Raw genomic sequence first — 144,179 nt, 5'->3', positions numbered from 1 at the left:
AACACTAATACACAACAAAACTATCTATAATTAAAGAGGACAGTTAAAAGAGACTTAGAATTAAAAACTCACATCCATAATATTTAAATGAAAGTAAATTTCAGCTAATCTGACTCAATGTCTAGTTAATAATTATAGTACATTAGTTAATATGTAGGAAGACAATTTGTCATCTGATAGGCAGTTGACAAAAATGGCTTTAAAATCTCCTTAATTAAGGACAGTTTAGATAGGCTTAGAGATAGGTCTGTAAATACGTCCTTGACATAATTTTTCTTACAGCATGTAGGGACAGAACACTTGCAATTGTCAATTCTTTTTTTAATTTAATTTTATTGTCAAGGTGATGGGGTTACAGTTACGTATGTAAGGTAACAAGTACATTTCGTGACAAACATTGTTATCCCCTTTGCTTATTCTTTCTCAGTGCCTTTAAGGTATAAACTGTCTTCCAATAACTAACCAGTGGTACAACTCAGGAATTTCTTTATTTTTTGATGTACTAGGGATGGAATTTGGACATGCTAGGCAAGCTCTATACTCCTGAACTATATCCACCACCCTCATGAGAACAAGATTCTTGTCTGTCTTGCTTATTGCTGTTACTGACAGTGTCCAGCATATTTCAGTCAGGGTCGTTTGGTTGCCAGTGACAGAAACCAATTGTTTTTTTATCTGACCCTGGTGTCAGTTTCAGTTAACCAAGTAAAAGGACCTTGCTGAAAGGATTTGAGAACTAAAATAATTTGTGGGAAGGTTAATGATCAAGGTTTGAAATAGGATCCATAGGGATAGTCTCCTAGCAGAGAAATTCTTGTTAGGACACCACTCCTGCGAAGAATAAACAGTGATTTCTTCTATCATGTTACTAGTTTAGACTTGAAGTCCTATGAGAATACTTCTGGTCAGCTAGCTAAAATTTTGTTCTATACTGAGCAGTGAGAGAAGGGTATGGCAGAAAAGAAAACCCTTTTGATTTCAATAGTAGTAGGAGAAAAGTTTAAATTTATTGTTCCATCACTAATATCTACACTGAAGAAGTCATTCCACAAAAAGCAAACACAGTATAATTAGGAATAATGAGAAGGCAGGGATTAAATCCCCCCACAATATATCTACCACACACAATATAGGTCTGAGTATATTTTGGTTGATTAAAGGGCTAACTCAGCAACATACTACTTCAGTGAGGATGTAATAGTGCTCATAAGAAGACATTTCTCTCATATCGATCCCGAAGGTCTCATTCATACACTAACTTGTCTTCATAAAGCTAAGTGGAATCAGGAACTATCAAGAGAGCTGAAGAGTTCAAAATAAGTATCCCAAAGTGTTGGAGAAAAATACTGGTAGACTAGGTGATCTTTACAAACCTTGGATACAGAGTGACCTCATTCTAAGGAAATTCGGTATATGAAAATATACTTACAGATTCGCTTCCATATTGAGTTGATTGCTTTCCTTCCTATAAGATATATTACAGTTTAAAATATCAAATTTTTATACAAGACTCTAGACATTCACACAGTGAGACCAAAGGAGATTATTATTCAGAGAGGATCACAAAGGCTCAATAGTTATGTGCATATGTCACATAAAATGTTGTTTATCAAAATGAATTCCAAGAACTAGAAAGAAGAATTTTGTTTTTTTTTTTCTTTTCTCCTTTGTTGCTGTTTTTGTTTTCTGTAACTTTTCTCTTGTTTGTAAGTTTATCTGTTGGAGAGAGGAAAAGGGAGAGCACAGAAATGGTGGGACAAAGGGTCAACAAATGCAGCAGTGATACTCACTAGACATTATGTTGAAAATGAATTATGCAACTTGTTGGGGTGAGAGACAGGAGGAGAAAATTGGGAGAGAGTGAGGGGAGAGGGTGATACTGTTCAAAAAGAAATGTACTCATTACTTGTCATGTAACTATAGCCACTCTGCACATCACTTTTACAATAACAATCAAAAATAAAATGAATTTTTAAAAAAAGAAAATACTCTTATATAACATAATTTTCCAGGAAAAATATGCTAAGTGAAGTGCATCAGGACCACAGAGACAAATAATGCATGTTTTCCCTTATACGCAGAAGTTAGATTTAACTTAAAAATGTCTAAGTGTGCAAGTGTATACAAATTCATTAATTGAAAGATGGTAGATTCAAGGGAGAATTCAAATAGTGTAATTTTGGTGGATGTGTAAAGTTGTTCAACCACTTTGGAAAGCAGTATGGAGGTTCCTCAAAAGATTCCCCATAGACCCAGCAATCCCACTTTTGGGCATTTACCCAAATAATCACAAATACGGCTATACTAAAGCTACCAGCACAACTATGTTTATTGCAGCATTATTCACCACAGCTAAAATATGTAACCAACCCAGATCCCAGATGCCCCTTAGTAGATGAATGGATCAAGAAAATGTCACACACACACACACACACACACACAATGGATCAAGAAAATGTGATATACACACACACACACACACAATGGATCAAGAAAATGTGATATACACACACACACACACACACACACACACACACACAATGGAATTCTATGCTTCCATCAGAAAGAATGGCATCACCCCATTTGTTAGGAAATGGAAAAATTTGGAAAAAATTATATTAAATGATGTAAGCCAGGCCCAAAGAAACATAGGTCCCATGGTTTCCCTTATTTGCAATATCTAGTATATGTCTAGGACAAGCAGAAAAGTTCAAAAGCTATGCACATATGACCACATAAGATGATGTTAAGTGAAATGAACCTGAAGATAGGGACACAAGTGATTTTTCTTTCTTACTACTGTTTTAACGTATTTATAATATACTATGTGATTTTTGTTTCTTTTGTATGTTCTTCCCCCTGTTTTCACTGTATTTGATTCTTATATATACATTTTTCTAATTTGGGGAGGGGAAGGGAAATAAAATGCTGAAATAAGGATACAAGATGACCCATTGTAACAATGTGATGTACAAGACACTATGTTGAAAAGAAAGTTTACAACTTTGGAGGGGGAGAGAGAGGAGCTGGGGAGGTGGGGAGGGAAGGGATGGTAGGGGGAAAACAAAGGAGGAGGTAACAATGCTCAATAAGAAATGTTCTTATTACCTTACTCATATAACTGTAACCCCTCTGTACAGTATTTTTATAATAAAAACATATATATAATTCAAAAATAGTGTGATTCCTTAGAAAGGCAAAGTCTAAATTCGACCAAATAAACACCAGGATGTCGGTACTTGAAATGGGTGTGGTGTGGTCACAGGAAAAGGGGTAGATGATTGAAGAGGAGAACAGGGGAGAATATAGTCAAGAATTCAATATATATCCTATAAAGTTAAGAAAAGTGAGGGAAGGAGGGGTAAGGAATGTTGAAAAGGGTGACGTTGATCAAAATACATTTTATTTATAAACTGCTTTGTTAAATAGTAACTCCTTTTCACAACTACTTAAAGATAATAAAAAGACAAAAGAACAAAATCAATTTTAAAAAATAAAAATAAAATATGTCTATGTTGCTGTCTTGGCACATCTGTCCAGATGAGTTCACACCTGGTTAAATTTTTTGGCGGTGATTGATCAGAAAGCACCAGAAGAGTTTCCCTAAATATCTGACAACATAACTTGATCTTGATTTTTAGAACTCCTCAGTTGTGATTAGAGTGGGCTTAATTGTGTTAGGTTGAAAGCTAGGAGATGTGATACTTGCTTTGTTAGGCTTACCTTTCTAATTCCATGATATTTACAAAGTAATATTCATAGAAAGATGGTGATAGGTGGCATTCAGGGCTCCATATTGGACAATATTGGTGTATGTTTAAACAAACCTAAGTTAGTTATAGTGGCATATGTCTGTAATTCCAGAACTCAGGATGTTGAAATAGGAGACTTGCAAGTTGAAAACCAGTTTGGGCTACATAGTGAATTCAACTGTAGCATGGGATACATAGTGAGATTCTGTCTCAAAAACACAAGGACTAGGGGTTGTGGGGCTCTTGCCTAGCATTTGCAAGGCCCAGGATTCAGTTCCCAATGCTGCAAAAATAAAATAAAATCGACCCAAAAGAAATTAACAATAAATACTAAGCTAAATATTGAACAAAATCATGTCATCTAAATGCATAGGGGAAATACAAATATTTCCTAAACATATGGATTGCTATGCAAATCATTATACAAACTTAAAAGTTAATACTGTCAAATTCCCAAGTTTGTAAAATTTACTTGTGTTTACTAGTATTCATTGCAGAAACAAAGTTGAGGAGTTTTGCTGACATCCCATCTCATCTAGATGTAAAACAAGACAAGACTGAAGAATGTGCTATATTAGTAGGGTGAAGGCACTCAAATCTGGGGACAAGGTAAATAGATAGTAGGAAGAATAGATAGATAATTTTCACCTTCAAAATGCTAGCCAGCTCATCCATCATGCTCAGTTGGTTGTAGGCAGCAATTGGACGAAAAATGCAAATGCATCTGAGTTGCAGTGAATTTTGATGAAGGCCTACTTCATGAAAGAAAGATTTTTTTTTAATCCACAACTCACAAATTCCCAAAAGAATGGAAAATTTTGTAAACAGTAACACGGGAAAGATGTAATGAACCAGATTGCAACAAATCTTCAAATACCAACTCTTTCAGCAGTACAAGTACAATGATATGCCTTATAATACGATATATCTCTCCACACTGCCTTGCCTAGGTCAGAAATGTGATGTGGACCTTAGTGGTTGAGGGCTACTAATTGTGGAGCTAGTGAGAAATAGATGATCCCTTGTCATCTCTATTTTTCCTTTAGACCTGAATCCAGAAATGTGAGTAGGTAAACATTGTAGTGAGGTTTGACATTCTTAATCAACTACAGCATGTTGGACACTACAGTTGTCTGTGCCCAGTCTTATGCAAAGTTTCCTAGAGGAAGATGCAATAGTGTAATGTGTACAGTTGTATACACTAGAAATTCAGACTATACTTAGGGGTAATAAAATATTTACATCTCTAACAAAATGTCTCCAAAGTAACATATGTTAGCTCTCCAAATTGTGAGATAGAAATCTTTGGGCATAACAAACAGTAGCCACTTAATTATTAATCCAATTCCACAAATATCTATTGAGAAATCACTATGTTTAAGGTAGTGAACAAGACAAACATAGTTTCTACGGTTGTCTGAGTAGCAAATTCATGGTAACATTACAACACATAATACTCTCATATGCCATAAGGTCTGTTTAGATTTGGAGATCAACAGGTATAGCTTCGTCAGAAAAATGTCTTCTAGTTTCTAATAAAATTAAATATACCCTGGGATTCAGCACTTGCCTCCTAAGTACACATTCTAGAAAAATACAAGCATGTATCTACAAAATATTTGTACATAAATATTCATAGTAACTTTATTCAAAATAGTCAAAGAGAAGAGACAACTAGGGATGAATAAACCAATCATGGTATATTTATGCAATGGAATTTTATGTAACAGTTTAAAAAAAGAATGAATTTTGGCTTCACACAACATTAAAAATAAATATAGATGTGTGTCAAAGAAGCTAGACAAAAAAGAGAACCACCTGGGGGGGGTCACGTGATGACATCACATAACAGCAGTAATGCGATGAGGGTCATGTGACAAGTGTAACATGGCAAGGGGTCACGTGGTCAGGGTCACTTGACCTAGGGGGGATCATGTAGGACAGAATCACTTGACTAGGGGTCATGCAATGTGGGTCACATGACAGGTCGTGTGACATGCAGTCACATGACAGGGGAACACGTGACAAGGGGTCAAGTAAAAGCAGTCATGTGACAAGAGGACAACAGTCAGGGAGGTCACATGATGAGTGTCATGTGAAGTAAGGTCACATGACAGGTGGTCAGGAGGCAAAGATCATGTGACAGGGATCACGTGGGACGGGGGGGTCAAGTGATGAGGTTTCACATGATGGGGATCATGTGATGGAGGGAGGTAGTCACTGACGGGGTCATGTGATGGGGACATGCAACATTTGATCGCGTGACAGGGGTCATATGACAGGGGTCACGTGAAGATAGGTCACATGAAAGTCACATAATAGTGGTCATATGACAAGGGGTCATGTAACAAGGGCTAACAAAACATGGGATCACATTACAGTGATCTTGTGACATGGGTTCATGTGATAGGGATCACCTTACCATTGCTGTCATGTGACAGTGGATCACGTGACAAAGGGGTCACTTGCAGGCAGTCACGAGGAAAAGGTGATGTGACATGGAGTCACCTGGCAGGGGTTCACATGATGGTGGCATGTGACATGGGGTCATGTGACAAGGTGTCACATGATGGGGTTCATGTGATGTGGGGTCACATGTCAGGTCTAGTGACACAGGTGTCATGGTGTCCTGTGACATGAAGTCAGGGGCTGGTCACGAGACAAAGGGATAGGTGACCAGGAGTCATATGACATGGGGGGGGTCAAGTGACAGGAGTCACGTAAGATAGCATCACATGGCAGGGGTCACATGACAGGGGATCATGTGATGAGAGGTCACTCACGTGAAAGTAGTCATGTGATAGCAGTCACATGACAAGAGATCATGTTATAATGATCACACAACAGGGGTTCATGTGACAAGGATCAAGAGATGAGGGGGTCATGTGATTGCACTCACGTGGTAATTGATCACATAACAAGGGGACTCATGATGAGGGCGGGTGTCACATGATGGGTGTCATGTAATGTGAGGTCACATAACAGGTGATCACATGACAAGGGGTCATATGATGGCCGTCGCGATGTGGGAGTCACATGACATGCACACGACATGGAGTCACATTACAGAGGTCACATAACAGGGGTCATGTGACAGGGGTCACATGGTTGGGTTCATATGACAGGATCACTTGACCGGGATATGTGACATGGGGTCACGTGACAAGGTGTCATATGATGGGTGCCATGTGATATGGGGTCATGTAGATAGTGTCATGTGATATGGGTCTTGTGACACAGGTGTCACGGGATCACGTGAGATGGAGTCACTTGATATGGGGTCATATGACAGGAATCATGGGACAGGTGATGTGATGAGGTTTCATGTAAAGGGTATCATATGACGGGGTCACATGATGGGGGTCAGGGGACAAACAGACATGTGACAGGGACATATGACATGGGGTCATGTGATAGGGGTTACATGATATGAGGTCATGTGAAACCAGTCATGTGATAGCAGTCACATGGCAAGGGGTCATGGGACAAGGGGTCAGGAAACACAGGATGTGATTCAGTGACATAGGTTCATGTGATAGGGATCACGTGAGTGATTGCTGTCATATGATAGTGGGTCACGTGACAAGGAGACACATGATGGGTCACGTGACAGGGGGCATGTAACATAGGGGTCATGTGAGACTGGATCAAGTGACATGGAGTCACATGATGTGGGGGTCACATGACAGGCATCTTGTGTGGGGGGCACATGTTGGGGTTTCACGTGACAGGTGGCATGTGACACACTCACATGACACTAGGTCACGTGACAGGGAGTCATGTGACATGGCAAGCAGTCACATCAAAAGCTCTGAGGTATAGGGGATCGTGTGAAAGAGGATCACGTGACTGGATGACAAATTGTTTAAATAGGGGTACAGGTGGACCCATTGCAACAATGAGATGTACAAGATGTTATATAGAAAAACAAACTTTACAACTTTGGTGCAGGGGGGGGGAGGAGGAGCAGGGAGGATTGGGGGGGGGGATGGGAAGGGATGGGAAGGGGAAACAAAGGAGGAGGCTACAATGCTTGATAAGAAATGTACTCATTATCTTGCCCATGTAATTGTAACCCCTCTGTATGGTATTTTCACAATAAAAAAAAAAAAAAACTCAGGTGAAGAGGATCGTGTGAAAGAGGATAATGTGAGTAGATGACTTGACGTGGGGTCTCGTGATAGGGGTTCCATAATGGACCATTCGCATGACAGAGGTCATGTGACAATGGGTCGTGTTGCATGGGTCACGTTACATGAGAGGAATCACATGACAAGGGATCGCAGGACATGTCATGTGACAGGATCACTTGACAAGATGTCACTTGAAACGAGTCATGTGAAATGGGATCACATAACGGGAGGGGATCATGTGACATGTCACTTGACTGGAGTCGCATGATGTTAGTGCCACATGACAGGAGTCATGTGACATGGGTCACATGAAGCAAAACCATTACCTGACATGGCGATTCGTAAAGCCAGGACGTCACCTGAACAAGGGGTCATGTAATGCGGGTTCGTGTGAGGCCTTGTGTTGTCATGGCTGTGGGGACGGTGTTGGCAGCTTGGGAGTGGCAGCGGCAGCGGATGTGGCTGTGGTGGGCCCTGGAGATCTGGAGTCTCCAGTGGCTGCCGCTGTTGCTGGTGGCAGAGGTGGAGTTGGTGCTGGTGGCCCCTCAACTGCAGCTGATGCTGTCATCCAAGATGGTACCCGCTGGGCCCATGCAGCCCACAAGCACAAGGGACCGGTCTCTGGCAGCACCCAGCTGTCCACCTTCCTGCCCCTGTCCCTGGAGCCAGGCCCACGCACCATGCTGCTGTTCCTGCGGAACCCGCTAAGCCTGGAGGACTTGGGGCCTACAGGAACATGTTTGCCCATGAGAAGCGGGCCTTGGCGCTCGCCCCATCCTTGATCGTCCTTTCCGCGGTTCAGTGCTCCGCCGTTGGTGCTCAAACTGTCAACCTGCAGGAGAAGCTGGGGGCCGGGCCCCTGCACCTTGACCCAGACACAAGCAAGCAAGCTAGAAAAAAAGAAAGAGAGGAGGGAGAAAGGAAGGAGGAAAGAACGAAAGGAAAGAAGGAAGAAAGATGGGAAGGAAGGGGGAAAAAAGGAAAGAAGGAAGAACAACATTATCAATGTACATCAGAAATTAGATGCTACAAGTATCCACTATTCACTACTCACATCAATTTCTGGCTTAATGTATTTGGTTTTTTGTTTTTGTAGAATACTCACTAATGAGCCATGACCCATGTTTTGATATTCTTTACAAGAAAATAATAAACATGGTATCATTATATTATCATGGGTGGGGAACCACTCGCTGGCAGGCCATAGGAGACCAGGAAATCCATTAAGTTATGACACCGACACATATGCTCCTCATATGCCTTTTGTCGGCTGCCTGCATCTGTCTGCCTTTATGGGTAATTTTGAATGGGCAAAAGTGATATTACAATATTTAGAATTTTTCTTGGCAGGAGAAAAATTCCCATTCCTGTGTCACAAAGCAGTGTTTTTCGATCAAGAAAAAGAATGACTCTGAAAAAAAATAGACACGGTGATCCCATCTCCTGTTCCTTTTCATTAATGACAGACAAAAAACACAAATTCAAACAAAATAAAGCTCAAAAAAAAAAAACTGTTGTTGGGCTGGGAAGGTGGCTCAGTGGTACACTGCTTGCCTTGCATGCATGAGGTCCTGAGTTCGATTCCTCAGCACCACATAAGCAGAAAAAGCTGGAAGTGGCACTGTGGTTCAAGTGGTAGAGCACTAGCCTTGAGCTGAAGAGCTGAGGGCCAGCGCCAAGGCCCAGAGTTCAGGCCCATGACCGACAAAAAAAGAAAGAAAAAAAAAATGTTGATGGAAGGAGTGGCATTTATCAAGAAGCATTGTACTCGTAACTTGATTCATGGAATTATAACCTTCTTGTTTAACTACTTAATAATAATAACAGTAAAAAAAACTTTACTATTTAATCAGACAAACTGGATTTTCAGAAGTCTGGAACTTCCTCTTCTAAATAAAATTTGCTAGTATTTGCTTATAGAGTTGTGATCAATGTTAAATTCAAGCCAGGTTCCACTAGCTCCTGCTTGTAATCCTAGCTACTCAGGAGGCTCAAATCTGAGGATCATGATTCAAAGCCAGACTTCGAAGAAAAGTCCATGACATACTTATCTCCAATTAACCTCCAGAAAACCAGAAGTGGCCCTGTGGCTGAAAGTGGTAGACTTCTACCCTTGAGAAAAAAGAGCTCAGGGATGGCACCCAGTCCCTGAGTTCTAGCCCCAAAGCTGAAAAGAAAAAAGTTTAATTTCAGAGCATTTACAAGATCTCCAGGCTTTACTCTTGTTCACTTTGTGTCTGCGGTTCTTTTCTGTCTTGACATTATTCAAGTTGTCACCCCTGTAGTTATCTAAACAGTACTTGTATTGTATTTTTCATTTGCTATATTGTCTTTCTTTCTGTATCAATATTTCTATGTATTTACACGTACACTTAAATTATTTAAGAATCTCTAGCACAGGTAAGCCAAGCTAGCTTAACCTGTGTCTTCAGATATTTGTATGATTTACTTACGTGTTGTATTATTATGTGTTATATGACACATAGAGTCACATGGTTGTGTTCTTTATTTTACGTTTCAATTTCAACTTGAAAGAGACTCTTTGTTATCCAAACACCTTTTCAGTATAAAAGAAAATGTCATGTTATTTCCAAAATGAGGAATACTTCTCAGAATTATGCCTATATGATTATGGAAACTAGATATTCTCAACTGACTGCAGCTTATCATTCCTTATTTTGTGTTAAAATGGGGAGCAGTAAGGCAGTATAGTATTGTGTTATTGAAGACAAAAGGCTGTGAGATCAAATTGTTCTGGGAATCCTACAGTCTCCATCACTTAACTAATATATAAGGATTGTTTATGATTCTTGTCAGCTCTGAGCTAACAACTCTTTCCCCTTTGTACAAGTTTAATAGTGCCTACTATTAGTGATGATAACGGGACTACACCATAAACATATCCCATGAATGGTTTCTGTGTTGGAGATTGAAGCCTGCCAGGCCTCTATTTCCTATCACCACAAGCAGCAAAGTGGAGATTCCTAGACAAGATAGATAATAACTTTTTACATCTTCAATGTCTTTGTATGCCATGCTTCTCCTTGTGTGGGGAGGTGCAGAAAACTGAAGGGAACATTCTCAAGTCCAGTCTTTAAGATGTTTTTGTTGTTGTTGTTTTGTTTTTTTTTGGGGGGGGTCCGATCGTGGGCCTGAACTCTGGGCCTGGGTGCTGTCCCTCAGCTCTTCAGCTCAAGGCTAGCGCTCTACCACTTGAGCCACAGCACCACTTCCGGCTTTTTGCTTATGTGGTGCCAAGGACCTCAAGCATGCAAGGCAAGCGCTCTACCACTGAGACATCTTCCCAGACCTAAGATGTTTTTATTTAAACACTTTACTGCATTTTTAAAATAGATACATATCTGCATCAGTGAAAAGAAAACAAAAAATGCAGAAGAAAAATAGATGTTCAAATTTCACTACAAAGACAGAGAAATCGCCAAGTGCCAGTGGCTCACACCTGTAATCCTGGCTACTCAGGAGGCTGAGATCTGAGGGTAATGGTTCAAGGCCAACCCAGGGCAGGAAAGTCTGAGATGCTTATCTCCAATTAACTACTAGAAAACCAGAAGTGGCACTGTGGCTCAAGTGGTAGAGTGCTAGCCTTGAGCTGAAATGCTCAGGGACAGCACCCAGGCCCAGAGTTCAAGCCCCATGACTGACAAAAAAAGACAGAAATTAGTGATCCTTTTTCTCAGATCAAGAGGTGTGTGTCTATGTGGTCCATATGGTCATCTCATACTATATATCCCACAGTTTGGATAGAGTTCATTTGAGAGATGACACTTCATGTTGAAAAATGTGAATCTATATAAACTTTTTTAAATGCGTTCTTTCTATGTGAATTCTCTTTAAAATGATCGATCAGTTTTCTACTAAAATAGTAAGTGAAGCTCAGAGAAGTTACTATTTTGGTCATGCTGCTGAGAAGCCCTGAAAGCAATAAACACAGACCTTTCTATCTGCAAAGTTCTTGCTTCTCCCACAGCAAAACCTTTGGTTAGCGTTCTGTGTATCGCATTGGCAGAGATGAGAATGCATGGTACCAACTCAGGAAAATCATCCTGGGTATAAGACCGTGGGATGATGTTGCAGACTAAATCATACATTCATTTTTCTATCTCACTCATTTATGAAAAAGTTCTCGTCAGTCTGTCTGTAACCCTTTCTGTGCTAAGAAAGTGGAGACATCCCCTAAAGATCTCTTGTTGTACACAATTTTTGAGTGTCAAGGTGGAAATTTCCATCATATTCTTGCCCCCTCCCCCAGATGCATTAGTAGAGCATTAACCCTAAGCTTAGCTTACAATAAACTAAAAGGAGCAGTTAGAACATAAAACAATGCACACCATCCTTTGGCATTATGTAAACCCAGCCATAAAGTGCATATTATGATGCAACACCCACTGGGTCTAATTATTCTCTTTTATGTGCAGAAAAGAATATGGCATACATTTTGATACAGATGGTGCTTGCATAGGCATATACACATAATATATATTTGCATAGTTAAAATGGTGACATTTATGCTCTTTACTGTATGCATATTGTCACTTAATTACAGGGGAAAGCCCCATACTTTTTATCTGTTTTTCTCCTGGTTCTGGGGCTTGAACTCTGCTCTGAGCTTGGGCCCTGACCCTGAGCTCCTTTTGTTCAAGGCTAGCACTCTACCATTTGTGCCACAGCTCCATTTATGGCTTTTCCTGTGATTAACTGGAGATGAGTCTCATGGACTTTCTTGCTCGTGCTGACTTCAAAATGCAGTCCTCATCTCTCAGCATCTTGAGTAGTTAGTATTACAAACATGAGCCACCAGCTCCTGTCCCCATACAACATTTTAAGGAACACTTTAGCAGTATCTATCCAAATTTAAATATATGCATACTTAGGTCAGAAATCCACATTGAGCATTATATTCTTCATGAAAATATACAGATTGCTGTAAGGGTCATTTTCTGCAACCATAAAATAGTAAAAATTGGAAGCTCAAGATCCTTTAACATTAAAATTGTTAAATGTGTTCGCTATACATAGCATAGAATAATATACAGTAAATAATAATAAAGATTTCTAGCAATGATTAACAATTCAAATATAATCACAATATATTTTTCTACTAAAAAGCTTACATATATCTTGTTCAATTACACACCATAGTGGTTTACTTCTGGCAAGAAGTCTGGAAAAGCTATAACTTTCTATTTTATATATGACTGTTTTGGTCAGTCGTGGGACTTGAACTCTGGGCCTGGGCACTGTCCCTCAGCTCTTCAGCTCAAGGCAAGCACTCTAACACTTGAGCCACAGCGCCACTTCTGTTTTTCTGAGTGGTTTATTGGAGATAAGAGCGTCATGGAGTTTCCTGCCTGGACTGGCTCTGAACTGTGATCCTCAGATTTCCTGAGTAGCTAGGATTATAGGTGTGAGCCACTAGCACCTGACTATATGATTTTATTGTTTTAATTTTTGTAACAAGAGTCCAGATAAGGTGACACACATCTGTACTTCTAGCTACTCCAGGTGTAGAGGCAAAAGGATGGGATTTTGAAGCCAGCTTGGGCAAAGTTAGAAAGACCCTTATTTTAAAAGCAAACCTATAAAAGCAAACCTTAAAGGGCCTAGGAGTATAGCTCAAGTTAAGTCAAGTTAGAGTGCCTAACTACCTAGAGAGAGGTCCTGAGTTTAATTCTCACTACCATCAAACAAAATTTATAATATGAATCTACAACTTTTGTTCAAGTTAAATGTTCTAGTATTTGGTGCATAGATGTAAAGAATTGTTATGTCTTTTTGATAGAAATTTCCCTTTATTGACCTTATTTATATATGGTAACTAAATTTTATTTGAAATGTATGTAGTTGGATATGTGTATTTCTACTGCTGTGTGTTTGCATTCCATTTGCTTTGAAGATTTTTTCCAAACTTTCACTCTAAGGCAGTGTTGTTTTGGGTCAGATAAATGTATTTCTTGTAGACAACAGATGTTGAGTCCTGCCTGGGAGGCTGAGACCTGGAGAATCATGGGTTGAGGGCAGCCCAGGCAGAAAAGTACATGATACTCCTTTTCAACTGACACATGAGAATACTGTAGTGTACTTGTCATCTTAGTTATATTGGAATTTGAAATCCAGAGACCCTTGCTTCCAGGCCAGCCCAGTCAGAAAAGTCAACGAAATTTTATCTCAGTTGAAGAAGCGTGGTGTGGTGACATGTGCCTATCACCAAAGCTATGACAGAAGTCTAAAAATAGGCAGATTGAGGTCTAGACATACCTAAATACAGGAAGTGAGACCCAGTCTGAAAAGTAACCAGTACAAAAATGGCTAGTGGCATGGCTCAGTGGTAAAGCAACTGTCTAGCAAGCACAAAGCCCTGAGTTCAACCACCAGTACTGTCCCAAAAAAATTTAATTAGAAGAATATATATATATATATATATATATATATATATATATATATATAGTTTGATGAGTTTCCCTAAGACAATAATGGTAGAATCAATCAATTTCTGAAGAATATAATAAATTTGGTAGTATATATATATTTTATTTTGGATTTTTGAGACAGGGTCTGTCTATATAGTCCTGATTGACCTTATGTTCACGATCTTCTGCCTCAGGTTCCATAGTTCTGGGACTACATGTTTACACTATCATGATCTCTGGACATAGAATTTTTGAGACACTTTCTGTAACACTCATATAGAGATAACTGGAAGGGGATTAGGTATATAAATCTGGAGCATAAGGCAATGTATAGAGAAGGAAGTAAAAATTTGGGAGTATGAATGCAATCAAAAGTACCATAAAAGTTCATGCTATTGTCCAGGAGAAATATGGAAGCAAGTAAACACAGAAACAGGGAACACCAAGGGGACTAGAATAAGTGGATCAACCTGGAAAGGACACCTTGAAAGAAAGGCTAGAAATAAAGGGGAAAAGCCACAAGTATGACATTCACATTGGAAATTGTGCCCTGTAGTGATCAATGCTGCTTGAATATTACATGGAGGGAATGTAGTGATAAGGAAACTTTAATGAGATTTGAGAGATTGAACAGTAAAGTGCTCGATGTACTGCTTTTTCCCCTAAGTTTAGCCACTAAGTTCCAAGAACTTGATAGAGTGGAGATCAGTGGGGGGTTGGGGGAGGATAAAGTTTATACATTATTTAACCAGGGGTTGGTAGCTCACACCTCTAATCCTAGCTACTCAGGAGACTGAGATTTGAAGATTGCAGTTCAAAGCCAGCCCAGACAGAAAAGTCCATGAGACTCTTATCTCCAATTAACCACCAGAACACCAGAAGTAGCACTGTGGGCTTGAGCTGAAGAGCTCAAGGACAGTGGCCAGACTCAGAGTTCAAGACCTGCGACTGACAAAAAAATACATATATATATATATATATATATATATATATATATATGTACTATTTAGATTGAAGAGACCTAAATAGTTATGTAATTAAGAGAAATAGTTAGCAGATCTATAGAGATTGGAGTCTTGAAAGACAACAGAATTAAGTCAACAGAGCAACCATAGCACAGCACAGATGGAAGGATTCCAGATAGACAGAAGGTGGAGCACCCCAGTGTAACAAGAAGGAAGGAGGCAAGGGTGAGTGTGGATGCAAGCAAATTTATAGATTTGGTAAATCGGAATTACAAGGATCTCTTATTTGATAGCTTCTATTTTCTCTGTGAAGTAGGAGGTGAAGGAACCCGCTGAGAGTGAGGGGAGAAGTGATGAGATGGAGAAAGTTTAAAATAGCTGTGGTGAAGAACAGGAAGAAGACGGCCAGAGGCAAAGTGAATTGCTAGCCTCCATAAAAAGCCACTTGAAGTCAAAGACCATGGGCTGGAATAAGTTGGGGTAGGGGAGTGGTGAGGAGGCAGTTATCTCTTATGGATGAGAACTGAGATGTATAGCATTTACATGATTTACTTGATCAGTTGCCTTGATTCACACAACTAGCTAATTTGATGAAGAAAATACACTAAGAGAATTACTTACCACCACAAGAGCCCAACTCCTGTTTATTGACCTAGCTGAAGAATTTGGATTCAATTCCATCCCCTCGGCCTCTATAGAACACTGGAGAAAAAGAGACCCTAACAGTAGCACTTCATTATTCTATTCACAGCTCAGAGCTCCCCTCTCACATCCTCACCTACGATTCTTTTCTAAATTGGAATGCTGCTCATTGCATCATTATTTATGGTGACAGGGAGTTGCAGACAATCTGGCATCCATCACCAAGAGAGAGAAAGAGGCAGAATGTGGTGGACACACATTCTAAAATAGTTGGCAGCAATTGGAAGCAAGAAATTAGTTGTACATAGAGCCACACATACAGATTTTTTAAGCATAGGAATAGGTAAAAAATAGCACTGCCAAGAAAAAAATCATATATATTAAAAAGACATTTACTAAAAAATACACAGTTTATAAAAATATATCCCAACAATGTTGAATTAATCAGAAGAGAATAGCTGCTTATCAGGAAGGGAGGAGAACATGAATGAAGTGTAAGAATGACAGAAAATAAAGAAGCTAAACAAGAGATCAGTGATAAATGTGCCATAGGTTGAGTTTGATTAATTCAATCCTCTGTACCTAAAGCATCCACAAAAGACAGAAATAAATGAATCAAGATTATCTCTTGTAGACTTCATTGCAAGCAACTTTTTTTTGCGGGGGGGGGGGGGGGGGAACGGTCCTGGGCCTAAACGCTGGGCCTGGGCGCTGTCTCTCAGCTTGTCAGCTCAACGCTAGCGCTCTACCACTTGAGCCACAGGGCCACTTCTGCCTTTTTCTGCTTATGTGGTGCTGAGGAATTGAACCCAGCGCCTCATGCATGCAACGCGAGCACTCTACCACTGAGCCACCTTCCCAGCCCCGTAAACAACATTTTTTTAAAATTTTATTTTATTTTATTTGTGAACATACTGTACAGGGGAGTTACAATTACATGGGCAGGATAATGCGTACATTTCTTACCAAGCATGCAGCCTCCTCCTTTGTTTACCCTTCACCTCCCTTCTCCCCCCTCCCCCCCAATCCCAATCCTTCCCCTTCCCCCCCCTTCCTCCCCCCCCCCCCCCCGCACCGACGTTGTAAAGCTCGTTTTGGACTTGACAACTTGTACTTCTCATTGTTGCAACAGGTCCACCTGTATCCTTAAACAACTGGTTTTTCCCCATCTCCTCCACAAGTTATACTGACATCAAATATAGTGAAAGCAGGGGTTATACTGTGGGGGAGGGACATACAAAGCAACAAAGAGATAATCTTATAAATGCGTTAGAAGCACATGCATGAAAGAAAAAAGACATTAAAATACATATCTAAGGGTTCATTTTCCTGACATCACATTATCTGACCTTTTCCGCTTCGTAAACAACATTTTTATCTTCAACCAAGAATAGGAGGCTGGAGAAGAATGTGCAGACCACCTATGGCTGTCCTTGGCCTCATCTCTGGTATGTGTTTAAAGTGTACAGGATGATGTATTGATATATGTATATGTTGTGAAACGACCAAGACAATCACATTACTTAAAATACCTATCGTGACTCTAAAAGCATTGTATTTAAGAACTATTCTTCAGTACTCCTTGGTCAAGTTTAAGTACATAATAAAGTATTGTTAACTATAGTCACTACAGTATACAGTGAGTCTTCTCAAATGATTCACCTTATTAGTAGTCTTCTCAAATGATTCACCACCCCAACTCCTGGTACTATTCCTTTTGATATGGTTTGTATGAGCTCCATTATTTTTAGATATTACATATAAGTGATATTATGTACTTTTTTTGTCTTGCTGCCTCTAACTATGTCACTTTAAGTGAAATAATGCCTTTCAGATTTATCCATGTTGTCACAAAGGACGGCATTTTTATTCTTGATGTCTGAGTTGTATTCCACTGTCTAAATAGATTTTATTTAACTGTCCATCAGTGTATATTTAGGTTATCCCTATATCTTATCCATGGGATCTTCCCCTCCATATATCATATTTTAGTTCACATGTTTGTGTATGTAAGTATATTACTTGGCATATGTTTAGATATATATTTACCGTTTATATCTAAGTTCCAAGTAAGAGAGAAAACGTGCATACTTAAAGAAAAATTTTAGTGATGCTTGCTGTGAGTAGAACAAAGAACTGGTGTAGTTAACTGAGTTGATGCCTCAGTTTTCTCTTGTATAAAAAAGGATTGATAACCTTGCTTATCTCAAAGGATTATGAGCAATTCAATAAGATCTTGGAATTGTATGGTAATATATACAATGTGTCTACCAGTGAGTAAATACTCCTATTTTACAATGCTTACCCTAGAATTAAGAGTGTATTCTGAAACCTTTTGAAAACATACTGATTTTAATGTTTTACACCAAGAGATGAAGTCATTGTGGGGAAGCATAAAAACCCTCAGTATGTTTTGCTCTAGAGCACATCAAATCACATGGTACCCGATGACCTCCAAAGAACACATCTGCTGTGTTCCCTAGGATGTAGTAATTATATGTAACTACCAGCAGCCTAGGAAAAAAGCTTCTTTCAAAAATAAAATCTTCTCTCAAAATGGGACAAGTATGTCCATTAGCAAGCATGCCTCTTGAATGGACAAGGCCATAAAGTTGCTTTCCTTTTTTTCTCTATATATACATCATTTTTCTCTGTCTCTCTGATCCTCTAATTGCCAAGTTAAATGTCATGAAAGTAAACTTATGTCTGAGAATTTTCTCTTGCTCAACCCTAATGCCCCTATAAGATCTCCTAAAAAGAGTGAAAAATACAATGCTACGTAAACCACCAGTTAGGACAACTGAATAGAGAGCTTAGTTGTGATATACAATAAAACTTACAAGAAAGTGAATCTGACAAGTGTATATGGGTATGCACAATTATTAGGATGTCATATGATAATTAGGCATAAATTGGCATGAGCGACTCACATTAGTTATTCTTTTTTACACAGCTGAGCCTGATTGCATGTGACCTCTTTGTTAATTCTTCAGGCACTAAATATTTCTATTAATGAGAAGGCTGCTTTTCAAAACACTGCATTCTCTTGTGTTTGTTTATTTGCTTTCTGTTAATATTATTTTTCTTCAAAGCAAAAGGTGTTCTTTCTAAGGTATTTCCTTCCATCCCTTTCTCAGGGCTCTACCTCCGACAATTCCCTTTCTCCCCTAACCCAAACCTGTACTATTCTGTTCTGCTTATCCTGGCCTCTGGCATAATGAAACAACCTGTCCCCTCCTCTGGTCACTATATCAGGCTTTCTACTATCACCTAACCCATTACAATCTCCAGTGTCTCATTTTGTAGCCACCTTACCATCACCAGTCTAGCTCTTTCCTGCTTTGCACAACTGAAACTGCTCTGGTAAATATCACTCCAGACCTGCAGACGGACTGACCTGATGTTCTGCTCTCTGCCCTTACCTTAACTCTGTAACTGCAGCTAATGAACTTCATTGCCCAAAGTAGAAATCTGGAAGTCACTCATTTCTCCCCAGTCTCTGACCATCTGTATCAGTAAGTTTCTCAGTTTTGAAATTCCTCTGGAACCCTTAACTCTGCTCTTCCCCCCTGTTCTCTGAACTTAGTCCAGCACATCTGCAATTTGTATAAGAAATCACTACTCTCTCTTGTGGTCCCCACCAACTCTAGTGATTCCAACCACAACAAACTTTTTAAATCTTCCCTAGGATGCTCAATAATCTTTTTATTTTATTTTATTTTATTTTATTTGAGAACATACTGTACAGAGGGGCTACAATTACATGGGCAGGATAATGCATACATTTCTTACCAAGCATTGCAGCCTCCTCCTTTGTTTACCCTTCACCTCCCTTCCCCGCCTCCCCCCTCCCCCCACAGAATTATGCCCCCCTCCCCCCACCCAATTATACCCCCCTCCCCCCCCACACCGACATTGTAAAGCTGGTTTTGACATGACATTTTGTACTTCTCATTGTTGCAACAGGTCCACCTGAATCCTTAAACGACTTGTTTGTCCCCATCTCCTCCACATGTTATACTGACATCAAATATAGTGAAAGCGGGGGTTACACTGTGGGGGAGGGACATACAAAGCTACAAAGAAATAATCTTATAAATGCGTTAGAAACACATGCATGAAAGAAACGAAAACATTAAAATACATATTTAAGGATTCATTTTCCTAACATCACATTATCTGACCTTTTCCGCTTGACTCATACCTATACTAGATATTGCAAATAAGGGAAATCTTTTTACACTAAGAAGCAAAGTCGAACTTACAATTCTGAAATGTAGTTCTTATAGAAAATATCATCTGCACTCAACTTACAGCATATATAGGCTCTGAGCCAATTATGTTACATAACTGAATAGTGAGTGCATGGAGGCCCTGGGGCTGCTGGGTGCAGTGTGATTTATTGCATTAGCAAAGCTCAGATAAGCCCTTTTGGGTCCTTGGCTTGTTGGCCTGTGACCTCTTCCCTCTGTGCTTTCTGGAAGTATTCTGTAGATTATAAAAGTTAAGCTAATGACTGAATTTCATTCAGGGAACTCTTGCCTTGTTCTGTCAAGGGAGATTTGTAAAAAGGAAAATGCCCTTTCTCTCATGGAAAGCAAAATGGAACCCCACAGTGTGGTACAGTGTGCTGGAAAAAAGCCATCCTAATTCCTGGCAGCACCTTTCCCGGGGCTCTCCACTTAGCCCATTTGGAGAGAATGGATCTGATTGTGGATTCACTCACCTCACTATTAAAGATTATTCAGATTTAACAAAGGTATATTTTTTAAATGTTTCTGTCTCAGTGTTACATTTTTTTTTCTTTCACATAAGAAATCCTAGCATTCAACTTCTTTTGATCTTTCCTTCATTTCTCCAACCATATTCCAAATGTAAATCTTAACCATCTCACTTTTTGGACAATGATAAGATGTGTCCATTTCCTAGGTTAGTCTCTTCTTTCTAATGCCATTGATTCATTTCTTTCAGCCTGTCAATTAGTCAGTCAGTTAACCAGCCTTCGTTGAATAATTAACAGCTATGTGTGACCACTGTGATAGGCCTTGAGACTGGGAACAGAGAAAGAAAAAAGTTAGATTAGGAAATGGCGCTGTGGCTCAAGTGGTAAAGCATTAGCCTTGAGCTGAAGAGCTGAGGGACTGTGCCCAAGCCCAGAGTTCAGGCCCCATGACCAACAACAACAAAAAAAAAGAGTCGAAAAAGTTAGACTAACAAAACTTCTTACACTCAGAAGCAGAGTCAAACTTACAATTCTGAAATGTATTTCTTAAATCATAGAAAATACCATCTGCACTCAGTGTACAGCATATATAGGTCTGTGAGCCGATTATGCTACATATTTGAATATTCAGTGCAGAGGGGCCCTGGGGCTGATGGGTGCAATGTAATTTGTTGTATTAGCAAAGCCCAATTAAGCCCTTCTTGTGGGTTCTTGGTTTGTTGGCCTATGACCTCCTCCCTCTGTGCTTTCTGGAAGTATTCTGTACATTATAAAACCAGACTCCCACCAGAGGACCACAATTTAGTCAGAAGAGATAGATATCTCTGCCTGCAGGCATACTCCCTATCTCTGTGTGCAAATAATTCCTCGTCTTCAACACCTAATTAAAACATATTGACAAAGGTGTTCACTGCTCCTTGTGCTCCTCCAGAGCACACATCATCAGGATACTTATTGCATTGGCTTGAAGATTGCCTCTTACCTATAGACAGAACCTCTTTGAGTTCTGGATCTTTGTAGGGTTTCGCTCATCAGAGATGGCACAATAGCTATCGTATCAAGTAACCCAGGAAGTATAAAAGTTGATACAAAACTGAGTTCCAAGCCAACAGTGCTATAGGAGCTTCAGCGCTGTCCTTTATTCTGAGTACCTCTCTTCTCCACCTAGCAAATCTGCTAGTCTTTACACAGGTAATGATTCATTCACCTAGCTCAGAAGCCCTGCTCTAGACTCATTTCCTGTTTATAGCCCAGAGCTTCTCAAATCACTTGAGGATCTCATTAAAATGCAGTTTTGGAGACAGCAGGTTAGAAATAGGGCTTTGGGATTCTGCATACAGAACACATGTATCTGCATATATAAATAGCTGCTAAAGTCCAAAAACCACACATGGAGTAGCAAAATGATACTGTGAATTTTCGCTATTCTCAGGTCCTCTGGTCACCTAAGTTGGGGCCATTATGCACTATTGCATGGAGAGGCTAGGTATAAAGTACCCAACCAGCCATGCACTGGTGGCTCACGCCTGTAATCCTAGCTACACAGGAGGCTAAGATCTGAGGATAGCGGTTCAAAGCCAGCCCGGGCAGGAAAGTCTGTGACACTATCTCCAATTAACCAGCAAAAATGCTGGAAGTGGAGCTGTGGCTTTCCGTTTTGAAGAGTGCCAGCCTTGAGTGAAAGGGAACGGATCTATTTTCCCTGTTCTTCTCCTTCCCACGCAGTTTTTGTAAGGTATGTGCACCTTCAGGACTTCATCCGTCAGAAGGGAACCCCTTTATTTTCTAACACAAAAGTACCATATAGTCTAGCAGGTTTGGCCACTAGCCCACCTCACCATTTATCCCTTGCTCCTTTCTGGCTGATTGCTCAGCTTGAGAGTTCTCTATGTGATTTGACTCTGTTCGGTTGCTTCTATGTCTGCCTTTGCACTTGCTGTACTACGAGAAGCAACCAGATATAAAAGAGTCCTTCATTAAAGGACTTGCACCACTAGGACTAACTGCTGCTGTTTCTACTTTCAGGCAAAGCATGTAATCTCTCTGTGTGTTAGTTTCCTCATTTATCAAATGAGGATTCATAAAATCTATTGGGGGAGGGGTTCCTTTGGGTTATTGTGAGGATAAAAGCAATAAATGAGGGGAAAGCCTGTTGTAAATTGGAAGGTTCTGTACAAATGTCAAAAATTATTACAGAGGGGTTAGATGGCATATCTTTAAATCCCTTTGTAATTCTCCCTAGCTTAGAATGATGATACTCTGTGGATGATGGCTTCAGAGCCTACTACTGGTGACGGACTACAGGAAAGAACACACTGAATTCTTTCTAACAAAGCCCCACTTATTTTAATGAATAGAGCTGTGTGCCAACTTTTGTAGGAACTGTAATCCAACTCCATCAGCTTGCAAGTCATCTAAAAGATAGCATCTATAATGTAATCATGATGATTTAATAGGAATCAGCCTGTATAGATACACCAACATGAAGATAACAAATTCCGAATGGATGATTTTGAGAAGAATCTTTCGCTGACATTTTTTTTTGTCAAATTTAGAGGGTTGACTCACCTGTTTATATGCTAAAAAGAGTCCCCTTATTTTGATTTCTGAATACTTTCTCTTCTAATAGTCAAACTTATTATGGAATAAAACATTTTGATAATTGCCTTTTAATATGATGAAAGGTTGGAACCTTTCCCAATGACAAGGAAATGAGGGAATATAATGGAATGATGTCTTGTAATTTTTATAACTTCCAAATAGCAAATGAGGGAGACGTTCATTTATTCACTGAAGTTTCCTTCCAGAATCACAGAATTACTCCTACACAGCAATTAGAAGGGGAAGATGAATGTTTAAACGTTAGCTGTAACTTGTCTTTCTGGGGAGGAGGGGACTGGGTTTTTAAGCTGTTAGCAATGAGAAATGTTCATTAACAAATAGCAAATTTAACTATTCCTTCTATATATTCTGGCAAGGTTTTCTATCCTGAGGAATTAAATAAACCATTACAGTAATCTATGAAGATGTTCTTTTAAAAGGGAATCCAAGGCAAATAATCTATGTTTATACTTTCAGTGTTAATCTTTGTTAGGAAAGATATGGCTCTTTTGGAGGAGAGGTTAGGTTGTATTTGTGTGTGTGTGTGTGTGTGTGTGTGTGTGTGTGTGTGTGTGAGTGTGTGTGTGTGAGTGTGTGTGTGTGTGTGTGTGTGTGTGTGTGTGTGTGTGTTATTGGTTGTGGGACTTGAAGTCTCTGGGACTTGGGTGCTAGCTTTGAACTTTTCAGTTCAAGGCTAGTGTTCTACCACTTGAGCCACAGAGCCACTTCCGGTTTTCTGGTGGTTCATTGGAGATAAGAGTCTCAGGGACTTTCCTGCCTGGGCTGGCTTTGACCCACGATCCTCAGATCTCAGCCTCCTGATTAGCTAGGATTACAGGTGTAAGCCACCGGTGCTTGGCTGTGTTTTGTTTCTCATCTATTATTTTTCAATGTCTCTGGCTAGTGTAAGAAATCACAGCTAACAATGCTCCATGGTCAGTGTGTTGGGAAGCCTCTCAGCTTTCTGCCATTCCAAGGATGCAACCAGACCTGACAGAAGATGACTCACAAAGGGAACTGGCCAAGAGAGGAACTATTTTATCATCAATTCCAACTCTTCTTTTTCTGATGTACTTGCCCATATTTTTTATCATTTCTTTAATTCATCTGGATATTCTCTCTTTTTCTTTATTTCTTTCTCTCCCCCTTTTTACCCTTCTTTCACTATATGTCTGTATCTCTCTACAGTAAGCCCCTTCAAACTTCCAATCCTCTTTAGAAGTTGGTGGCTGTTAGATTTAAGGAGAGCTGACTCATTCAATAGCACATCTCAGTGGACAAAGGTTACTTCCTTTTTTCACCTTGCAACTTTATTTCTTTTTGACACTTTTCTTCATCTCTACTTGACATTTTTTTCTCACCTATGTCCTTTGCCAGTTAGCTCTGAGAAGGGAATAACAAAAATTAATGGAAAAGGACACCATGTCTGTTAGTATCCTGTGTCTTTAAGTTCTTCCACGAGCATTACTGTTTTGTCAAGGGTTGTGTGCTTCTGTTGAGAGTGAAAAGGCAGAAAATGGGCTTTTGAAAATGTATTTTATATCTTAATGCTCTGAACCAAGAGATTAACTGTTGCAAGAAAAATCACTCATTTTCTTTCCTCTTTCAAAACCTCCTTAACTCATGTGTATGATTTTGAAGCCATATCAGATACTTTTTTTAGGAAAAGATTTATGTGAAAAAATCCATATTTTTTCACTTTGATGTTTAGTGCATCATGGATTTGTTTCAATTGTTCATTCCACTAATTATTCCATAGTCATTCACTAATTCAATGTACATTTATCAAGAGGCTCACATTGTGCTGGGTCAGTCCCTGTGGACAGTTCCTGTCCAGGGTGTAAGTGAAAAACAAAACTGCTATGGTAGGGCTTACACATTAATAAGAGACATAGATACTACACAAACCAGTGCAATATACACGGTTTATGTATACTGTGAAAGATACAGATAAAGCTTAAGATGACAGAGCATGCAGTGATTAATTTAAGGAAGGATATGAATGCTTTGTAAATGAGGTGAGTTTAAAGTTGATCTTTCAAAGATGAGTTGATTTCTCTGGGCCAAGGTGTGGGAGAAAGGCCTTTTAGGCTGAAGGAACAAAATAAGGAAAATCTCAGAGAGACAGAAAATGTTTGCTGTGTTTGTGTAGTTACATGAGGGGAAGATGATGAGAGAGGTGAAAAGGAAAATTAAGGCAGACAGGATGGGGAGGACTGATTGGAGCACATTGTATGCATGTATATAAATGTCATACTGAAATCACCCCTGTATAACTAATGTATGTTAATATAAAAAAAACTTCGTACTAGAAATGCTCAACCTCCCTAGCCATAAAAGAAATGCAAATCAAAACAACATTGAGATACCACCTCACTCCAGTTAGAATGGCTAAAATCAAGAACTCTAACAGATGCTGGAGGGGATGTGGACAGAAGGGAAACTTACTGCATTGTTGGTGGGAGTGTAAACTTTTCAACCACTTTGGAAAGCAGTATGGATGTTCCTCAAAAGACTCCACATAGAGCTCCCCTATGACCCAGCAACCTCACTTTTGGGCATTTACCCAAATGTTTACAAACAAGACCACACTAAAGCTACCAGCACGACTATGTTTATTGCAGCATTACTTAATATAGGTAAGCTATGGAACCAACCCAGATGCCCCTCAGTAGATGAATGGATCAAGAAAATGTGGTCTATATACACAATGGAATTCTATGCCTCCATCAGAAAGAATGACATTGCCCCATTTGTTAGGAAATGGAAAGGCTTGGAAAAAATAATATTGTGAAGTAAGCCAGGCCCAAAGAAACATAGGTCCCATGGTTTCCCTTATTTGCAATATCTAGTATATGTCTGAGTCAAGCAGAAAAGGTCAGATAAGGTGATGTTAGGGAAATGAACCCTAAGATATGTATTCAAATGTTTCTTTTTCTTTCATACAATTGTTTCTAACACATTTATAAAATTATTTCTTTGTTGCTTTGTATGTCCCTCCCCCACGGTATAACCCCTGCTTTCACTGTATTTGATGTCGGTATAATTTGTGGAAGGAAAGGGGAAAAACAAATCGTTTAAATAGGGATACAGGTGGACCCATTGCAACAATGAGATGTACAAGTCGTTATGTCGAAAATGAACTTTACAACTTTGGTGAGGGGGGAGGGGGAGGGTACGGGGAGGATTGGGTGTGGGGGGGGGAGGATGGAAAGGGATGGGAAGGGGAAACAAAGGAGGAGGCTACAATGCTTGATAAGAAATGTACTCATTATCTTGCCCATGTAATTGTAACCCCTCTGTACAGTATTTTCACAATAAAAAAAATAAAATGGAAAAAAAACTTCGTACTATCTAGTTCTTATCTTCTATTTTCCACTTCCTTCAGTTGGTAGGCTATAGTGACTAGTTCTCAGTAATGCAAGAGTTGTCCTTTCAATCTCTGTCTTCTTCTGATTTCCTTGGGTTATTCTCTAGCTGAATCTCTAGCCCCTGGGATTCAAAAGCAATTTCTGGCCTGTATCCTGGTTAATTCTCTGTTTGCATTCCCAAATTCCCTGTACTCCCAAGAAAAGCCAGCAAATGTCTCTGTTACTGCATGACACTTTGGCCACTGACTGGAGAAGTGTAACACTTTTCTAGAATAGATTCTTGCACCAAAGATCACTTGAAGAAATAGAATACGAATAGAATTCATTTGATATGCTAGAAAAATGATGAATGGAGAGAGGAAGGGTAGGTGAATACAGTCTTAATATTCAATGCACATATGTGGGAAATGGACGTAGGTAAATTGAGGGATGGGCAGGGTTGGGAGACAGGAGGAAAAGGAATGTGAGACAGGTAAAAAGGATGATAGTGATCAGGATGCATGTACTTACAAACTTATATGTTGAACTGAAATCTCTTTATACAATTACTTAAGGATAATAAAAAAGGAAATGTGAAGAGATAGTAGGGGAAAAACAAAGGAGGAGGTAACAATACTCGATAGGAAATGTACTCATTACTTTACTCATGTAACTGTAACCCTGCTGTACAGCATCTTGACAAGAAACAAAAAGAAAATGTGTTTTGCAATTTCAATATTCTAATCATGAGAACAAATATCACAATGGCATGGCACCAGTTGCCATGCTATTGATAGGAAATGGGAAATTATGAATGATTAGAGATGATCAAGATAAGCTGTTTGTCTAAAATACATATTATTTTCTGGGGACCTTATTTATGCTGGATATGGGAAAATGTTTGATGACACACAATTAATATCTTCAAGTATTATAGTATAATCATTCATCATTTAGTATAACCATTCGTCTGTCTATTTTTTTTCTTTTCTGTTCTTTTAGGTTAGAATACTAAATGACCTATAATGTGGGTTTCATTAAGACAAGCTGTATTTGAGTTAGCCTTAAGCAAGTCATTTTAATATATATGGTTTATTGTAAAGATAATGTACAGAGGGTTACAGTTCCATGAATAAGGTAATGAGTACATTTCCTATCGGCATTGTTACCCTCTCCTTTGTTTTTCCCTACCATCCTTTTCCTCCCCACCTCTCCAACTCCTCCCTCCCCCAAGTTGTAAAGTTCATTTTCCACATAGTGTCTTGTACATCTCATTGTTACAATGGGTCAACCTGTATCTTTGTTTCAGCATTTTGTTATTTTCCTTCCCCTCCCCAAATTAGAAAAAAATGTATATACAAGATGCAGGACACTGGAATAAAATACAGTGACAACAGGGTTGTACCATGGAGGAAGAACATACAAAAGAAACAAAAAAATCACATAGTACATTAAAAACAACAGCGACAAAGATAAAATCTCTTGTGTCCCTATCTTGGGGTTCATTTTGCTTAGCATCATCTTATATGGTCATATGTATAGAGCTTTTGACCTTTTCTGCTTGTCTGGTAAGATTATCCTAGACATATACTAGTTATTGCAAATAAGGAAAACCATGGGACCTACGTTTCTGATCTGTAGTCAGACACCTTATCCATTGTGCCACTGGCCCACGAGACTTATATTTCTATGGGTCTGGCTTCCTTCACATAATATAATTTTTTCTAAGTCTTTCCATTTCCTAACAAATGGGGCAGTGCCATTCTTTTTGATGTGTGTGTGTGTGTGTGTGTGTGTGTGTGTGTGTGTGTGTGTGTGTGTGTGTATCACATTTTCTTGATACATTCATCTACTGAGGGGCAATTGGGTTAGTTCCATATCTTAGCTGTGGTGAATAATGCTGCAATAAGACCCTGAATAGCAAAAACAATCCATAGCAGAAAGAATAGTGCCAGAAGAATATCAATACCAAATTTCAAACTCTACTACAAAGCCATAGTAATCAAAACAGCTTGGTACTGGCCCAAGAACAGACCTGAGGACCAATGGAATAGAACTGAAGACCCAGAAATGAGCCTACAGACCTATAGCTACCTAATCTTTGATAACGTAGCTAAAAAGATGGAAGAAAGACAGTGTCTTCAGTAAATGGTGCAAGCAAGTCATTTTAAATTTCTTAGAGCCTTAATTTCTTCTTCTATAATGTGGACAATATACATAACAACTACCTGACAATGATGTTGAGATTAAGTCAGATAATGCCAGCACCAGACGTTTATGCCTATTGTCCTAGCTTCTTAAGAGGAAGACATCTGGAGAATGAAGGTTTGAAGCAAGTATAGGCAGAAAAGTCTATGATAGTACATCTCCAAAATAACCAGCAAAAAGCTGGGCTGGAGGAACCTGCCAAGCAAGCAACCTGAATGAGAGTGAGGCCCTCATTCAAACCCTAGTACCACCAAAGTACCTGGTACATATTAGTTGTTCAATAAATACTTGTTGTGATTGTCATTCTCATTATCCATTTATTATGTACCTTCAACTATCTTCTTTCCCAATTCTTTCCTTAAAATGATTTTCTCCGTGTTACCCTTAAGATGACCTATAATATTAGGTTAAGAAATGTAAAAACCTGACAAACTGAAACGAATATAAAAGCCATTGGTTATCTTGACTTAGAAGCTCAGTACTGAAATGGAAACAACAGAGTATAGTCACTGTTCTTCAAGTTCCCATTAATTCCTCTGATTTTGTCCCCAAGAGATGATCTAGGAAGAATGATAGTTAAAATTATCAATGATATGTGCTCAAGCTTTTCCCCACTGCCTATAAACCTATAAACTCAGGGCAAAGGTCCCCTAAACTTAAAAGGGAAATACCTATTACATTGGCCAATGTTACTTGTATCCCTATAAGGTCCTGGAGATTCTGGGGAGTTGTCCCTACATTGTAGCATTGCTCCCAAATCATGTTGCTTCATCTCTTGTGCTCTTATGTAAGTATGCTGCAACTGACAAGATTGCTGCTTCTTACCAAGGAAGACTATTTGTCTGGCCTAGGCAAGCAGTCTTTTTATAAAAGCATAGAATTCTTCAATACTCAAAACCATCTATTTTAAAATCCCAAGTCACAGCTAATGGATCAAAGTAAAGGGCCATATTTATTGTGATTATTATGTCTCCATTATTTTAAAAGCCTTGAAAAAGTACAAGAGCAAATGTACTGACCAAGACCACTTTTACCAACTGGGCATTCTCCTTTATATTTACCCAAGTAAAGAATTATTGCAAAGCAGTTGGCATGCTCTTCTTTTTGTTAGTAGTATTGGACAAGTAGAGAGAGATGATTTTGCAAGATGGAGTCAAGCACAGATATTCTCCCAACCATCATGACAATATCCTCTAAAACATAAAATATAAACTATGATGACATAAATCATATCTTTTGCTCCTCTAGATTTGCCAGTATGACTACACTCACATTGCCAATAATAAAGAACATCTGTTTAGCTCACAAACCCTTAGTCCTGGTAACTCCTGAAGCTTCTAGACTTTGGAGTACCAAAGCCAGACAGTATTTTGCTTCATAAGAGAAGTCTTTTTTCTCTATTGTCCCTGTTATTATTAAACACAATCAGAGGAGAGCTTAAGCAAAGATCTTGGGTCCTATTGCCTTCTAGAAGCTTTCACCACCATATGGATGGGTCCTAAAATCATGAGCCCAGGCAATATCATTTAGAGAGTGTAGGCAAAGACATCCCAATGCCAAACCCTAAAGAATTACATTTTAAGGTTTGGAAGACTAGGAAAAGAACAAAAACTTCACTGTGAAAGAATAGCTAGGAGCTGTTTTCAGTGATACTCACTAGACACTATGTTGAAAATGAACTATACAACTTGGGACGGGGCAGAGAAGGTGAGTTGGGAGGGAAAAGCTGGGAGAAATCCAAGAAATGTGCTCATTACCTGACTTGTGTAACTCAGTCCCTCTGTGCATCACCTTCACAATAACAATATTTTTATGTGACCACAAAGTTGATGTCACATACACCACAAGTAAAGAGTGTTTCAATAAGTGAAAGGTTAATATTATCCGTCCCTGCTGATTTGCCATTTAATCTGAGTACCCTTTAGGGGACTTATATTTGGCAACACAAAGATCGCTGGTGAAATTATTCCAGAACTATCTTGTGTTGTGATAAGTAAGAAAGCCTTACCTGAGAGCACTAGGGGAAAAGTTGAAGAGAAAAGTTGCAGGTTAGAAAGTAGAAATAGAACATGTAATACTATTTTTTAAAAACTTGTAAAGTGAAGTTGAGAACTCTTGAAAGGGGCTTGAGAATATAGGACTCTTAAAGAGTGGCCAGATTCTGCCGGGAATGTTCTAGTTGAGAAGGAATAATGCACACATAGGAAATGGACAAAACTAAAGGAATCAAAGCCTTAAGTAGGCAAGAGTTGTCATGCAATTCACAAGTGGTAAGTTTGGTCTTTTGGTATGAAGAGGGAGTTAATCTACATTTTATTAAGAAGGAAAAAGCTGGTGAGCATTAAGGTAGATTCAAGTATTTCGTGAGAAGATTCATTTATCATGAAACACATATCAGGAATTTTTCTAGGCTATATCTGAGGATACTCACACTGTCTCACTCTTTCTTTGTGACGGAGATATATACTGGGGAAAAATAAAATGTATAGACCCTAGAAGAAATTCCGAGAGAGATTAGTGTTATGAAGATGCTGCTGTGTTAGTGGGATGTGGTATGCTTGGAGAGTTGATGTGGGCAGTTAAAAATTGGTAGCCAAATAATTCCTCTCTGAGGAGCAGAAACTTGAGAGTATGAAGTATGGTGCAGGAAGAGAGAACTCCCTGAACTGAACTCCTGGAATGTGCGAACATCCCCAGAGAGAAAAACACCAGAAGTTCTTGTGAAAGGAGACAAGAGTGACTGAAACCTAGCCAAGAAGAATGGGATTGGAGTATTGGACATGGGAAGTTTGTGGCCATCCCTGTAGGCATGGCAAAGATATGAGATGATGTGCTAGGAGACATAGGAAGGATTTGCGGACTTTAAGTAATGACCTGATCTATTTACTCTTTAAAATGATCGTTGTCTACTCTAAAAGAATAGAGCGTAGAGAAACAAGAGAAGAAACAGAGAACACCTGGAGACTTGAGCAGGTTTCATTTATCAGGAATTGGCACAGAGCAGGCATAATATTGGATTTAATCATTATTGAGGTCTATACAGCAAGAGTGATGTGGGGAGAAAGGACTGTCATTTGAAGAGTAAGGCAAGAGGAGAATCAGTATTGGGATGTGGAGTCTAAGCTGCTAAGAAAGTGAGGACCTAAAATTTTCAACTGGTGGATAAAAATGTGACAGCACAGGGATACCAAAGGAGGATATTCTTAGGAGAGGATCACAAGGGCTCAATAGCTATGTGCATATGATCATATAAAATGATGCTCATCAAAATGAATTCCAAGAAATGGAAGCAAGGGGTTTTTTATTGCAATGCTTTTGGTTCTTTTTTACCTGTTTTTCCCCTTCTATCACTGTTTTTGATTTCTGCACCCTTTGTCTTTTATGTAAATTTATCTGATTTGGGGATGGGAAGGGAAAGCACAGAAATGGTGGGACAAAGGGTGAACGAACATAGACACTATGTTGGAAATGAACTGTACAGCTTCGTGCGGGAAAGGAGAAGGGTGATGAAGGAAAAAACTGGGAGAAAATGAGGGAGGGGATGACATTGTTCAAAAAGAAATGTACTCATTACCTGCCTTATGTAACTGTAACCCCTCCGTACAACACCTTTGCAATAAAAAATTTTAAATATGACAGGATTAGTGGGTTGGGTTGTAGATAAGAACTAAAGAATTCTTGGCATGGAGAAATTGGGAGAAGTAAGAGTTGAAAGTAATAGAAATTGTGATGCCAAAAATCAAATTTTTTGTGGTGGTTCGTTAAAAAATGACCATGCAAGTAAGTGGTTGAAGTGGAACAAAGGAAAAAAGATGGAGAAAAGGAAAAGTTATGGGTCTGGGTTGTTAAGTATTAGACCGTTTAGTTCAATAGTAATGATAATTACCAAGACTTGAGATTTGGGTTGAGAAGAGAGCCATCTGGACACTGAAATCTTCCATGAGTAACTGGAAATGACTGAGGGATGATAGATAACTGCATTAAGGAAGGACAGTATAAATAGATGATGGCTTCTATCATCTCAATGAAATATAAAGTGAAGTCATCAATGGAGAATGAGAAATATAGGAAGTGAGGGGGAGAGACGTTATAAAATAATTTTGGATGAATGAGAAAATGAACTTAGCAAGATTACCTCATTTTTTCTCTGATCACAATTCAAGTTAAGGCATTCATTTTGGTTCTGTGATAGTGTCTCAGACTATCATGGGCTATGTCTAATTACACTTGGACTTTTTCCTGGTAAATATATAGGGATAATGGGGGGGAGATGAAAAAGCAAAAGAGAGAAGTAGGGAGGGGAGAGAAAAGGAGAGGAAAATAGAGGGAGAGAGAGAGAGAATATACCTCAATTTCCTCACATGTAAAATGGGAATGTCAATAATTCCAAACTCAGATTCTTAATGAGCATTAGACAAGTTAATGTATGTACCTGGCATATAATAAATCCTGGATTACTATGACCTGCCCAGTTAGGGGTCTTTCTACTTTCAGTATGATGTGAATTGATTGAGTTAGGTATTTTTCAACTAAAATAAATGATACTCTTCCAGGATTCTAGAAAATGCATAATTGCTTCTGTGAAAAACAGAGCTGATTAGCCTGCCTCTGTGATCTCCAGGCTGTGTCTGGTGACTTTTCTCTGTAACAATTAGTTTCAAATGCAGCATTATTTACCTTGTCGTCTGAAATGAAAATATATACATTTTTTGTTGCTCAAATAACATTCTGTACAAACACTAGTATGTATATCACCTTTTGAGTCCTAGTGCCTGGCATATATTAGATTTCAGTGAAATATTAGCTAGTTGTTGAGTGAATGTATCTTTCTCTTGATCCTTTGTCAAACAATCATGTATAGAGAGCAGCAATCAGCAAACTTTGTCTGTAAAAGGCCAGATAGTAACTATTTCCATAAGCAACCATGTCCAGTTTGTGAGTGAACGCTGGTCCAGTGACTACTGTTTATAAAAGCCACCCCAGACAACACTATAAAACTGTATTTACAATAACAGGTGACCAAACTATAGATCTTAGTTTTCCAATTCCCAGTTTATTGAATGGCAGGAGTCTTAAAGACAAAAATGAATCAAAGCAGCGTATCTCATTGGGAACATGTACTCAAATGCATTGCAAAACTTGATTTTCCACTTACACTAATGAGCAGAGGTTTAAATCATAGACAAATTCAACTGAATTCTAAACTGTTTCTATTGAATATTATCTGGATTGATTTACTATGTTGGCAAATGATCAAGGGATACAATGCCACAAAATCAACGAGCTATGAATGAATGTGAAAGCCAAGGGTGCAGTAATTCAGACATAGTGCTCATTTATTCTCTTGTGTTCCTATACTTGATCCTTTGAGTACACCAGTAATTGTAGACCATAGAGTGTAGGGTAGAGCTGACCAGTAGCTCATAGAGACGTGAAGCACGGCTGAGGAGTCCTGCTTGTGTGCTGCCTGTCACTTCTATTCAAATCACAATACAACCAAGTCTCTAAATAACCTTTCTTTCAAAATCTTAGCAGGAAAAAACAAGGAGGGGTGCTCATTCATTTATTCATTCATTCATCTATCAACCAACTGAGCACTTATTCTACGCCAGAGTTTCTGGAAATCTACAGAGGTAAATAATGAAATATACACTATCCATTCCTGCCAATTTGGAGCCACAGGCTAATATGGCAGACAGACCAGGAAGCAGGTACATGCAAGTGTGACATGGCAAGCATCACTGGAAAGCATTGGTTTGTCCTAGAATTTAAAAATCATATAGTATATTATTTGGTATTAGAGACATCCATTGTAACTTGAGGAAAATAAATGACTGTCACAACTGTTACTTTCATATGCATATGTATATACGTTAATTCTTATCCCAGAAAGAATATGCTCAGAGAATAAAGGTTAATTAGTATAAAATTAGTCATTAATGATCCCAATTTGTTGTGATATTTTTGGAGAAAGGCTGTTTGGAAAGAGATGACAGACCAAAAATAACCTGGAGAGGGGCAGGGGCTTTGATTCTCTTGTGATCAATACGAGTCTGCACAGAATGAGATGCAGAAAATAAGGGGGAAGCATTCTTGTTATAAATATGTGGGATGACTAACCCTATCTGATGTATTTGGCATAGGAAAATAATTAGAAATTCTATTTATGGTCCTACTTATACCTCTATTGCCAAAATTAATGATTCACTATAAGTGAGAGATTTTGCCTATGTTCATTACCACCATTGCCTGCAACTAAATTAAAATGAATTTATGTTCCCACAAATCTTGCTTTTCCTGGCAAAGTACCAGACTCAGCCAATTTTTATGTGGTAAAAATTTAACCAATAGTTTAGAGTTTCCTAAATTAACAAACGTTTACTCTTCAAAATAAACATTTAATAAGTATTATTAACTACTGAATAACACAAATTTATAACACAGGAACAGAAAATGACAATATAAAAGATCCTGAATTACCTACCATTAACAAAGAAGGAATAAACATGCATTTAAAATTGTTTTTAAGGTAAAGCATCACATAGCATTAATTTAAGATGTACAAAAATGTTTACACTGAAAATTTACTATTTTACTGCCCTCCATGTAAATCAATTCTTTGTTATATTTTTGCAGTGGTATGGTCATACATTGTATGAAATCAGCATCATCTATGTACAAGTTACCTATTGATTTACATTTCCTTTTTGTCTAATACTTTACTGTTCTAGAAAATGCAAAAATGAGTCAAATATTTTTAAAGCCATTAAAGTAGAAATGGACTATTTGGAAAGAGGAAAGGAGACAGGGGAACGGGGACAAAAGAGAGGAAAGTGATTAAAGGATTTTATATACATATTACATACATACACATAGTGAAACACATTATGTTTACAATTAGTATATACTAGTAAAATTTCTTTAAATGTCACAATGACCAGCCTTGTACATAAATCATTTCACACATGATGTGAATACATGTGTAAGAATAAGTTTCTTGAAGTGGAGTCACTAGATCAAAAGGCATTTTTATTTTCAGAGAAAAAAAATCAATCATTCTACCAGCAATGTAGGAGAACACAGGTTTCCCTTATATTTCTCCAATAAAATGTATCATTAAACTTTGTCAACATTATAGGTGAGAAAATATCACAGGGGAATTTAAATTTGCATTTCTTATCATTACCAAAGCTGAGCATCTTTTTATATGTCAACACCCATTTGCATTTGTTCTGTGAACTGCTCGTTCATCTTCTTTGTCTGTTTTTCCCTAAGGCTTGTTGATCTTTTTCATTCCAAGTTGTAATCACAATTCATTTAGGGAAATTTGTTCTTTAGCTGATATGAATCCCCTTTTTCTCAGTTCGGTTGTCTTTTTCCTTTGTTTAGGTGTGATTTTTTTTTTGCCATGCAGAAATTCTTTATTATTATGTAGTCAAATGTGTCAGCTTTTTCTTTTATGGTTTTTGGGTTTTGTGACACATTTAGAAATGTCTTTTATTCTGAGAGCAAAAACAGCAGACATTTCAACAGCTGTGATTTGTACATCTTCCTGATACAGAGTTTAAAAAGTATTTTACCTAAAGCTTTTTCACATCGACCTCCGCCCCAGAATGGAATGGACTGGATATAAAAGATTCTGCACAATGAGCCTCCAGTTATAAAACCCAGTTGCTATGGAAATTTGTTCTGGCTCTGTTGTTTCAAAAATGCTCATTATTTATCTTTTATGACTAAAACCCTGTACTAGGCACCTAATAGGCTACAAATATGAATGTAAAATACAAATTGACCTTCTTTTCCAAGGAACTTGCTATGTACATTTCAAAAACATTAGTAAAGGGGAGAGTAGAGTAAGTAGTAGGAAGGAGTGAGGAGTAGGGCTAAATGTAGGTCGGATGTAGACTTGGTTATTACTGATTACTAACATTCTTATGTAGAACTGGCCTTGAGAAGCTTTATCTGTACAGGGCCAAATAGCAAATACTATCAATTGTACTTAGTTGTCCATATAGAACAAGGGGAGGGTTGCGTTAATTCTTTTGTCAGTCGTGGGGCTTGAACCCAGGACCTGGGCGTCTCTGAGCTTTTTCCACTCAAAGTTAACACTCTAGCACTTTGAGCCACAGTTCTACTTCCGGTTTTCTGGTGCTTAATTGGGGATGTTCCTGCCTGGGCTGGCTTTGAACCATGATCTTCACATCTCAGCCTCCTGAGTAGCTAGTGAGCCACTGGCACCCAGCTAAAAATGATATCTTAAAAAAACTTAATGCTTTATTTATTGTCATTGACATGTGAGTTTCATGTCATTTTTACATGTTATGATTTATTTTGGAAAAATTTTCGCAAGCATTAAAATTGTTAAAAACAAAACAAAACAAACCTCTTAGTTCATGAGTCATACAGAAACAGATGGCCTACAGGTCGTAGCTTGACATCCCTACTTATAGAGTGATAAAATGTATTTTTTTACTCCAGGAGAAGTTAATTTCAGACAGTTCTATCAGTTATTGAAAGCCTCAAAATTTAACATGGAGTGTATCCTTTTATTTAAATTTTTGCAAAAAGAATCTGGAAGCAATGAATAGGGCAGTAATGAATATGTGACCTTCTACTCCTCAGTAAAATAATGCTTTGAGGTGGAGAGGATGGAGTTCTTTGAATCAAATTCACTGATTCCCTCTGTTAAACTGCCTTTCACTTAATATTTCTGTCAGAACAACTAGAAACTATGGTGATTGATGCCATAGAAACACACAGCGAGCAAGTCGGGTGATGAGGTTGTGGATTGTGGCATGGCTGCAAGACAGAAAGCTTTTTAGCTGCCAATCCCAAGGGAAAGTAATGGAATAAAATGCAATATAGTGAGCATGCAGGGAGCCTTCCTGTTTATAGAGCATTTTCAAAATATATCATCACCTTTCATTTTAGCCCAAATTCACAATAACCCTGGGTGGTGAGTACTTTTTGATTGTGTAGGTAAGAATGTGAGGCATTGTCATACATATAAGGGGCCAGATGCCCTTCAGTGCTAAAGCTAGCTATGACTACAATTAATAAATAATTGCGAGGAAGAGGATGGTAGTAAAACTATGCTATTTACTTGATACTGGCTATGCTCTGAAACAGCTAGACAAATGATACAAAATGCTTCATTTTACCCTCACAACTGCCAAAGTATGGAATCATTATGGAATTATGCATAGAATCACAACCTTTGCAGTCAGATAAACTAGGTTCAAGCCTTAGTTCTGCCACTTCATCAAACTCTGCATTGCAGATTTTTGATTTGTAAAAAAGGAGTGGGTTGGTCAGGTGCTGGTCACTCATGCCTTGAATCCTCAGAAGTCTGAGAGCTGAGGATCGTGGTCCAAAGCCAGCCTATGCAAGAAAGCTCATTAGTCTCATCACTCCAATTAACCACCAAAAAACCTGGAATGGTTTGTGGCTCAAGGGGTAGAGCACTAACCTTAAGCAAAGAAAACTCAAGGTGGGCTGGGAAGGTGGCTCAGTGGTAGAGCGCTTGCCTTGCATGCATAAGGCCCTAGGTTAGATTCCCCAGCACCACATAAGCAAAAAGAAAGAAAGCCAGAAGTGGCGCTGTGGCTCAAGTGGTAGAGTGCTAGCCTTGAGCTGAAGAGCTGAGGGACAGCGCCCGGCCCAGAGTTCAAGCCCCACGACCGGACCCAAAACAAAAACAAAAACAAAACAAAACAAAAAAAAGAAAACTCAAGGAACAGGACCCAAACTCTTGAGTTCAAGCCCCAGGACAGCACATATGAAAAAAGGAGAGAGTGACATCATACTACCTACTTCTTACTATAGCATGAGATAATATAAAATATTTACCACAGTGCCTCCCACATGCCAGATGCTCAATAAATTCTGCCAAATATAACTAAAAATAATTTTTTGGTTGGTTGTAGGGCTTGAACTCTAGGCCTGGGTGCTGTCCCTCAGCTCTTCAGCTCAAGGCCAACACTCTAACACTTGAGCTACAACTCCACTTCCAGGTTTTGCTTCTGTGGTGCTGAGGAATCGAACCCAGGGCCTCATGCATACAAGGCAAGCACTCTTACCGCCGAGCCAACTTCCCAGCCTTTAACTAAAAAATCATTTAATAGAATCCATATACTTGGTGTTCAGATCTCTTCAGTACAATTTTGAAATTTGAAATAATTAAAGAAATTGCAAAAATAATAGAAACAGTGTTGCATGGCCTGCATCTAGCTTCCCACAATGGTAACAGGTTATAAAGCTGTAACGCAAAGGGGAAAATCCAGAAAATTGACACTGGTATACTATTGCCAATGAAATACTTTATGCACTTTGTAAAAACCATTTTGACCTGCATTCATGTGTGTGTGAATAGTTCTGGGCAGTTTTACTCCAAGTAGCTGGGTAAGCTACTGCCACAATCTACAGAATTGGATCCACCACCTCAAATTCTCCTTTGATGGCTCTTTGAAGTTGTATCTAACTTTCATCCCTAGTTCACAAAAAATAAACCACTCCATTTCAGGAATGTTATGGAAATAGAATCATACAGTATATTATCACTTGAGTTTCTTCACGAAGTATAATGCCCTTAGGTCTGTCCAAGTGTTGCATGCTATTAATAGTTCATTCTTTTTTATTGTTGAGTGGTACTTCCCCATTGTCCAGCTATAACTCTACTATATCTGTATTGCTGCCCCTTGAAGAACGTGTGTACTATTGCCATCATTTTGCAATTACAAATAAAGCTGCTACAAGCAAATATTCAATATTAATGGGAATATGTTTCTATTACTTTCAGCCCAGTGGTTGCTTAGCCATATGATAAACATATGTTTAAGTTTATGAGAAATTACGAAACTGTTTTCCAATGGACCTATACATTCCTTTCAGGAATCACGAGTGATTCTATTGTTCTACATCTTTACCAGCATTTACTAATGCCACACATTTAAAACTTGTATCTGCATTAATAGGAATGTTGTTATATCTCGTGGTTTTAATTTGCATTTCCCACATGGCTATTGATATTGAGCTTATTTGGTGCTTTGTGAAGTATCTGTTGCCATTTTTAGACTATTTTTTAACTGGGTTGACAGTTTTGTGTTGATTTAGAAGAGTATTTATTATGACCAAAAGGTCTTTGTTAAGATGGTAGACTTAACTTTGTATTCTGTGAAGATATATTCAAGTCGCTGGTATCTGTGAAGGTGAACGTAATAGATCATGGAAGATATAATCAAGTTAAAACAAGTCATTCTGGATTTTGCCAGTACCAACCCAATGACATGCCCCTGTGAGAAAGGGAAACTTAGCCCTTCCACACATGACAAAGGAGCCAATTCCCTTGACAAAGGAGGCAGAGACTAGAGTACTGCATCTATACCTAAGGAGTCCTTCCTTATTCCTTCTCTCTGTCTCTGATTTTCACATTATCACCTCATAAACTGATTTGGGAACTGTTCTGTCTTCTGCTTTCTTAGACTATGTTGGATTTTTAGTCTTTAAAAAATTGAAGCCAGGCACCGATGGCTCACGCCTGTAATCCTAGCTACTCAGGAGGCTGAGATCTGAGGATCACAGTTCAAAACTAGCCCAGCAGGAAAGTCCATGAGACTCTTATCTCCGATAAACCACTCAGAACAACAGAAGTGGCGCTGTGGCTCAAGTGGTAGAGCACTTGCCTTGAGCTGAAGAGCTGAAGGACAGTGCCTAGGCCCAGAGTTCAAGCCCCATGACCAAAAAAAAAAAAAGATAGATTCTTTTCCAGTTTTGTTAATAGTGATAAAATGTTCGATTGTATTTTTTTATACTGAGTTTTGGTACTTTGTACTTTTTGAGGCATTGATCTATTTAATCTAGGTGGTCAAATTCCTGTATATAGGGTTGCTTATAGTAGTACTTTATCGTCTTAATAGCTACACAATCTTTTCAATGAACCACATTCTTCAGAACTACTTCCTTTTAATTTTCATAGTTTCAAGTAATAAAAACCAGTTGTCATTTGGATTATCATTGTTCTATAAATAATGTCTCCTTTTTCTCTGCTTCCAAGATTTTTTTCCTCTCATGACCTTAGTTCTCAGGAATTTCTTTCTGATATGTCTTCTCATGTATTTCTTTAGATTTATCCTATTTGTAGTTTGATTGACTTCTTTTTTTTTTTTTTTTTTTTGATCATGAGACTTGAACTCTGGGCCTAGGCACTGTCCCTCAGCTCTTCAGCTCAAAGCTAGCACTCTACCAATTGAGCCACAGCATCACTTCCGGCTTTTTCTGCTTATGTGGTGCTGAGGAATGGAACCCAGAGCCTCATGCATTGAAGTCAAGCACTGTACCACTGAGCCACCTTCCCAGTCCCTGATTAAGTTCTTGAAATATAAGGCTACAGCTTTATATAAACTTGGGATCTTTTTAGCTGTTATTTCTTCAAAAAACTTTTGAAGCAGCGTCTTGCTATGAAGCCTAGGACAGCCTTGAACTCACAATCTAGCCTAGGCTGTCTTCAAATTCTATATCTTCTTGCATCTGCCTTCTGAGTGCTGGAATTACAGGTCTGTGCTGTTGGGTCTTTGTCCCACCCAAGAAAGACAGACGGGGTCCCAGGAAAGGTAAGTGCGCCTCTGGCCAGTTCCCCAGCCTCCCTCAGCCGGAGAGACAATCAGACGCAGCAGGGGGTCAACTCAAACAGGAAGAAAATTTGTTTATTAACACAGAGCAAGCCCTTTTTAAAGCCAAAAAGGAGCGGGTGGCATGGCAGGGGAGGAAGAGGAACCAATCCCTGTCAAGGTCACACCCTATCATGCACCTAAGCTTCCACAGGCTGGTTACGCACTGAATGGAAAGCAAATTGGGCTCTGCCCACTCAACTCCCTCTCAGCGCCATCTTTGCTGCCCATGTGCCCTACACTGTGCCATCAGTCTTGGCCTCAAATGACTTTATAAAAATCTCCACTGTTTCTTGTCCACTTTGGAAAAATCTAATGATATAAATTTTAGATCTCTTTAGTTCAGTTCCTTGGTGCTTTGTTCACTTTCCTCCATCTCTTTGTTGTTGCAGATTAGGTAACATCCATTGATCTGTCTGATTTCACAGATTCATTGTCCTCTTGTTTTCAACCTACCATTGAGCTTGTCTAGAGAGTTTTTAATTTGTTAATTCATTTTTGGCACTATTATTTCCATGCAGCTCTTTTTTTTAAATGGTTTTTATTCTCTTGCTGAATTTTTCTTTTTTATTTGTTTCCAGATAATTTATAATTTCTTGTTGAAGCATTTTCATGATTGCTATTTTAAAAATAATTCAAATAAGTCCAAAGGCTGAGTTATCTCATTGTTGGTATCTGTGTATCATCAGTTCTCATTCAACTGTAATCGTCCTGATTCTTGGTGTGATAAGTGGTTTAATTGTGTCCTAGACATTTGGGGTATTATGTTAGGAGAGTCACTGGACTCTTATGTAATCTTTTCAGCTAAGAGGCAGCTATCTTATTTAGGTGCAGTGTATAGGACCGTATGAGAGTAGATACTCAGCTCCCTTTTGTGACTGGCAAAAATGAGTAGTCATTTCCAATTGCTTCACTGAAGATCAGTAGGGTGAAAGTTTACCACCCCTTCACACACACACACACACACACACACACACACACACATACACACACACACACCTTGATTTTATGACAAATCACTGTCAAATTGACTCATTGTACCTTCCCAATATGGGGTAGAGATGGGTCCCACTGACTGCACAATTGTTAGTAAATCAGAATGGAGACTAGACTCAATGTACTCTCATCTTATTTAGTATCTTTGATACCTAATAAAAGGTTTAAAGGTTCTGGGATCTAGTGACAGTAAACTGGCAGGAAACTCAGAACACCACCTGCTTCCACTGGAGAGTGAGGAAGACAAGTTCCTTGCTTAGCTTTGCAAAAACCGTGGAGGTTATACTACAGTTTTTCAGTTGGTGTCTGGCTAGAGTAAGACAGATATTTCCAAATTCTTTTCTATTCTGTTAGGGCACTCCATTCTTGTTCTTTGTGCTACAGAAATCAGTCTTCTCTTTTTGTCTTTGCCTGTTGGTGTGTAGGGTTGGAGACATTTCTAGTACCCTGTGGATGGATATGTAGTAAGCAACGAGTACATCCAGGGGACACACCACTATGAGAGCCTCGTGTGCCAAGCTCTAAACAATCTATCTTCTGTCCACTTTTTTTTATTATTGTGAAAATACTGTACAGAGAGGTTACAATTAAATGGGCAAGATAATGAGTACATTTCTTATCAAGCATTGTTGTCTCTTCCTTTGTTTCCCCTTACTATCCCTGTCCTTCCATCTCCCCCAGGCCCTCTCCCCCCCCCCCCCCGCACCAAAGTTGTAAAGTTCGTTTTGGACATAACGACTTGTACTTCTCATTGTTGCAATGGGTCCACCTGTATCCCTATTTAAACGATTTGTTTTTCCCCTTCCCCTCCACAAATTATACCCACATCAAATACAGTGAAATTCTGTTCACTTTTCTGAATCCTCTGTTTGCTTGTTGTATTTGTCTAGCATTTTTTAATTGCAAAAGGGAAGACCTGGGAGGAATAATTGTGGTCCATCTGAGCCACCATTACAAGCCAGATCTTCTAACAGGGCACTTGTCTATGTCTCCAAGTTTGCAAGTATGTAACATAAGCTGGATGGAGTGATGACTTTTCCCTTTCTTTTTTAAATGTGGCAGTGTGGCTACATTGTGATGAGTAATTATGACAACACCAAAACTAACTTATAAAATATTTACTGTCTTTTCTAAGAGTGCTACTATTCTAAGAGCTTTCCATCAAGAAATACCTGTGATGGATTCAAAATCTCTTATTCACAAATCCAAAATCCAAAACGATTGAAAATCTTAAACTTTAAAAACTCACTTGGTGGTAAAACTTGTCCTGAAATAGCATTGTGTTATGTATGGACTTTATCTATTGTATTTAATGTGAATATATATCCATTTCACTATAGAAATATTAATGGATTTTCCTGTGGGATTTTTTTTGCCCCAGACCCCATTAGGAATGTAGAGAAATTTGAAGTATATGTATCACATTATCTTCTAAAATCTGAAATTTTTTGAATTCTGAAATGCAGCTGGACCCCAGGGGTTTTGAATAAGGGATCATGGATTAGTTCCAGCTTCTGTTCCTGCCTCTAAGATTCCATTAAGGGAACATTTTCTCTGGTGCTTTAAAGCTCTTCCCAAATTATAACTAGAGTAACAAAAGTGAGCACAGAAGTAAGAAAGAGTTGGATAAACCCAAGCAAACAGGCTCAGAAACTGCTCATTTATTCTATCAAAAACACAGCCTGCCTCTGAGGTCATAGGGTAAGCCTAACCACATTTTGTTGATATTGAAACCCATGATCCAACTGGGTTTTTTTCTTTAATGATCAAGGTGAAAACCTGCACAGATCTAGTAGTGCATATTCAAAGAGGAAGTATCAGACTATTGGTAGATGAGCTGAACTTCCTAACTCTACCTCATCTTTATTCACTTGAGTCTTCAGCAGTAACAGTACTCATAAGAATTCTTAGTTATAATCATTTATTTTAAAATTAACATTAAACCATTCATATAAAGATAAGAGGCTTGTCTCACATATACATATATCTGAAATAAAATGTGTCCTGACAGCTAAATTTATTTCCATTGATCTGTTTGGGAAGCCATATTAATTTCATTCATTCATCCCTTCGTTCATTCAACAAATAATTATTAAGTGCCTACTCTGTATGACACACTGGAACTGATGCTGTTTGCTCAGAGATAAACATGATAGAAATATTCTCAGATGTATTTGCCAAGCAACATTTTGAGCTCAAAGTAGAAAGGAAAAAAAGGATGTTTGTACTGCTTCTAATTTCCTGAAGATTGAATTATTCATTCCATTAGCCACTGAGTTCCAAAAAGTGTCTTCTGATGTGGTGTTTCCACTGGGAGAAGTATGAAAAAGAACAGCGTGGTTGTAGTGGTCACAGCTATTGAAATTATGCTGTATCTTTACAGGAAAGGGGAACAGAGAAGACTTTCTTACCCAGTAGTTGGATCAGTGTGGTCACTTATTACCCCTAGAACCTACTTTGAAAGCCTTATTACATGCAGGTCTTGCTTCTTTCCAGACAAGGTAAATTCAGAACTTAACATTAAGTCTCAATCCTTACTATATCTTAGGAATCACCATTAAAATTTTTAAAAATATAAATGCTAGGCTAGGCACAGGTGGCTCACACCTGTAATCCTAGCTGGTCAAGAGAATAAGATCTGAGGATAGTTGTTCAAAGCCAGCCAGTGAAGAGCTGAGGGACAGCGCCCAGGCCCAGAGTTCAGGCCCCACGACTGGACCCCCCCCCCTCAAAAAAAGCCAACCAGGACAGGAAGGTCTGTGAAACTCTGATCTCCAATTAACCACCAAAAAGCCAGGAGAACTATAGCTCAAGCAGTAGAGTACTAGGTTTAAGTACAAAAGTTCAGGGTCAGTACCCAGATCCTAAGTTCAAGCTACAGTAATGGCACAAAAAAACAAAATATGTATCGATATATCAAGTCTATTTAAATCTCCTAGCCAATGGTGTTGTGCTATGGCAGTCTCAGTAATCTAACATAGCTGGTATCATCCTGTCATAGTCAGAACTCTATGCACAGTATCTGGCCTAGTGCCCATACCTGGCACATGCTGGGCCTTCTGAATGAGCAGAAAGACTGAAAGCCCATATTCATTACCACTCTGCATATGAATCATCCTTCTTGAACAACTGTTCTAGTCACTGGATCTGTGCCTCTCCATTGAACCTTGGGTTCTGTATAAGACTCTGGCCCTTGTGTTCCTTGTCAAGTCCACTGCTTCCTCCTGCTATAAGGTGTTGGCTATATAAACATACTATATGAAAAAACAAATGATGGGAATGTAAAACAGATCCTCTTGGGGTGTGGGTACTAATGAGAGGGGGAGGGTGAATGAAGATGGTAAAATAGTACCAATATAGTCAAAATACATTATTTATGTGTGAAAATGGAATGGTAAGGGTTGTTGAGTTGGTTTGGGAAAAAGAAAGTGAGAGTGAGTAAGAATGATAGAAGGGGGGCTGGGAAGGTGGCTCAGTGGTAGAGCGCTTGCCTTGCATTCATGAGGCCCTGGGCTCGATTCCTCAGCACCACATAAGCAGGGAAAAAAAGCCGGAAGTGGCGCTGTGGCTCAAGTGGTAGAGTGCTAGCCTTGAGCTGAAGAGCTGAGGGACAGCACCCAGGCCCAGAGTTCAGGCCCTATGACCAGACCCCCCCCCAAAAAAAAATTGATAGAAGGGGTATATCTGATCATGGTACATGGCCCATATGAACATCTTAAAATGAACACCCTTACAAAACTGATGGGTGCTAAAACAAATGTGGAAAAATCCGAGAGAACAATGAAAAGGAACTGAGACTTCTGTGTCTACTTGGATCAAGGCAGTAAAGATATGAGTTCTTTTTTCCTTCTCTTTCCTTCCTTCCTTCATTTTTTTCCTATCTCTCTTCCCTCCCTTTCTCTGCCACTCCCCTCTACCTTCCTTTCATTCCCTTTTATGTCTGTGAGTTGACTTGACTCCAAAAACACCAGCAAAATTCCATGGGGTCAGGCTTGAGTATTAGCCTTTGGGGACTATCACATCCCAGGTTCACTTTATGGTCCTCATTTTGTGAAATGATAGTTCCTGAGGTTAGAATCTAAGTGTTTTTCCTCGAAGGGTGTTCTCTTATCCCTTATTACTTATCCTGGATAGAAGAGTTGGTATTCGCAAGGCAAAGAAGAAAGGTAAAGAATAGCATAGCTATCCTTAAACATGGCTAGGATCAGAAGTAATCATAGTCTATGCTACTTGATTTGAGATGCACCTTGAAAAGATTTCCACATACTACCAATCAACCCAACTCTTTTTCTACCTGTCTGCACTTCAATTTCACCACTGTCAATCATCCTGATGTAAATACTCAGTTATTCCTAGACTGTTTTCTTCTTTAAGCTCATTTGGATGCCCTAGAAGAAATTTTCTGTTAACTGAACTATTGCCCTTATGAACCAACACACACTTTTCCCATTTGGACAAACATGAAGTAGGAAAATGGAAAAGGCCTTAGGTGTAAGTCCTGATTGTATAAGGCAAAGACATAGAAGTGTCAGTAAACAAGAAAGAGATAGTGTGAGTGGATCTGTGAGCACAGTTAAGAGTCCTGCAAAGAGAATGCTGTTGAGAAAAGGGCAACAACTTTTTCATGACTATCCCTACCAATCCACAGAATGCTTTCAGAAGTCCTTAAACAGAGCCGGTCTCTGGCAAATCAGCCCCTGAGCTGTCTTTTAGCCCCTCACACAAGGCAAGGAGCACTAGTGATGCACATTTTCAACTGCAAATTACCACCCACACTTATCACTTCCACATAGATAAAGCTCAAGGATGACAGAAAAGCTGTGAGTAACCAGGCACCTGCCTCTGTAAAGCAGAAACACAGCTGCTGTATCCCAGGAATGGGATCTCGTACACCTTATGTTCAGGGCCAAAACATATTCTTCACTGTTTCCACATTCCTCTGCAGAACTGATGCCGAGCTTCCTGTTCATATGCACCCTGAATGTCCACTCACAGGGGTAATGGACATCTATGAAGTAGGAGCTGGTAGAGACATGGAAACAATTTGGTCTTGCTGTTTCCACTGTCCCCTCAACTAATACAAAATATAGTTGGGTTGTCTAAACCTGACTTTTGGACTTCCAGACATCCCCCTAGCAAGAGGGGATGTCTTTTGATCCAAATCTCTTTTTATTTCAGTGCATAATTGTTACTACTGAGAATGGGTAAGACTCCAGAAATACTGTGTTCCTATTTCTCTGCCTCTGTAGCCCCTCAGAGAAGCATCTACAGGAGGCAAAGTCATAAAGCAATGCAAGGCTGTGAACTACAGAAGCAACGTTTCTTCCGTGGCTATGAGCTACCCTCTTCCTCATCAAACAAGAGAACGGGTTTTGATCCACCTCCCCCACCACACACACCTAATAATTAGTGCACAACTGCTTCTATTGGAAATAGATGGGGTTCTGGGAAAATGGTCATGTTTCCTGGGTTAGCCTCTGCAAGGTCACAAATACAGCTGTCCTGTTAAAACCACATGTAGCTACTTTTATGTACAAATGATATAAAGGATGAAGTGAAGTAGAGATCTCCAAAGGTCCAGGCCTGTGGCAAGTGACACCTAGACTCTAGAGGACTAGAAAGGCTATATTGGGGACTGGTAAGGTGGCTCAGTGGTAGAGCACTTGCCTTGCATTCCTGAGGCCCTGGGTTCGATTCCTCCGCACCACATAAGAAAAAAGCCAGAAGTGGCGCTGTGGCTCAAGTGGTAGAGTGTGAGCCTTGAGCTGAAGAGCTGAGGGACAGCGCCCAGGCCCAGAGTTCAGGCCCCACGACCGGACCCCCCCCAAAAAAGAAAGAAAGGCTATATTGACAAATTGTTCTGACTTTACAAATGCTTACCCCTTTGGTACTCATGGTTGCTGTGATCACATATCCTTCCCAAAATCTTTCAAAATATCATCTTTGAAGTTATGTAGGTAATATGTAGGCATATGGTTTGGGGGTGGAGGAGGAGGAAAGAGACCTTAAAAATAGTTCATTATGGGGTGAGAAGTGGCTCAGTGGTAGAGCGCTTGCCTTGCATGCATGAGGCCCTGGGTTCAATTCCTCAGCACCACATATACAGAAAGAAAAAAAAAGCCGGAAGTGGCGCTGTAGCTCAAGTGGTAGAGCGCTAGCTTTGAGCTGAGGGACAGTGCCCAGGCCCAGAGTTCAGGCTCCACGACCGGACCCCCCCCCAAATAGTTCATTATCCTTATACAAAACTTTGTTATACATATTTATAAGGTACCATGTGGTTGTTTTTGTTGCTTTGTATGTTCCTCCCCTTGGTATAACCCCTGTTTTTACTGTATTTGATGTTGGTATAATTTGGGGAGGGAAAGGGAAAAAACAAAATGCTTAAATAAGATACAGGTTGACCCATTACAACAATGAGATGTACAAGGCACTATGTTGAAAACGAACTTTACAATTTAGGTGGGGGGAGGGAGGGAGTATAGTTGAGGAGGTGGGAGGGAAGGGATGGTAGGGGAAAAGCAAAGGAGGCGGCAACAATGCTGGATAAGAAATGTACTCATTACCTCAATAATGTAACTGTAACTTCTCTGTACAGTATTTTCACAATAAAAAACATTAAAAAATAAATGCATACCAAAAAACCCTTGTTATATACCCTAAAACCCATGGAAGATTGGAACAGGGTAGGAAAGTCTTGTCTGGTAGCTTTTGTTCTCATCCTACCTCTGCTAACCAATCGAGGGCTAATCTTGGAATATTTTTTCTCTAACTTCAAGTCCGCTGTAAATCTATCCTTACCTAAGGGTTGTAAGTCCACACAACCTTTCTGGTTCGTAGGCTTTGTGTTCCTGGAAGGCAACAACCCCCTCATTGGGAGCAGGTCTGGCCACTTCCTCTGAGGGATGGCAGGCTTCTGCAAATCCAAGTAGGAAGACAGAAAGCCTTCCAAGTTTCTAACAGCGTTGTACTGGGAAACCATGCCCTACGAGAGGTCTGCATTGGGTTCCATGTATCTAACAGCGCTGTACTGGGAAACCATCCCCTAGGTGAGATCTGCATTAAGATGGCAAAGGCATCAGCTCAGTCCTCACTCTGTCTCACTCCTTCCGGCTGGTACAGAGGCAATGAGCGTCCCATGGGGATCCACACAGGCTGTCTCACTAGATTTTAAAAATTATATTTTTATTTTCTTTAAGTAGTTGTAAAAAGGAGTTGCCATTCAACAAATCATTTTATAAGTACAATGACACTCTTTTTTCTTATCATTGTTCTCATCCCTCACAACCCAACCCCTGTCCTCAATTTTCTTTTTTTTTTTTTAATTGTTGGTTGTGGGGCTTGAACTCTGGGCCTGGGTGCTGTCCCTCAGCTCTTCAGCTCAAGACAAGCACTCTACCACTTGAGCCACAGCGCCACTTCTGGTTTTCTGGTGGTTTATTGGAAATAGGAGTCTCACGGACTTTCCTGCCTGGGGTTGGCTTTGAACCGTGATTCTCAGATCTCAGCCTCCTGATTAGCTAGGATTACAGACCACCAGCACCCTGCCTCATTTCCTTAATTTAAATGGATATGTATTTGAATATTATGACTGCATTCTCCCCTTTCAATCTTCATCCCTCTGTTTCTGTCCCTTAACCTTCCCCACACACATCTTTCAAATGCCAGTTTACAACTATTCATTTTGTTGGATATTCAGTTAATCTTTTTTCTCAGGAACTACACCATTTGAATTCTCCTCTGCAAATACCATATTTTGGTAAATATATTTGTGTGCACTTGCATACAACCCTGTATGTGTTTAGTTGTAGTGTATAAATTAGTTTTAGCTTCCACATGTGAGAGAGAACATGCATCTTTTGTCTCTCTATGGCCCCTTTCATTTTACATGTATTAGATGATGTGGGGAGCTATTCATCACATCGCTCTGCTGGAAGGAAAGTGCATCTTGTGATAAAAAGGCATCCACGAAGTAAGGAGAAAAGAAAGAAAATGTGAATTGAAGCTCAGCAATACATTCACAAGTGCCACCATCCATTTGTTTTCCTTGTCAGGAGTTTATGGTCCACTTCTTTTTATGATCTTTGTATATTTCCAGAGCTTCAAACTATCTTTATTATCCACAACTATTACCTCAGCTCATCTAGATGTTTGTTTTCCTACAATTGATATTTATTTTGTGTGTCCTGGTATGCAATGTTTTATTTTTCAGTTCCTCTACACTTCTGCTAGAAATGTGCTTTAAACCATCAAATAACAGTAATGAAGGCACCCCAAATATGGCCCCTAGGACCTGAGCTATAGATACAGAGGGCTATTTTGAAACATGACCATGGCCCAGGAAAGTCACTGTTCTCTTGCAATAGACTGTAATGGGTTGTGAAGCCTGGGAGAGGACACTGCAGATTCTGTCGTATCTTAGACTATAATATCATTCTTAGGACTGCACTTAGGATGCACTCTTGTGCATTCGATCCCATGACCCCAGTTATGTGACCAGGCAAAAGGCGTATAAGGATTCTTAGGCTAGCTCTTTGGCCTTATGTTCAAGCTAACTTGATAACTTTTTGTGGCTATGACTAAGTATTTTCTTTAGATGACTTCAGCTCTACCTTTTTCTACCTTTATTAAACTTGGATCCAAGTCCTTCAATTAGTAATTTATAAAAAATCTCTCAATCTCTCCTCCCCCTCTGTTGATGGAGAATTCTCTTGGAAGAGGTGGAAGAGTAGGTAAATCATGTGCCATAACTGCGAGTCTGGAAAAATCCCTTGAAAGAGCCAAGAGTCACTAATGCTCATCCTCTCTGTGCCAGGTATCCTATACTCTCTGATTTACATATTTTACTTCCTCCTACAGCCAGTTAAGAAGCTCTAGCTGAGGGGCTGGGAAGGTGGCTCAGTGGTAGAGCGCTTGCCTTGCAAGCCTGAGGCCCTGGGTTCGATTCCTCAGCACCATATAAGCAAAAAGAAAAAAGCCGGAATTGGTGCTGTGGCTCAAGTGGTAGAGCGCTAGCCTTGAGCTGAAGAGCTGAGGGACAGCGCCCAGGCCCAGAGTTCAGGCCCCACAACCGGACCCAAAAAAAAAAAAAAAAAAAAAAAAGAAGCTCTAGCTGATTAGATTCATTTTCTCTTTTCCCCTCTCCCATATATGACTGATTGACAGAAACCAATCTGATTGGCAGATCCAGCTAGTCAGAACTTCCAACCAGGTCCAAGGAGAACTTTTGCTAAAGGGATATTAGCTGAGAATCAACCAGAGCACAAATTTGAAAGGTCAAGGTTCTGGAGAACAGATCTTTTAAACAATTCCCCCTTCCTGAAAAAGCAAATCCTTTAAATAGGGATATAGGTGGACCCATTGCAACAATGAGATGTACAAGTCGGTATGTCGAAAATGAACTTTACAACTTTGATAGGGGTGGGGAGGGGGGAGGATGGGAAGAGATGGCAAGGGGAAACAAAGGAGGAGGCTACAATGCTTGATAAGAAATGTACTCATTATCTTGCCCATGTAATTGTAACCCCTCTGTACAGTATTTTCACAATTAAAAAAAAAACAATTCTCCCTTCCTATCCTATACACCAGGAACCTTCACAAAGACTACATCTTCTTCTAACTCGACTGAACTATTAGGAGCCTTTCTTCTTTCTGTCTGATTTATTCCTGCTTCCAATTCATTCTTAGTATTCCTTTCTTTCATCTGGTCTTACAAAGGAATAGAAAGAAAATGGGGCTGGGAAGGTGGCCCAGTGGTAGAGTGCTTGCCTTGCATGCATGAGGCCCTTGGTTCGATTCCTCAGCACCACATAAGCAGAAAAAAGCCAGAAGTGGTGCTGTGGCTCAAGTGGTAGAGTGCTAAAGAGCTGAGGGACGGCTTCCAGGCCTATAGTTCAGGCCCTAAGACTGACAAGGAAAAAGAAAGAAAGAAAGGAAGGAAGAAAGAAAGGAAGGAAGGAAGAAAGGAAGGAAGGAAATGGAGCTCTTCCAGTTATCATTGTGTCTGATCTTAAGCAAAATCATTTATCTTCGGAAGCTGTTTTTTCATCTCTAAAATGCAGAAGAACTTCGTCCACATGTCAAAGATGTTTGCAAATTAAATGTGATAAAAAAATACTTTAAGAATACATACAGCACTCAGCTTAGAGTAGGTGCTCTGATATGGTGGCTGTTATTCCATTTCTATGCCACTGAGGTAGCACTTACTCCACTTCTATGTAAGGCTAGAATGGTCTAATGAGAAGACAAAGTAAGATAATTATTATCCCTTTCATTTAGATACTTGTTACTATCTTATGTTGGTTTAGACATCTTTCTCTACAATCATGAGCTGCCTCCCCCAGCAACAACTCCAGCAAACAAGATTTTTTTGGGGGGGTCCGGTTGTGGGGCCTGAACTCTGGTCCTGAGCTCTGTCCCTCAGCTCTTCAGCTCAAGGCTAGCGCTCTACCACTTGAGCCACAGCGTCACTTCCGGCTTTTTTCTTTTTGCTTACGTGGTGCTGAAGAATCAAACCCAGGGTCTCATGCATGCAAGGCAAGAGCTCTACCACTGAGCCACCTTCCCAGCCCTCAAACAAGATTTTTAAAAAATTAAATTAAATTAACTTGGCCCTAGAGACCTCTTTTTTAAATTCTTCCTCATCCAGTCCTTTATTATATTCCAATAAGCTCTATTCATACTGGGGAGGCCTATAAAATGGGAATAGGAAAAACAGAGTTAAGTCTTACAAGTAAATAAGATTAGGAGATTGTGTGATTAAATGCAAAATGATATGTGGACAAATCAAAGTGATATTCAGAATAATTCCAAGGCCATGACCAGTCTATCCCTTAGTTGGGGTTCAGTGTATTGTTTTGTGGGACTAAGGGTCAAACCCAGGGCTTTACATATGCTAAGTGCCTTCCCACTGAACTATAATCTGAGCACTCAATGCACTTCTTAAAAGATAAAGTGTGCCTTATATTTTATATAGAAGCCAAGTTGACCCAGACACCCACTCTAATTCACCAAAGCACATAGCCTAACACACAAGCATGGCTGCAATCAAAATATGTGAGAATTGATATTTAGTCTGAGGCTATACAGAAAGGGGTGCAAACCATTGCCCTTCTGTCTTTTTTTGTCAGTCAGTCATGGGGCTTGAACTGTGGGCCTGGGCACTGTCCCTCAGCTCTTCAGCTCAAGGCAAGCACTCTACCACTTGAGCTACAGTGCCACTTCTGGTTTTCTAGTGGTTTTTTGGAGATAGGAGTCTCATGGTCTTTCCTGCCCTGGCTGGCTTTGAACCTCGATCCTCACATCTCAGCCTCCTGAGTAGCTAGGATTACAGGCGTGAGCCACCGGCACCCGGCCTGTTAAAATATTTTTAATAACTTCTTATCACCTACTGAATAAGGTGTAAATTCAGTCAACAGCACTTATATGTGTTCTGAAAGTTCATATCAACCTACTTTGCCAGGCTTCTTTTCCTTTCTTCTATATTCACATCCATAGTATGGTCAAAACTGGATTGCTCATTGCCTCGGCCTGCCTTCCCATCCACTCCCACCTCTGCATCCTAGCTCCTTATTTTTAGTTTTTACTTTTTCCTTGACCGCATCTCTACCTATTGAAATTTTTCATGGTCCCATTAAAAATGGACTCTCTCATGAATACTTTACTAATTCTTCACCCCTCCTCCAACTAACTATGAACTGTCTTACTTCTGAACCATGACAGTTGAATTTCTATTTTGCTTGTGGTACGGATTTTAACTTTAGACTAGGTTGTGGCTCTTACTGTATGCAGTTCAGATATACCAAGCAGTCCTGGTCAGCTGAAGTCATAATGAAGCTGAGTGTCTTCGCTGAGATAAAGCCTCCCAATTGGAGGAAATAACAAATCCTGCAGAGTTAACTCAGACATGGAACCCAGGTATATAGTAGGAACCAGCAATTGAGATTAGAATATGTTATCTGAGTCTGTGCTTAGTACACTTTCCCTGGATGTATGTCTATGTCTTGTCAAGGATTTCTCATCCATGAAGGGGTCTCATGGTAGCAAGCATTGCTTGCAACATCATGGCTTCCTTTTCCTTATACCGATTGTTGAAGAAAACAGTATAAATGATGTCTAATGGCCTTGGATGGCTCCAATGAATCCAGATAGCAGAGAAGAACAAATACATTGCTCTAAGAGGACATTTTTCATGGAGGGAGAAAAAGCATTTAGGTCACTGCACGGAGGGTTTGGCTCAGAACACAGTGGGATTCTGAACACTCAGTGGATGCTCTTCTACTGGGTGGAGGCTCATATAATTTTACATAGGCCTATGTAAAATTTTTCGCTAAGACATCTCCAACCAAAGCCTACTGGTGGCATCTTGAGAAATCATCTTGACCAGTCAGTATTCTGTGCTGGAACTAGTCAAAGCTGTTGCCTGGGATGATAGAGTATTGCATAGAGTATTGCTGAAAAGCACAAGCTCTAGAACCAACAATCTAGTTCAGTGCAATAGCTTCATTTGTCTTGCATTTCAGCTTCTTGGTATATAAATCAGAATTACAGAGCCAGTTAACTAAGAGCACCAATTGAAATCTTCCTGAAGTTGGAAGTTATGAAGTTTCTTTCAAGAGGCAAAACTAAGTTGTGCACCCAGTGCATTGAAAGAAGGTTATAGAAGGCTGATTTGTGGTTATATGGACATGTGGAAGTAACCAGACTGATCCCTGGCTCTATTGAAAGAGCATTATCATTAAAATTCTTTCTAGAAAAAAGGTGGGAAAGGAGGTTTCCAATGCCTTTTTAATTACAGTGGTGCTGGGTAAAAGATCTTTTTTTTTTTTTTAAGGCTTCATATGCCTTCATTCTGCCAGTGCCTAGCAGATTACTGAAGAGGGTTTTCAATGTGATCATCAGGCTAACTAGAATGCCAGGGAGATAGTAGGGCAGAGTTTAGAGCTCCCAGTAGAACAATGCCAATATCCCTTTTTATGTGAATAGGATAGTTAAAGTAAATAATGTGTTAATGGGACATCTGATTCGAGGGGTGGAAGAGAATTCTTGGAAAAGAAAGAAGAGTACTACAAAGAAAAAATGTAATGAGATAAATTCATCTTCCTAGTTTGTACCTCAACATTTGGGACTTTTTTTTGGTCTGGGCCTGGGCGCTGTCCTTCAGCTCAAGGCTAGTGCCATACCACTTGGGCCACAGCGCCACTTCCGGCTTTTTTTGCTGAGGAATCGAACCCAGGGCTTCATATATGCATGGCAAGCGCTCTACCACTGAGCCACCTTCCCAGCCCTGTACCTCAACATTTGGGAAGCCTACATACACATTTTATCTGGTGCAAAATTGTCTCAACCTGTTATGATGGTAGAGCTTTACACTGGTCGCAGCATATGAGATTAAGCATGTGTGGGTGGACAGACAGTGATAAGGACATCTAGAAAGGTACCTCAGTCTCAGAACAGCCTGCATGGTTATCCATTAATTTTAGTCATGGCAGGAATTTGCCTTTAAAAAAATTCACTTGAAAGTTTCCATTGGAGATGGACTCAGTATAGCTAAACATTGAAATTTATGTTTGTTGAACTTTGTCTCTGCAAAGGACATTGTAAATAGTAATGTTTCTCTTGTGATATGAAACCGTACCCAGCAAGGTTTTGAAGTAATAAAATATAAGGAAAAACAACTTGATAACAGTAACTATTGATTGCTATTATTCCGAATATACCCGTAAGTCAACTTGTATCCTCTTACACTTGATCGAACTCTGTTGATTTATAACAAAGAAGCATCCTGTTTCTTAGCACAAATGTGTAAAAGAAAGAAAGTATAATGAGAGATTAAGAGTTTGGGATACTCATTTTTATTTCATAAACATACAGGGTATTTGTGTTTGAGTCAGAAGCAAAAAGTTTATCCTATTCATCTTCTATTAGAAAGATCAACACAAACATGGTGACTGTTTGGGCAAAGGTTCCCAAAACTTCACTGTCTCACAAGTCTCGCTCAGGAGGGGTGAGTAGCTACAGGGAAGAGAGCCAGGTCCAGGAAAATATTTGATACATCTCTCACATTACCTAGCACATTGTTCTTTCATGAACAGCTACAAACCGTCTCGGAGACACTCATAGGAGAACTTACTCACTGTCCTGAACAAACTGCTGTGAGCTTAAATACGTGATTCTCTAAGTTCATTTCCCCACCATTAGCAGCAGCAACTGGTAACTTGTAGGAGAAACACATGCTCAGGGCCCACTGCAGACCTACTAAATTAGAAATTCTGGAGGTGAGACTCAGCATTCTGTGTTTTGATAACCTATCTGGCAATTCCAATGAAAGCCAAAATTTGAGACCCACTGTTCTTTTTTTTTTTTTTTTTTTGGTCGGTTGTGGGGCTTGGGTGCTGTCCCTGCGCTCCTCAGCTCAAGGCAACTGCTCTACCACTTGAGCCAGAGCCACTTACAATTTTCTGGTGGTTAGTTAGAGATAAGGGTATCATAGACTTTCCTGCCCAGGCTGGCTTTGAACTGTGATCTTCAGATCTCAGCCTCCTGAGTAGTTAGGATTACAGATGTGAGCCACCAGTTCCCCACTGTCCTTTTTAACTGATGATCACAACCCAAAATTCCAGTCTCTCTCTCGCCACTATTTTATAACTCTTCTGTCTACACACTTTGTTGAAAAGAATAGTTTTTGTTGTTAGTGGTGTTGTTTTGTCCGTCATGGGGCCTGAACTCTGGGCCTGGGCGCTGTCCCTCAGCTCTTCAGCTCAAGGCTAGCACTCTATCACTTGAGCCACAGCGCCACTTCCGGCTTTTTCCACTTACGTGGTGCTGAGGAATCAAACCCAGGGCCTCATGCATGCAAGGCAAGCACTCTACCACTGAGTCACCCCAGTTTTTTGTAGCACACTCGGCTTCCAAATTCCTTGACTGGGGTTGGAGGTGTGGCTCAGGTGGTAAAGTACCTGCCATCAGATATCAAGTTTAAGTCCTGGTCTCAGACCAAAAAATAAAAAATAAAAAAATTAACAGTAGTAACGATTAAGCTGAATTGGGAAATTCAATTTCAGAAAATTGGTGATTTATGCATTCAATGTCCAATAATTCTTTTAAGATAAAAGCAAAATTAGGATCATGTATCAATCGCTTAATCTGTAACCAAGTAGTTGGTTTTGAGAATCTTGGGCAATAATATTGACCAATTATGCTCATAAAAGCAAAGAAACATTTTATTTATGTTGTATAGGCCAATGTCCTGCAACTTTAGTTACAAATAACTCACTAGACAAAAAGGTAGATATAAAAGCAAGTGCATTTAAATTATCTATTGTGACTCGCTTGGAAATCTCTTGTACTTGGGTAAATAGAATGTGCTAAAACCAATCCAACAACCTAAGTTTACAATGCCAAATGAGCAAATGCAGATCATTGTCAAGAACTGAGAATTTTTTAAGCCATTTTCACTGATTTTTAACCTTTCAGAAGCTAGAATCTCTTTCATCTCTGCTCTACAACAAAGCAATTGTGAGACTTAGATGAGATCCTTTTTTTCCTCAGGACTTGAATTTCTATCTCTACAAAATGAGAACAATTGATTTCATCATCTCTAAAATGACTCATCTCTGATAATCTGTGATTCTGGAATTCTAGGGATCTACAAATCCCTACTGCTCTAGCACCTTTCCAATATTACTACTCTTCTGACCACTCCTGACTAGAAAAAGGACCAAGAAGACAAAGGACATCTAATAGCTGCAATTGAAGTCATTTAAGAATTGCATGCCAGTGTTGGTTTACTACAGAACAGCACTGTGTGGAGATCAACTGTGGTGTGAGTTGGGAGATTCTCTTTGCTAAATGATACACAGAAATCCTGGAGAGATTTCATTGTTAGTTGAGTGAGAAAAAGATGTTAATTGGAGGGAATTCCTTTTGTTATTTTAAATTATTTTTGGTAGGCATTACCTTAAGGATTCAGCCCAGTGTATGAAATTTCTTAAGTGCACATATTTCAAAGCTTAGGGATTGGAATTATGCAAGTACTTCCCCTCTCTATTCCTACCAAAAGCACACATTTAGCTGAGTAATTCAAGCAGTGAAAATAATTTCAAAAAACATGGAGAATAGGTGTGGTGTAATTAATCATGCAATTGATATAATTCAATCCACTTCATACCATCTATAGAGTTCATCACACCTATTCCATCAGTATTAAGAGCACCCTTTGTTGGTATTCCCATTCCTCCACTAGCTAAATATTATGCCATTTTAAGTAAATATCAATGGAAGAAATGAATAAAAATATTTTATTCCCATCCAGGCACTGGTTGCTCACATTCATAATCCTATTTACACAAGACTACATTGTCATTTTGAATTTGATAATTTCAGAGATTATTTAGCTGCCTTCAAATTGCTGACCAGCAGTTTGACCACCCCATTCCCTGTCTCCCTCTCCCTCTCTCCCTCTCTCCCTCTCTCCCTCTCTCTCTCTCTCTCTCTCTCTCTCTCTCTCTCTCTCTCTCTCTCTCTCTCTCTCTCTCTCTCTCTCTCTCCCTCTCTCTCTCACACACACACACACACATACATACATACGTACATACATACATACATACATACACAAATATACTTTGTATTAAGATGGGCTTTTCTTGTTACTAGGGGAAAATTTTAAATGTTTACTTCCTTAAATATAAAGATCACATGTATAACCTTCATCTCTGGCGTAATCTATGGTAGTTTTTCATCTGAAAATCATGATTTTCAGGCTTACAAGCCTCAAGAGATGTTGTCTATGTCATTTTGTCTTAAAGTAAGGCAGATTTATTTTAACCATTTTTAGACAAAGAACCCCAGAGAGCATTTTATTTTAAAAAAAAAAATTGAGGGAAGTGGCACTGTAGCTCAAGTGGTAGAGCACTCACCTTGAATTGAAGAGCTCAGGGACAGCACCCGGATCCAAAGTTCAAGCCCCATGACAAAAAAAAAAAAAATGATTGTACTAATCAGTCAAATGAAAAAATTCTTTCTATTAGGATATTTAAAGAAAAAAGGATAGTAGTTTGGGCAGAATATTTTTTATTTCTTAAAGGTCCTTTTAATATAGTACAGCCCAACCCCAAGAGAATGCAGAGTTGGGATATACCATATGTCAGAGGTATGTAGCTTGGGTACCTTGAATTATTGCTTCTTGGAAGTGACATGAACTCTGTCAAAGTGTGAATGATCTGTTACTTCAGCACCTCATCAATATTAAGTCTTGGGGAGTAGGTTCAATTTTGTGCTTTGGGGGACACCTACATGTATTCATCATGTAAAGGAATGTGCATTAGCCTACCCAGTGATGGCAGAAGGGCAAATGGGGGAATTTTTAAGAGGAAATCATTGAGATTTTATATAGACCATGCTGGGTGGGTATGAAGCCAGGGTGCGTCTAATAAAAAATAGATCTAATTAATAAATTTAATTATTCAAAGTATGTACCATCAGGAAGGAACAAGCAATGGCAGAGCATTTTCCCAGCCCCCTACCCTCCTCATATATCATAGGATCATCAGCGAGACCCTCCCTCCACCTCCCCCTTCCAGTGCCAGATTGGTAAGTATTGAGCCAAGAATGATAGAAGACACAAAACAACTGAAGGAAAGGAGTAGCCACATGTCTTGGATTTTCTTTCCATTCTGCTGTGCTGTGTTCTCCTGACACCACCTCGTCACTAGACGTAAGCACTAGACGTGACAATCAACTCCATTTAAACTGAGCAGGAGAAGCTCTGAAGACACAGTCTCCAGGAGAAATGTCTCAAAGGCAGCCTCAGTCACCTAATCAGACTTTAATTCTAATTACAAATGACACAGAATCATCAAGCTCTGTTGTTTCCAACGATACCACAAATAAAGGACGGACCGGAGACAACTCTCCAGGAATAGAAGCACTATGTGCCATCTATATCACTTATGCTGTGATCATTTCGGTGGGCATCCTTGGAAATGCTATTCTCATCAAAGTCTTTTTCAAGACTAAATCCATGCAAACAGTTCCAAATATTTTCATCACCAGCCTGGCATTTGGAGATCTTTTACTTCTGCTGACTTGTGTGCCGGTAGATGCAACCCACTACCTCTCCGAAGGATGGCTGTTCGGAAAAATCGGTTGTAAGGTGCTCTCTTTCATCCGGCTCACTTCTGTTGGTGTGTCGGTGTTCACATTAACGATTCTCAGTGCTGACAGGTGAGTGGCTTTTCTCTTGTTATATTTGTCAGGATAGGAAATTTATAGGCAAAACAGGAAAGGAAAGCTTGTAGTTAGCCTTTACTGACTACTCGGCTGCTTTTCTCACACTCTGAAAACTGAATGTAAGATAGAAAAAGCTGGTGGCATTTTAAATAAAAGTTGGCATCAAATGATAAAAATTTCTGTGTTAGAATTTGGGGAGTGTTTGAAACTATATGCTGGGGGGGAGGATTTATTTTCATTGAAGTATAATTGTTTGCTTGAAAGAATACGGAATAATGTTTTTATTTTCCTCCAGCTTATTAAATAAGGCAGATTGCTGCAGGTGTAAAGGGGGGAAAACACCTCTATGCTTTATACATTAGTGCAGCCTAGTGGTACAATATAGTCAATATGAAAGCATCGGCGTAGATGTGAAATCAGCCCTATAGACACATTGCCGTATATTGGAAGGCAATTAAAAACAGAGTCTGCCACTAATTTATTTGGCATCACTAAGTTAACAGGGGGGAAAAAGATAATGTTTTCAGCTCCGTGGCAACACTGTAAGGGCACCACTTAATTCTATTTGTTTTCTCTATAGGCATTCAGGGACACTGTGGTTTCCAGAGAAATAAATTAATCCTGATTGACTTTTAGAGTTCTATGGATCGAATTTGTGAAAACCTCTCACTGCCAGCATGTTTGGACCCTGCTAGGATGTTTTTAGTCTAAGTACTCTATAAGAGTGTGTGTGTGTGTGTGTGTGTGTGTGTGTGTGTGTGTGTGTGTGTGTGTGTGTGTTGTGCGCGCGCACGCGGGCTCACATGTGTGTGTGTAACTATTGTACAATGAAAATTGTGAAAGAATGAAAAAATTGAAGCTCTAAACGTTTTTGTTTTTGTTTTTCAAAAAAGGTGATCTTTAAAAACCCTGCTGTAAGTAATCAATGCCTGGCAGTACCAGAAGGACTTGCTTCCTTGGGTCCGCAATCTGACAAGAAGTAACAGCTTTCCTTGTGTCTTTTTCAGGTTTTTGCTTTGACTGGTTATCTATCTTATTAGAGGACAGATTCGCATTAAATGTTACAGGTTTTTAAAGTGGATTTATCCAAATAAGGAGTCATCTTTGTACAGGACTTCCAATTTCACCCTTGGCTTGCCCTAAATCTCCCCCACTGATTGTTGGATCAGTTCGGGCAACAAGGTAGCACTTATGAATGGGGATGAAATTAACCCTCTCCTCTTTACTGCCTTAAATCCCTGGAATTCTTTTCTAGGCAGGTTGAAGACTGCTCTCTCATGAAGAAAGGAGAATTAATTCGGTTTAACATGAGTCACTTATAGAAAAATAAAGTTGTTTAGAACATTTAAGGTAATATACAGGTGGTGAATTACTCTGCATCACACATAAAATCATGCTGAAAATATTTGCCTGAAATAGAGGGTCAGAACACAAAGATTATAGAATTGCAAACCTGGAATATCTTATGGGAGTGAATGAGGGAAAAGCCAATTCACATATATGAGAACCCTGAGGTATATTATGTGATTTTTTAAACCACAACCTGTTCGGGTTAGTTAATGTTTACTGATAATACATGGATAGATAAGAGGTAGAACTGATGCCTATTATGGTCACTTCTAACTCTAAGATTCTGTTATGTTGATATTGATTTTAACCTTTTCCTCTGTTTATGTGTTTTTAGATACAAAGCAGTCGTGAGGCCACTTGAGCGACAGCCCCCTAATGCGCTCCTGAAGACGTGTGCAAAAGCTGGCTGCATCTGGATCGTGTCTATGATATTTGCGCTACCGGAGGCTATTTTTTCAAATGTATACACTTTCCGAGATCCCAACAAAAATAAGACATTTGAATCGTGTGCCTCTTACCCTGTCTCTGAGAGGCTCCTGCAGGAAATACATTCTCTACTGTCTTTCTTAGTGTTCTACATTATTCCACTCTCGATTATCTCTGTTTATTATTCTTTGATTGCTAGGACTCTTTACAAAAGCACCTTGAACATACCTACTGAGGAACAAAGTCATGCCCGCAAGCAGGTATGTATGGATGGTCACTCATGCAAGTACAGTTTGAATTTACAAGTGCAATTCTAAAAGCGCACTCTGAACTTTTGCAGAGTGAGCAAGTGTGCATTTACCTTGTGCATAAATATAATAGCAGTGCACTGTTCTTTTTATGAACAAGAACCCTTGCTTATAAGGAAAACAGCTACACAGTAATAATTGGCTATCACACACTAACAACAATCTTGAGCAAGTTACTGGGTCTCTCTAAGCCTCAATGTCCTTATTTTTGAAATATAGAGTACGAATAGCTGACCTAGGAGAGTAGTCACTCATTTACTCCCTAGAATAGTAACACATTGGTGAGACAATAAAACAAAGCATTTTCTGTTTTACAAAGTGCAACAGAATAACAGAGAGATATACAGAATAGTGGAAGTGGGAGGACTCATCACATTATTCAATGCAAATAACTTACACCCGTACATGAGCAAAACTGAGTTCTGAGGACCTTGCCATAAATGAGAGAACACAGTGACTCACACACTCTTGATTAAAACTCTTGCAAGAGCCAGGTGAGGTCTCCTCTCCTAAATGGGGACAGAGTAAAAGATGTGTTGTCAAAACATAGTTTCATTTGATTAAGGGGGAAAAAAACTGTTTCTATCTTACAGGAGGGAAGGGAGGAGTTGATTCTATTCACTTCCTGATCACGGGGCTAGTTAATTTCACATGGGTGCTCATGAGGCTGAAGCCTCGTGTTGGATGCCTGTGTGAACTAGTTATCTGTGACCACAGGCTATATTTTTACTTAACCTGTTGCATCTCTCCTAATAGGAGTATTCTCATATATGAAAGATGGCACAAGATTTTTATTCCACTATAGAATTTCTATAGTTTAAAAGGTTTTTGACCCCAACAGGAAAACTTTCATAAATCCCAGCAGACTTTTAGCCTACTTAGCTTCCACTGGAGCAATGAAAACAGTTTTACATTATGTCTCCATTTTTAATTAAACCCAATCACAGGGAAATCCACAGAATCACTTAAATTGAACTGGCTGGCAGCATCCTAGAGTTTCTTAAAATCAGGCAATGGGGGAGTCTACGAATTAGTTAATGGGATCAATATCATTGGTTAACATACCAATTAACTTGCTGTATTCTGTCACCACTGGTTGACTTCCTGTGTGCTCCAGCTAGTCAGCTCAGGGAGACATATTCCAGATTGATAATCGTATATATCTATATACACCTGGAAGATGGCTTTTCTTTCCCTCAGCTAGTGACTTTTTTCGTGTGCGTGTGTGTGTGTGTGTGTGTGTGTGTGTGTGTGTGTGTCTTTTTTTTTTCTCTCCTTCTCTAGATTGAATCCCGGAAGAGGATTGCCAAAACAGTTCTGGTGCTGGTGGCTCTGTTTGCTCTCTGCTGGTTGCCAAATCACCTCCTGTATCTCTACCACTCGTTCACTTACCAAAGCTACGCAGACCCCTCTGCCATTCATTTCCTTGTTACCATTTTTGCTCGGGTGCTGGCTTTCAGCAATTCTTGTGTAAATCCCTTTGCTCTCTACTGGCTGAGCAAAACTTTTCAGAAGCATTTTAAAGCTCAGCTATTCTGCTGTAAAGCAGAGCTGCCCGAGCCCCCTCTTGCTGACACCCCTCTGAACAACCTGGCTGTGATGGGAAGGGTCCCCTGCACTGGGACTGCACACGTTTCTGAAATTAGTGTGACCTTATATGCTGGCTGTAGTGTGAAGAAGGAAGAAGATAGAGTCTAGCTTTTGTAGGGGGAAAAACGATGCTTTACCTCCCAGCATGTGTACCCAAGTCTATACTGGGTATCAGTATGTGGTGTATGCATTTTTGTTGGTTGTGAATTGTGTTGAAATCTTCAAAGTGAAGAATCTCTCTAAGTAAAAGACAAACCGTGATTTTCTTCGAAGTACAAATCGTAATGTTATTGGGCTTTCTAAATAAAAGGATACCCAGGAACTATAGAAAGGCAAATTTATATATGCCAGTGAATTATTAGGGAGGTTGAATAAGAGAAATACAACAAGATGAAACTTTAAAATCCAACTTGTTTTCATTATATCGCTGATGCTTCTAAGTTCTCATGTATTCATGTGGTTATCATAAAATTGTGTTTGTGTTTACTATGTGGTGTAAATCTATGGATTCAACTTTGCACATGAAAGGGAGATCAAAAAGAGATAAAATGCTTCTTCTGCAGTTTCCTTTAAAATATATCTTCACAAAATGATGGCACTTTTCTATTAATCACGATTCCACTATGACTAGATCTGTGCAATCGAAATGAGAATGTTTGGGGGCCAGCATGTATAAAAGTACTGAGACAAGATGTGGGACAAGGTGCTTGCTCTCTGGGGTTGACACTTGCTGGCTTCATATAGTTCTACTCACAACTGCCATTCATTAGTAATTAGGCAACCATATCTTTCACAAATGCTGTAAAGAACACGCCTTATTCACGGGCAGAATAAGTGGCCACATTTGCAGTGTCACTAGAGGCCCCAGAGGATGACTTTCATCCAAAAGCCTGCAAACCTGCCAGTGTCGGAAAATACTCCTTTAAGACACTTCATTTCTTTTGGGTGAGCAGTGCCCTCTTTCTAAAAACTGGCAGAAGTACCACATGAATCTCATAACACCTGGTTGTGCAGTCATCATCAGTTCATCTTCCTGCTTGACTAATATCCAACTTGATGGGTGCCTAAATCTTGTAGGAGTGTGATCTAATTAGTCTACATCCTTGGAAATCAGATAGAAGGCTCTGATTTCCTGTCCTCTGCATCTATATGCTAACAAAATAAGCTTGTTAGTAACTGTCATCTTTAAAACGTTGTCAATAGATTTGTCAGATTTAGATTTGTGGTTTCAGAAAATGTATTCTTAGAACAAATTAAAGCTTATATTTGGCATTAGAGTTAAATTTGTATTTTTTAAAAACTTGAGTTTTGGGGTGTGATTTTTTTGGTAGATCTGAGCTTTATTTAAATGGCTTGTGTAATTGTGAGCTTTTGCTGCTAATGATGTGGCTCAAAATGTAGTAGGAACACTAGAGTTTAAATTTCTGTAAAACTGGTATACTTAAAGCAGGGGTGCTGATAATGTGTTAATATTGTTTTAAGGTGGGCAATGTAAAGTGGAGAGCAAATAAATATGAAATAAAAGTTTCAATGGCTTTGTGTAATTTTATATCCTATAATATTTCTGAAGAATATAAGAACCCATTGTAGTTCAAAGATTTGTGAGTTTTAAGTCACAAAACTCCAAATTATTTTTCTGTTTTCTCATTCTGGCATCAGTACTCTCCTAAGCATAGCTTAGACTTAACCTGATGAAAGTATTTCCCTAAACAGTTTTATAAGGCTTCAGCATCCACCCAGGCCTCGCTAGAAAATTAGGATTAAAATTGGGCTTTCAGTTTTGGAAAAGATTGGTCTCTCTTAACAGATTATCATTGTCATGGCTAACTTTACAAGTAGAGTTCAAAATACACAGTTTCATTCACATTGTTTACTGTGGTACTGCAAGTGTTCTTATGGGAAGGGGGATCCATTTGTTTTGGAAAGTCCTACACAAAGGAAGAGGTAGACAAATTGAGAACAAATCTTGCATAGCTTGCAATTTTTTCAGGGTCTTCTCTTGCCCAAGTTTTAGGATATAGACCATAATAATACACTGTGAATTATGAAAACACAGTCATCAAGTTTGAAATACAAAAAAAAAAAAAACCAAGTACAGCAGGCAAGTCTTCATCGAAGTTGAAAGTGCTAAGGTATAACACTTGCATCCTAGATTTGGTTTTAAAGCATTTCTGAAATTTAAACTTTAGGTCATGCATCCATCAATCTTTTTCTTGGAAGGAGTTCCTTTTATTTTTAGAAAGTCTTAAGATTGCAGGATATGCAGACAAGATTGAGTGGGCTTCAAAAGACCATTAAAAATCTAGTTTTGTATATCTTTCAAATTTTCAGAAAGTGTTCCTTAGCAAGATAGGTGATATCTGCTTTTGCAAGTGAATACACTTGTATTCATCAAGAAGTCATGGCCAGAAGGATCAAGGCAGTGAGGGGGAGGGATTATGAGAGAGAGAGAGAGAGAGAGAGAGAGAGAGAGAGAGAGAGAGAGAGAGAGAGAGAGAGAGAGAGAGAGAGAGAGGGAGAGGGAGAGGGAGAGAGAGAGGGAGAGACAGACAGACAGAGAGAGAGACAGACAGAGAGAGAGAGAGAGAGAGAGACTGAATGGTCTAATCAAGGTACACTGCATGAATATATGACATGTCACAATGAACTCCCCACTTATATAACTAATTGATACTAATGAAAAGTTGGGGGGGGAAGCCAGGAAAAAGTGAAGACCTGGCCAGGAATAAAACACAGATTACCCCTTACCAAGGTCAGAAGGTCGAGAGAGAAAGTGGAACTATTAGATAGTCAAAGAAAAGGCTGCTGTTTGGGTCTCAACTGGCTCCTCTCCCTAGGTTCACCATGTCTCATGTACCACACCTTCATTATTGTCCTGGAGTATTAGGAACCATCCCCTATCTTTACAACCTCTCCCTTTTGCTTGTTGCCATGAGTGTTTATTTAACTTGTAAAATATCTTTAAAAGGGCAGATTGCAAAGCAGTGAGGCTTCCAGATTACCTTAATTACGAGAGAGTTATTCTATAAATACACAGGAAAATAAACACAAATAAGAAACAGGCCTCACAGAACAGGACATTGTTAAAACACAACTGTCAGGCATCATGACCAAAGACAATGGTGTGACAGGTACAAGTGTAGTTTCTAATTGCCCTGCTCCACTGTTAAAAATGAATCAGTGAGCCTTGGGTGCTCCTTTTACACTTGGGAAACTTCCTAGGTGGTTTTGATATGTCTTTTACTTGACTTAATGGGTCTTTCTGCTTTGGTTCTAAACATGCCTGTTTGTTTCATACTCATGCTTCTTAGGAGAGACTTTTCTGGGCTTATTTAGTCAAGTATAGTGTAAAAACCATGTGCCTCACCAGGTCACTTCCATAGGTTTCCAGGCAGCCTTTGGGCCAGGGTGGTTAGGTGACATGAAACTTTGGTATAAGAAAACTTTTTGGTCACTTTTTTGCAGTTGTCATGCGAGTACTGCAAGCACTTAGCTTATATTGTGCAGTAGGGTGGCATAGCATATTACCCACCTATCCTGTGAAGTTATCCAGGGATGAAATCGGAATTTAAGAGCATATTGCTAAAAACAGATGGATTCTATTTTTAGACCAATGAAGAAATACCACAGGTTTAAACTAGCCTAATAAAAGTTATAAAGCACATGTAAATTCAGGTATCCAATAGTTCGTACTGGAAGAAAAAGTCTAGGAAAAAAATGTAATTGAAGACCAAAACTATTTTTTTTTCTGGTCGGTGGTGGGTCTTGAACTCTGGGCCTGGGCACTGTCTCTTCAGCTCAAGGCAAGTGCTGTACTACTTGAGCCACAGTGCCATTTCTGGCTTTTTGGTGGTTAATTGGAAATAAGAGTCTCACAGATTTTCTTGCCTGGGTTGGGTTTGAACCACGATCCTCAGATCTCAGCCTCCTGAGTAGCTAGGATTAAAGGCGTGAGCCACCAGTGTCAGGCAAAAAGTATTTTTTTAAAGTTTTGGTTGAAACTAAATTTCTATAGTGAGTAATTAGGCAGCCAATATTTATTTTGTACAACTTGGACCCAAGTACTATGCTTACACGCAAAGGCCACTGGAATAACAGTGTCGTCTGGGAAGCTATTCCCACTGAGAAATTAAAATATTGAGATTTGCATATGAATTCATTTTTATTTTTTATAATTTTTTAAAAGTAAAAGTTTTAATAATGCAGCAATAAATATTAACAAATATAATTCACATATGAAAAAGTCTTTAGGTCTTCAATAGCTGTTGAACATAAAGAGATGCAAAGACCAAAATGGTTGAGTCAAGTTTCTTCAGCATCGTATACTTGTATCCTTTGCCAAGCATCCTAAGCTTTCTTGTGCTGTGCCTGTTGTGGCCAAAACCTTCTACAGTGCCTGGCAGTGAGGAACTCAATAAATATTTTCTCCATTTAAAAATACAAACCTCTTTAATTGCAATAATGTGTGTGATTGCGGTGGTGGGGCTGTTTTGTTTAGCTCAGTATATGCAGCCTTTCCAAAAGAAAGGTAGAAATGGACTCAGTGGAACAATTAAGCTAGTGTTTACACGCTGGGATGTTTACAGTGCAGCCCTCTCCCACAATCCTGCAGCCTAAGTGCTGGCATGTGTGGCCCCTCCTTCCTTCCCACAAGAGAACTGTAGTATGAGGAAGGTACCAGATTTTTTTTTAAAGGGGGTGAGACTAGGAAAAGTTGAACTTCCTACACATCATTCACTCATTCATTGACATCTCGCTAGACATTACACTGCGTGCCGAGTGTTTGCAGGACGAAAACGATCAAGAGTTGAACCCTATCTTGAGGCAGTATTTTACGAATAGGCAAAGGACATGGTTCTAACACAGGGGAGGGGCACTGGGGCGAAGGAGGCGCCTCGTTTTTCCGGAGCTGGAGAAACTTGTCCAGTCCGCCCCACCCACTTCGTCAAGATGGCGGCCGCCGCAACACCCGCCCTACGCCTGCTGCATGGGAAGGTTCCCACGCTCTCATTCGAACTACAGCTGAGGCTAAATCCAGCCCGACCCGCCTGGAATCCCGCCGAGCACAAGGTCCCTAGGTGGTGTGGGTCGCCGTGGGCCTTGCCCCGCCCCCAGGCGGACTTGGGTGAGTGTGGACACGCGGCGGCAGTGCGCCCCCTGGCGCCCCGCCTCTAACACTGTCTCCGTCGGCGCCTTTTGACGCCACAGTGGGCGTGTCGACGTAACCTAGACGTCGCTACGCGCCGAAAATAGCGACTGCGTCAGCCTGAGCTTCATATTCAAATCCCTCACGTTGCCGTGAGGTCTAAGGTCGTGCAAGATTTGTTTTGTGGCGGTTGTACCGACGGTAGCCGCGCGCGCGCGTGCTCCCGGTGAGCCCCGGACAGAGCGGCGGTACCGAGGCCCGGCAAAGCCAACCAGGTGGGCGGTTGCGCGGCCGACTTCTAGGCAATGGCGCGCGCGCATGCGTGTAAGCGCGTGCGCTGGGTGGGCGGTTGGGCGGAGTCGGGGGCGGTGCGATTGCGGTGCGGTCCCGACTTCCCGGGGATTGCTGGGGCGCTGCAGGGAGGCGGGCCGGGGGGGGGGGCGGCGGGGCAGGAGTCAAGCTAGCTAGCACGGCCGACCTCGCTTTCTCTGCTCCTCTCCTGCGTTATTTTGGCCTCTTCGCTTCTGTGAACCCAGCTCCTGGGTTAGGTGGGAAACATGAGCGCCAACAACTTGGATAAAAACGATGAGTTTGATGAGCAGTTACGAATGCAAGAATTGTACGGAGACACCAAGGACGACACCCAGAATGATCCCAATGGGGAAACGGATCCTTTGGGGCAGCAGCCAACTGATACCCCATATGAGTGGGACCTGGACAAGAAAGCTTGGTTCCCCAAGGTAAGAGCTTACTGGGCGCCACTGCGGAGCGGGCCCCCTGGCCAGCCTTGCCGGGCAACTCCTTTTACATTCGCTTGGCTGAGGTCCTTGGTCCTAGACCCTCGTGGGTGGTGACGCGTCTTTTTGTTGTTTGTTGCAGTACCGATGTGTAAAGGAAGGTAAATCTTTAGCATAGTTTCTTAAATCTCTTGTTTATGCCTTATTAATTTTGTTTGTGAAGGTCATACTTGGTTATTACATTGATGACTGCCTTTTATTACAAAGAGGAAAAACACCAGGTTTTAATAACTGTTCATTTCAGATAGCTACCTTTACTTGTTCAGATGTTAAGCGTCTGTCCTATGTGCAAAATGTGGGTTGTTGGCTTTTTTAGTCTACCCATTTATATATCGTTATTGATTGAACTTTCTTCGTACTTTTATTATTGTGCTAAATTTCCTGCCCTGACATCTGTATGGAGTTGCACACAAGGATGGAAAAATCTGTGTACATTTCTTTGCAATACGTGGAAATTGCTAAGTGTTTTATTTCAGCTTGGAAGTAAAATAACTAGTGTTAAAAACTTGGTACTGTAAACTTTGTAGTAAAAGTACTCTTAATCTAAGCCTCCTACCAAGCGGAGCATCAGTATCAAAGAGCACGCTAAGTTACTTGCAAACAAGTAATACAAAACCGCACTCCTCTTATGTGTGTGAGTTTTTTACTTTAAAAATTCTTTAGTTCAACTTTCCTTTTCCCTTTTATATTTGTACATATTCTAATCCCTCCAAATTGTTAAGATTTACTATTTCACTATATGTTGAAGATTTTTTTGGTTTCTTTCCCCCTTCTAAAGTACTTTTAGCAATAGTTTGATAAGAGATGAATTTCCACCTCTAGCTTTTCTATTTTATTGAAACCTCTACCATTTCCTCATTTTCGCCATTTCTCTTTGTGCTTATTATTGAATGATAAAAGAAGATAACTTCATTTATGTCATTGTAAATAGTACCTCCCTGCCCAAAGCTTGAAAGGCAAAAAAATGGGAACTGGAGAGGTCTTTAACTAGTTCTAACACCTGTTTCATTCTCAATTGTTTTATGTATTTCTAGCCTGAGTCATGTAGACTCTAGAAAAGTAGTAGTTTATGTATGAAATAACTAAAACTAAGTTGTCAACATCGTTGGATATGCTTTAACTTATCTCACGTTTCTGCTGATGATCTTAGTTTTACCTATTTTTTTCATACTAACCGTTTTCTATATAAAGTAAGCATTATTGTAGGTAAAGTGTAATTAGGACAATTACCTGTAGGGATTGTAATATTTTCACTTAAAATACTGTACTGTAACACATTTTATATTTTGATGAGCAGAAATAAATTTCTATCTGTGTATTTACTGATTTTCTTGTTTAGATCACTGAAGATTTCATTGCTACGTATCAGGCTAATTATGGCTTCTCTAATGATGGTGCATCTAGTTCTACAAATGTCCAGGACTCGAATACTAAGCCTGTAGAAGAATCTCCACAAACAAAAACCCCTGAGCCCACTGATCCCAAAAAGAAGGGAGAAAAAAGAAAGGCTGACTCAGGTAAAACATGAGTATAAAAGTTAAAAATTTAGGCTGGGAATGTGGCTTAGTGGTAGAATGTTTGCCTAGCATGCATGAAGCCCCAGGTTCAAGTCCTCAGTACCACATAAGTAGAAAAAGCCGGAAGTGGTGCTGTGGGTCAAGTGGTAGAGTGCTAGCCTTGAGCAAAAGAAGCTCAAGGACAGTTACCCAGGCCCTGAGTCCAAGCACCAGGACTGGCAAAAAAAAAAGTTAAAAATGTATTTGAACATGAACATGTAGTCATACTTTGAGGAATTATAGTAAGATGAAGTTTTTGTCAAAGTAATGCCAGTCAAAAGGAATCAAGACTTTTATTTTACATGGAGTTCTAAAACTAATTATCAAGAGAGTCAAATATTTTAAAGCCAAGCAGTAATTTCAGTTAGTTTACCTTAATCTCCTTAAGGGTAATACAGTTCCTGAAAGTTTCACAAAAGTGCTTTATTGTCAAAATTTCAGCATGTGACTCTTATAAGCATTTATCTCACTTTGATTTTTAGGATGGTTTCACGTTGAAGAAGACAGAAATACAAATGTGTATGTGTCTGGTATGTATACCTTTTAAAATAAATTTAGGCCTAAGAATATTTGACATTTTACAGAGTGATTTTTAGTTTACAGTTTGTCTGGAATCCATTTATTTGATGTGCCAGTTTTTTTTCATTCAGCTGTTTATATTAGTAAGAAATTTGCTTTTAAAAATTTTATTGTCAAGGTGATGTACAGAAGGGTTAAAGTGACATAAGTAACTAACTCATTACCCCTTCCATCATTTTTCTCCCTTTTTCCCTCCCTCCCGTCCCCCTAAGTTGTACAGATCATTTCCAACATATTTTCTTGTGAGTATTGCTTTTGCATAGGTTCCCCCTTTGTCCTTTGTCTCACCATTTTGTTGTTCCCCTTCCCTTGTTACAGAACTAGAAAAATTGAACTATATGCAACTTTGCATGTCATCCTTATTGCCTTCTTTAGGAAACTTACATCAGTTTGCCCCTTCAGGGTCCAGAAGATAGCATAATTTTACTGTATATTGGAATACATAAAAAATGTGAACATTTTCTCAGGTCTGTAGATAAACGTTTTGCATTCACTTAGGAATCAGCTTTGTACTATCCTAAGTTGTATGTATCTAGTTGATAGCATAGCGAGGAACTCTCAACTTTTATTAATAAGTTACATTTTTTTCTGAAATTACAGGTTTGCCTCCAGACATTACAGTGGATGAATTTATACAGCTTATGTCCAAGTTTGGCATCATTATGAGAGATCCTCAGACAGAAGAATTTAAGGTTAAACTTTACAAAGATAATCAAGGAAATCTTAAAGGAGATGGGCTTTGCTGTTATTTGAAGGTTAGCTATATGATAAATAAGTTTCTTGTATTTCCATTTTGAATCCAGGAACTGTAATCTTTTATAGATGGTACCTTAAACCAAGAGTTATTCAAAACTAGCTATTAAAAAAAAAACCCTGGAATTTCAGGTGGCTCCTATATATACTATGTTTGTTACCAGTATTTTTTTTACAAAATACACAATATTCTGTAAGTTACTGAGGTACTTCTTTTGTTTTAAAAATTCTTGGTAAACTACTTGCAGCATAAATCTTGGGCCCCAAAACTTAGAATATTTACTGCCTGTTTACAAAAGGAATTTTACAGTCTCTGAATTACACTATATGGGGATTAATAACATGCTTACTGATTTAAATAGAAGAGAAGAACGAGTGGTATTAACAATTTTGAATAGCTTTGTGTAGTCTTGGGGCCATTAATTGCTCAGGGAAAGCTCATTGCCAAAGTCAGACTTCATTTCTGGAACACTTGGCAGCTTAGATGGGTATATTATATATTGCTGCCAAGTATAGACAAAATGGAGTGGTAGTGACATATACATTTTTCATAGAATCTGAAAATAATTACAAAGCAAAAAATATATAAATGGCAGTACAAATACCACAGGTGTGTTTTGAGTGTACAGTGTCCTAGTGGGAACAGGAGCAGGTAGGATTGAGCTGACAGGTTTTGGAATAATGGATAGGATTTAACCTGGTTGTGATATATTTGGCCTGGTTCTTACAATAAATGGATATGGGACTTAACCATGACTGTGTAGAAAGGCACTTTTGTAGTGTTTGCTGTAAGATTTGGGTGTTTTACAAGTTCTTCAAGTTTCTGAATTTTTTTTTGTTGTTGGTTGTGGGGCCTGAACTCTGGGCCTGGGTACTGTCCTTCAGCTCTTCAGCTCAAGGCTAGCACTCTACCACTTGATCCACAGCACCACTTCCAGCTTTTTTCTTTTAGCTTATGTTGTGCTGGGGAATCGAACCCAGGGCCTCATGCATGCAAGGCAAGCACTCTACCACTGAGCCACCTTCCCAGCCCCATGAAGTGATTCTTAAGAGTTTTAATTTGTCTTTTTTTTCCCTTGTACCAGTTATCACTCATGAACTCAGTACCTGAGTGCTTTCCCTGAGCATTTTTTTTTCACTCAAGGCTAGCATTCTACCACTTGAGCTACAATTCTATTTCTGGGAGGTTTGGGGTTTTTTTTTTTTTTGGTGGTTAATTGAAGATAGGGACTTTTCCTGCTCAGTCTGGCTATGAAATGGGATCCTCAGATCTCTCCCCCCTGTGTAGGTAGGATTACAGGCATGAGCTACCAGCACCCAGCTCAGTTGTTCTTTTGTGTTTCTTCTGAGCCTCAGGTCTTTGTGTTTGGGGATGATACTACCTCATTTGTGCAGGACCAGAATCCGTGATGTATCTAGTGTATAAGCCATCAAACAGTTATATTCTAGTTATCAGACCCACATACTCTATGATGAAGGTAAAAAGTCAAGGCTAGCTATACTGTTCCTAATTCCTTGAGTCATTCAGTAAGTAGGAATATTATAGGAGTTTAAAAGGGGAATGCACCTAAGAAATCACACAAATCATCTTGTCTCATTATTGGGACTCAAAAAGGCAAAAATATATATTAACATACTTTATTTAAGATCTACTATGTGCTGTTAGTCCCTAACTTTTCCATGCATTACTTCATTTCATTTTGTTAGGAGTTCTGTGATTAAGGCATTACTATTTAATTTTACCAATATAAATTAGGGCTCAGAACTTGGAGTAACTTGTCCAAGTTCACACAACTGGTTAGGTATAGGTGTGTCCTACAAGTTTCCTGATTTGTATTCTAGAGTTCTTTATCCAAACATTATGTAGTTGTCATTCACCTTAAACATCTTGAGCCAGGAGCTGGTGGCTCATGCCTGTAATTCTAGCTACTCAGGAGGCTAAGATCTGAGGATTGTGGTTCAAAGCCAGCCCAGGCAGGAAAGTCCATGAGTGCCCAGGCCCAAAGTTCAAGCCCCACAACCGACAAAAAGAAAAATATTCAAGTTTGATTCAATATAGACTTACTTACTATACTTTAATACTATTTACTTTTACCTTTATAAAGAGAGAATCTGTGGAACTTGCATTGAAGCTTTTGGATGAAGATGAAATTAGAGGCTACAAGTTACATGTCGAGGTGGCAAAGTTTCAGTTGAAAGGGGAATATGATGCTTCCAAGAAGAAGAAGAAGTGCAGAGATTATAAGAAGAAGCTATCTCTGCAGCAAAAGTATGTATTTTTGCTCATGTAAATACCTTAAAATACAGTTTTTTTTGTAATTGCCAGCTAGTTTTATTCCATCAAATAAGTCTACAGATTATTTTCATTCATTAGGTCATCAAGGATGTTCAGTAGTCAATCAGCAGACTAATTTGGCATGGTAGTGTCATATAACAAACAGGGAGTTTAACTAAGCTAAGAGAAGCTATGTGTTTGGAAAATATTGAACATCAAATTAAGATACTTTAGGCTTGGATATTAGAACCTTTAGTTCGTTTTCAGTGTGGATTGAAATCAGCTATATCAAGAGTCAATTTTTTTTTGTGTGCTAGTATTGGGGCTTGAACTCTGGGCCCAGATGTTGTACCTTAGCTTTTTCACTCAACACTGAAATTCTTACCACGCTGGTGTTTATTTTTTTAATTGTAGATAAGACTTCCCTGCTCAGGCTGGTTTTGAGACATGATTCTCTGATCTCAGCCTCCCAGGTAGCTAAGTCATCAATACGCAACCTGAATTTGTTTTTACCCCTGCTAGTATTTGTATTTCAAAAATATCTATGAGTAGAACTGTGAATAAAATGCACATTATTTTTTTAGAATAAAATCATTATTAAATACTCGATTGAGATTATATTAACATCTTTCTCTCCAACTAATCTGAACCAAAATTCAATTTCTGTTATTTTATTGTATTAGGCAGTTGGATTGGAGACCTGAGAGGAGAGCTGGACCCTCCCGGATGCGCCATGAACGAGTTGTCATCATCAAAAATATGTTCCACCCTACAGATTTTGAGGTAGGAAAGTCTTTTAACACTTAGAAATACCAATATGGCCTCTTTCAAGGGTGCTCAAAGCGCACTTTGGCCCATCTTTACCATATCATATTTTATATGTCTATAGAAAATGGAGCCAAGAATCAATGTAATTTTTTTTAATTCCCCTTTGTTTAAGCTCAGTGTTCTTTGTGTATGTGTATGTGTATATGCTGGTACTACGGCATGAACTCAAAACCTAGGTGATGTCCCTTAGCATTTTTGTTAAGGTTAGCACACTATTACTTGATCCATAGCTCCATTGGCCTTTTGTTGGTTAATTGGAGATAAGAGTCTCATGGATTTTACTACCTGGGCTGGCTTTGACGCTCACATCTCAGCCTCCCGAGTAGCTCAGATTACAGGTGTGAGTCACCAGCACCCAGTCCCAATGTTCTTTTTTAATTGTATCGGAGGTAGATCTGTTTAATACTCATACTGTGGCCTCAGACAACAGCAACTTGATATGAGAAATACTTAAATATCACAGTGCTAAGACTGATGGGAACAACTTACAAATTTTGAGAGCAATTCAACAAATACAGACTAGTTTTGATGGTTTCATAGTTGCAAATGAAAATTTTATTTTCCTACAAAAGTTTGACTATTTGAAACCTTAGTTTAATGAGATTCTGCCCTTGATATTAAACCATGGATGGCATTTTTCAGAACTTCATTGTTAACAAAACTCTTCAGTGGCTGTTAGGAGCAGGTTATGATACTATTCACATGGCCCGTGTAGGGACGCTTTCTAAGGGGACCAAATTGATGCTCTCATATTGTCACTGTTTACAAACCAAATCCAAAAGGACAAGAATGGACATTGGTTGGGATTGGAACATTTGTAAAACTCGAATTTTCCACTATGAACATTTTTTCTCATACTTTACATGTTATCATAGAGAAAGAATTGTTTTTCTGCTAATGATAGTTACTCCAGTAGAAAGAAATGAAAATAGAAGTACAGGGCTGGGTAAGGTGGCTCATGCCTGCAATGTCAGCTGTTAGGAAGACAGAGATTGGTAGGATCTCAGTTTTAACTCAGGGCCCCAAGCTTGCTAGGCTGACTCAATCCACTGAGCCATGCTTCCAGCCCTGCTTTTCACTGTATATTTTTAGGATAGGGTTTTGCTTCTGGTCTGAGCCACAATCTGCCTGCTTTTAGATTTCCTGTTGTCACTGGGATCACAGGTGCACAGTTGCCCTGTTTCCAGCTTCATATCATGGAAACAGACTCTCATGGACTTCTCTGCCTGGGCTGGCCTGGCTAGGATTATAGACACATGCTGCTGGTCTCAGCTATGAATTGAGAAGGGGGTCTCATGAGCTTTTCTGCTTAAGCTGGCCTTGAGCCACATCCTCTTCTCATCTTCCCAAGTAGGCATGAGCCACTGGCACCTAGCTGCAGTTGATTTTTGAAATTCTGTCCTTGCCAAGTGGGACTTTAAAATAGATATGTCACAAAATCTTATATAGGTACAACTCCAGAATTTCCTCTCTCTCTCTCTCTCTCTCTCTCTCTCTCTCTCTCTCTCTCTCTCTCTCTCACACACACACACACACACACACACACACACACACACTCACTCTCTCACTGTATATGCATTTTTCTTCCTTCTGTTGCCTGCCTTGCTCATTGAGATTCCTCATTTCAGTCTTTCACCAAGGCACATCTAGCTTTCCCAGCTCAACAAATACTATTTGTTCCCAAAAGATACATTTTATTCAACAGTGGTGATTACAAATTTTATCTAGTGGGCATTTTTCAAAATACAAGATTCATGCTTAATAAAGTTTTACTTGTTTAACAAACAACCCTTTCTTGGGCTGGGGAGGTGGCTCCGTGGTATTGTGCTTTCCTCACATGCATGAGGCCCTGGGTTTGATTCCTCAGCACCACATCAGCAGAAAAAGCCAGAAGTGGTGCTGTGGCTCAAGTGGTAGAGTGCTAGCCTTGAGCTGAAGAGCTGAGGGACAGTGCCCAGGCCCAGAGTTCAAGCCACACAACCAGCAAAAATAAATAAATAATAATAAAATAAAAAAATAAAAACAACCTTTTCTTGATTTCGTATAAAGTTTACTATCCAGTTATTCTGTTTTGTTTCCTTAATAGCATTTATTATTACTTGAAACAGTTTTACCTCGTTGCTGGTATGTGAGTTCCATGAGCACCAGGACTTTGTGTTGTTTACTTAATGCTGTATTCCCAGTACCTACAATTGCCTGGCAAACTGTAGCTCCTTCCATATATGTATATATACATATGTGTATATGTATATATAATATATGTATATATATAAATATGTCTACAATATTTTTATACTGCTAGGATCTAACAGCGTCTTGAGAATGCTAAGCATGATACTGCTCTACTGTATCTTCAATCCTAGTGGGTATTATTTATATGAAGAATAACTGAGGGCTGGGAATGTGCCTTAGTGGTAGACTGCTTGCCTAACGTGTGAAGCCCTGGGTTCAAATCCTCGGTATCACATAAAACAGAAAAAGCTGGAAGTGGCGCTGTGGCTCAAGTGGTAGAGTGCCAGCCTTGAGAAAAAAGAAGCTCAAGGGGCTGGGAAGGTGGCTCAGTGGTAGAGCGCTTGCCTTGCATGCATGAAGCCCTGGGTTAGATTCCTCACCACCACATAAGCAGAAAAAGCCAGAAGTGGTTCAAGTGGTAGAGTGCTAGCCTTGAGCTGAAGAGCTCAGGGACAGCACCCAGGTCCCATGACTGGGAAAAAACAAAGAGCCAAAAAATCAGAAGGGGGTGGTGTGAACTAGAGGCAAGGACTTGAATAAAATCACACTGGCTCAAAAGGCCCTTCCCTTACCTCCTGATGCATTACTGCCTTTTGCTGGGTGCCAGTGGCTCACGCCTGTAATCCTAGCTACTCAGGAGGCTGAGATCTGAGGATCACAGTTCAAAACCAGCCCAGGCAAGAAACTCCGTGAGACTTTTCTCTCCAATAAACCACTAGAAAACCGGAAGTAGCACTGTGGCTCAAGTGGTAGAGCACTCACCTTGAGCTGAAGAGCTGAGGAACAGTGCCCAGGCCCAGAGTTCAAGCCCATGACTGACCAATAAAAAGAAGCAGCAGCAGCAACTCAGGGACAGTGCCCAGGCCCTGAGTTCAAGCTCCAAGACTGGCAAAAAAAAAAAAAAAAAGAATAACTGAAAGTGATTAGGTGGGATTCCTGTTAACTTCCAAGCCAGAGTCCTTATTCACCCAAAGGATAAAACATTTTCATCTTTAGCATCTTTGTAAAAGTAGCCAGGTTTCCTCAGCTGCTTTGACTCACAGGGTGGTAGGGCACGGTATTGGTAGTGGTGGGCTTCAGATTTCACAAGAAAAGAAGTCTGTGTTGGTGCTTACTGCCCTTGTTTGCTTACCTGCCTGGCCTCAAGTGGTCCTAGCTTAATGATGGCCTGTCAGGAAGAGGAATGACAAGTCTTGATTTTCATTGACTCTCTTTGTGGACCTGGGCCTCAAAGTGTATCAGTAAAGACCTGTACTATTATTCAATGGTTATTTAAATTTAAGTTAATTAAACATAAATATGCTTCAGTTACTCACTTGTACTAGACACATATAGGTTTGTACTCTTTTGGATAGCGCAAATATAAAGTTGCATTATCACAGAAAGTATTTGGTCAGTGGTGGTATAGGCGTTATATAGCTCTACTTTTTGTTGTTGTTTTGAGTCAGGGTCTCATATAGCCCAGGCTGCCCTTGAACTTAGGATACTACTGCCTCAGCATCCTGAGTGCTTGAGATTGTAGGTATAAGCTGATATCAGAGTAAACATTAAAAGCTGATGTTCTTAATGTATTTAATTCTTCTGTTATTTAAAAAATGCATTGCTTGGTAAATTTGAATACCAAGAAATGAAGAATCAGAACTCACACTCAAAGGGAAATTTCTCTTTGTGCCTATCACAAGTGTCCAATAGAAATACAATCTGAGCCACATGCTACTTCAGTTTTTTCTGTAGCTTCTATTAAAAGAAATAAAACTACTGAAATTAACTTTAATGAGGCATTTTGTTTAAACCAGTATATCTCAAATATTAACTTAAACATGTAATGAATACCAAAATATTAATGAGCAATGGGATTATGCATGTCACACTTTGAGCACACCTCAATTTGGAGAGTAGCCATATTTCCTGTACCCAGCTTAGCCATTTTAAGTTTAGATTGGAAAGGCATGAGACCCAGGTTTATCTCTTCTGGAAATAGAATTTGGAGAGTTGACTGCAGAAGCTTTCAGTGCAGGAGGCTGATTTTAGACTCTGGCCGGTTTTATACAAGGTCTCATCATCAGAAAATTTCCATTTGCAGCTTGCTAGGTTAGATTCTTCCTAAAGGAGGGAGTGTTATCTTTTAAGCATTAAGCAGTAGTGATATGTTAGCTTTTCAAGCTGCTAAAAGTAAAGACAGAGGTTCGAGAAGACAGGCTAAGAATTGATGTCATGTAGGAAGGTCACTGAGATGTTCACATATAAATGAAGTTGATGATTCCCCCCACCTTGCAGAGAACACACTCGGATTCAAATTTTGCTATGTGCTTACCTGTATTTTTTTTGTTTTGTTTTTGATAAAAACCCTGTGTTTTTTTCTTGGTGAATAAAAGGGAGATGTTAAAAACAGCTTACCCAGCAAGCTCAAAGTTCATGAGTTCAAACCCTGCACGAAAAGAACAGTTTCTCAAGCTCTGAAAAAGTTTTTATTGAGATTGTTGTGTATACAATTCTGTGCTGTACGGAAGTGGCACTGTAGCTCAAGTGGTAGAGCGCTCGCCTTGAGTTGAAGAGCTGAGGGACAACGCCCAGGCCCAGAGTTCAAGCCCCACGACCGACAAAAAAAACAATTCTGTGCTGTATATCGTGGAGTATATAAAAGTCAGGCAAACAAGGTTGCAGCTTTCTGAAAACACACAAACCTATCAGACTTAACCAGGCAGCATCACCTAATTACCAAAAGGCCTTTATGCTCCATTTCCATTATTCACAGGTCTGACAATTTTGCATGAAACAATGCCTTTTTCAAAATTGGTAGGAAAATAATATAGTCTGCTAGATACAGTTTTAGATTTGTGCAGAAGATTATGATTTCATGTTTTGGATCCTAAATCTGAATTCAATAACAGTGCACTAGTTGTTTATCTTTGCTTTTGGGAGAACATTAGGAGAGGGAAGCCACTTTTTGGTAGTTCATTGTAATTCGTGTATCATTGGTAAGAAAAAGGAAAAAATGTAAGAAAGATACACTTAAATGTTTCCTGGAATGTATAAATTGACTTCAGTAGAAATTCACAGAATATCATCATTTATATTTGTTCGTAGTGAAAATTAGACTTGGTAATAGAGATTTTTCTGAGTCTTTCTGATTCTGAAGCTTAGAAAAAAATTTAAAAGAAGAATGGCATTAAGAATACTAATCATAGCCGGGTACCAGTGGCTCACATTGTATTCCTAGCTTTTCAGGAGGCTGAGAGCCGAGGATTGCAATTCAAAGCCAGCCCAGTCAGAAAAGTCTGTGAGTCTCCAATAGAGTGGCCACAGCGCCACTCTAGCTTTTTGGCTCAAGTGGTAGGGTGCTAGCCTTGAGCCAAAGATGCTTCAGGACAATGCCCAGACTCTTGCGTTCAAGCCCCAGGACTGGCACCAAGACAGTAAGCATTGATAACCTATGTGAACCTTTCGTATCTAAAAAGGAGGATATTTGTGTGTGTATGTGCTGGCACTGGGGCTTGAACTTAGGGCATCATGCTGTTACATGGCTTTTCAGCTCAGTGCTGTTATTCTACACCTTCACTTCTAGCTTTTTGGGTGGCTAATTGGAGATGAGAGGCTCATTGGCTTTCCTTCCTGGGCTGGCTTTGAATCCTGATCCTGAGATCTCAGCCTTCTGGGTGGCCAGGATTGCGGGCATGAACCACCAGTACCAGGCTTTGAATTTCTTAATACACTCACACTCATAAGAAAGCACCAGCATAAATGCACCAGCATACATGCACAATAGTTGTTGTGTTTAATGCATGCTATTTTTCTTTGTAGTGTGTGGTTCTGTGGTAGTGTGGCAGAAGATTAGAAAGAGAATCATTATCAAGTTTATCTTGTGAATTAAAATAGAATCTTAGAAGTACAAAAAGACAAACTTCGACCATTTAGTCAGTGAAAAGGCTATCTCCTTATTACATTTTGGTAACTAGGAATCTGTGTGAAACACAGAACAAAGGGCTGTCACCAGTACTATTATGCAAGGTGTGATTGAGGAATTGTACTCTAGGACTTCTACTTACAGCTGCTGTTAATTTGGGATTTCCAGTTCCCAATTACCTTCTTTTTCCTTTGCCACTGTGGGCACTTGCTCTCTGCCATGATTTTCCCTTTCCTCTGTCTTAAAAGCGGGCAGACCTGTACTAGTGACAGTGATTGTAGTAGTCTAACTTCGCTTAATTTTGATTTTTTTTAGCTTTGCAGAGTGTAAACATCTTTAAGCAGACTCACAGACAGAGCCAAATCCATCTTACACAGGTTTGTTTTTGCAGGATGATCCACTGGTGTTAAATGAGATCAGAGAAGATCTGCGAGTTGAATGTTCAAAGTTTGGGCAAATTAAAAAGCTCCTTCTCTTTGATGTAAGTTCATGGCCTGCACAAAAGAATCTGAAAGAAATCATTCTTATAGCTTATTACATGATAATTGAACATCAGAACGGCCCTTGACTTCAGATTACTGTTTTTATGTAGTAGGTCTGCTCTCGGCTGGTAGTTATATGTCCCCTGTCATAAGATATACATGGTTTACAAGCCAAGGTGTTGATAAAGTTCATTCGTCTGTCTTATTTCTCTTTATGATCACTTTTTAAAGAGTATGTGATGAATTGAAAGAAAGTATAAGAAAAATACATGAGACTTTACAGTTTTCCTGTCTGCCCCCTCTGTATTTGGTACAATCAGGAAAAATATTCTCTGACACATTTCCCCTCTTTTGTCTTTCATTTACTTCCAAAGTTGACACATGATAATTAAAAGTCACCATTGATTGCTGATGTGCTATAAACTACTTTATGTGTTATCTCATTTTGTTAGTTCACAATACGTCCGTGTAGGTAGGTACTATTCTACCCACTTTACAGCTGAAACTTGGGGACAGAGCACTGTTCTTGCTAGTTACGATGAAGCTAAAGCAGCAACTTTTTGCATGTTACTGGCTAGGAAAGAATTTGTGAAGTGTTAGCTAAAAGAATCAGAATGGTACTTTATCAAATTTGTTTTGTTTCAATCTTACTTGTCATTCCTTGTTCTTTCTTAGAGGCACCCAGATGGCGTAGCCTCTGTGTCCTTTAGGGAACCTGAGGAAGCTGATTATTGTATTCAAACCCTTGATGGAAGGTGGTTTGGTGGCCGTCAAATCACTGCCCAAGCATGGGATGGGACTACTGATTATCAGGTAAATCTTCAACTGTTAGGCATACAGAATTGTTTCATTAAAAGGATTGATCTATAAGTTCTTTGCATTGAAGTGGGGGCTTTGGTTTAATGGCTTTGTATAACAATATTTCCTCAAATAAGAATGTGCATTCTGAGGATAGAGGAAAAAGTTTTGGTCTGTGTGTGTGCATGCACGTGCACATGTGTATACATGTGTGTATGCTAATCCTGTGCTTGAACTCAGGACCTAGGCACTATCCCTGAGCTTTTTTTTGGTCAAGGTTAGCACTTTACCATTTGAAACTGTACTCTACTTTCAGCTTTCTGGAAGTTTATTGGAAATAAGAATCTCACAGACTTTCCTACCTGGCCTGGCTTTGAAGTACAAAACTCAGTGCTCAGCTTCGTGAATAGCTAGGATTACAGGTTTGAGCCACCAGTGCCTGGCTATAGTCTTTTTTTTTTTTAAGTCTGAGATTTTCAGGCTTGCTCAAAACAGTAATAGGAAATGAACATATTAAACCAAAGTGTTTTTCTTCCTCTCTCTATTCTCCAATACTGTAGTGTTTGTAGTTATTTAAATGCTCTTCTTTAAGGTCAGTTAAGGTGTAAATTTTGACAAGTGAAGACTGAAGAAAAGGGAATGACTTGAATTTCCTAAGAACAGTTGCTTTACCAAATCAGAGAACCTGAATCAGTATTAGAAATGCTCAAAGAAGTTGAAACTTGTTTTTGCTTATAACTCATTTTAATGGCAGTTTGTACTTAACCACAGGTAGAAGAGACCTCAAGAGAAAGGGAGGAGAGGCTGAAAGGATGGGAAGAATTCCTCAATACTCCAGAGACAAACAGAGGCCTTCAGCGTTCAAATTCTCTCTGTGTTCCAGAACAGGCAGGGCCTTCTAGAGTAAGGCATTTTTCAGAGCACCCAGGCGCATCTGATGTGAATGTTCAAGAGGCTCCAACTGGAATGACATTTGAAGAACCTATTGATGAGAAGAAGTTTGAGAAGATAGAAGATGTAGAAGAATTTGAAGAAGCTGCTTCAGGGAAGAATGTTAACGAAGAAGGGCCTGAGAAAGAGGGGCAAGAAGGTTGCCCTACCAAAGAGTCTGAAGGAAGCTGCCCCAAGACAGAATGTGAAACAGGTTGTCCTGAAAAAGGGCTTGAAGAGGGTAGTTCTAAAAAGGAGGTGAAAGAGAATGGCTCAGAAAAAGAGTCTAAGAAGATAGTAAAAAGCGATTGCGAAGAGAATGGCCTTCCACAAGCTTGTGAAGACAATGACCCTGACAAGGAATCTGAAGAACAGGACAGCCCTAGCAAAGAATCAGAAGAGGAAGACTCAGAGAGAGAATCTGAAGAAGATTGCTCTGAAAAGCAGTCTGAAGAATGCTCGGAAAAAGAAATAGAAGAAAATGGGCTAGATAAAGATTCTGATGTGGATGGCTCTGACAGAGAGTTTGCTGACAACCTCGACAAAGAGTTAGAAGAAAATGACACTGACAAGTCTGAATTTGATGAAGGTTCTGAGAGGGTGTTAGATGAGGAAGGCTCTGAGAGAGAACTGGATGAAGACTCAGAAGAAAAGGAGGAAGAAGAAGGTATGTATGAGAAGGTTTTTGATGATGAGTCTGACGAGAAAGAAGAGGAAGAAGATGCAGAGGAAAAAGAGGGTGAAGAATCTGATGAGAAAGAGGAGGAAGATAATGCAGATGAAAAGTTGTTTGAAGACTCAGATGAAAAGGAAGAAGATGCAGATCTAAAGGAAGATGAAGACGATGATGAGAAGTTGTTTGAGGACAACAATTCCAACGAGAAGTCATTTGATGAGGAGGAGGGTTACAATGAAAAGCTGTTCGAGGATTCTGATGAAAAAGGGACTGTAGCGAATGTGAAGGAAGATGGGCCTCTCTCCACAGGCAGCAGCTTCGTTCTCAGTAGTGATGATGAGGACGAAGATGAGGAGGAGGATGACGATGACGATGTTTAATCCCTTACACTTGCTTTTAGGGAGAACCCTCCATCTCCATTTGCCTGTGCTTCAGGGTCATTAGTAGTACTAAATGAACATGTGCATAGTGGTAGGGTGCAGAATGCATTATTGCGTTGAACATTTTTTTCATTGTTACCTATATGTGTTCCTATAGATTTTAAATATATCTTAACCAGCTCTTCATTTAAATCTTCATAGGTAAAATGCAAGTAAACTGGATACTTGCCCTTTTGTCAGATTTGTTAAATGCATGCAAAAGAATATTTTTAAAAGTATTCTGATTGAAGTTTGTGATATTCAAAAATAAAAAAAGTTGATAATCTGCAGAACCTGCAAGTTGGGCTTGAATTAAGTTGCATTTTAACTTCATGGTATTGCTTTATCCCAAATCTCTGAGGACTTTGTCCCTCTTTCCCCATTCTAAACCACAACATGATCCTAAACTCAGAGTTGATATAACACTAGATTTTTTCCCCCATATGTATTCCTTGGCTATTTTATACCCCATTTCCATTAAAATTGACGCCTGTATGTGCAAAATTGAATTTCCTATGGCAATGGCTTTAATCATTGAAAATATAGACAAAAAGAGATGGGTTCTATTGGGTACTATTTCTTAGCCTCTCTGAGCCTTTTGGAAGTTGATGGAAGTTAGGAAACTTATCCCCAGAAATACATATGTTCACATACTACACAACTTATGTACCATTTTAATGCCTCACAGAGATCTCGTGAAGAGTAAGAACTTGATAGGGGAGGGGGAAGAGAGGGAAGTGGAGGGGGAGGCAAGGGGAAAAAAACTTTTCCCATGCATGCTGCAGCTTTTTGCTTTTAGAATCTCCTATCATTGAAACAAGTTGTACAGTTCCAATGGTGAGTCCTCTAACATGCTCTCTAAATTCAGTATTGTTGAACACTAATGATACATCATTAAGAAATTAAAAATTGCCAGGCACCGGTGACTCAGGCCTGTAATCCTAGCTACTCAGGAGGCTGAGATCTGAGGATCAAAGCCAGCCTGGGCAGGAAAGTCCGTGAGACTCATCTTCAATTAACCACCAGAAAACCAGAAGTGCTTGGCTCAAGTGGTAGAGTGCTTGCCCTGAGCTGAAGAACTGAGGGGCAGTGGCCAGGCCCAGAGTTCAAGCCCCATGACCAACCAAAAAACCAACAAAAACTAGTATTGAAATAAACTACATTGGTGCTCTTCCATTATAGTGTCTTGTAAGTATAAGCTTTGCCCTCTTTAGACATAAAAGTTTATGCTTGAAGCCCATTTATGTTCTGAGAAATTTTTTATGTCTGGGATTTTGTGAAAATTAGCTTTTTTACCAGCAATCTGTAAAGGTAAAAAGGCATAGAAAGATTACAAACCAAAATAGTGTATCCTTCAAAGGCATGCCAAGAGTCATATAACTAGCTTATTAGAGAATTTGTTTTCTAAACAGAAAAAAATACTACACAATGGTTGAAAAACATTGTAATTTACCCCTAAAGCCAGGAGAATGAGGTCATTTCATTTTTGCATTAAAATGTGTAATTTGGGATATCCAGCATCTGTCAAAAGAATATAATCTAGTCTGGGGTATTAACTATTGCTTAGTAAAGAATCCCTACCCATTATTTGGAATGCTAAAAGTTCATTAGCAATGTAGTAAATCCCCTAATTTTTTGGTCTTAATTGCCTACACAAAGCTTTGCCAGCCTTGGCAGTTACCATCTTGTGTGTGCGTATGAGAGAGAGGTGGGGGGAGAGAGAGAGGATGCTATCCCCTTTTTCTCTTGCTCTTAATTTGGTTAATACCAAATACTCATTATTTTCATTTAAACACTGTCACAACTGTAAAATAAACAACTTTGTGAGGTAATATAAAAGTCATGAAGCATACAGACACCTGTTTACCAAGTATCTGATTTTATTGCTCCTAAAAACTGGGTTTTTTGAGGCAACAATACATTCTATTATGCATTTCTAAATTTAATGGTCCTTAAGACTAATTACATTGTTCTTCATGCAATCCCATATGTATGAAGCAGGGGTGACTGCAACCACTCATTGAATGGGTTGAATGCCCTGCACTTTGAGTCCAAGGGTACCTTTAAAATAAACTTCTGACTTCATATTAGAAGATAAATATATTACTGGCTAAGCTGGGCGCTGGTGGCTCACGCCTGTAATCCTAGCTACTCAGGAGACTGAGATCTGAGAATCACGGTTCAAAGCCAGCCTGGGCAGGAAAGTCTATGAGACTCATCTCCAATAAACTACTAGAAAACCAGAAGTGGTGCTTAAGCGGTAGAGCACTCACCTTGAGCTGAAGAGCGCAAGGACAGTGCCCAAGCCCAGAGTTCAAGCCCCACAACCGACCAAAAAAAAAAAAAATACTGGCTATAGGCAGTTAAAATATGCAGATATTGTTACTTCTTCCTACAGAAGAAACCCAATTAAGGCAAAATAGTCATTTATTTCAATCATATCCTCCATCTCCTTTTTTCAGTAGAAATATCAAGCTCTTTTTTGGAGTTCTGAGGTACATTTGGAAGTTGTCACCTCTTCCTGTTCAGAGGGCAACATTTTCCTGATTTAAGGGTTTTTTTGGGTCATTTTTCAAGCATTGGAGAAAGGGTAAGGATTAAGTAATATGCTGATTATGCCTTTCTCAAATACTATGAATCTTTAAAAAAAAAAATAAGCCAAGCTAGGCATTGATGGCTCATGCATGCCTATAATGCTAGTTACTCAGAAAGCTGAGATGTGAGGACTGTGGTTTGAAGCCAGGACATCTGTGAGACTCTTCAATTAACCACTAGAAGCCAGAAATGGAGCTGTGGCTTAAGTCATAGAGTGCCAGTCTTGGAGAGAAAAAGCCATGAGGAAGAATCTGAGTCCAAACCCCTGTGCCAGCACACAATAAAAGAAAAAGTAAACCAAACATTTCCATGTAATTTGGAGTTCACAATTAGTCTGAACAAAGCCATGCCTTAGAGAATATTTGTCAAAATTCTTAGAGATATTTTTTTCTTACTGAATCTTTCTGAAATACTATGTGTGCCTAAAAAACTTTCCTTTAAAATCAGTTTTCTTTCTTTGTATCTCTTTACCACACCCCATTAATATGACTGACTTGGTTTCTAAGTAAAATGGTTTCCTGATGTAAGAAAAAAAATATTAAAATTATTCCTTTATAAAATCACAAATTGATTCTGTAAATATCCTAAGTCCTTGACACCAGCTATCATAAGAAATGACCACTAAGGGAAAATGCTTCATTGTGTAAAGTTGCCCTGTTGGTGTTTAGATTCCTGTAGGTTAGTTTTACCAAGAGGTCTGAGGTTGTAGTATGCCAGATGTATCACCTCATTTACAAGCATAAAAAGGAGGACTTAGAAGTGGCACTGTGGCTCAAAGTGGTAGAGTGTCAGCCTTGAGCAAAAGAGCTCAGGGATAGTAAGTGCCCTGGCCCTGGGTTCAAGCCCCAGGACCAGCACACCCAAAGAAAGGAGGGCTTGGGTTCATAGTTTATAGAACTTACAGGCTGTGATACTGCTATCATCCCAAGCTAGATAATGCTAGTACAACAGTGATAACAGCTGACTTTCTCACTGCCAACTTGAGTGTTCCCACCGCCTGATAGTGTTCCTGCTGAAACTATAAAGATACAAAAGACGGATCTGAGGATAATAGTCCTTTGATTTGTTGTCTTTTTCAGATTTAACCTAGAAATTTAACTGAAATAATTCTAAACCTGCAGTATTTTAATGTGAAAATGCCCAGGGTTAACTAAGTAGCTTTCAAGTTGGAGAATGTACTTAACCTTATTTTGTTGTTGTTGTTGTTTCCCAAAGTAATTTATACTGGCTTTGTAAAGTGATTATTCAATTAATAAAAATTGATATAGTATTTCAATGCTTTTCTATTACCTTATACAGCTATGTGGATTATCATATTACGATTATAGTAATGCTAAATGATCGATTTCATCAAATTTAAACTCACTGTAGTATCTGTTGAATATTATTTCATTAGTAAGCATGTACTGCGCTAGTGTGTGCCCAATTATGTGCTAGATAAGGTAGGGCAGAGCAGTAAAGGTGGCCTTAGGCATGGCGTCCCCTGCCCTAAATGGCAAGTGTAGTATCTATATGGGATAAGGCTATCCAAAAAAATGTGACACTGATCCAGTAATGGCACTTACAAGAGTCTAGAACAGTACCAGGCACACCACAAGGGCTCAACAAATAATTGTAAGATGAAAAACCTTCTCTAGATATACTGGGCAGCCTCATTGTCTCACATGATTTCACCACAATTTCATCATCTTACTTGGTGATTTTAATCTCAAGTGAGAGATCCTGTTCTTCCTCCATTCTTACAACTCCACAACTTCAAACTCCTCAAGTCCATAACTGATCCATCCAAAAAATATTTTCTTGGCCAGGCACCGGTGGCTCACACCTTTAAGCCTAGCTATTCAGGAAGCTGAGACCTGAGCATCTGAGGAAGCCAACCCAGGCAGAAAAGTCCTTGTGAGACTCTTATTTCTAATTAACCACCCCAGAACCAGAAGTGGTGCTGTGGTTCAAGTGGTAGAGTGCTAGCCTTGAGCATAAAGAGGCTCAGGAACAGCACCTAGGCCCTGAGTTCAAGCCCACAACAGACCACAAAATATTTCTTTGATCTCTCCATCTCTCTGTCTCTCTGTTTCTCTGTTTCTCTCTCTCTCTCTCTCTCTCTCTCTCTCTCTCTCTCTCTCTCTCTCTCTCTCTCGCGCTCTCTCTCTCTCTCTCTCTCTCTCTCTCTCTCTCTCTCTCTCTCTCTCTCTCTCTCTCTCTCTCTCTCTCTCTCTCTCTCTCTTCTCTCACTCTACACATCCAAGTCCTATTGACTCTAATTGTAAATATATCCAGAATCTGACTACATGGCTCCATCTCTACTCCCAACCCTAGTAAACACCTCCATCATCTCTTGCCTGAAAGAACCTCCATGATGTCCTCCCCACTTCTTGTCCAATTCCACGTAACCTTGTGTGTGTGTGTGTGTGTGTGTGTGTGTGTGTGTGTGTGTGTGTGTGTGCGCATGTGCACACGTACGTATGCGCTGGTCCTAGGGCTGAACTCAAGGCCTGGGTGCTGTCTTTGAGATTTTAATTCTCAAGGCTAGCACTTTATCATTTGAACCACAGCTCCACTTGCGGCTTTTCTTTTGTAGTTAATTTGAGATAAGAGTCTCAGGGACTTACCTGCTGCACTGGCTTCAAACTGTGTTCCTCAATTCTCAGCCACCTCAGTAGCCAGGATTATAAGCATGAGCCACTGGCATCTGGCGTCCATGTAACTTTTTACACAATGCTCTTTAAAACTCACTGTCTCAAATGCCCTGATAAGTGGATTTCTATTTAAACACTCCAATCCAATAGCACAGCAGACAAAATCCAAGCTCCTTACTCTGCTTGCTTATGGGCACTGAATGGTCTGGTCCTTGGCTCAGAACTCTTCCTGCTCTACAGGAAGCGGTATTTTAGCTTTTCCATGCCTATCTCAGGACCTTGCCTCTGTCTAAGATAATCTTTCTCAGCCAAGTAAGGTTAAGCATTATCTACTTAGAAATCCTAACCATACTATCCATAATAACCCATCCTTCTTCCCCACTCAAATCTCCCCTTCCACTATCACTATTAAACCTTCTTCAGAACAATTCTACAACTCTCAGATTGTCTTATTTAATTAGCTCTCCACTGCCCTTCCTCCCGTCACCTCAACACCATGCTGAGATCCATACCAGCCAATGCCTCATAGGACATAATAGACAACAAAACACGTTTTCAGGGATTGGGAATAATCATCATTAAGGTGTTAGATTAATATTTAGCAGAACTTCAAGTAGGTCAAGGGAAGATAAGCAACAGCTATTATTTGTAACATAAAACAATGAGGTAATAGTTTGAAAACACAAACTTTCTGGGTAGAGTCACTATTTGGTAACATTAAGATTGTATTATTACAGTTTTATCATATTTCTTTTTCAGTATTTCATCTTCATGTGGAAAAGAATTTGCATGATAGCAAGGTATTGATGAGATATATTAAGCTTTGGTATAGCTAATCTCTAGAGTTTCTCAGTAGGAAGCTAATAGAATCCTCATTTCTGGTAATCTTGCTAGAAACTATTATTATTATTATTATTATTGTTACTATTACTGAGTTTTTCTGCTCAAGGCTAGTGCTTTACCATTTTAGTCACAACTCCACTTCTGGAGAAATCTTGCTAGAAACAAAACATCTTTCCTATGAATTTCCTATGAAAAATCCCTCTTGATTAAGTCTCTAAGATTATTTAAGTTTCTGATACCCTATTTTCTTTTTGCCTGTTATTTTATTCTCTACCTGCTCTGCAGACAACCAAAAGTTTTACCAAAAATCTTGTATTTATAAATTTGAATTTCTTCCAGCCTGACTATAGATGTGCATTGAGCTTCATTTTCAGCTCCTCTTTACGTTGAAATCCTCGGAAATGGTGACTGTGATAATAGTGGCACCAATGAACTATTTCCAAAAGGACAAGTGTGTAAGTGTATCTGTGGAATATAAGAACAGGCCTGCAAGCCGGGTGCCAGTGGCTCACACCTGTAATCCTAGCTACTAAGGAGGCTGAGATCTGAGGATCATGGTTCAAAGCCAGCCTGGGCAAGAAAGTCCATGAGACTCTTATCTCCAATAAACCCACCCAAAAACCAGAAGTGGCACTGGGGCTCAAGTGGTAGAGCAGTTGCCTTGAGCTGAAGAGCTGAAGGACAGCGTCCAGGCCTAGAGTTCAAGCCCCATGACCAACAAAAAAAATACAAAAGCAAAAAAACATTAAGAACAGGCCTGCAGATCTTAGAACATTAACCCTTTCATACCTGAGTTTCATGCAATGGGAATTTGCCTACAAAATTTTCAGAAGTGCTACCTCATCTCATCATTCAATGAGCACAGGTTGGGTCAGGCATAGTTTGACAGCCTGAGAATATAAGAATTAACAAAGGGCTGGGAAAGTGGTTCATTGTTAGAGTGATTGCCTCACATGTATGAGGCCCTGGGTTCAATTCCTTAGCACCACATAAGCAGAAAAAGCCAGAAGTGGTGCTGTGGCTCAAGTGGTAGAGTGCTAGCCTTGAGCTGAAGAGCTCAGGGACTGTGCCCAGGCCCAGAGTTCAAGCCCTAAAACAGACCAAAAAAAAATTATGAAAGAGATCATGTATATGCAGATACATATTTGTTTTATATATATATTAAAAGGTAAATTGGTATTAGGTATAGGGAACAAGTCAATCAAGGTGATGTGGCAGAGACAGCTTGATCAGAGAAGACAATTTTTTAGCTAGGGTTATAAGACATGAAGGTTGCTGAAGAGGTAAATTTAAGACAATGACCCAAATAATGAGGAAAGTGCCCAGCGAACAACTAAAGAAAGATGTTCCAGATCAATTATTTCAAGTAGCAAATGAAGGAATTGGTGCTGTGGATCAAGTGGTATATCACTTGCCTTGAGCAAAAAGAAGCTCGGGGACAGCACTGAAGTCTAGAGTTCAAGCCCCAGGACTGGCAAAAGAAAGTAAATGCAAAGATCTTAAGAGGTAAGAATAAGCTTAATCTGTTTAAGATCCCAAACTGCCTGTTTGTGAGCCACACCTCTATTTCTGACTTTTTGATCATTAATTGGGGATAAGAGTCTCATGGACTTTCCTTCCAGCCTGGCTTTGAACAGTGATCCTCAAATCTTAGTCTCGTGAGTAGCTAAGATTACAGGTGTAGCTGGACTGGATGAGCAAGGAAAGGAAGTGGTAAACAAGATAGAAGATGAAGTTGGAGATCCAAGACCAGATCAGGAAGGAGAGAAGCTCAAGAGCTATGGAAAGAATACTAATGGTTTAATGAAATCTAGTTTGTGCCCTAAAAAGATCTTTATTCACTGTTCGGTGGAGAAAGAACTACAGGAACCCAGATAAGGAAAATATGGTGGGTTTAGTTTATAAGTGAAGCTATTTAAGTAGTGAGAAGTGACTCGATTCAGGGCAAGTTTGGGGCAGTAAATAGAAAAAGGTAGGAGAAGAGATTAAGAGGCCTAAAGAGAGCAAAGAGGTAAAGGGATGTTTTCCTCTTGTCTAGAACATTCATCTTCTCCCATCCTCAAATATTGGAGCTCTGTGTTCTTGGACCTTTAGAGTTCAGGCCATAGTAACAGCATCTTCTTTCCAACCCCAGGTTCTTATCCCTTTGGGTAAACAGTTTGTCCTTTGACTTCTCAGTTTCCATAGTTGTGTGAATCAATGCTCATAATAAATCCTCTTCTTACATATTTATTAAAAGGGTTTGGAGAGGACACTAACTTTGAATTGAATTTTAAGCTGAGCACAGTAGCTCATATCTGTAAACCCAGCTACTAGAGAAACAAACAAGAGGATCCTGCGTTTGACAGCAGCCTAGGCAAAATTAGTGAGATCCAATATCACAAACAAAATGGTTGAGGAGTGTAGCCCAAGTGGGAAAGCCTAACATACAAAACCTTGGATTGGATCTCCAGAAGAGCAACAAAGGAAAAGGAAGTTTGAATTGTCTATGTATAAGTGTATCTGTGTTCATTATGTTTGTGAAAAACTTCACACAATGCCGAAGTTTGTGCTAAAATAATAGAACCTGTGAGAAATGCAGGGGAAAAGCAAACCATTCAAAAGTCATGAAACTTTATAACTAGACCATTAAGACCAACAATATCAATTCTAATGACAGTTACATTGGTGTTTTCTCTGTGTGATGGCATTTGGTCGCTGTGCTTCAACCATACAATCCTTTATAATCCATATGCCCCAGGTCAGCTTCGTCCTCCTGGATGTGAGACCTAGAAGACATATTTCTAATAGAGATCATTCCCATCAAAAGTTTGAAAGTAATCCAGGACAGAGATTTCTTGTCTTTCATTATTTAACACAGGTCATGAAATGTTACAATCAATTAATATTGATGTCTTTACCTCCTCTTTGTCTACTTTGACAAGGTAAACTTCACATAGGAAAAAACCCCAGCAGAATCTAAACAACTAAATTAGTCACACTAGTACCAAAGGAAAGTTTCTTTGTAGATTTTCTGCTTTTGACTTAAGGTCTTCATTTATGGTGTGAAAGTTGGTGACAGGTTACTTCAAAACATTATCATCCTAGAAGCCAGGCACTGGTGGCTCATGCCTGTGATTGTAGCTACTTAGGAGGCTGAGATCTGAGGATGGTGGTTCAAAGCCAGCCCAAGCAGGAAAGTGAATGAGCCACACATCTACTTCCAGCTTTTTGCTGCTTAATTGGAGATTAAGAATCTCCTGGACTTTCCTGCCTGTGATGGCTTTGAATCATTATCCTCAGATCTCAGCCTCCTAAGTAGCTAGGATTACAGGGGTGAGCCCAGTATCTAGTTGAATAAAGGCTTTTAAAAATCTTTTTGTTAAATTAGATTATATGACACATTGATGTGCAAGAGGAGAGAAGATAATGACATGAATGAAGCTCTAGAACAGGTTATTCCAACTGGGAAGATGCAACCAAGTTGTTTTTGATTGAACAATTCAGTTTATTCATGCATGCTTGTAGAACCTAACAGCATTTGGTCTTGCTTTGTGTCCAGCATTTTCTATATCTTACTGTCAAGTCAGCACACATTGTACTTCTGTTCAGTTGGAGAACTGAACTCATTTTTTTTTTGTCGGTGGTGGGGCTTGAACTCAGGGCCAGGGTGCTGTCCCTGAGCTCTTCAGCTCAAGGCAAGTGCTCTACTACTTGAGCCACAATGCCACTTCTAGTTTTCTGGTGGTTAATTGGAGATACGAGTCTCACGGACTTTCCTGCCTGGGCTGGCTTTGAACCGCGATCAGATCTCAGCCTCCTGAGTAGCTAGGATTACAAGTGTGAGCCACCAGCACCTGGCCTGAACTCATTTTTTAACTGTCTGCTCAAAAGTCACTCATTGAAATTCACAGAAGAGATGACTAGGACCCTGAGTCATTTCACGAGCATATGTGAACATACCCTAAGGACTCCCAGAAATACTTGAGGGGAAGAGAATTGAAAAGATTTTGAGTTTTGCAAGTGCAGATAGTGAAGGATTTACTGGTATCTTGTAACCAGTGTGACTGTGATCTCATTGCTACTGGAGAAGGGTGAGACTCTGCTGCAGTGCTGTTGGATGACTGATGCTTCCCTTTAGCATACATCCTCCCCCAAAGGCTAGTTAGAACATAGGGCTCAGCCCCGGAGGTTGAGATTTAGGTGATAGGGGATGCAGTCTGAGATTTTGCATTTCTCACACTGTCCAAGGGGATGCTGATAATTCTGGGCCAAGCATCACATTTTGAGAACCACTGAGTCCCTTATTTTCCTTTTTATTTGTTGCTGTTGAAAGACCAGAACTTGAACTCAGTACAGGCCACTTTGCTCATTGGCTGGCACTGTACCAACTGAGCCAAACCTCCCACCCCAATCTCTCCCTTCTTGATAGGAGAAGCAAGGAAAGCTTTACTGGATAAGTACATATAAGCAGCAGAGATGCAGAAATACTGGGCACCTAACAATGGGAAGGAAACATTCCTTGTTTGTTCCTCTTGGTGGTAACTTAAGCTAAATTTATTGTGTGGCAATTTACATTGATGGTTAATGAAATGGTAAAGAACACATCTGCTAAACAAAGGAGGAGGCTACAATGCTTGATAAGAAATGTACTCATTATCTTGCCCATGTAATTGTAACCCCTCTGTACAGTATTTTCACAATAATAAAAAAAGAATACATCTGCTGTGCTGCCAAACATTCCAAGGAAATGGTGAGTTTAGGTAGCACCATCTTTTAAAAATTATTCTCATATATTTGAATTGGCATACATTGTTAGTGTGAGGTGGTTCATTGTGATGTGTCCATACACACACAGTAAACTTTGAACAAAATCACCTCCTCCACCATCATCCCCTTTCTTTCCCCGCCACCACCTCCTTTTTGGAAATAGCTCTTGATATGTTTCCTTAGCCTGCCTTTGTGTACACCTATGAAATGTCCCTCAAGCCTTATCACCTGTCTTAATGTGTTAGTTTTACTGCATGAATATGATAGGAATTTTTTTAAAATGACACTGGGTTATTTTTGCACTGTGAATTTACACTTTGTGAATCCTAATTCATTTATATACAAGGAAAGAAAGAGGGATACAAGTGGGTTTTATTTTCTATCATAAATATGATAGAGAGATTGTTAATCAATACTTCAGAAAATTATCCACTATTTTCCCTCCAGGGAACCTTCCCTGAGTTAACAGCTTGAGGATCTACATATCTAATGGAGAGGTAATTTCACTATGCTATATCTCTTATAGACTGATATTTTTAAAGGTTATTTGGCTTACTTTTGTTGTTAAATTGAGTAAAGGCTGATAGTAGTGTTGTATTAGTGGCTCTAGAGGTTTTCAACTGAGCACTGTTCTTGCTGAGACTTTATAGTTTGCTTGTAATTATCTTGTTATAAATCAGAAGTATGCTTGTGCTTAGGGTACAATTCTTTTTAAATATCTTTAACATACTTAAAGGTACAATTCTTTTAAAATATCTTTAATATACTTAAAGAAATGGAACTTCTTCAAATCAGATTTCATGCAGTGATTTACTGCATCATAAATCACATATAATTTAAATTGTGCTTAATACTACCAAGTCGCCAGCCAGAAACCCTTGAGCCAATATACATTTATAGAAAACATATGAGTCTGGTCCCATATTTTTGTTGATGCTAGGTATCTTTTGCCAATCTGATTTGTACTTAGTTTCTACTATACTAATAACTAGTAACATTAAGCATTGATTCCAGTGTTGATTGCCACTATCTGATTTGAATGTCCATACTCTTTTGGATTGGGTTTTCTGCCCTTTATAAATGATTTGTAGAAGTTCTTTTAAATATTATGGAGAGTACCTATAATGAGTCAGTGTCACAGTAGTTTCTATCATAATGTTGTTTATCTTGTAACTTGGTTGTTGAGGCCCACAAGTTCACTTTATGACAGTTGGAAAATTGAGCTCTTCATTGTTCCTGAGCTTCATGTCCAACTTATAAAGACCATTCCCACTTCAATATTATACTAAAATATAGTTCAATATTACAATATTGTACAATGTTACATTATAATACACTTCTATATAGTCCTTTTTTTTGAAATACTAGAGTTTGAACACGCTGGTTTATTTAGGAATCTATACTTACTGGCTATAACCAGGAGTGAGCAATACTTTAAGACACTGTGCACAGAGTGAGAGTCGCCTAACTGCTTTGGCAGAGTTTCAATTCACTTCTGTGTTTTCTGTTCCCTCTGTGATTCCTTCTAGGAGTTCTGGTAAGTCCTGAACTTTTTCTAGGGCTCCATTTAGAAGGATTCATGGTCATTTCTCCAATATCCTTCTGTTTATGGATTGGCTAGGTATGCATTATAATTTCTACAAATGCCCCACTATTTCTTTTTTTTTTTTAATTGTGAAAATACTGTACAGAGGGGTTACAATTACATGGGCAAGATAGTGAGTACATTTCTTATAAAGCATTGTAGCCTCCTCCTTTGTTTACCCTTCCCATCCCTTCTCAGCCTCCCCCGGCCCCCCCACCTAATCCCCCCCCCACCAAAGTTGTAAAGTTCATTTTCGACATGACAATGTGTACTTCTCATTGTTGCAATGGGTCCAACCTGTATCCTTATTTAAATGACTTGTTTTTTTGTTTTTCCCCTTCCCCTCCACAAATTATACCGACATCAAATACAGTGAAAGCAGGGGTTATACTGTGGGGGAGGGACATACAAAGCAACAAAGAAATAATCTTATAAATGCTTTAGAAACAAATGCATGAAAGAAAAAAAACATTTAAATACATATCTTAGGGTTCATTTTCCTAACATCACCTTATCTGACCTTTTCTGGTTGACTCATATATATACTAGTTATTGCAAATAAGGGAAACCATGGGACCTATGTTTCTTTGGGCCTGGCTTACTTCACTTAATATGATTTTTTCCAAGTCTTTCCATTTCCTAACAAATGATGCCCCACTATTTCTGTAAGGTCACATAATAATGTACCTACCATGTGTAGGCTATTTAACTTTTCTATGACTGCTTATACAATTTTTAAAAATTAGACAATAATAGTACCTACCTTACAGAATTATTTAAATGGTTTAATACATGTAAATTGTTTATCAGACTACTGATTCATTGTACTTTTATGGGCTACTAGTGATACTTTTTCTTCTCATTTTTTGTACTTTGTTTTATATTCTTGTGGACTTTTAGAAACAATATGTGATTAAATACACTAACAGTCCATCACTCTGAACTAGAAGTACACATTTGCATTCAAAAACACACTAAAATGGATATTCTAAGTTGTCAATTTTCTAACATTTTGGACTTTATCTCCTTTTGATATATTTAGAATATTACAGGTGTGAAAATGTTTAGCATCTGAGTGTAGTGATGCATGCTTGTAGCCCCAGCTTTTGAGAGGCTAACATAGGGAAGGAGCAGCTTTATTTATTTATTTATTTTTGTCGGTCGTGGGGCTTGAACTCTGGGCCTGGGCACTGTCCCTCAGCTCTTCAGCTCAAGGCGAGCGCTCTACCACTTGAGCTACAGCGCCACTTCCAGGAGCAGCTTTAGTGTGGGAGTTTAAGACCCAATTGGGCAACATAGTGAAACCCTGTCACAAAACTTAATAGAGCACCTTCACTTTAAAAATAAGCCAAGAGGGGCTGGGAAGGTGGCTCAGTGGTAGAGTGCTTGCCTCACATGCATGAGGCCCTGGGTTCGATTCCTGAGCACCACATTAGAAAAAAAAAGCCAGAAGTGGCCCTGTGGCTCAAGTGGTAGAGTGCTAGCCTTGAACTGAAAAGCTGAGGGACAGCGCCCAGGCCCAGAGTTCAGGCCCCCTGACCAAGTAAAAAAAAAAAAAAAAAGCCAGGAAATGAGAAGTAACTTCTCCAAGACTGAAAACCTTCTTAGAGAAATATCCTGGACAAGTTCTTGTCCCCTAGCCCAATTTTATGACCACTTAAAATAAGTAAATTGATTATATCTACCATATGCACCACAGCTGTGAACTTCATTGTGTTTCGGATCATCCTAAACCCTTTTCCCCTGCCTCTTAGAGCAGAACTACACCTCCTCCTATTGAAAGTCAATCCTTCCTGGACTTTGATCCCATCCACTCTTCCTGCTTTCACCAGTATTTTGCATGAATAATGCCTTTTTACTGTGGTATATTCAATTGGATTTTCTGTCAATTGGGTCCTTTCTGGTAGCCTTTAATCACATTGAAATGTATCCCTTTAAGAAAATGAAACCGTATTTTAAAATAATAATGAAAAAATGCAAAACAAGAAAAGAAAATGAAACAGTAATCTCATTCAACCCTTCAACTCTTACCCCCACATTCTGTCCCATGGCCTTGTTCTGCCTCCAGGAGTTCTGTGTACTCCTGCAAAGCACTCCCTGCATCATCAGTGCCAGCTATTCTCCTCCTAAACCATCTCACTTGAGTCTTTGTTTGGTTGATCTCATCTCTCTATCAAACATCTCTTGCTAAAACTATGTCTGACCTCTATGTGCCTATGTTTCTATGCAGGCATCAGAATATTCCACTTCTCACAAGTGTTTAGCACAGATGATTAGTTCCACCTTCTCAAAATACATTCTTTGCTGGGACTTACAATAGTAGCATCACTCTGGTTTTCCTACCTCCTTATCCATACTTTCTCAGTATTGATTGTGGGCTCATAACTTCCACATGGCTGGGCATCATCACAGAAAACTTAATTTCTCTTTATGTCTCACTTTCTATGATCTCTGGGCAAGTTAGAGTTTACCTCTTGGAATTGATATTCCCTCAAGAATCAAGAAATCAGGTGTCTATGTAGCTTTTTCCTTGAGTGTTCAAATGTTATCTTAATGGAAAGTTCTTTCTTCACTATCCTCTATAAATGATCTCCTCAATACTGTTTACTGTGTTTTCACAGTACTTATCACCATCTGATGTTATAATTAAAATGTATGTATATATTTATCTATCTATATCTATATCTATATATCTATACAAACATATTGTGTTTATTTTATGACAGCAGAGATATGGTCCATTTGTTTAGTAGGGAGCAGAACTTCCAAAACAATGCATGGCACATTGTATGTGTTCTATAAATATTCATCACATTAATAGTGTTCAAGTATAGAAAGACATATGGTTCAAATATTAAATGTCCTTCACAAGCCATGTTTGAAAATCTTAGTTGTCAGCCCATTGTGTTACTGGGGAAGTGAAAAAAACTTCAAAAGTTGGGTCCTAGTAGAGAGAAGTTAGATCATTGGGGATGAATCTTTGAAGGGGCTAATGGGACACTGGACCTTGACCCTTTCTCTCTGCTTCCTGGCTGCCATGAAGTAATCAGCTTCACTCCCTCATGTATGTCCTGCCATGTTGTTTTGCCCCATCACAGGCTCAGAGTAATGACACTCAAGTGATCACTGAGTTAAATTTCTAAAACTGAGCTAAAAATGCATTTCCTCTTTTTAAGTTGAATTTTTTCCTTAGTTATTTTGTCATGGCAAAAGAAAGCTAAATAATGTAAGAACAAATATTGGATACAAGTTTTGAGGTCTTAGGATGGTGCCATTTTATTAGGTACTGTTGAGGATTTTTTTTAAATGAAGATTCCAAATTTCCTTTTGGGGTCCCTGAGTTGCCTCCTTTATTGCAGGTGCAGAGGAGTCTTTACTCTCTATGTGGCCCATGGAAGGCTGGGATAAGTTCAGAATTTGAGGAGTCTGGGTTCTCTTCTTCTTCCCAACGAAAGAGAGAGGGAAACTAGAGATAACCTAAAGCAATTGTGAGATGGGATGTGACCTCAGTTTGATCTAAACCCCACAATTAATCTTTTAGATGTTACTGACTCTGTGTATGCTTTGGGGCAAAATATTTAGGCTCCAGTTTAGGAGACAATATGACAAAGTGCTTTTTATACAAAAATAAAGAAATAAAAAAATGGTACTCGTTTTCCTCATTCCTACAGGTGCCCAACCAGGTTGACTTGTTGGAGTGCATTTTCTGCATTCTTAATAGATAGCTAGCAGGAAACGCCTTGTACAGCCTGAGCTAAAGGGATAGAAAGTAGCAAAGGGAGGGTACAAATTCCCAGCTCCTCCTTCTGCAATCCCTGAGCTGTTCCAAAGTGAGTCAGACAGCTCTGGTCATCAAAACGCATCGCTGCTCCCCTACTACGGAGTCTTGCTCTATCTCAGGTAATTTTCCAGAATTAAGGTAAGACAAGATGGGGACTTTGGCAGGGGAAGAAGAAAGAATATTCTACTGGGAAGAAATTGGACAGCATCACATGCTGGGCTTAGTGAGAAACAATGTAGTTCTTTTGGGGCTTTGGGTGCAGATGATCACGGTGACAGCCACCCCTCTGACTTCACAATCTATTCCAGGGATGCAATTTTGCAAAGCTGTGGTGAAAGAAACCAAGCAAACTTGAGACCAAACTGCTGGTTCAGGGATGTTTTGTGGTAGTTCAAGGTCCGCTTGGAGCACTTGATGTCTTTCTATTTTGGGAACTGGCATGTCCTTAGACATAGCTTTGTAGCATCCCTTTCTCTTAGACCACACCCTCTACCAATTCCCTCCTGAATAGAGACTCCTTACATGCAGCTCATCTGAGGATGAAGATGCTCAAATTTCTCCTAAGGCTGCTGTGAGACTGTTCTTCATAGCATTAAGACCAATGACAATTCTCACAATTGCATTTAATTTTTTTATTGTTTTTTTTGGGGGGGGCGGGGGGAACAAGCTGGCCTGGAACTCCCATGAGGATCAAGTAATCCTCCTTGTCCTAGTCTTCCCATTAGCTAGGACTCCCAGACATGTTGCCATAGCATCCAACTCCATTCTCAGAAGTTTATTATTTCTTAAATACAATTTTCATCCACTGGTATCCAAATGCAACGTAGATAATTGCTTGTGACATGGATCCAGAGAAGTAACACCTTTCATTGTGTGTTTCAAGAGGAAAAGAGAGGCAGAGGCCATATGTGTGGTTTACTCAGGATATTCACTTACCCATGGTCTGAGCTTCCCAAGTATGATAAATGGAAACATCACCTCTGAGTTTATTTTTAACCTTTTCTAGCTGTGACTATTTGGTCTGTGATCTCTCTGAACTGTCCCCAAGAGGACAAGGAATGTGCATGTGGCCCTGATGTCTAAATAATACAGGTTTCAAGTTGTGTTAACCCTGAGCCTAGCACAATGGCCATTGGCAATGTAGAACACAAGAGGGTGAGTCCTCCAATGGGTCAAACTGGCCCTTCCTTGCAGCAATGTGGAGGCTTGCAAGAAGCCCTGAGGGATTGAACAGAGCGTCTGCCTGCATTCCCTGAAGAAAATCATAGTGTTGGTTCAGTGTCTTGGCTTGTGAACCCCTAGAGATTAGACATCAAGCTTACCTCCACGTTTGATAAAGGGCATTCTGGGGCCAGCAGAGAGACAGGAGGGGGGAAAGAGAGGGGGGGCACGAGAGAGACAGAGACAGAGATGGAGACAGAGATAAAGAGAGAAACAAAGGAGGGGGAACTTCTTCATTCATCAGGTTAAGGAGGAATGGATGGTAAGAAGGAGAAAGAGATTGAAGCTAGAGAAGCCTAGGTTCAGGTACCCACTTTGCCACTACCTAACCAAAATGGGTCTTCTCTAAGCTCCAGCTTGCATCTATCTAAAATGAGAATACTAATACTTTCTTCAAAGGTTATAAAGATTGGGAGAAGGCAGAGATATAGCTTCTGGTGCAAAGCAGGTATAGTATAAATTGTGGCTTTATAAATTGTGCATCCCTAATTATTATTACTTCATAACATCTTTACAATGCCAAGGGTCTGAACATATCTTGGCACTTTATGTTGAGGCATAATTTAGCTACAGCAAAATGCACAATTAAGTGTGCAATTTGATGAGTTTGGGCCAATATAGGCATTCGTGTCATAAACATCACTCTGCTCAACATCCAGGATACAGAAAAGCATGGCCATTCAGGGCACTTAACCCTAGGAATCAGGAAGAGGTTGTGGATTTGACTCAAGGTCAGTATGTATGGAGAAACACTCTCAAAAAGAAAAGAAAAGAAAAGAAAAGAAAAGAAACGATGTAAGACATTTTGAACATTGATGCCTCATCTAGTCAACCTGTACCTCCACAGGCAACTGCTGTTCTGATTTCTATCACTGTATATGTGCTTGCATAACATGCAAGTGAAATCATACAATATGTGTTTGTATTTGCCTTTGTTTTGGGCTTCTTTCACTCAGTGTATTGCTTCTGAGCATTAAATTGCTCTTTTGTGGATTGGTAGGGTTTTTTTCTTTTTATTGGCAGATTTTACATTCTCCAAATCTGTCTTTCTGTCTTCCTGTCTTTCATTCTTCTTTTTCTTTCAGTTTTTTGTTCTTTCTCTCTCTTTTTTTTTTTTTAATTTTTGTGCTTGAACTGAAGGACTAGGTGCTGTCCCTGAGCGTTTTTTTTTTGGGGGGGGGGGTCCGGTCGTGGGCCTGAACTCTGGGCCTGGGCGCTGTCCCTCAGCAATTCAGCTCAAGGCTAGCACTCTACCACTTGAGCCACAGTGCCACTTCCGGCTTTTTTTCTGCTTATGTGGTGCTGAGGAATTGAACCCAGGGCCTCATGCATGCAAGGCAAGCGCTCTACCACTGAGCCACATTCCCAGCCCTCCGTGAGCTTTTTTGTTCAAAGCTACTACTCCACTATTTGAGCCACAACTCCACTTCTGGATTTTTGGTTTTTAATAAGAGATGAGTCTCATGGACTTTCCTGCCCGGACTAGCTTCAAACTGTAATTCTTATGTCTCAGCCTTCTGAGTAGCAAAGAGTATAAGCATTAGCCACCAGTGCCCAACTCAAATCATACACATTCTGTGTAATGTAAAACACAGAGAGATTATGTGTTACCCTCAAAGTTGAATGGTAGAGGAAAATCTCTTCTGCCTCCTCATCTGGTATAGGAGTATATTGTACTTCACATGTATGAAATGGTATTCAGTCATTCAGCCATTGTTTACTGAACACCTACTTTGTGCAAGGTGCTAGGAATACACAAATGAGTAACACTTTCTGATCTAAAGGATCTTTTAGACTAGAGTGGGGGCAGTCTATTAGATCCTAGTAATTTTCATTGTGTTTAAAATAATGAGTAAATCCAATACATCTTTGGCCAGAGTATAGGACAAGTCAGATTGTGTAGCTAAAGTTAAAGAAGTACCCTGTCAGGTGGTTTCTCTAGTAAAGGAAGGCCATAGTATCCCTCAAGTGCCCAATTGGTGCCAATTCCTGGCCTATGTGCAAATGCTTCTGTCTCTTAGGAGATGATAAGGCAGCTGACACTAATGATGGAATCCAACTTCAGAACAATTCAGCAAACAGTGATTGTGTATCTTTTCTATTCTAGACAGCAAAACTGACAACCTTACAGTCTTTCATAAGATTGTTTTGTGGAGATCTGTATTTGGTTCAGAATATGTCAGCCCTTAGGGCTGGTGTTGTTTGGAATTACTAGTTTTTACAATGGAGTATAGGTAATGGCAGTACACCATCTTCCACAGATCAGTGCATTGGAACTATGAGAATCTGATTGGTTTCATTCTCTTGCATGGACATGGTTAAGATGGGAAACAACATTTACTATTGGATTGAAATTGTTCAGCTCTCATTGGATTGCTTAATCTAGCTCTCCAAGAGAGCTGTGCCTAAGATATTTCTGTGCTGATCTTGACTCAGAAGGAGGTCACTTCTACATAAGCCAAGTTACTGTGGGTTACAACTTCAATGTCTTCCCATCCCCTATCTAGTCACCAAAGTTTGCTGAGTTGTCATAATCCTCATTTGCAAGCGAAGGCCATATTAGTGCTGTGTAGAGATTTGCTGGGTTGCTCCTTGAACACTAAGCTCCTCAGCAGACTCTAGACCAGCACAAAATTGGTATTGGCCTTAAAGAATGTGGTGGCACTCTGGGGCTCCTTCACTTACTAGAAGCAAACTGCAGACCCACAAGAATGTTCCTCACCCAAACCATAGCAAAGGCATTTGGTAAAAGAGAGCTATTGACAGTTTGTTTTTGTCTTGCAGCTGTCACCTGCCTGTACCACTTAGGCATCAATGGAAGAAACAAAGAAAACTGGTGTCCGGCTGCCCAGAGGTAGACAGAGGCCTATAAAGACTGAATGGAATTCCCGGTGTGTCCTCTTCACCTACTTCCACGGGGATATCAACAGCGTGGTGGATGAGCACTTCTCCAGAGCCCTGAGAAATATCAAGAGACCCTGGGGACCGTATTCCACAAGCCAGAGTGAAAATGTGATCCTGAGCAATGGTGAGCATGCTGGGAAGGAGGAAGCTTTTGCTGTAAGACCAATTCTTTGAGATCCTCTGATGCCCTGGGCAATATGTAGATTTTCTCAATGCATGTCACTTTGCCTAGTGAGAAGCGACACACCTGCTTAAAAGTTTAATGTAAAAATGGTTAATCAAACTAGTTCACCTATTTCATGGTATCCTCAGTTGGGTTAAATACTGGATTTGCAACTGAGCATACTGTAAGAGCTGGGACTATTCCCTATGACCATCATTATCAGTATCACTCCTGGCCTGGGGGTAAGAACACCAAAGGCTCCACGATAAGATAAGACAGGAATCATGCAGCTGTTCTCCGCCTCCTCTGCAGGGATGATGAGCTAATGAGCAAGAGTTGGGGCAGAGTGAGGCCCTGAAGAGTCTTTATTTTTTTGATTATTATTCTTAAGTAGTTGTACAAAGGGGTTTCAATTCAATATATCAATGTGTGAGCACAATGCATCATGACCAATGCCACCCCTTTCATCATTCTCTCCCCAAGGGTAGAGGGATCGCTCAAATACCACATCTTACCACATCCCTCCCTAATCCTTCACAAGATGGGGGGGGGTATCTATTGCTCAAAAGAAGAATGTCAGATTGTGTACATCAAAATACCCAAATTTCAGGAAAGCCATATAGATTGAGCCAGTGGGGACCACGGTATGATCCTAGGCATTTTTAAAATTAAAAATGTATAATTATACACATTTTAAAAATTATATTTTGTATTTGCATTGGTATACATATGAATGCAATCCAGACCCGATCCATTTTTAATGCATGTAGTATAATTATCATAATAATTTCTTTTTCTGATTTGAAAATAAATTATATTTTTGTAGATTCCCCCCCCCTTATAAGTATGCATGGTCCCTAGACACATTAGCCTCTTGTATCTAATGAAGTCACCACTAGACCTGGCTGCCTTTTATCTTTTGTCAGTGTTCAAAGAGTCAGGGTGTGGCTCATTTTAAGAGTTTTGTATTGCTGTTGCTAAGTGCACATTTTAACTAGCTTGCTTCCATTGGAGGGCCTGTGGTCTCCCAAGTGGGATGCATTGTGCCAAGTAGAAACTGGATTCTTTGCCAGCAGGTGCAGAGCTTATCTGTTTCCAGAAGCCACCACCCTGGCTTTGTCCTTAGGGTATAGATGAAGCTTTGGTGTGTATCTGACTGGTAATCTTGGCAGAGTTTACCACTTTCCTAGAAGTTCTTTTTCCATTCAAGTGAGTGGAACTGACTTTCTTGGAAGATCCTGTGGGTTAGGTAAACATGTGGAAAGACATATGGTAGCAGCAGACACAGAAGGGAATGAAGTGCAGCTTATTATTAAAATGAGAATGAGGGAGAGAGTACTTAGGAGCAAATAGGTGATGTCCCAGAGTAGGTTGAATAATCACAGTAGGAGCCACAATGGCTGTGAGTTGGAATTGTTTGGAGGATGGGATAAAAAACGGATGGCCCCACCCTGCCACTTTTTCTTACCTTGTTTTGTTTCTCTTCTTAGTATTTGTCAACACCAATTCTGTTATATATTTATGTTTCCTTCATGACCCCGCCCTACCTGCTTAGGCATCAGACACCCAGTCTGTTAATGGCTGCTTTCCAAATAGCTAGCACAATAATCAGGCTCTTGGAAGGTGCTTAATAAGTTATGTTTGAATGAATGAAACAGTGCTTTGGATTATAGAATTATGACTTACAAATGAGGTCCCTTAGTCTATTTTTTCTCTTGCGAATGACATGATGACACAGACGAAATACATTATAAAGAAAACAAATATATTTTGACTGAAGGTGTAGTCTAAGGTCAGGGGCTCACATTTGCTGATGGCTCACTCATGGACAGAGTCCTAAGGCTATGCAAAGCATCACAAGGGAGGAGAGTACGTGAGTGTCCTACAGTCTCTCCTTATCAAAAAGCCACTAGCAATTTAAGTATGGGGAACCCACCCTTATCTAATCTGTAACCATCTCCCCTCCTGAATACCATAGTAGATTAAATTTCTACCCTCATAATGCCTCACAGTGGAGATTAACCTCCAACGTGACTCTCAAGGGGGCCAAATCATGTTGAAATCATAGCCTAAATCAGTGGAGACCTGGGGCACTGTGTGGCATAGGGCATTGGAATCAAGAAGCATGTCATCAGGCCAGCTCTACTACTTCCTAATAGTACAAAGTTAGGGCATATAACTTCAACCTGCCTGTGCCTCAGTTTCCTCGCCATGAAAACAGAGCATTGCTGACTACAGGAGGATGCTTTCCAGCAATCAGTTGGCATAATACATGTTGAGTGACAAGTAATAAGTGCTCTATGGGGATGGTGAGAGAAGCTTGACATGTTTTTCTGAATGACTAGGATGAATCTGATGACCTACACTCAAAATATCAAAATATCAGGATCACAGGACAGTAGGTCTCTCCCATGAGCCTCCAAGTGGTATGAAGCTCAGCTGTGTCGATGCTGCAGTGTTTCTTTTCTTTCTTTTTTTATTTTTTGGAAGGGGTTGTCCCGATGTTTGAACTCAGGGCTTGGACACTGTCCCTGAGCTTTTGTGTTCAAGGCTAGTAGTCTACCATTTGAGCAACAGCTCCATTTTTGGTATTCATTGGAGATAAGAGTCTCATGGACCTTCCTGTCCAGGCTGGATTTGAACCTCAATCCTCAGATCTCACCTGCCTGAGCAGCTAGAATTATAGACATGAGCCACCAGAATCCAGATTCACTAGTGTTTCTTATGTCCTCTGACTATGAAACCTCTATACAAGATAAACTTGGGCATGGCCCTGTTCTTGACAAAGTCAGCCTTCCCAAGCAAATAGAAACATGGCTTTTTTTCTCCATTTAATTTCTTGTTTGTTGTATTTTTCCTGTAAGAATCTCATGAGTCCCTAGACCATGCAGATGTTGTCTCACAGCCTGGTGTGGACTAGAACAAATATTTGCCTGCTGATTGAGCAACTGAAGGAAAGATTGTCTCCCTCAAGGCCTCTCTTATCATAGCTAGGAGTCAAGTTTCTCACAAGGTCTGCAGCCTCAGGGGAGGGCCCCATGAAGAAGCCAGGTTCTCATTGGGGATATTATATGGCAGATGAACAACTTGGGAAATGGTGGAAATCTATAGAGTGCCTTTCATTACTGACTGTTGGTTAGCATCCTCTTAACCCCTGAAGGCCATCTTCGGGTAGCCAAGGCTGCAGCTCAGCCAGAATGAGCAGAACAGACCCACATTCATGGGCCCCCACTGAAGATTTGCTCTCACTCAAAGGGCACTCTGTCAAGTAAATATGCAAAGCCCAAACACAGAGACCTGTGTAGCTAGGAAATGCTACCAAGCTCACTGGCTTCTTTGCCCAAATCAAACTTATTCTTTATTGATTTATGTCTAATTTATCCTGGCTATCCTATGGGAAAGAAAACACAACCTGAAAGTATCTTTGAATTATTGAATCTCAAAGGACACTGAGGATTTCAGAATTTTGTAATTGGGGAAGCTTCAAGAAGCTTTGATTTCTTTGTGGGGGAGGGCATGGTCCCAGAGTACATCTTTGCCTGGTATTCTTCCTATCCCATCCAGGCCTTGCCCCAAGAGCACACTGCTAACATGCTCAAGGGATTCTTATACTTGAATACCCAGAAGTCTTAGATAGCCATCCTTAAGAAGTTCCACCTCCTCTCTGCCTTCCTACCTTCCACAGTTAGTAGAGGTGGTGAACAAGGGCTAGGTTTCTATTCCAGTGAGAAGAGTCACGGCCTTTGCCAGTCCTGACAACCTGTACCTTCCTTTCCAGTAAGAGGAAGGAATTTATACATGCATATAGTGAGAAGACACCACAGTGAAATCATTGCATTTACTTTGTTATTCAAAATGCAACATGATTTATACAAGAAAATTCATGGTGCTAGAGGATAAGATGTCACTCACCTTTGAGAGGGTTACAGACTGGCCCAGTAGACCTTCTGATGTGATAGTCATGTTCTGTTATTTAATCTGGTTGCTTATTACACAGCTCATAAAAATATAAAGACTGTCCTCTTTGTTCCTGAGGTAAGTGAAAGATGAACAATGCCTCAAGCCACAGCAGCAGAGAGGGATAGTCAATTTGTTCCAAGTAGGCACATGCCCAGTTATATTTTCATGAATCAAGGTGTGTGAATATGTGTGTGTTTGTGTGTGTGTGGGCGCACGCGTGTATGTGCTTTCAATGTGTGTTCAGAAGAATTGCTTTCAACTTCACTCAAAAATATAATGGGTATTTAAGATATAGAGAGAGGTAAAAGAAGAAATAGCACAACAAATCCTGGTGAGGATGCAGGGGAAAGTAAACCTTCATACACTTTTGGAGATAATGCAAATGAGTACAACTACTACGGAAATCTGTATGGAAGTTCCTCTAAAAACTAAAAATAGACCCATCTTATGATCTTGCTATACCACTCTTGGGCATATGTCTCTGAAGGAGTGTAAATCAACATATAAAAGAGACACACCGTACATTCATGCTTATGACAGCATTATTCACAAAAGCCAAGCTGTGAAATCAGCCTAGGTGCCCAGCAAACAATGGAGGGATAAAGAAATTGTGGTACATAAACACAGTGAATTATTAGCCATAAAGAAGAATGAAATTACATTGCAAGAAAATGGATGGAACTGGAAATTATGATCAGCAAAACATAAATCAAGCACAGAAAGACAAATATGGTATGTTTTTACGTGGAATCTAGACCTAATTTGCCTAGGGCATGTTACTTTAAGTCAACAGGATTACTGTGAGGACACATGAGTTCAAGTATGCAGAGTGCTAAGCAACATGTCTGCTCTATATTAAGTACACAGTAAACAGAAATTATTCTGTACTTACAAATTATTCCCACGCACATTTTATATAATTGTTCCCTGGGGATGGACACAGACTCAGGAAAGACTTCTGAACTCTGTGTGTGTGTGTGCGTGCGTGTGTGTGTGTGTGTGTGTGTGTGTGTGTGTGTGTGTGTTGGTCCTGGGTGAACTCAGGGTATGAGCACTGTTCTTGAGCTCTTTTGCTCAAGGCTAGCACTCTACCACTTGAGCCAGAGTGCCTCTTCTGGTTTTCTGGTGGTTAATTGGAGATAAATGTTTGAAGTGCGATCCTCAGATCTCAGTCTCCTGAGTAGCTACAATTATAAGTGTGAGCTTGAATTCTCTTTTATAGACAGTGTCTACTCCATCTTCAACACCATCCCTGAGTGCCACAGCTTTTGCTGTTACTGTGAGCTTTTGGTGCAAATCCTTTTTGTCTCTCTCTTCTCTGGTAATATGTGATAGATGTCAGGGATGATTCTTAGGCCTCATACATAATTTCCTATCTTGCTTTTTCTTGAGCTGGAAATTTTGAGTGTTGTAAAACTATCAAGTCACCTAAACCAGGTTTATAAAGTGAATGATTAATAACAAGAACAATAGTTACTACTTATTGAGTATCAACTGTGTATCAGGCACTGTGCTAAGCCCTTTGCATGGATTGTCTCATCCAATATTACAATGGTCCCAAGAGGCACAAAGGTGTGAGGGGACCTGATCAATGAGTGTCACACTGCTAAGAAGTAGAGAACTGAGACTGGATACCAAACCTATCTGACTTCCAAGTCTGTGCTCTTAACTATTTTTCATGCTGCTAACCTCAGTCTAGAATGGTTTGGTGAAGAGATGTGTGAATGTGTGAGTGGATGTATACATGTGTGTATATGTTTGCAACTGTGTGTGCTTGCAGATAATCATGTACTCACATCATGCCTGCCTGTATGTGTCTGCATTCACTGGAATATTTAGTAAGGGTCTACTATGTGCCAAGCACAGTGAAATTCTTGTATATATGATGGTGAAAAGAAAAGAGATGAGCTCATCCCTCTTAATGCTTATGGAGAAAGGAGAAGACTGGTAATGAATGAATGAATGGGTAAACAAATGAATGAGAATGAAATTATAGGAATGCTACTGTTATGAATGACATGAATTGGATGTAGTCACAAAAAGTAATAGGATTGTCAATTTTAGGCTAGAAATTCAGAGAGGGTCTTTCTGAGAGTGATATTTAATTTCATATATATATATATATATATATATATATATATATATATATATATATATATATATATATATCCTAGTCTGAAATAGAAAGTCAGGCCCATCATGAATGAACAGAGAGGAGGGATGGTGTTCTGCAGTGGGGACAAATTTTTTAGTTGCAGAACTGTTTTCTAGAAGCTTCTTGGCCTTCCAGAATTGTGTAAGTAAGTAAAAGTTGTGGTTCTGGTGTGTGTGAAAGACAAAGAGGTAGACAGGTCTATGGAGTGGAATGAGATGTGGGAACTCCCTGAACACATCAGCTCTTTAGGACCCAATGCCTTAGGAATTTGAAAGGTAGGCTGTAGATGTCCAGGGTTGGAACACATGGAGACGCCAATGAATTGTAAATGAAATAAAAAGTCAGATCTTCCCGCAGCATCCTGAATTGAAGATTTCTCCCATGCTTTGGGTTTGAGAATGTAGTGAAGCCATCCTGGGGCAGGCTGTCCTTTATCTACAGGGTAAATGGGCACGGTTGCTGGAACATTTGCTCCATGGAGCCTGAGTAGCCAAATCAAATTCAGGATCCTCATTCCATGAGTGACCAACACCAAGTCATATGGAAAAGTGGGTCTTCCCACCCAGGCTGTTGTACACAATCACTGGAATACTGGGAAATCAGGACTGAGATTCAGTGTGAGTCCTTAGAAGAGCCCCGTCAAACTGTACTCTGGTGTGTACCCAGTGATTGCATGGGGCCTTAAATGGTGGCACACTACCTATTCCTCTAAAGATTTCAGTCCATGAATTCTGGAAAGGAAGTAGTTAAGAGAACTACTCAAGCACTGGGAAGGTGGCTCAGTGGTAGAGTGCTTGCCTTGCATGCACGAGGCCTTGGGTTCGATTCCTCAGAACCACATAAGCAGAAAAAGCCAGAGGTGGTACTGTGGCTCAATTGGTAGAGTGCTTGCCTTGAGTTGAAGATCTCAAGGACAGCGCCCAGGTCCAGAGTTCAGGCCCTGAAACCAACAGAAAGAGAGAGAGAGGGAGAGAAAGAGAGGGGGGAGAACAATTCAAAACACTCTGCTGTTTTGAAAGCCTGTGTTTCAGAAAGCCCTGTTTTCTGTATTTCAAGCTTTCAGTGAACATCTCTGTCATATGTATGAGGGCTGGAGGGCCAGTCTAGATGGAAAGTGCCCAGTTGTCAGAGGCTACACTTTGTTTCTAATTTGTGCTTAGGACATGCCGTACTCCCAATCAATATGGAACATGAACAGTGATTATACAAAATCAGCCTTAATCACCCTGTTTGTGCCACACAGTGTCCTGAATTGCTACTAGCCCAGAGGTATCAATTTCCATAAATAACATTCACCCCTAGGCATATATCCTAGTATATTTCCTTGCCCTTGGTTTTATTAGATGAGTCTTACCATTGTCTACTGCTCATTGTCCACTGCTCATTGAGCAGAATGGCTGTACCACATGGATTCAGGTGTCTTTTGTTTTTATCATCTATACATGAAAAATCATGGTAGTGAGTAGGGATACTATGCTGGCTTCTCAGATATTTTTATCTTCTAGAAAATCCAGTTGAACTGAACATCCAGGAGAGCTGAGAGAACTGTTCATAGGAAGGATGGGGAACAAGCAGCAGCCAGACAAACTCTCTTGCCAGCCGATATTCCTTTGTCTGCGCATCTAGCCCCCTCCTCCATTATCATTTATAGATGAGAAGCTCCAGGCTTTAAGCACCATCTGGCAGAGCTCTTTTCCTCCTCCCCTTTTGCCCAAGTGGGTGCTGAGAATAGAGAAAACAAATCCATCCATATTGGGAGCTATGCTAGTCATTTGAGATCTCATATTCAGCTGGTATCCCAGGCACAATTAGAACAGTGTCCATGGAACACAAGGAGACTCCATCTTTAATTAGCCTGTCTATAGGAACTGGGAAAGCAGGAACAGTCACCTGTTGAGCCCAACTATTTTGCATTTCCAGGATGAGGTCCAAGCAGCTACCTGTCACTTAGTTCTTTGAGCCCTAATCTCCTTTGCTGTCTTGGTTCAGTGTCTCAGCATCTTCATGCCTCAGATTCCTCTAGAAAATAGGATTTCACCCCCTAGAAGTTTGTGATCAGCACCAAGGTGCTAGACTCTTCATAAAGTCTTCCTATTTGGTATATTTAAAGCACTGATTACAAAGGAGACCTAAACAAACTGGGCCCTGTGGTTCATGTTTGTAATCCTAACTACTTAGGAGGCAATGATAGGGAGGTTCAAGGCTCAAAGGCCAACCAAGGCCAAAGATTCCATTTCAATTAATAAAAATCTGGGTACAGTAAAGAATTTATCATCCCAGCCACATGGAAAATGTAAATAGGAGGATCACAATTTGGGTTGGCCGGAACACAAATGTGAGACTCCAAAAGAAATGCCAAAGGAAACAAGGGTTGGGAGGGTGACTTATGGGGTAGAGTGCCTGCCTGAGAAGGCCAAGACCCCAAGTTTAAACTCCAGTACCACAAAAAAGAGCTGAATGATAGCCGTATAAAACACAAAGTAAACATGTGTAGAAACATTTCCTAAAGAGGTAATTTAACAAGAGAGCAAAGATGTATACAAAGACACTCACTGCAATGTTGTTAATATAATTGAAAAAAAGACAAAAACAAATGAGCTGTGTTCAAATAGGATATATATTGTATATTTTTATGATAAGATACTGTATAGCCTTTTAAAAATTGGTGTTTAATGCTATTCATTTCTATGGGAGGATATTTATTATATTTTTACTGAAGCAAATCAGCTAGAATAATAATATATGTTGTGAAAACAATGCATACACAAACACAAACCAATACCAGAAGGGAAGTATGCTTGAAAGAGGGCAGTGCCTCTTTATGGATTTTATGGTGTGTGTGTGTGTGTGTGTGTGTGTGTGTGTGTGTGTGTGTGTGTGTGTGTGTGTGTATGTGTGTACGTATGCACACATTTATGTACTTTTATGTACCTGGACATATAAGTGCGTGCATACGTGCACATGCTTATATGTCCAGGTACATAAAAGTGTGTGTGTTCACAGGTGAATGTAAAACTTGTTCAACTTAAAAAATATAATTTTGCACTAGGCAGAAGAAAATAAGCCACTTCCATTTTGAAATGCTATGCATGCACCTAACATGGTTTCTAAATCTTTTCTTCCCAGATATTGACATGCCACCGAATCAGTGGCGTTTCTCGTCTCCATGGTCAAAGCCACATCTAGAGACATCTCTTGCAAACGGTGCCACGAACAGCAGCTTGAGTGTGTCTGGCCCTGTGATGATGGATCAGTACCCATTGGCTCTGCCTGAGGCCCGCTCTGCACCACCTGAGGGGCTATGGCATTTCCCCTCCCTAGCCAGCATCCATTCCCCAGAGCCTGGCTACTCACAAGCTTTCTCTAACAGGCACCTGGCTGCAGAGCCCCAACCTGATAGGAGACATGATCCCCTCCTAAGTCTTCTCCAGGGTGAGACAGACCTAAAGCGTCGTCAGGAGCGTGGCCAGGTGGAAGAGAACGGCACCAGCCAGATTGCCGGAAGCTCAGGATTGCTCCTCAGCGGGCCTTCCAGCAATACTCCCCGTAAGGAGATACAGATACTTGGAGAACAGTGTCTGATTGGTTGTGATGGAGAGTGAGTTGGCATGTGATGAGCAGCTCAGATTAATTGCTGCCACTCTGGACATGGGGCTGCTGCAAAGGGATAGAGTGCATTGCTTAAACATTCCATATATCTTCTAGGCTTCATTGATATTCAGTGTAATGGTTGAAAGGTTACAGGGATCATCAGCCAGATGGACTTGGCCTGAATTATTCACTCTAGTCTGTTGATTTGGCCTTAGCCAAGGAGAAATGATGGGCTGCTGCCTAAGTCATAGGGTCTTGCATTTACCTTAGTGGGAGGTAAATGCAGATAATGTATTTGCAAAACAGTCTGTGATGTACCTACAGGCTCAGACTCTATTCTCTAAACAAGGTGACAGCTTGCAATGATGCCAAGCTCTTGGGCAAAACAAGGGCAATCTATACCAACCATCTGCTCCACACATTAAAATGCAAAGCAAGTGGAGATGAGGCCCATCATTGCCTGGAGACCTAACTGCCTGGCTGGCTTTAGGTCACTCCTATGCCTTGGGATTCCTTTGGGTCACAACCCCTGACCACCATCTTTCCCCTTGAGCTAAAACACCCTGAGGGCTCACTAGTTTTCCATTAACTAACTCACCCAACAAATATCTTTGCCTACTGCAAACAAAAGAGTGCCACCAGAAAATAAGATTTCCATATTTGTAAAAGAATGAGGGTGGATTGTCTGAATTATACTTGCACTAAGAAATGCAACCTACGCCACACAAGGATCTGCCTTTCATGTGAAATACGTGTTGTAATACAAATTTTTTGTAGTTTCACAGGACCAAGTTGCATCCTTTTGCATTCTGTCTTCCAGAAGAATTTTCTTTTGCAACTCTGTAATCTATACATATCTGTGGTTCTGTGCCTAAAAGAAAGTACTGGAAGCTGTCTTGACTGTAAACTAAACATATTGTACACAAAGAGCCAATTCGGCATAAGTCCAACACTACATTCCATCCAAATGCTGAAAACAACTTTTCCATTAAAATACTACCCCATCATTTCTAGAGTTTGATTAGACGGGGGGGGGGGGAGAGAGAGGGGGGGGGTGGGGAGGGGAAATCATACAAATGCCTGGGAAACATGAAAGTTCTCTCCCACATTCTTTTTCAAAGATCTTTCTACTGGATTCAGAGGAAAAATTAAACCAACTGTGTTTGTATGTTACGCATATGCATACACACAGCAGAGTTCTTTCAACAGTTAGTTAACACAGATGGCTTAAATCATCATCTTGCAAACATAAAATCCAATTCAGCAAATATTTAGTGAGCATCTACTATGAGCCAGACATATCATGGCCAAGGGACAATTCAAGCATTATCCAGGTCTCAATGAGACCACATCTATAACGCATGTTTATCATCAAAGTCTCAATATACTCTCCACATGCCTACTAATGCTGCCATTGGTTTTATTCATGGATGGCAGTCCAGGAATTATTGAGTAACTCAGTGAACCTTTAGGAACACTGCCTGGAAGATGGGGGACAAGATCTAAGGGATTAATGACAAAAATCTTATGCTTTTATGTATCTGTTAAGAGAAAATAGGTCATATGTACATTAACTGGGAGGTAGGTGATTTGACTAACCCAGTCCAGAGCTTTCATTTCCAGTCATGTTTTCTTCCTTCTTTTCTAGGCAAGAAAGTGTATGGCTCCCCTAGTGGTGGATCTGCCAGGCTCAGCCCTCCAGATCAAAGTACGTATCTACTTCAGCCTTTGATCATGTGGGAAGTGTCTGTAATATAAAAACCAGCTCCTATAGATGCGAACGGGAGACTTATTTCTATTATTTTGGAATTTTATGGGTAGAATTGATTTCATTGTCATTTAAGTAGCCCTTAACAGCTTATGAAATTTCTTGAATTTGTTTTCACGTTGCTAGAGAAACTTCTCTATTGAGTTATTATAAGCAAGGTAACTCAGAATGATGAACGAATTCATGAGGATTAGCTGTCCAGATGTTCACTTTTCAGTCTAGCACACTGGGCCACCCTAGGACACTCCACAGTGCTGTCAGTAGAAACTTCAAAATGGAGACAATCTAGAGGGGAGTGAGAACTGGATCCTCACAGCCTAGGTTCTGGGTTTACATCCTGGCTTTGAATCATTACTTACTAGTCTCATAACTTGGTCACATTCACATTATTCACATTTCTCTTTTACTTTTTCTCCTTCCTTCCTTCCTTCCTTCCTTCCTTCCTTCCTTCCTTCCTTCCTTCCTTCCTTTCTTCCTTCCTTCCCTTCTGTCTGTCTTCATGTTCCTGGGGCTTGAGCTCAGGGCCTGGGTGCTGTCACTGAGTTTTGTTTTTTGGGTTTTGTTTTTGTTTTTGCTTAAGGCTAGCATTATACAACCTGAGCCAGAGCTCCACTTCTGGCTTTTTGGTAGTGAATTGGAGATTAGAGTCTCAAGGATTTTCCTACTTGGGCTAGCTTTTAATCATGATTCTTAGATCTCAGCTTCCTGAGTAGCTAGGATTACAGGCGTGAGCACTGGCACCAAATTTGGTCACCTTTCTTTCTTTCTTTCTTTCTTTCTTTCTTTCTTTCTTTCTTTCTTTCTTTCTTTCTTTCTTTCTTTCTTCTTCTTTCTTTCTTTCTTTCTTTCTTCCTTCCTTCCTTCCATTCTCTCTCTCTCCCTTCCTTCCTTCCTTCCTTCCTTCCTTCCTTTCTTTCTTTCTCTCTCTCCCTTCCTTCCTTCCTTCCTTCCTTCCTTCCTTCCTTCCTTCCTTCCTTCCTTCCTTCCTTCCTTCTTTCCTTCCTTTCCTTCCTTTCCTTTCTTTCTTTCTTTCTTTCTTTCTTTCTTTCTTTCTTTCTTTCTTTCTTTCTTTCTTTCTTTCTTTCTTTCTTTCTTTCTTTCTTTCTTTCTTTCTTTCTTTCTTTCGTCAGTTATGGGGCCTGAACTCTGGGCCTGGGCGCTGTTCCCCAGCTTTTCAGCTCAGGGATAGCACTCTACCACTTGAGCCACAGCGCCACTTCCGGCTTTTTCTGCTTATGTGTAGCTGAGGAATTGAACCCAGGGCCTCATGCATGCAAGGCAAGCGCTCTACCACTGAACCACCTTCCCAGCCCCTGGCCACATTTCTTAAAAGCTCCATACCTTAGGTGACTCATAGAATGAGCATTAAGATATTACCTATCTCATAGGGATTCTGTAAGCATTATATCACTTAATGCATGTAAAGTCTTAGAATAATATTTCACTATAGTAAGTCATTGAAACATGTAGCCTAGAGTTACAGCTCAGGGTAAATCCTTGCCTACAACACTTGCCCAGTGTGCAGTAACCCTGGGTTTTAACCCTAGCATAGAAAAACAGAATAAATCAAAAAGTATGTGACTCTGGGGGATTGGATTTTGTGTGCTCCAAGCTTTGTGCTGTGTGTTTAATAGAGAATCAAAAGGAGCCTGGTACCAGTGGTTTAAGTCTGTAATGTTTTCTTAATTATATATTTTGTACTCACCTCACTTTGAAGTGAAGCACAGGAGCCTTACTATAGGAATTGCAATAGTTCTGAAAGATTTTTTTTCTTTTTGGTCAGTTGTGGGCCTTGAACTCTGGGCCTGGGCGCTGTCCCTCAGCTCTTCAGCTCAATGCAAGCACTCTACCTCTTGAGCCACAGCGCTACTTCCAGTTTTTTGCGTGGTTTATTGGAGCTAAGAGTCTCCTGGACTTTGCTGCCCAGGCTGGCTTTGAACCACAATCCTCAGATCTCAGCCTCCTGCGGAGCTAGGATTAGAGGCGAGAGTCACTGACGCCTGGCATTAGTTCTGAAAGATTTGTTATGTGAGGGCCCAGATAAATATTTGTCAAAAAAAGAAACCAGGGTCTCCTCCAGCCCCTCTAATATGAACTTAGCCTCTCATGCACCTATGAGTAGGGTTTGTGTGGCATGGAAGAGCAAGCATAGGTGAAGGGTGGTGAGAGAAACCTTGGAGAAGGCATTCCAGAGATAAGTCCCACCAACATGGTGTCAGAACGTTCAGTGAGATTGGATTTTTATCTTTTATCTGTAGAAATAGAAACTGATTTTGCATTACTTCGACATATCAGATTATACCGACTATTGATATTGTTCTTTACCAAATGCAGTGGTATAGTGTCTATTGCAGCAAATAATTTAGCCCTTGTCTTCATGTAGGTAAGTAGTCTATTGGGAAACACATAACTTCTTCCCCTATCAAAAAGTGGATAATAAAACCACAAAATATTTGCAAGTTATGATAAATGTTGTGAAGGTATTAAAATAGGGGGAAATTGCTAGGTGCTGGGGGCTCACGCCTGTAACCTTAGCTACTCAAAAGGCTGAGACCTAAGGATCATGGTTCAAAGCCAGCCTGGGAAGAAAAGTCCATGAGACTTATCTCCAATAAACCACCAGAAAACCAGAAGTGGAGCTGAGATGGCTCAAATGGTAGAGCGCTAGCCTTGAGCAAAATAAAGTTAAAGGACAGTGCCCAGGCCCTGAGTTCAAGCTCATGGACTGGCCCCCCCAAAATAGAGAAAACCTCTGAGAATGTTCTATGTATGCATAAACCTGAATGAAGAGAAAGCCAGTCTTGGGAAGAGTTAGGAAGGAAATAAGGGGAGTGGAGGAAACTTCCTGCAAAGACTCCAAGTGTGTGAGGAATAGGAAGAAAGCGCCAATGTGGCTGGACTGAAGTGACAAAGGGACAGTGTAGCACAGGACAAGGTTAGACAGGTAAATAAGGGTCAAGTGATTTATGGATTGTATTAGAAGTTTGAATTTCACATCCCAAATGCCCTGATGAGGTGAGCAATGAAAGTAATTGAGGTCAAAATGAGCTGTTCTGGGGAGAAGAGATTAGAAAAGATATAAATGAAAGCAGAGTGGGTAGTAGGTAAGGAACATGGCAAGATGATATTCTGTATTAGGTGTCAGCAGTGGAGATGGATAAAAGTGGATGCATTTTGCTTCATATTATTTTATATGGTTTTGTTTTTATTTTTGTGCCAGTATTGGGGCTTAAACTCAGGGTCTCACTGTCTCTCTTGGCTTGTCTACTTAAGGCTGGCACTTTACCACTTGTGCCACACTCCACTTCTGGCATTATTTTCGGTGGTTAATTGGAGATAAGAGCCTTTCGAGTTTGTCTTCCTGGGGTGTCTTCGAACCATGATCTTCAGGTCTCAGCCTCCAGAGAAGCTGATGTATTTTACAAATATTTGGAGACATCAGCTCTTAGGATTTGATGGAATAGATGGAGGTAGTGTGAGGAGATGGAAGAATGCAGGTGAGCTCCTAGGTTTCTTGTTTGAGAGTGTGAAAGGTGTGTATCACAATGGCGAAGATTATAGGGACCCCAAGTCTGTTCTGGCCATTTTAAGGCTACAGTGCCTATATGACATTTAAGTGAACATATGATCTAAGCAATTATATATGTAAATAAAGAGTTCAGAAAAAGTCTGAATAAACATTTGGGATTCGTCAGTACACAATAAATGGCATCACTGGATAAGATCATCTAGGCAGAGGGTGTAGATCGAGAGAAGGAAGCAGAAGACAAAATCCTACAGAATACCAATATTTGGAGGTTGGGGACCTGAGGAATCAACAGAAGAAATCAAGAAAGAGTGACCCATTTATCAGAAGAAGAACTTGGACAGAGTAAAGAGAAGAAAGTCTAAAACAGAGGGCACGATCAAAGGTAGCCTCTCTCAACGATGGCCAACAGGTGTAATGAGAGGACAGAGAAATTTCTATCAGATGGGCTATCAGTGAAGTTGGTTATCTTGTGAAAAGCAGTTTTGTTAATGTGATATGAACAAAGCCAGATTGGACTGGATTCAAGAGTGAAAAGGGGATGAGAAAATGGAGACAGCAAAGGCCAGCAGTATTCACAGGAGTTTAGTGCTGAAACAATGAAGAGAAATGAGGTATTAGGTAAGGAGATTGGTGGGATTCGGTTTTAGAAGGCAAATAATAGAGCCTATTTTAGGATAATGGAACTATCCACTAAAGATGAAGACATTGACAATGTAAAAGGATGGGGCTAACTTCATGAGGGAAGTTAGGATTAGAAGGGACAGGTATAAGTATTGACCATTAATAGGAAGGAGGCTATCTTCCCATTGGAAGTATAAAAGGAATGTGAATGATGACACAGAGCCAAATAGATTTGCAAACTTCCTTGTGAGAAGACTAAAGAATATGAACAGACTGGTTTCAGTTTCCTCAGTATGAATTATTTCTGCTTTTACAATCAACAGTAGGGTAGTCACATTTAAGTGTGAGAGTGGGGGACAGTTAGAAGGAGTGGGGAAGTATGAAAATGTTGGGAGTATTGGAAGACAAACCTGCTAGTAGAGACACAGAAGCAGGAATTCAGAGTGCTGATCAGAAATATGAGATCATGGATTTCAAACAGGGGCCATCAGCTGGGTTTTGTGACTTTCATTGGCCAGACTCCATTTGTATATATAACTTGCAGAGAAAACAAGTGAGTGACTCACTCCGGATTGCAGTTGTAGCAAGTGAGTATGGTGGATACAGAACAAGGAAAAGGCATTGAGAGTATTTTCAAATGAGTTAGTACAATAAGGGACCATGGTATCTAAGGTGCACAAAGAAGAAAATAGAAGAAGATGGAAGGTAAGGGGCTAGTGGACGTTAATAGATAGGAAGTTATGCAGAGATGTGTGAATAATATTCCTGAAGCCAATGAAATGGGAAGTAATGTGGTTGGAGTGTGAATGCTTGAAAACTACAGTATAAGGGATCCATCTGTGTGAGTGGTGACAATATCTAGGTGTGATGACAAGAATGAGTGGCTGAGGTAAAGTACCAAGTCATTACAGATGACAAGAATGATGAAAATTATGCAAATGGAGCAAAAAGACCCAACAACACATCCACATGTGGTGGCCCACACCTGTAAATCCACCTTCCAAGGAGACTGAGGTTGGAGGATCATGAGTTGAAGACCATCTTGGGCCGAGTTAGTGAAAGGCTACGTTAAAGACAAAATACAAACAAAATGACCAGGAACATAGCTCAAGTACCAGAGTACTTGCTTGTCATGCATAAGGCCCTAGGTTCCATCCCCAGCACTGAGAAAAAAATTAAAAACTACCAACAAAAATAGTAAGTGCCTACAAAGATTTTATTTTTAATCTTATTGGTAAGTGGGAAGACAAAGTCAAAGTGAAGACATAACAAGGTCAAATTTCTTCTGACTTATCAAGTTATTCACAATAATTTCACTTTGACATATATAGAGGCACTGTCTTGTGAAAAACCTAAGAAGATGCCAGGTGTCAGTACTTCCTACTTGGGAGGCTGAGAATAGAAGGATTACATTTCAAGACCAGCCTGGGCAGAAAATCTCGAGATCCCTTCCCAACTGAGACTTCGGTTGTGGTGGCATTCATCTGTTATCCCAGCTACAATAGGTGGATTTTGGTTCAGGTGTATAACCCCATCACAAAAACAACCAACACCAGCCAGTGTCAGTGGCTCACATGTATAATCCTTAGTTATTTAGTAGGCTGAAATCTGAGAATCATAGTTTAAAGCCAGCATGGACAGGAAATTCAATGAGACTCTCACCTGCAATTAACCAACAAAAAGCTGGTTAAGTGGCTCAAGTGGTAGAGCACCAGAGTTGAGTGGAAAAGCTAAAGAACAGTGCCTAGGTCTTGAACTCAAGCCCTAGTACTTATACATCCAGGCTACGCACAAAGTAACCAACACACAAAAATGGCTGGAGATGTGGCTCAATGGTAGAACACCTGAATAGCAAATCTAGACCCTGAGTTGAAATCCTGGGACCACACAAAACCAATGGTGAACATTTACTTAAAGGTATATTTGCTAGGTGATGTTCTAGGGGATATATATGTCTTGAATGCAATCCTCATCAGAATCAACCAGGAGTTGCTATTTACATCTGCATTTAGCAGGATGAAAGCAGAGCTCTGCTACACTAGGTAACTGGTCCAAGGTCGCACAGAAGGACAGTGGTGGTTCCAGGACTCAAACATGGGTTCATTTGTCTCCACAGTTAGCTTCATCATCATGCTTATCTTATCTTGTAGGAAACCAGTCTCAGGAGAGAGGAAAGGATCTGTTCTTTTACTAACATCCGGTGTTGCTGAAGAAAATTATCCTTGTTAAAACCTGCTCATGATTTTCTACTGTGGAATCCTGAAGGTCTAGAGACATCGCCGTCCTTTTCTGCTTTTCCTACTTAAAAAAAAAAAGATAGAATTGCACACATGTTTTTGCTCTTGTTAAAATCTTGCAGTGCCCTTCCTTGCCTACTATGTGACAAATTTAAGCGAATTCCCATCGTGTAAAACATGCAAATAAGTTGTTGCATACTGTTAAGCAAAGAAGCCTTCCTATTTGCTCATCCCACTCCCAAACGGCACCCTGTCACCTTTTTGCTTGGAAATCATGGGCACCCTTGGGCTCCCCACCCCAGCAGTGTTCCAAGACTGAACATGTAGTCTTTTGGAGGGCTGTCCCCTTTTTCTGACTGGATCGAGATACCAAGAGCAGCCTGACACTTCCCAGCCTTCACTAGACTTCAGCCAAGTTTCCTCCTTCCTCTACCAAAATCAAAAATGCAAATGGTGTAGGAAAGTCTTATTGAGAGAAAAAAGTTGAAATTGTGGGCTCCTTACATTTCTAAAGCCTAGAAGAAAAGCTGACAAGTCTCCATGTGGCCTTGATAAACAAAACGCTTTCATTTGGAAAATTGAGGTCCTCGATTCTAAAATACTGAATCCAAAGGGAAGTTGTTGAGAAATCTAAGACCTTGCTGGAAATTGAGCAATGTACTCCATTCCGAGATAGGCCTAGTGCTAGAGTACTTCTTGGGTACATTTGTTTGAGTTTTTGTGGTGCCTCACTCTGATGATGGCCCTGTCATCTGACACTATAGGCATCAACGTGGACCTTAGTGAAGCCCTCTAGCCACTCAAGGGGCCTACTCAGATTCCATACAAAATGCAACTTCTTCCTTAGCTCATTTGGGGCTAGCACCTCTGGAAAGTATTCACATTCTTTTCATCACCAAACTATTTCAGGGATACCTGTGGCATCTGTCATCAACTTGGATGAACAAAGCAAGGTTCAGTCCATGACCTCTCTGCTGATTGTTGTATAGCAAATGACAACGTCTAAAGTGCATTTATCTCCTCCTGTGGAATCTTGTGTCCAGTATGGGCTGAATCCTTGCCCCATGACTCTTATGGAATTCTCTGCCTTCAGTATTCCCATGCATACTCCATTTTCTTTTGAGTAGTAGCTCAGGTAATGAATAATAATAAAATTATACCTTTTTGCATACTACTATTCTGGGGTCCAACTTTTATTTCACATCCAACATGTCACTGAAACTTTCCAGCAATCCCAAGAGTGGCATTGTCTTCATCTTAACATCTGTAGATATACTGAGACTTTTAGAAAGTAAATGACCGTCCCACAAATCACAGAGTAACAGAGCTAACACTAAAACCCAGACCCCTGCACTCAGTGCTTTTTTACCTCCACCATAATTCTTATTTACAAGGGTTAATATTAGAATGGCTCTAAGCTATCATCCCCTCCCATCTGCTACATACAAAATGACCACAACTCTTGCATGAGAGAATTAATGAGCCTTGCAATTCTCCTGTCTCATGAATACTTTCCCAAGTGTGTCACATAGGTTTCCTGGGTTATCAAGAAGGAAAAAGACCTAGTAAGTACATTTTCCCTCAGAGTTACTTACTTTTAAAAAGCCATGTTCTTTTTTGGATGATGGGGAAATTCAGGGTAGAGGCTGATTGTAGCACTTGTGATATATAACTGTAGCAATACATGTTCATCTTGGTTCCGTCTAAAAAAAAGTTTCATCTGTGTTAGAAGACAGCAAGTATCATCAGAGTTGGATTTGAGTTTTGCAGTATTGGGGTTTGAACTCAGGGCTTTGTGTTTGCAAGGTAGACACTCTGTGCTTACTAGGTAGGCATTCTACTGCTTGAGCCATACTTCCTGCCCTCAAACTGAAGTGCTGAATTGATGTGTTTGTTGTTCAGGGAAAAGAGGAAATGATCTTAGTGGAGTTGGCATCTTAGATAGCCTGTGTGATCTGAAAATATTTACCTACAAATCTATTCTCACCCTTGAATAAAGCTGAAAGCAACAACCAGTCTTCCCACTTTATTTAAGAGGAAAGGAAAGGCTACTTGCATTAAGAGATCCCACACTTGTGTGACACACACAGGGTAAATCCTTGCTCAAATCAACTGCTACTAAACTCAGATGTCTCACTTTCTGTATCCATTCTGTTTTTTTTTCCTATGTTATTTACAAAGGATTAATATGGAAAGATTTCTCTTTTTTTTTTGTCAGTTGTGGGGCCTGAACTCTGGCCTGGGCGCTGTCCCTCAGCTCTTCAGCTCAAGGCTAGCGCTCTACCACTTGAGCCACAGCACCACTTCTGGCTTTTTCTGCTTATGTAGTACTGAGGAATCAAACCCAGGACCTCATGCATGCAAGGCAAGCACTCTACCACTGAGCCATCTTCCCAGCCCACTTTCTGTGGTTTTGGAATTTTATTGTATTTGATTTTATTGTAAAGGTGATATGCAGAGGGGTTGCAGCTACAGTAGTGAGGTAGTGAGTATATTTATTTTTTAACAGTGCTACTTCTTCCCTCACTTTCTCCCATTTTTTTTCCTTCCCAACCCTACTCCCTCACAAGTTGTATAGTTCATTTCCAACATAGTGTCTAGTGGGTATCACTGCTGCATTTGTTTACCCTTTGCCCACCATCAACTTACTGACAAGACAAAAGGTACAGAAGTTAGAAGCAGTGTCAAAGAAGGAAAAAAACAACAAACAAAATTACATAACCTCTTGTTTCCATTTCTTGGAGCTCATTTTTATATAAACACCATTTTATATGATCACATGGCCATATGACTATTGAACTTTTGTGATTCTCTCTTGAGAATATCCTCCTTTGGTCTCCCGGTGTGAATGTCTAGAGTCCTGTAAAATTTGTCATGAAAAGTGTATCTTTTTTGGTTTTTACCATCCAGTGTGTGCACTTGTAGATTTATAGGCATTTTCTACTTATAACAGATGAAGGAAACCATGCAACCTATGTTTCTTTGGGCCTGGCTTACTTTACTTAATATAATTTTTTCCAAGCTTTTCCATTTCCTAACAAATGGGGCAATGTCATTCTTTCTGATGGAAGCATAGAATTCGGTTGTGTATATATACCACATTTTCTTGATCCATTCATCTAAAAATTTTCCATGACAAAGAAAAATTGAAGTAATTCATCTCCACCAAACCAGCACTATAAAATACATTTACAGATGCCCTACATACAGAAAACCAACAAGAACACAGTATTGGCAGAGAAAATACCTCTTACCAGAGAACCAGATAAATACAATAGGAAAAGTTGAGGCATAGACGTAGGAAGGTAGATAGCATGGCAAGAGTTACTGAACACTTCAGTCTCAGCAGATGACCAGATCAAGAAAAGCTTTCTTTGACTTCCTTTGCCATTTATCTTGCAAATAAAAAAATACCTTGATTCTACCTTGTTGTGAAACATGACCACCCTTTGCAGCCAAAGATGGGTTAGCTGTTCCATATGTGTGCTGCCAGAATAGCTCCATCTATACTCTATCTCTATTGATATACTAGTTGAGTGGAGGGCAGAGGGGAGCATTTTCTCTACCACTCCTATCAAGGTCTTGAACTTGGGAAGTTGAGATCTGATAGCGCTATATCCCATAAACTTCCTACACATCTCTTTGTTGAGTTTGGAGAAATTGTGAGTAGCCTGACTAGTTCTGATTCACCAGCATCCATAACCTTCATGGCTCTCACCCTTACACACACACACACACACACACACACACACACACACACACACACACACACACACACACACACACACACACACACACACACACTCCTGATCTTTGCAATCTGGAAGAATTAAAATCACTTCAAATAGACTGCAAACCTCTCACATATTTGAATAATCTGAAGAAGGAAAAGAACAGGTGACAATTCCCTCTTTCGAGGAGCAAAGGCAGACTTCAACTTTCCAAATAAGAATATAGTTTGCCAAAGCAATAGAGACTTGGGTTTTCACATTTTGTTATTCTAAAAATTAGTAACCTGAGTAACCCTGGAAAGGAAATCAGCCCTCCATAAGTAAATGGTAGTGAAATTATGTTATTATTTCTCTCCCCTGTAAACAGTAAATGCTGACCTTCTTCTAATTATTTCCTCAGATTAACATAAGTAATTGAAAATAAGTTTATAAACCATTTGTATTTTCAAAATCTGCAATAATGACACAATGGTCCATTTCAAGTTCTGTGAACTTTTGTACTTCAGTAGTGATTATAGAAATGGGGTGAGATGCTGTGTTTTCAAAGGACTGCCATTCTATCATTCCTTCTTTACATTGTCTCAAAGATTTTCTCAAAGAAAAATGTAGTTATTGTATTCTTCATTTTAATCCATTTGCATGCTTGGGAACAAATTAAGAAGTGGCGCTCTGGCTCAAGTGGTAGAGCACTCGCCTTGAGCTGAAGAACTGACAGTGCCCAGGCCCAGAGTACAAGCCCCACAACAGACCAAAAAAAAAAATGAACAAATTAGCTTGTGTATTTATAGCAGTTGCAGTGACTTTTTAAGTTGAGAATTGTGACCCTCAACTTAGCTTTCAAAATGGAGCCTTTCTTGCTCACAACTATAATTCTAGCTACTCAGGAGGCTGAGATCTGAAGGTATAAGTTGAAAGCCATTCCAGGCAGAAAAGCCTATGAAAGGCTGAAAGTGGAGATGTGGCTCATGTGGTAGAGCACCAGTTTTGAGAAGAAAAGTTAAATGGATAACATTCAGGCCTTGAGTTCAAGGCTCAGAACTGTGTGTACAGAAAGGAGAGAGCAGTGAGGAACCTTTTTAATGTGACTGGATTCCTGAACTAGGTTAGGTCACCTGGGTTCTGGTTCTCATTCTGCCTCTAGCTAACTGTGTCACCTCTAATCAGTCACCACCTCCCCATGCGTAAAATGAGATGATCCTTCAGGTCACGTCCAGCTCCAAGAGCCTGTATTTGGAAATAAACATGGCCAGCAGCTATTTTACTGGGTCTCACAGAAGGACACAAGGTGTGGATGAAGAACAGAAGAGAGAAGTATGGAAACCATGAAGGGATGCTGTGGGGAACATACTTCCTGATAGAGTTATCCATTCAGCTGCAAGGAGGGGTTATTTGAGGACCTCTACCTATTACCACCTTGGGATTCGCTTCAGCCATGTTCTCTGCAGGCATTCCTCAACCAGTGACTGAGTGTTATAGAGTATCAGCCTCTTCTGGCCAGTGTGGGATTCATTCAATGGGTAGTATTCATTCCAAAACTCCTGTTCAGTTGGTGGAGACTCTATCAGATCTGTATCATAGCCTGATTCTCTTCTTGCTCACACTTCTCCCTTTTCTCTTTTACAAGTGTTATTCAACCAAACCCACAAACTTCTACCCACAACTCCTCTGCACCTGCTTCATGGAATACCCAACTAACACAAATATACAGCAGAATTTTAAGAGCAATCACAGACGGAAATCCTCAAATATATTGAACAGATGTTGATTAGATGAGTCTGGCTAGAGTGGAGTTGATGAGAAGTTGAAAATCAACTTGTAGCCAGGCTCTGGTGGCTTGTCCTGTAATCCTAGCTACTCAGGAGGCTGAGATCTGAGGATCACAGTTTGTAGCCAGCCCAGGTAGGAAAGTCTGTGAGACTCTTATCTCCAATTAAGCACACACACACAAAACAGAAGTAGATCTGTGACTCAAGTGGTAGAGTGGTAACCTTGCGCAAAAATGTCAGAGACGGCACTGAGACCATGAATTCAAGCCCTAGGACCAGCACCCAAGAAAAGAAAATCAAGTTGGAGAAATAGACTGAACTTAGACTGATACAGTTGAACAACATTATCACCAGACCCCAGTCACACCTTCCTACACCATCATCCAGGTCAGAAAGTGACTGTGTATAGGCGATGATGAGACCTGTTTAGACTAGATCTTGTTTAGAGTAAATACCCCAAGCTCTTCCCTTGACTACTGAATCACTGTCTGAAGCTAAGACCTTTCACATCCTGCTACCTTTGTCTCCTGGTAACCAGTTTTTGTTTCTTATTGCTGGTAAAATACATTACATGAATTCAGCTTAAAACGTGCAAATCTTATAATGATGGAGATGTGAAGTCCTCCTGCCTGGGTATCATCGGTTAACATCAAGATAGCTACAAGGAATCATTCCTTCTGAAAGCTCTAGGGGAGAATTTGTTTTCTTATTCTTTCCAGCTTCTGGAGGACACACATTCTTTGTCTCCAGGCCTCTTGCTTCATCTTCAAAGCCAGCAACATTTCAACCCTGATCGTAATCACATCTCCCTTTGATTCTCATGCCTTCCCTTTCCATCTTCAAAGGTCCTTATGATTACACTGAATGCCAGATAATCTCTCCATTTAAGGCCATCTGATCAGTAACCTTAATTCCATCCGTGCTTTACTCCATTTTGTTCTGAGACAAATTTTCACAGGCTTGAGGTTTAGGATGTGGATATCATTAGAGTTATTATTCTGCCTACCATATTGTGTACAGCTTGGAAACCATGAAACTATGTGATATAGACATTTCTCCTCAAGGCTATCCTATCTGAGGACTTGTAGTTAGTCAATCTGAATGACCGAATTGGTCATTATCTCTCTCAAATGAAATGGCTACTCTTAAAAATATGTATACTGAGGAGGGAAGGGTGAAGGGGAGATGAATAGCATTGATGCACTTCATACACATGTATGAAAATAGAATAATGAAATCCATTAAAATGGTTAAAAAATGGAACAAGAGAATAATGAAGACTTGTGAGAGGCAGTACATTTGCTTAAAATACAATGGATGCATGTATGGAAATACCACAATGAAATCTTTTTGTACAATTAATATATACTTATAAAAATGAATAAAAATGTACACCATGTGTCCTGACAAACTTTTTACCTCTAGGAAATTACTGAGAAGCTGAGAAATACACCAAGTTTCAAGTAGAAAGGTAGTCATTTCATGACAGTGAAAAATCAAGCACAAGATAAATGCCCTCAACAGGACATTCACTAAGCAAATTAATTCCATTTATACAAAGTATTATAATACACAACCATTAAGATGATGCTGTAGGTCTACATTTATTCATGAAAATGTAAATTAAGTATAACAAATTACATGTAATATATTGCACATGAACACAAATGAAACTCATTATACAAATCTATATTCATAATTAAAATAGATAAATTATTATAACATTAGTACTAGTATGCAATAACTCAGAAGTGACCCCGATATCTATCAGAAATAAAGTGGCCAAACACATTATTCTACAAGTATACAATTGAAAACTATAGAGCAGATAAAAATAATAAGGTAGATTTGTGTACACTGATGAGAAAATACATCTAAAATGCCTAGTAATTGAAAAACACAAGTCACCAAATACTCTATCCCATATCCAGTAATCAGTATTATGGAAACAGCCTTATTTATGCTTTTTAAAATGAAAATATGAATGTATTGTGTGTGTGTGTGTGTTACCATGTACACTTCCGTACTATAGCAGAGGGTACCATTCATACTCTATCAGGTGCTATTGTGTCTGATGTATGTGCATAGGAAAGGTATAAGTAAGGAATGTAATAACTGCAAGCAATCCATTAGCAGTGATCTGTATTGGGTAATATGACTGGGAAGGCTCTGTGTAAGTGGCCTTCAGACACATGAATTGTTTGAATGATCCAGGACAAATCGTTGTTTATCAGATAAATGTTAATAACTTTTGGGAAATACTAATTACCGGTATTCAATTATTAGTTCCTTCCTTAGTTACACCATCTATAGGAATCAAAATGAATTAAAATGGTTGTCTATCATGAGGTTACTTTTAATAATTGGTCACGATTTAAACCTCATAGTAACCCTGAGCAACTGACAGATGCGGAAAGTGAGGGTGAAGAAAATGTGTACATCTTGCCAAAAAGAGAATGGGGGTTAGTAATATTTAACCAATACTTAACCTTGAGCTAGTTATAGTATAGAAGTTCAAGCCTAACTTCCTTTATTTTATCTTCACAATATATACATTTTCTTTACTCCAATGTTGCAGATGAGGAAACTGAGGCTGTAAAAGATCTGAGAGTTAAAACCTGGACATGCTACAATTCCAAACCATCTCTTCCCTTCCTATAGTAAGTGTTCTTGCCATCAGCATACTAGAGTCTCTGAAACTTTTCTCTGGCAGGTCCTGAATTTCCTTGTATAACCTGCATTTTGATTTTCTTATGGTATGGTTTTACTGCAATCTAAGATTAAAACCAAACCCTATTAAAGAGTTCTGGAAACTTTTAAGCAATACCCCAAAAGAAAAAAAAAGTGAGGCAGAGGTGACTGGCATGCTATTTTCTTCATGCTGACAATGTAAGTGTTTTGCTTGCCTTTACACTTGAAGCCAGTTCACAGCCACGGTCTTCAATTTTCAGACTTGACCTACTGAACTCACAACAAGGAGAGATCTCCAGCTGCACATCTTTACCACTAATAAGAGCAAAAGAGTGAGGGGCTATTTCTTTACACCTGCTATTTACTTGTAAAATCATCCACATGACCACAGAGAATCTTAAAGAACCACTCATTCATTCCAACATATATAGAGAGCAGCTATATTTGGATGCACCACTAGATGGTACAAAAACATAGTTTTCTGGTTGTCATTCTGTCATATGAAAACAAGAGAGGAATTTGAAATACTCTGAATATAGTCTTTATGAAATTGAAAAAAAGAAACATGTTGAACTCATCTGGAAAATAATAGCATTGTAGTCTTTTTTCTATTATGTTAGTTTGCTTCCAGCTAGCTAATAAACACGTATTTTACAAATGTTTCAACTCTTTGGTGAGATTTTGTGTGTGTGTGTGTGTGTGTGTGTGTGTGTGTGTGTGTGTGTGTGTCCTAAAATTGATTTTCAATGGTGATATGTTCTAACTAGTTTAGCCTCTGGAATGTCCAGAATTACCAAAGGTGTAGTTTTTTGTTACTTCTCCAATTTTATGTTAAAAGAGCTCAATACCTGGAAAAAATGTGTTTTCTGAGAATATAAATACTTTCAAATTCCAAAAGAGAATATAGAAGGATTTGATTCACATGCATTTCATAAACGCAGAAAAATATTGTAAAAACTTTCTATTGAACTATTTGTATATGAAAAGGGGAAACTCAGAAATTACAGATTTTCTGAAAAACAAATGTGTTGAAAATACTGTATGTCAGAATGTGTGGATTACATTTAGAGCATTGGTCATAGCCCTAAACACCCATGATGATATCAATAAAGGAATAAAAACTAAACAAATTCATCTGGGTGCTGGTGGCTCATGTTTGTAATCCTAACTACTCATGACACTGAAATCTGAGGATCATGGTTCAAAGCCAACTTGGACAGGAAAGTATGTGAGACTCTATCACTAACAACCAGAAAGCTAGAAGTGGAGCTGTGGCTCAAGTAGTACAGCAGTAGCTTTGAGCAAAAAAGCTCAGAGACAGCACTCAAACTCTGAGTGAGTTCAAGCCCCAGTGTAGGCACAAAAATAATTAAGTAAATAAATAAATTCAATTTTCAACTGAAAAATGAAGGAGAGGGTAACACTATTCCAAAAGAAATGTACTCATAGCCAGGCCCAAAGAAACATAGGTCCCATGGTTTCCCTTATTTGCAATAACTAGCATATGTCTGAGTCAAGCACAAAAGGTCAGATAAGTTGATGTTAGGGAAATGAACCCTAAGATATGTATTCAAATGTTTCTTTCTTTCATGTGATTGTTTCTAACACATTTATAAGATTATTTCTTTGTTGCTTTGTATGTCCCTCCCCGACGGTATAACCCTTGCTCTCACTGTATTTGATGTTGGTATAATGTGTGGAGGGGAAGGGAAAGAACAAATAGTTAAAATAGGGATACAGGTGGATCCATTGCAACAATGAGATGTAGAAGTCATTATGTCAAAAACGAACTTTACAACTTTGGTGGGGGGGGAGGGAGGAGGACTGGGTAGGGGGGCGGGAGGAGTATGGAAAGGGATGGGAAGGGGAAACAAAGGAGGAGACTACAATGCTTGATAAGAAATGAACTCATTATCTTGCCCATGTAATTGTAACCCGTCTGTACAGTATTTTCACAAAAAAATTGTTAAAAAAAAGAAATGTACTCATTACCTTACTCATGTAACTGTAACCCCTCTGTACATCACTTTTACAATAAACTTAAACTTTAAGAAAAACTAGAAAAAGCCGGGCGCTGGTGGCTCACACCTGTAATCCTAGCTACTCAGGAGGCTGAGATCTGAGGATCGCGGTCCAAAGCCAGCCCGGGCAGAAGAGACTGTGAGACTCCTATCTCCAATAAACCACCAGAAAACCGGAAGTGGCACTGTAGCTCAAGTGGTAGAGCGCTCGCCTTGAGCTGAAGAGCTGAGGGACAGCACCCAGGCCCAGAGTTCAAGCCCCACGACCGACAAAAAAAAAAAAAGAAAAGAAAAGAAAAAGAAAAACTAGAAAAAGGTAGAGCTAAAGAAAGTACAGAGGGAGGACATAATAAACATAAATACAAAATCTGAAAGGCATTCAAAAAATGAAAGTGGTACATGTGTGGAATGCTAGCATTCATGAGGCTGAGGCAGGTGATCACAAGTTTGAAGCCAAAGTATTTCAGAAAATAATAAAATAAACCAAAAGAAAGACATCCCTTGCATATGGATGAGGGTAATTATTTTAAGCTACCTTAATGGCTACAAGTGGGCTGAGGATAGTAGTGTCGTGAGAGTGCAGGTAATGTTCTATATTTTTGTTTAGATACTGATTGCACACTTGCACTTGCACTTTGTGACAATCCATTGAGTAAACCACCTTCCCTATATGTATGTTAAGTTTCATGAAGAAGTATATCAAACGGCTAAAGATGATGTTTGGCGGTGGAGTGCTTGCCTAGCATTTTAGTGCGGTCATTCTGGGTAAGTTAAGGTATTTGATAATGCCTACTGCTATACCATAGATTTTGAATATCTCCCAAGAGGTCGGATGGTAAAGGTTTAATTGCTGGACTGTGGCACCACTAGGAGGTGGTGGAGCCTATAAAAAGTATGAAGTAGTGGAAGGAAGGAAGTTAGGTCATTGGGGGCTGTGCTCTTGAGGGGAATGTTAGCACACTGACTTTTTCCTCTTTTTTTCTTGGTCACCACAAGGGGAGCTCTACCACATGCAATTCAAAATAATATCCTGCCTTGTCACAGTCCCAAAGCAATGGAGCCAAAGAATGATGGGCTGAAATCTCTGAAACAGTGAGCTAAAAGAAACCTTTGCCTAAAGCTGGGCGCCGGTGGCTCTCGCCTGTAATCCTAGCTACTCAGGAGGCTGAGATCTGAGGATCATGGTTCAAAGCCAGCCTGGGCAGGAAAGACGGTGAGACTCTTATCTCCAATAAACCAGTAGAAAACCGGAAGCGGCGCTGTGGCTCAAGTGGTAGAGTGCTCACCTTGAGCTGAAGAGCACCAGGGACAGCACCCAAGCCCAGAGTTCAAGCCCCACAATCGACAAAAAAAAAAAAAAAAAAAAAAAAGAAACCTTTGCTTAAGTTTCTTGTGTCCAATACTTTGTCTTAAGGACAAAAAAACTAACAAATACTAATTGATCTAAAACACATATAGATTCAAACACATTGATTTTTGGTGCCTTCAATACACCATCATCCCCTTTGGATAGATCATCCAGGCAAAAAGTCAACAGAGAAATCTCACAGCTAAATAACTGCATTAACCAGCTAGACCTCAAGGACAGCTACAGGATACTGTATCCAGCAGCATCACAATCTACATTTTTTTTCTTGAGGCTTAGTTTTCTTGTCATTACTGTAAAGTTATAGACTACAAACCAATAGCTGCTTCAAGCTCCTCTTCAGTCCTTTCTGATGGACTGAACAGTGACTTTTGTTCTCTGAGGTTCATTTCTTTGTGGGGGCCTGTTTTGAGCTCTTTCTCATTACATTGGCTACCCTCAAGGTGAATTCAGAATTGTGTGGGTCGATAATCTTTGAGTACGTGATGATTTTTCTGTGCTCTCCTGTTGGGCCAAGCTACAGATTGAGCGCTTAGATTCATGTTGTCATTGAATCTTCATGATAGCTCTTTAAAACCAGCACCAGGGGCTGTTTTACAGATAAGGAGATTACAACTTGGAGTGGTTTAGTAAGTGATCTAGCCTACGTAGCCAGTTAAGTTGCAGAGCCTGGCTTTGTCTGATAGGATAGCCTATAGACTCTTAACCCCTCATTCAACTGCTGTGGCATCACTGAGTGCTATTAATGGAAGATCCAAAAAAGTAAAATAAATAGAAAATCTTTTGCCCTCTAACTTAAAAGGCTATTCATTCTAGCAGCATTTTAGTAACCAGCTGGAAAAAAAATAATATGATTGGTCTATCAGTTACTAGAAGCCAATGGGGCCTGTTTGCCAGTAGGCTAGACCTTGCTTTCCACTGGTAACTCAAATAATTGGCATCTGTTCAACCAGTCTAAAGAGTCCTGACTCACAGATCTGGAAGTTTCATTTGTTGTTGTTTTCATGTAGCTGTAGAATATCAAAATAGTATGTAGATAGATGGCTGGCTCTCTTTGACAAACACTTTAAAAAAAAAAAAAGCAGAAGTCATCCATTTCTAAAGCCGAGAATTCTCTCATCATTCAAAAAGTCCTTGTGTCAAATGTACTTTTTTTGCAAGCAGGAAGTGGTAACACCCTTCACACTGTCCTTCACTGGAGAGTTTCAGACCTCGGGGACATTGATGCTTAGCTAACACTGGGAATGGTCTTGGTGACTCAAACTGTTCCTGTTGCCCTACTTTCAATTCATAATTTGCAAACTTCTCAGGTGTTGAGGAAACACATTTTAGTCAAAGCAAGTATGATTTCCACCCCTTTAGAGACAGGTCAATTACTGTGCCTGGCTTAAGGAAGAAAGAACATATGGCCCAGTGCTAGGACCTACTACTTAAAGACAGGGTGATGCTTTGGGGTCTCTGCTGCCCTCTGCTGGCTACAGGCTATTGCTGTAGTTGTCAAGAAGGCAACTCATTCATAGCTCTGCTAAGGAAACCTTCCACTGTCACTAGCATTAAGCAGTATAATTTAAAGAGTGCTCTCTCCATGCAAGTTTGAGCACGATGCTGTGGAGACAGAACAGGCAAGTCCCAAGACTTTTTCTCAGTAATCTGTATCTAGTGGGGAAGAGAGATTCTCAAACAGAAAGCTATAATAAACTGATATTTTGAACAGAGCATGGAAGAGGAACCCCGGGTTCTTGTAATCAACACTGTAGGTATCCATATGGGTGTGGTACCTGGACTCCCATAGACATCAAAATCGGAAGATGGTCACACTAGGTATCTAAAATGATGTAGCATTTGCATAGAACCTATGCACATCTGCCTATGTACTTCACATCACCTCAAATTACTTTTGATATAAAATGTAACAGGTACATCACTGTTATATTGTACAGCTAATAATGGTGGGGAAAATGTTATTCAGACAGATGCCATGTTTTTCTGAGTATATCTATCTACATTTGGTTGAATCTGAGACTATAAAACTCGAAGACAGGGAGGGAGCAACTGTACTGAATTTATACTCTGTGCCAAGTGACAAGTGAGGTTCTGGCAAAACAAAGCAGACAGGGCTTTGTTGTTTGGCCTGTTTCCATGGTTCACATCTCATCTCATTTGATCATCCCAGGAAACCTGTGAGGTTTTCAGGGTAGATATAAATAGAATTAGTTTATGGATTAGGAAAGCAAGACTTAGAGATGTTGTGGGAGTTGTAATGTCACACTGTTGGCTGCTGGGTAATAGACGTTTGAATTTGACTGGGTGGGTTGGAATTCCCTTCCTTTATTTTGCACCAGACTGCCTTGTGAGGTTGGTGGAATAATAGTAAAGGCTAATTGCTCTTAGAATCACACTGCCTGACTGGATGTAACCCTTGCCTGTTATTCTCTAATATCACGTAAATTACTTAATTTCCCTGGGACTCATTTTCCCCAACTTTGGCATGGGAAGAATAATAGTATTTAACATGTAAGGCTATTTTGAGGCGTAAATGTTTTTACCAGTTGTATAATACATGATGAATGTCAAGGCTAATATCTAATATCACTGTCAACACATGAGGCGAAACAACTGTGGGTAAGCGTGAAGTGAAGCTCTGTTCTAAATTCAAAGAAGGTGCTAAGCACTGCTGATTGGTTAATCTTGCTTCATTTATAGTAAAAACTCTTTGGCTCCTCCATGGCATCTTGTTTTTGTGTGTGTGTGTGTGAACATACTGTACAGAGGGGTTACAATTACATGGGCAGGATAATGCGTACATTTCTTACCAAGCATTGCAGCCTCCTCCTTTGTTTACCCTTCACATCCCTACCCAGCCTCCCCCGCCCCCTGCATCTCGTTTTTTTAGTCCTGTGTGGGCAACACCCATTCTTTGTCTCCAAGAATCTGCAGAAGACACTAGAGTGAGTACAAAGTGGAGAAGTTCATCCTGCTCTAAAGAGGTGACATTTGCCTTCACAGGATTGAGGATAGAGGGGAACTGAAAAGGACTTCTCAAACAGTCTATCATAGAGGACTTAACATTGAATGAATTTATTGTATCTGCTGGGCATCAATGGCTCATGCCTGTAATACTAGCTACTCAGGAGGTTGAGATCTGAGGATTGTGGTTCAAAGCCAGCCTGGGCAGGAAAGTCCATGAGATTCTTATCTCCAATTAACCACCAGAAAACTGGAAGTGGAACTGTGTTTCAAAGTGGTAGAGCACTAGACTTGAACATAAGAGCTCAGGGACAGTGCCCAGGCCCTGAGTTCAAGCCCCACAATCAACCAAAAAACTGAGTTTTAAAGCTCTCCATATGATTGTGATATACTGGCAGAATTGAGACCATTGCCTTATGTCTACTTGCTAGACTCAAAAAATGCTTCCCTTGATTTGTTTGGGTTGAGACTTGACATTGGCAAAGCCGTGACTTGGTATAGGTGGGGTTAGGCCTTCTCTGATTCCTCTTTTTGCTCAGCATCTTAGATGCTATTCCAGGAAAATTATTTAGAGACAATAGCTGATCCTGTGCATTCTTCCTTTCAAGGAAATTTGTCCTGACGATCTCACATCTACTTGCAAAGGATCCTGGGCCTCATCCATACTTGCAACCCGGCCTTTAAAAAATCATCGCGTTCTGGCTTTCATGTTTTTAGCTTGTTCTTTCTGTGTGTAAACTGAAAGCCCAAAGTGAGAGAAACCCACACATTATAGAGTGACTTGCTGGGGTTTGGTGCCAAATCTTACAACATCTACTTTCCAAACAAGGGTGACTAAATTACAAAGTAGCACTGCCATCCCCCCTCTTTTTCAGTTCCTCACAAAGGCTGTGATCGCCTATTTTATAACGTTACTGATTATCATGAAAAAGATCTTCCTGAATTAGGCTTGACAGGTGTAATGTCGAACTTGTGGCCTAAATTGCAGTAAGCTTTCTGTGTTTTGTTTGTTTACTTGCTTGCCTTTTTCCTCACTCACTAAACCCTTGAAATATATTTTGAACAAAGCAGTTTGAAAGCATATTTAAGCGCTTTTCTGAGTACAAAGAGAAGAGTAGCTGAGCTTGTATCTCTACCAATGGGCTTTCATAGGAAAAGATCAGAACTAATAGACAGGGGTGGGCGCGGGCAAGGTTAAAGTTTTCTTAAAGGAAGAAAGACACTTCTTTAAGAAACTTGAAGTGCTGTAGTACAGGGTGAGAACTTACCACATCAGGGCTCCTTTGTTGTCAGGAGAGTTTAGATTCTATATATTGGGTTGTAAAATGCACATTCCAGGTCATTTTGAAGCATTTCCTTACCAGTTTATCACTGGCCAAAAGAGAAGCATTGCCACAGCCCTGTCCCTGAGAAGTTTCCTCCAATGAAGTGTCCCACTTCCTTTTTAAATTTTTCTTAATTTACTCACCAAGCTGGTGCGTGCCTCACACCTATAATCCTTGCTACTCAGGAGACTGACATCTGAAAAGACAAAATCACTGTTTGAAGTTAACCTGGGAAGAAAAGTCTGGGCCAGTCTGATGTCCAATTAACCAGCAAAAAAACAAGACAAAAAGAAACACCAAAACCAGAAGTGGAGCTGTGGCTCAAGTGGTAGAATGCCATCCTTGAGTGAAAAAGCTAAGGGACAGTGCCCAGGCCCTGAGTTCAAGTTCCAGTACTAACACAAAAAAATACTTGCACATCAGCTAGAAAACGAAAATGGCTTTTTCATTCTCTATAATCATCTCCCCAACACAGCAACTATAGGTACTTCTGTCACTTTGATTTATTCAAATGATCTGAAATGTCAACCTATTGAAGATGTGTAGGTGACCGTGGGTAGTGTTACCATGGCCCTGAAAAGCCAACTCTCTAAACGATGTCAGAGAAGGACAAAGCTGAGTCCATAGGATCTCTTTCTGCCACATCTCCCAATGGGATGTTTCAAGGTGACTTGGATATACTGGTTGAGCAAGCTAAAGCTTCTGGCAGATTGAAGGGCATCCTATTGGCAAGAAGGAAAATAATCACTCGTGAAGAAACTCCCCCCCCCACCCCAACAATAATTTCTTAGAGAGCCCTGGCATCTTTTGTTGAAGATTTATGAAGCGGCACCTTTTGATTCCAACCACAGTGTGGTCTTACTGAATTGGCAACAGATCTGGCCAAGTGATAATTGAAACAATCTTGAGTCTTTCCGTGAGACTTCACTGAGGGCTCTATGAAGATGGCCTCACATTGCACGTTATCCATTGCTGTCAGTCTTAAAAATCCACAGACAGCAAGGTGAGCCCTGATCTCAGAAATCCTTTGGCAGAATCAAGTTAGGAATTGGATTTTCATTTTAAAAATCGTATTTCATCCTGTCACACTCTTATCTATTTATTCCATCCCCCTTTCCTAGCCATGATAATTCTATTCCTTGGAGATGTTCTAGGGCAATCTTGAACTCCTGACCTAGCTTCTTTTTCTCTGATAAAACTTGCTGGCCTTGGAAGTGGCGCTGTGGCTCAAGTGGTAGAGCACTCGCCTTGAGCTGAAGAGCTGAGGGACAGCACCCAGGCCCAGAGTTCAAGCCCCATGACCGACAAAAAACAAACAAACAAACAAAAAAACTTTCTGGCCTATGAACCATGAAGCTAAGGTCATTCTATTGGATACAAGGATTAGAAGGAAATTCGTGCTTACAAACCAGTTGGAAAACACTAACATAAGGTATTTCATCTCACGGAGATTTACCAAATTAAAAACTATTCACATGCATAGGTTTTTATTTGTAGCTGGAAGCTTGGCTTACTACAGGTGAGTTTGGTCTTGAACACATTGTGACGCTTTCTGGGTTTCTGTCCTTATGCCTTCTGATCTGCTGCTCTGGAGAAATCAAAACCATTCTAAGAAACCCCAGGAAAAGACTTAAATTCTCCTTCTGGCCTGGAATTCCAAGTATTCTAGTGGATTTTGGAATAACTGGGCCAATGTCTGACTCTTGAAAAGGGAAGACCTCTCTTTTGCTGAATGGAACTTGCTGGGAATTTGGCATTGACATCAGGCCTATATTACCTTGCTTTTTTTGTGAGTAGTAGGGCCTGAACTCTGGGCCTGGGCGCCGTCCCTCAGCTCTTCAGCTCAAGGCTACTGCTCTACCACTTGAGCTACAGTGCCACTTCCAGCTTTTTCTGCTTATGTGATGCTGAAGAATCGAACCCAAGGCCTCATGTATGCAAGGCAAGCACTCTACCACTGAGCCACCTTCCCAGCCCCCTTGCTTTTTTTCTTCAAGTAGGAAGTTGCTCAGTGAAGTACTATATATCATGTAGATCTAACCTTATTAGCTAAGAGTGATTTGACTTCCACTACAGCATTCACTAAGTAGCCTTTGCAATTAAACAGCACATTGAACTCTCTTGAACTTAAGGCTGGACTCTGTCCCTGAGCTTTGTGCAGGAGAGACCGTGAGACTCTGATCTCCAATTAAATACCAAAAAGCAGGAAGTAGAGATGTGGTTCAAGTGGTAGAGTGCCAGACTTGAGTGAAAAAAAAAGCTAAGCAAGAACCAGAGGCCCTGAATTCAAGCCCCAGTATAGCACACACACATACACACACACACACACACACACACACACACACACACACACACACACACACACACACACACACACACACACACACACACACAATTGAATAGATTCAGCATAGCACAGCAGTGAATGCTCTTAAAAGGAATTCTTAAGAAGTTCCTTGCTAATTTTGTCAGCTTAGCTAAGACTAGTGAGTGGCTTAGATTCAATAGAAGTAGCCTCCAACCCATCACAGGGCTATACTTTACAGCAGTCCTGACCAAGGACTTCTCAATTCTGTGTAAACACTGTACATGTAGAAGAAGAAGGAAATTGTGTATTTAAGTTTGGAACTAAATAAGACAAAGATTTTATTGCCAAGACTGATGATGAAATCCTATATTTTACAATCTAGTGTGGGGTAAACTTGCATCTAGTAGACAAGAAATATAAACTGCTATTTTCTCCAAACCTACCACAGACAAAATGGCTTAAGGAAAAAAATGGCAGTGAAATAAGAATGGATTGTGTCTGGTATGGTGTGCTGATAGGGCCCTATGTAGGGAAAAACTCACATTGATAGAGCTTTGGGGGGAAATACTCTATTTTCTCTTCCCATTCAGTGCCTTTTTGAAGCAACTAAAGGTCAAATTAGCAACCTAATAATGAAACTAGAATGGAGGGGAGGAAAGAAGGAGTAGTGTAACATGTCACTCTGAAGCTGGGAAGAAGCTGCTGATCTAGTTCTCCAAACACTCAAGCTTGACATACAGGCCCTTAGTGAATGAAAGACTCATAACATAAATCTTTATCCCGGTAAACTCTAGGAAAGAAACTAGGCTGAGCTTTTCAGAGTTTTCACTGATTTCTCTGCATTCGACTTAAGTTTCATAGTTGCAAAGAACAGGACCCCAGGAGGGGAATTCAGACGAACTTTGCGTAGAGAAAGTGAAGCCACTCAGAAATATTCATCAAAAACCTACCACGTGTGAGATTGTGAGTTAGAGATCCCTAGTAAGCAGTGTTCAAGATGGAGTCTGCCTCTGTTCTTACAGAGTATATACCATTTAACAGAAGAAACACCCAAGCATGAAACTACCAATCGCTTAATTTGTTATTTAATTATAGGTGTGATTTGAAATCTAAGGGTTCCAAAGAGCGCAGTCTAATAGGAAGACAGAAAGGTCAGACAAGACTTCCTTGGAGAGGTGGCATTTGAAAAAACTCAAGAGGATGCTGCTATGAGATGAACAAGAATTACGGCATATCTCCCCCGACCCCCAAATCATCATTCTTTTACCAAGCAATGCATTAAAAATCTGCATGAAACCCAAGAAATTAAAACTCAGACACAATGTAGATAATAACCTCCAAATCTTATGTTCCTTCAACCAATGTGCTATATATTTTCCCCAATGGTCCCAGCCTTATATCTGCACACGGATACTTTCTTAGTCACTGCAGGCAAAACTACTATTTAGCAGGATTTCTAAAAGATGTTCAATATGTGGGTACAACATAAACTTCAGAAAAAAATGTCACTGGTAAGTGTGTGACCTTAGTTATGAGTATGATATGATGTGACTAAAATATCGTGGGAGTGTTCATTATTGATGCATGACATTACTGATTTGTTAAAATTCTCCATCTTTGTGAACAATTGTTTTTACATGATTTTTGAAATGATCACCCTCTGGCTAGCGTTTCACATCTTACATAGAGGATTTCATGTATTTTTGACAGTTCTCAAGTCTTCCCACAGCTTCTTTCTTTCTTAGAATGGGGTAGGGGCATTTGCATTGTCTATCCCGTCTCAGCCAATTACATCTCTAAGCAAGAGAAATGGCCTAAAGTTGACTAGATTCAATGAGGAGACACAGTAGCTGGACACAATCTTGGTGTTTTCCCTTTCCCACAACCAGCAACCCAACTCTAGTTCACACCCAAGGCAGTCACTGGGAA

General features: G+C 39.8%; 3 protein-coding genes across 4 annotated transcripts; all 3 read left to right on the top strand.

The window, feature by feature from the left end:
- The first annotated feature begins 60,098 nt into the window (after positions 1-60,098).
- Brs3 (bombesin receptor subtype 3) lies at positions 60,099-64,470 on the top strand. Its single transcript, XM_070038904.1, has 3 exons — positions 60,099-60,682; positions 62,373-62,724; positions 64,057-64,470. The coding sequence occupies exons 1-3, from the start codon at positions 60,249-60,251 to the stop codon at positions 64,468-64,470; spliced, it is 1,200 nt and encodes a 399-aa protein (XP_069895005.1). The 5' UTR covers positions 60,099-60,248.
- A 5,078-nt stretch (positions 64,471-69,548) lies between these two features.
- Positions 69,549-86,203, top strand: Htatsf1 (HIV-1 Tat specific factor 1). 2 transcript variants are annotated; one of them, XM_070039655.1, is made up of 10 exons: positions 69,549-69,783; positions 70,045-70,248; positions 71,645-71,822; positions 72,344-72,391; positions 73,041-73,195; positions 75,299-75,462; positions 76,152-76,251; positions 82,824-82,913; positions 83,590-83,727; positions 84,484-86,203. In XM_070039655.1, the coding sequence occupies exons 2-10, from the start codon at positions 70,066-70,068 to the stop codon at positions 85,696-85,698; spliced, it is 2,271 nt and encodes a 756-aa protein (XP_069895756.1). In that variant the 5' UTR covers positions 69,549-69,783; positions 70,045-70,065; the 3' UTR covers positions 85,699-86,203. The 2 variants fall into 2 exon arrangements, with proteins under 2 accessions (XP_069895756.1, XP_069895757.1); XM_070039656.1 differs by lacking the exon at positions 69,549-69,783 and having other exon boundaries at positions 69,951-70,248.
- Positions 86,204-101,969: 15,766 nt separating this feature from the next.
- Vgll1 (vestigial like family member 1) lies at positions 101,970-125,180 on the top strand. The gene is made up of 5 exons (XM_070038902.1): positions 101,970-102,045; positions 105,932-106,175; positions 115,456-115,875; positions 117,569-117,628; positions 123,989-125,180. The coding sequence occupies exons 2-5, from the start codon at positions 105,962-105,964 to the stop codon at positions 124,030-124,032; spliced, it is 738 nt and encodes a 245-aa protein (XP_069895003.1). The 5' UTR covers positions 101,970-102,045; positions 105,932-105,961; the 3' UTR covers positions 124,033-125,180.
- Positions 125,181-144,179: the final 18,999 nt, after the last annotated feature.

This window comes from Dipodomys merriami, unplaced genomic scaffold (assembly GCF_024711535.1).
Source record: "Dipodomys merriami isolate MVZ:Mamm:240054 unplaced genomic scaffold, mDipMer1.0.p SCAF_3, whole genome shotgun sequence".
Lineage (NCBI taxonomy): Eukaryota > Metazoa > Chordata > Mammalia > Rodentia > Heteromyidae > Dipodomys > Dipodomys merriami.
The sequence above is the reverse complement of the archived record's forward strand: the minus strand, read 5'-3'. Positions and strand labels throughout refer to the sequence as shown.

What these genes read in the sequence shown, in the direction of transcription:
- Brs3 (XM_070038904.1), top strand. Translation starts at nt 60,249, where the DNA reads ATGTCTCAAAGGCAGCCTCAGTCACCTAATCAGACTTTAATTCTAATT. An exon ending in ACGATTCTCAGTGCTGACAG is followed by an intron (nt 60,683 to 62,372) that starts GTGAGTGGCTTT and finishes ATGTGTTTTTAG; the next exon opens with ATACAAAGCAGTCGTGAGGC. An exon ending in AAAGTCATGCCCGCAAGCAG is followed by an intron (nt 62,725 to 64,056) that starts GTATGTATGGAT and finishes CTCCTTCTCTAG; the next exon opens with ATTGAATCCCGGAAGAGGAT.
- Htatsf1 (XM_070039655.1), top strand. Translation starts at nt 70,066, where the DNA reads ATGAGCGCCAACAACTTGGATAAAAACGATGAGTTTGATGAGCAGTTA. An exon ending in TACAAATGTGTATGTGTCTG is followed by an intron (nt 72,392 to 73,040) that starts GTATGTATACCT and finishes CTGAAATTACAG; the next exon opens with GTTTGCCTCCAGACATTACA. An exon ending in GGCTTTGCTGTTATTTGAAG is followed by an intron (nt 73,196 to 75,298) that starts GTTAGCTATATG and finishes ACCTTTATAAAG; the next exon opens with AGAGAATCTGTGGAACTTGC.
- Vgll1 (XM_070038902.1), top strand. Translation starts at nt 105,962, where the DNA reads ATGGAAGAAACAAAGAAAACTGGTGTCCGGCTGCCCAGAGGTAGACAG. An exon ending in GCCTTCCAGCAATACTCCCC is followed by an intron (nt 115,876 to 117,568) that starts GTAAGGAGATAC and finishes CTTCTTTTCTAG; the next exon opens with GCAAGAAAGTGTATGGCTCC. An exon ending in GCTCAGCCCTCCAGATCAAA is followed by an intron (nt 117,629 to 123,988) that starts GTACGTATCTAC and finishes CTTATCTTGTAG; the next exon opens with GAAACCAGTCTCAGGAGAGA.